The sequence below is a fragment of the Thermobia domestica genome, chromosome 6, assembly GCF_964235325.1.
Source record: "Thermobia domestica chromosome 6, izTheDome1.hap1.1, whole genome shotgun sequence".
Lineage (NCBI taxonomy): Eukaryota > Metazoa > Arthropoda > Insecta > Zygentoma > Lepismatidae > Thermobia > Thermobia domestica.
The window spans coordinates 141,866,761-142,010,939 of NC_137459.1; positions in this window are offsets into that span (position 1 = coordinate 141,866,761).

A 144,179-nucleotide genomic window follows, 5' to 3' on the forward strand; every position below is an offset into this window, starting at 1 on the left:
AGGTGTTTTAAAAATGGCACCCACAAACAAGAGAGCTATCCTTCAAATCAATAAAGCGAAAATCCTAGACAATGACATACCTTCCAGGACCTCCTTCAGCCACTATAGAGTGTCAAAATTTCACAATGTCGCAACGACGAAGATTAACTTGGGGCCATTAGCATCGGTCTACCAGTCTATCAAGCAGTTGCATCGATTGTTATACTAATAAGTGATGCCGGTGTCATGTATATTGACTTTAACTTCCATATGTAAACAACATTCTGAATGTGTGTGTATATATCATTATGCTTTCAATTTTATGTTTTTCGTGGGAAAATTTGAATGAAAATACTAATATTTGCTATTATTATTAATTTTAGTGTTTATGTGACCATAAAATAATAAACTCTTCTTTTTCTTTTCAATACCACAAAGAGTCTGATACTGATAATATATTAAGTACTAACGTGAGCATTCTTCAGATTCTATAAGCTAGTAAGTGGTTTTCAACTATGTCGATATTTAGCTACAAATTAAGTGCTAAATCCGTAAGGACGTCAAGAAAGAAAGACGTTGACATCACCCAGTTCATGAAGAGAAACTTCATTTCAATGACAGCCAAATAACTTAATTTAGCAAACATGCTAATATCCTAACTCAAATATTGTATCCAAATGTTTCGTAAGTCTAGTTGTTTGTCAATATTTACTTTCAAGCAAATATTGTATTGTGATCGTGGGAAAAAAAGAAACGAATTCGAGATCTCGACAGATTTGCACTTTTTAGTGGTCCTACAGGCCGAAAACAAAACTTTGGATACCTGTCTGTTGGTTCTCTGTTCGACCGTTCGTTCTGGTGTAAACGTATTCTCTCGCCAAGAAGCCATACCGTTCAACGTATGCGCACCGAACTTAAGTTTTTTCACAAGATTTTGTATTTATTTTCGAATTTTCTTCCTGCCGCCAAAATTCAGAAAGTCTTAGTAATGGCTCTAATGATTGGGATTATATTTCATGTAACAACATTTCAAAACGAATCTTATACTTTCGTATAAATAATTTATTTGAGAAAAAAAATATACGAGGAATACTGTATTCTTAGCGGTAGCTTCTTTTCGGTTGATTTCCTCAAAAAGAAAAAAAAACAAAAAAACTCAGGTGATTGTGTTTATATTTAATAATTAAATAACGCTTTAATAGCTGATAATATAACATAACTCATTTGTGGTGCGAAAAAAAAAGTATACAAGTAGTGACTTATTTTGAGGAGTGACTTTTTTGAACTATAAACTAAAAATTGACAGGATATTTTGTTCATATTTCATAATTAAAATTTTAATTAATAACATTACACGTTGGTATAACTTATTCATCCTGAAAATAAACACACAAGAGTAGTTTATTATTGGGAGGTGTTTTTTTCGGATGATTTAAAAAAATGACTTAGATGGTTTTGTTCATATTGCATAAATAACCTGACAATATGGTATAGCTCAGTTTTTTATGGAAATATGTGTACGAGGTTGGTTAGTTTCTCGGTTGGTTTGTATATCATTTTATCTGAAATAACTCTGACTGTTTCGGGAGAGTGGAAGGGGTGACAAACATAACCGGAAACGAGCTGTATTACTGAGAAAAACTATATGCACCTTGCGAAAAAAAGGAAGTATAATACATCTCAGTAGAATTTATATTTTAGGATATAGTTAGAATGTTTTAAGATATCATTATGTTCCACTGAATGAATACTTTATCAATAAATTATGCCCGGCCAAGTAAGTTTGTGGAGAACAACACCGTGTTCGTAGGCTTTCTCTGGTTTGCTCTCACATTATTATTCCATCATTTATTCCATCATCTTATAGTAATCGGCAACTCTCTCTCAACGTAACGGACATACTTGTGGAACGTTAAGCTATTTTTTTTTTTTAAGAAATTGTTCATAACACAACCGACAACTTCCAACTAATGTTTAACTGACACGAAATTGATACAATATTATTAGCATTTAACGAAGTCTAAATATAAGACATAGCGTTAACCAATTGATGTATAGTTTTGAGTTGAACAAAATTATATGTGTTAGTATAAAAGTTCATATGCGGTTTCGGAAGAAACAAAGATAAAAGCAGTTAGTTTGTAATCCTCAAATGGATGCTATACTAGAACCAAACCCCTTATTGAGGTGAATCTCGTACTGAATCACAGCTTCGTTAAGCTTATCATTACGATATTATGATATTAGCAAAACACAGTACAAATTTTTGTTAATGACATATGACCTAAAATTGCTTTAAATCTTGAATTGTTCAACGTAAATATTGTCCACCTATAAGGCATATATTAGCTGACAGATCAATTCGAGCTTAGCAAGAGAGCATGTGTGACGTAAAATTATTTTATGTAATTTTCGAGAAAATCGGGAAAAAATAAACGTTTCTTTCCATTATGAATTGATATGACAATCTTTCTATTGCTGGGATAAATTGTAATGCATTTATGTATTTTGTATGTGAAACGCACACTATATAAATCTGTAGCTATTATTTTCTATGGCCTGGCTGCTGAATTGTAGAGTTAAGAAGAAATCAACAACTTTGAAAAGAGGAAAATTGGTGGAAACATTTCCACTAGATTGTCTACGTCCAGGGAGGTCCCTTGTGACTATGCAGGTAACATAAGCGCCTTTGGCGTGGGAAGGCAGAATTCGATTCCCACCGATGGAAATGCATGTGGTACAAGTAAATTAAAACTCAAAGACTCTGTAATAAACTACTTCGTTTTTGCATTTTTGTTACTACTATCTACTTCTTAAAATTCAAAACATAGTTGTAATAGACTATTTAATTGGGATACGATGTCTTGGCTAAATAATAAAAGAGAAAAATAACGGCAATGACTTGTAGCTGAACAATAAGTTTAATAACCTATAGCAAACAAATTATAGATTTGACTCTCTGATAGAATACGTGTTGTTTCGATTCTACATAAACACCATGTGCGTGGCTTTTATCGGGGTTCTCCAGTTTCCTCCCACTTTCTTCATTCCACCATATCACTCATTTCTAAAAAAAAAAAGTAAAATAAATTGCGCACCTCGGGAACAAGTCGGATCAAAGTTTAAATATTACAGGTATCGTTTCATCACATTACTTGTGAAAGGGACTTACAAGGCTGAAAAATAATAATCAGATTAATTGCCACGGAGCTTAAGCAAAATACTTCTCGCTAATGAGTTAAGGTTAAATGTCCCCTTAAATATTGTTTCCGAGTCACTGTTTAAAGTAAAAACCTCTACAGTTATGACCGGATAGATGCTTTTGATTTCATTTTTCGTTCATTGGTTGGTATTTGGCGTGCATTTTCAGCATCGAGATTATATGATGTGTATACTTACAGTTGTTGAAACCGAACCACCGTAGTGCGTTAAAACTTCAAAGCTGTCCCAATGGAAACGGGACCCTGAACCCCATGTACAAAAGATGTATCCAAGTGACTAAACCAGTGTGTAAGGCTTGAATACACTTACTATTTTACTTTATTCTCTCACGATTACGCTCCAAGGGTAAGAGAGATGGTGATGAGGATAGTGAAACAAATGCTGGGAGGAAGGAAGCGGGCTTAATCAGGACAACGCAGATAAGACAGACATACACACAGAACTACAAGTGCATCATAGGAAATTTGAAACATTTACGTGCATCAAATGGCGCGTTAATATGCATAAATTTCGTTTTTGTCACTGATGCGCAGCATTTTCAACCCTAGAGAACGATCGAAAATTAAAAAAATGGGTTATTTGAGACATATAAATACATTTTGGTTTAAGATTACTCAATTGATGCAGATCTTTGCATCGGAACTGATGCATTTCTTCTTGATGTGAGCGTCACCTGTCGTGTTTTGTTTGAAGCTAGTCTCCAGCACTTACTGCGCATGCTCGACTGGTTTTCGTGTTGTGGAGCGAATTCTGACTTGTTATTGTGTGTGTTCTTTTTTGTAGTGCTGGAGTCTGCTTAGAAAAACGGAGGTAAGTGTATATTAAAATACGATATTATTGTGTTAGATAGTGCAAGTATGTAGTTATTAAGAAAAGTACCGTTAGCAAAACAAAAATAGCAACAAGAATAGAGACAAAGCCATAAGGGATTCTCAGAAGGAACTCGTTTCCTACAAAAATCCACAAAGGAGTGAAGAAATATTTAGGTTAACTACAGTACATACTGTATGTTGAAGTGACTCATGCTAGTGGCTGCTTGATTCTCATTAAATATATCCGATGCATGCGTGAACTCCGAACCGCTGTTATTATTATCACTATTATTATTATTATTATTAATATTAATAATAACAATAATACTAATAATAATATTAAATAATATTCTTATTAGGTGAAGGTTGATTATTTAGAAAAACTTCATTTAACTCGCATAAGTTGTTACTCCTGCACCAAGGGCGCCGATCCTGGGGGGTTTAGTGGTCTGGGACCCCCAAAGTTGAAATGGTCCTCTAACGAGGGGGGCCAAATTGCTAAGTTGAAGCAGGTTCTCCTATTTCTACAGTACATGGTCGTTTATTTTTCCTTTCTACTAATGCATATCTTTCATAGGGCCCTCCAAAGTTACACAGAAAACGGCGCCCTTGTCCTGCACATACCAATAGTTGAGTATCTACTAAAAGTCACACATGGTCACGTAATTGTGATGGTTAGAGTATCGGGCCAAAAGCCCCGATTTCGTGATATTGAAGTAAATATTGACAAAACACGGGTATGCCTACTATTGAGCAGGAAATAAATTGAAGGTTAAAAACAGTAGCACGGCATTAACCCTTACATATATCGTATATGTTTATACGTTAGGGTTGTATTTTCATTATTCGATTTAAAAAGTACTAATGAAGCTTTTTTTCTAGAGTGGAAGCGTTCTAGAACACGTTACGTATGGTTTTACGCCTTTCTGGGTCGAAACATAGGGTGTGATACGTCATAACTTAAAACTAAAGAATTTTTTGTTAGGCCTATTTTTACTATTTTTTGAGATACTTACTTTTGCACCTATAACAAAAAATTCCCTTTTTCTCGATTTTCCCGCTCAGATACTCGACGGAGACATGCGAATGGAAAACGTTTCAAAGGCTGTTCTATTCTGAAGAGAATGAGGTACGAACCATAATGCTAATGTAAATAAGGATGTCTCAGGAAATTTTTACCTGAGATCTTGTTTTAAACGGGAATTTATGGTACTGTGGGCATATTATTTTTTGGCGGGCTTACTTTTGCACCTAGAAGATCGATATTTTGCACATACATTCAGTGTACTCCTTAGTATTCTACAAATATATTTCAGATCTCTGCGGTGCCCCAAGTTGTGTTCAAACGGGTAAAAAGGTTTTAAAAAGGGATATTTTAATAAATCTCTTTATCGAGATTTTCCCGCCTCAGATACATGATGAAAACATGTGATTGGTAACGTTAGAAAGTACTTTCCATTCTGAAGGAAACGAGGTACGAACCATGATCCTAGGGTAAATAGGGATGTCTTAGAAAATTTCCCGTTTTGCGGGAATTTGGGGTATTGTGGGGATATTCTTAGCACATATGTTAATATATATATATATATATCTATATTTACCCTACTGTTCTAAATAGAAGCTTGAAATTTTGTAGACATATTCACTATGCCCTTAACATTTTTCAGTTGATTTTGAGATCTGTGTGTTAACACAGGGGGGAGGGGTCCAGAAATGCTAAAAAGGGGATATTTTAATAAAAATCCCATTTTTTTTGCAATTTTTCCCGCCTCAGATACATGGCGGAAACATATGAATGGTACCGTTTGAAAGACTGTTCTATTCTGATGAGAATGAAGTGTAAAACATGACCCTAGGATGTCTCAGAAAATTTTTATATTACATCCGAATCTTTTTGAGTCATCTGGGCCACTGTGGGGATGTTCTTAGCTGATTGGTAATTTGTTTCTCCCATCCTTACTATTCAAGATAGAAGCTTGAAATTTTGTACACACGTTTCGTACACCATTTAGTATTTTTCAGTTTATTTTGAGATCTGTGTGTTAACACAGGGTGTTCCGGAGGGACCCAAAATAGAAAGAAGGGATTTTTTCTACCAAAAGCCTTATTTTTCCCCTCAAACTTTCCGTTTCAGGGACATGATAGGGAAATGTGAATGGTGCCGTTTTAACACAGCGTATAATAAGGAAAGGAAATTTCAAATGTAATTTCTGGTATCATTATCAGGTTAACTTTTCAGAGGTTAACAGGATTTTCCACTAGCGTTATGTTCTTCCAATGAATTCAATTTGATTATGAGATTTAAACTGACTGTTACTTCATTTTTAATTAAAATTCGTAGTTTCATGAATGGGAAATGAAAGAAATATAACTCAGCATGTCAGAAGGCTACTGATGATGTGTCAGTAGAGACAAGAGACACACGTACTAGAAAACATGCTACAGGCTAAACCAGTAACGTCTTAGTTACTGTTCCATTTTCAGGTTTTTTTTTTTTTTTTAAGAACATGCGTCGTGTACTTACGTAACATCCTATATTACTGAGAAAGTAAACCTGATAGCGAAATTCTGATTTCAGATTTGAATTTAACATTGTAAATTACTATAGACCTACAGACTTTTATCCCAGAAATATAACTTTTTTAGAATATTGTAATTATACATCACAAGAACAGTCTTCATATTTTTGTACCTAATTCGAAACGTCCACGTATTTGTCCGTTTGCAAAATATATCTTTAATAATTAAAAACAGGGAAATGTAAGTGAACAATTATTTCAGATGATTTTAAAATGAAACTTTGGATGTCTTCCCGTTTGGCCTTTTCCGGTTTCGCCTTGTGCCTGTTTTCATTACTTCAGGCTATGATGCTAAGATAGTATATGCTAATTTGATTGTAAGGCGAAACAGGAATTCCCCTTTGCGCTTTCCATTTCGCCTTACACCAGCGAAGGGGATTTTCAAGTTATGATAGGGAAATTTAGTGTCATTTTGGAAAACATTTGTAATGCTAGTAGTATTTACGTTTGAACGAACAGAATAGCGTATAATCAAAGCAAGTGTTCAGAATGTTGTGTTATCTGCGTCACTGTTTAAAAAATTGCTCATGTAGCCTTGTATTTGTATCTCACATATGAAGAAGAGAGCGGCGGAAGAACGAACATCAACAATTACTAAGACATATATATGTAAGTATAGGTAAGTATATATAATAGTTGTAATAAGGTATAAGTAATTTTGACACTGAAGCTTCTCTGCATGTTTCTAATATTTACTCGTGCAACTTTTCCAAAAGTTATTTTATAACTTTAGATGTGGAACTCTTCTTAAATGGCATCCTAGCTAGCACACAAATACATAGTCCATTTTTTTTTATTTATAGTGTAACACAATTAACCGGTCGTAGTTAAGCAATATTCCGTCTGTATTTACTTTCTAGAGGGAAAGTATGACTTTTTTTTTTTTTTTTTTTTTTTTGCTGTTGATGTTTAAAATGAATTTATTTTCTTCTCTCCAGGAAGAAGATTGCTAAGGGAAATTACTGTGGTGAAACTGCATCTATTGTCCCTATTTTTGGTGCCGTTAAACACTCTCTATATAACGTACGAGCTGAACTGGCACCACTATCGCAAAGATTGAATAAATTGAATGTGGAAGGATCGTGGAGCGAAACGCAGGACGGCAAAAACTTTTATTGGGGGATGAAGGCGATGACACCAGTAGAATTCTTGTAAGTTATATTTTAGTAATCAAGAAAATAGTTTATCATTTCTTACGTTCTTCTTGTTTTTTTTTTTTTTTTTTTTTTTTTTTGAAATCGTGAAAATCTGTTATGACAATAGTAATAAGAGTAAGAATATTAATATTAAAGCATTTTCTTTAGAATGTTTGTGTTGTTTATTCTAGTCTTTCTATCTTCAACAGGTTTCCGGCACTATTGGAACTTTGAAAATTACAATGGAGGGACATTTAAGACTGTACCTCTCCTTTTCTCCCAAATGTACATCCTGCACGGAAAATATTTCGGCCAGGTATTTGTTCTCCTCTTCTGCATATTGCCCAGTAAAAAGCAAGAGACACATGTAAGATTACTGGAGATAATCATGGAAGAAGCTGAGAAATTTGGACTGCGTTTCAAGTTGAAAGAAGATTCTATTGATCTTAAGAAAGTAGCAATCAATGCTATAAATAAAGTATTTCCTAGTTAAAATCACAGGATGTTCCTTCCACTTCTCTCAGTCTGTTTGGAGGAAGGTTCAGCAGTTAGAACTTTCTCAATTGTACAAAGAGAACACTGAAGTAAAAAGATGGATTCGACATGCAGCAGCACAGCCTCTGGTACCAACTTCCCATTTAGATGTAGTGTTTGTACGTTTGCAAGAAGATGCGCCTGACGTTCTATGTAAGGAGGAGTTCCATGATTATCTTATAGACACTTGGCTGGATGATGGTGACACGTTATTTTCTCTGTAAGTATGTTTTCTTTCCTATATAAATAGATGGCGTTTAGTGCAAAAAATTAATGATTGTTTTTTATAATTAAATCATTAATTAAGCTATCCCGAGCACTCTACAGTATAGCATTTTTTCCATTAACACCTAATGTAAAGTGTAATATAGATTTTCTTGCGACGTGCATGTATTGGAAGATTCTACATTCACTGATTTGTAAATTATCAAAAGAACACATTCTTTTGCTTTGCAAAAGAAATAAATTAGGTTCACCCAAAATTTTGCCATCGACTTTCCAACGTAGATTCTCCTGCAATCCTTTGAATTTTTAATGTGCTAATGATGTATTTTTACCTATTTGCAGTGACTTGTGGAATCACTTTGAAAACGATCAAGAACAAATGACTAACAATGCAAGACAGTGGCACGTCAAATTACGAAAAAAGGCATCAAGGGATCACTTAGACATACATTCTTTCATTGAATTAATGAAAGACAGGCAACGTGAAAATGAAAGATTGCGAGTACTTCTTCAAGTGGTTATCAGAAAACACACTTAGAAAGCTAAGGTAGAGACGGTTTGACGACAGGATTCACCGCCTAAAAGATAGACTTAAGAACAGTGAAATTGATGTAATTTCATATACTGATGCTGTTTCATATTATATCCACATAGAAACTTGATATGCTATTTCGGGTGTGATAATAAAATTTATGTTCTAAGATATTTGAGTTTAATTTGTCTGAAATAGAAGAGACGTTGCAGTTGAGAATAAGATAAATCCCTCTTTGTTACAGAAACAGAGTGAAAATTCCCTTGTACGTTATAAGGTCAAGCAGGAAAAGGCCAAACGGGAATTCTCCTTCCGCCTTAAGATAACATCCTTATCGGTTGTATGGCAAAATGTTTTGAGGGCATAAGGCGAAACGGAAAAAGGCCAAACGAGCATAAATTAGTATACTACAATATATTATAAAAAAGCGATAGAAAGATTCAGAGAACATAGACATACAAAGTTTGATTTATAATCTAAGTTGGTAGTTTCCACTTTTTTTTTTTTTTTTTTTTTTTTTTTGTTACTCTGTAAAGTTTTGTGTTTCCCATCGCTAGATTTGCTATCGGTACGATTTTTCTAACATTGACCCATGTTCTTTTATTTCACCAAAGATAATTTGGGATTTTAGCTTTAGTGAAAATGGCAAAACTGCTCTTGTAGAGCAACCTGTAAAAAAAAAGCTATGTACCTAGGTATAATAAATTGAGTTCTTTTATTTTTTTGACTTGTAAGATATACTATTTGAAGGCCTTATTTTTGTAACTATTTTCTCATAATGGTTGTGACATAGTTTAGATGGATCTCATAAATTGAGTGGCCTAAATTGTATATTGCACATCTGATATACAGGGTTGTCAAGGGTGTGAAAACGATGGAATAAATTTACAACACTACCAAAACTATGAAATCGAGGTTTATTAGTGTGATGCATGACAGAGTGAAAATATTCCACTTTACATGAGAGCCTCTGCGACCATTTTGGAAGGTATCATACTGGATTTTAATTAATTCAGTGAAATGGGAACTTTACGATCCGATACTATTGTTGAAATAAGGTGTGATTTCGTAACGATATTATGGTAGTTTCCTCTCTGCTTGTTTGCATCCTGAACAAAATTATGATCATAAATTTACAATGACAAGTTTTTGTATCTAGACCTATGTGATCAAAATTTCGTTAACAAAGAATATAGAAAACAATCTTGTTAATGTCTTTAAAAATCACACTTTATTTCAAAAATAGTAGTGTATCGTAAAGTCTATATTTCACTTAATTAACTCAAATCCAGTATGACTACTTCCAAAATGGCCGTAGAGGCTCTCATGTAATATGGAATATCTGTACTCTGTCCTGCATTACCCAAAAAGCCTCGATTACATATTTTTAGTAGTGTTCTAAATTTATTTAATCGTTTTCACACGCTTGGAAATCCTGTATATTTAGGGAATATGCAACCAGCGATACCAACCATTGTTTCAATTAATGCATGTAAATGCTTCAGTAGGAGACAAAAGAATTCATAACATTTTGTGATTTCAGCAAAACGTTTATCTGCATAATAAATTTTATGCACACAAGTGCATCAATTAACACAGTTTTCATTATGCATTTAGTTGCATCCTTAAAAATTATGCATCTAAACGTTTTGCTGGAGTCACAAAAGTTATGCATTTTTTGTGTCAACTAACGCGTCTGTGGTTCTGTGTGTACACCGGTTTGTCCATCGCAAAATATTAGTAATAGTCAGAACTGCGTAATATTACTGTATTTCCATATAAAGTTTTAGCGACGAAACTGTGGTTTGCTACATAATATTTAGACTTGTTATTTATCCTTCCGTTTATAGAACAAACATAATGCATGAATGCACATATATTTCTAATATTTCAAAATGATACGCTAAAATATATTCAAAACGTTTCAAAACTGTTTTCCACTATTAATTTTTACAGAACAACATATTATTTAAATGTATTTTCCACAACCGTTTCGCAGAAGTAAAACACTCCAATAGAAGGTAGGACCCACTGCGCTCAACTTTCTCGTACCAATACTTTAAACTAAACCATATTATTCTGTGCTTCTTAGCGAAGCAATTTCTAGTGGAATACAAATAACATCAGGAAAGCTTCGCCCGAAGAAAATTCACATCAAGAATAAATTATTCCCTGTGGATACTTACAAAAGAAGTAATCTTTTCAACATCATAGTATTATTTGTGAAATCTATATGTGCGAGATATGAACAAAATAACTTAATTTGTTTTCGACGAAATGATCAGAAAATAACTGGCTCCCAAGAATAAACTATCCTTCGCAAATTTTAGAACAAATTATTTATGCCATGTCGTCATGTTATTCATGAAACATTTATTTATGGTACATGAACAAAATCGTCTGCGTCCTTTAAAAAAAATCGTCCGAAGTTCACATATAAGAATAAGCCACTCCTCATATATTTTTCATGAAAAATTTGTAATATCGTATTGTCAAGTTATTAATGAAATATTTATTTGTGAAATATGAACAAAGTCGCTTGAGTTGTTGTTTATTTTTAATCATCCGAAAAATGTCACTCCCAAGAATAAAAAAACCCTCGCCGAGAATTGTCCCATCGAGATTCGTATAAAATTATTTCAAATGCAAAGATTTCCGCGGCGTAATGAGTATTGTACTAATTGTAGCGACCCATACTGGTGAATTGCATATTTATGGGTCTTCATGTCATTCACTTCACGAAAATATGGAACCAACTAGAAAATTGTGCAGAACACCGTGTATACATGTAATGTTTTACTTGAAAATACATACCCGAATACGTATACACAGACGTCAATACGGAAATTTTGGATCTTCACCCAAATCTGATCGTATCTGGACTTACATTACGCATTTTGACCGTAATACAATAGTTTCTTATTGTAGTATAACATGAAAGTAATAACAATCACTCATAGAAGTATAATAAGATTGTGACTCCAATGTTGTGAGGAGTTTTATACCTACAGTATTTTTTCAGTTAGGAATTGGTTTGGTTTGTCAACATAAAAAACGTAGGCATAACTGATATTACTCTGCAATGTCTATTCACGAACTGCTTGGAGAGATTTGACATGCAATATCTTCCAATCGGTACAAGCTATGGTAAAGTTCACTGCACCAATGAATTTCCGAGAAAATTATGCATGAATTTGATGCATCACTTGCACCTATTCGCATCTGAAAAACCGAAAGTTGAATCAAATATGGCAGATTCAAGATTACTTTCGGGGTGAATAACAAGCGTCAGAGAAGCGGCGCATGTTCGAATTTCTTTTGCATATGTCACATCTATGTCCAGTTACATGTAAAGGAACTAAAAGCAATTTTGTGTCCGAACGTTATAGTAGTGTATGATTGAATTCCAAATATATGAGTGTCCATAAATATGCAAATTACCGGTATGGACCGCTAAAATTAGCACAATACATATTGGGCTACGTATAACTTTGCATTTGAATCAATTTTACACAAATCCTGAGGGGACATTTCGCGAATGTACCTTGTTAGAAAAAATGACTTATTACACAGAATAGGGTTGTTAATAAAATATATAAAAAAAATCATTAGAATAGTTTTGTGACGGAACATCACTTTTTATTATATTGAACCTTCAGTAAATCATCCTTAATGTTAGGATAGCAAGAACATTTTTTTTTAAAACAAAAGTAGAAAATGAGAAAACAAAATACTAGGAAGAATCCTTCGAAAACCCTAAGTTTAAAATTTGGTGCAAATTCATTGAACATTATTGCCTGTAGGAAAGTGGAAACGTTTGCATCGAGATGGACGATCGAACAGACTGACACACACGCAAGTTATGTTTCCGGCTTGCAGGGTCATGAAACGTAATAATTCGTTCAAATCTTGATTTTTCTCACGATCACAATATTTTATCTTATCCTATCGCCGCTCGAAAGTCAGGAAAAAATAAGGTCACTAAGTAAATATAAACGTAACGCTTAAAATTATAATGTAAAAACATTTTCTTTCGTCCGCTGTGCAGACATTCTTCGTGATTTTACATGTTTTCCATTCGATAGTTAGCAACTCAATCTACGTCACCTAGCTATTGATTCGCTCTTTACAAATTAGAGCAAAAACGGAAAGTACTCAAATTTGTTGGTTTCTGATGTAGAAGATATATATATATATATATATATATATATATATATATATATATATATATATATATTTGGCATGAAGCAGGTGTTTCCTGGTTCAGATTATGCCATTGTTCTTTTTTTAACGACATTCAACGTAGTATCAACCCTTAATAATATTTCTTTACAATAGGGTCATTTACTTTTATCATATGCTATTGGAAAAATTCGAATTACAGACTTGATATATATATATATATATATATATATATATATATATATATTTCTTTTTAGCATTTTCTGATTTTCCATGAAGTTTACTAATGGACTAATTTATCTGTGATTAATATTCTTTCGTTTTCAGTTCATGTAGAAGTACCATGTGTGAAAAGTGTATGCAAATATACTGTAATATATATGCTGTAATATAAATGCAACTCTATGCTATGATACTATTATTCTGATAGTGTACCATAACGCAATATAACTTAATAACACATAAATATCAAATAGTTAAGAGTAATATCAACTGTTAAGTTCTGACGATCTCAAGGTTGGACATTTTTTTATGTTAAACATTAATGCAATTGTAGACTCCTGTTTAACACTGATCTATCCCGGAAAATGAAAGAAATGATAAGCTAATGTTTTCTTATTTTTTTTTTAATGTGCGCAAGGGGGTCCTTACTAAATGAAAAGTGATGCATGTATAAAGTGACTAATGCAAACATTCAAATTTCCCACTCTAACAATTTGTAGAATTATAATGAAATTTAGCTTAAAATAATTTTATTTCGAAGTGTAATTTATGATCGGGAATATTTTTTTAAATTTGATATAACGTACTACGATTATGCACCAAAGCAAATAGATACGGTGATAGCCAAATAAATAATGATGGGATTAAGAACGTTAAAGAAAATAAGAGAACTCTGGAAACGGCCAGACTCAAGGTGTTTATCCACCGCAAATACCATGGATCATACAAGCCAGAGATAGAAGTAACAAGTAAGATATTATATTTTATTAATAAACATTCATCATTTTGAAAGTTTCTCTTATCGTATCGATATGTTTATTTGGAGTATTAATTTAAATAGCTTCTTACTGAAGGACTCTACAGTAAATTAATTACAAAGACCTTTATCTATTTGGGTGAAACAAACAGTATCATTGTAAGAGCATCGATTAAAAGACAGGAATGAAAGAAAAGTAATTCACCTATGTGAAGCAAAATTTCATCTGGTTTTGGGTTATTTTCTGCTATGTTGTAACATTGAAGTTCCAGTAAATTTGGTTTTGATTTGTCCGTTTAAATCTCCAAACATATTGAGAATCGACTAGGTTCCTCTCAACATCCTGTTCAAATGATGAGTCGGATTTGTCATACCAAAAACCAACAGACTGTTTTTAAACATTATTGCTTTTACCCTACGAATATCGATATTTTCTTCAAAAAGAAATATCACTAGTTTAGTCTCGAAGGAAGGAAGGAATTTGACAACAGCGTTTCGGGGAGTCTCGAATTGACAGCGAAACAATTAAAAAAAACACAAAAAAAAGATTGCTAATGATTATAGTATATCTGCAAGTTTGATAATTCCCATCCTTCATTGCTTTTAATCCGTCAAAAATTTTAAAAAAATGTAAATAATGTATCAAGTTTTCCACTTAAAATTACTATCGTAAAAGGAGTTCGTAAAAGGAGTAATACATATCGTGAAAGAACTTTGTAAGAATCGAAATACATTATTTTCAGGCAGTCTCTAGAAATAAACCTAGCTTTTTTTCGAACATAAGTGCACAGGAGTTCTACTGTCAATTTCTGTTAATAGTTAATGTGGTTCTGACTTTGACGCATAACAAGATAGTCTTCATGCATTGCCGTAACAAAACTCTTCGGTGCCCCGATGCAAAAGGATATTTGGAGAGGATATCATCTAAGATATGGCTACCTGGACGATCAAAAATAGTCCCCATCAGTATCGACAAGCTTCTGCCAACGTTCTGTAACATTATGAATTAAATTACGGTATAACTTGGTAGGCCGTGAAGCGAAGAAAGTATCAAGCGCATTTTGCACCTCTACTAGGGATTTGAACTGGCGAAGGTGATTGTCCACGGAATGGAACGAGCGATGTCCGGGGAGTATGGCGGATGCAATAGTGTTTCCTATCCAAGGCGTAGAACAGTGTCCCGTGTCACCTTAGCCACTTGGGGCTTAGCGTTGTCCTGTTACAGGAGGACCCCTTTGGGATTCAGAAGTGATGGCACAGAGTTTTGAGTTTTTCTTGAATATGGCTTAACTGCTGACAGGATACAGTTGCATTTGTGCTGCGACCAGCTGGTAGCATTTCTTGATGGACGATACCGCGACCAGTCCACCAAACACACAGGAAAACCTTGTTCTGGTGCAGTGCTGGTTTCGGCGTTTTGGAACCGGTTCATGGTGTGCTAACCAATGATGACAGCGCCGTGGAGCTTCATAGAGGACCCAGACTCACTTATCATCACATGGCAACACCTTATCTAGAAATGGCTCCTTCCTCAGATGAGACGGCAAAGAAACACAGGTGCCTGCTCGTGTTGCCTTCTGCCCCGGAGTCATATCATGTTATGTCCATCGGCCCAATTTGTAGCTTCCCAAGTTGATGGAGGTGATGTCGAATGGTTTCTCCACTCACACTGAATTGTAGTTCCAGTTTCTCACATGTCTGGTCCTGTTCTCCTCAATTGCTGCCTCAAGATCTTCATTGTGTACATGTGTTGGTCTTCCAGCACGTGGTGCGTCTTCAATTGTTTCTTCACCTTCTTTAAACTTATCAAACCACCGTTGCACTGCCCGCGTAGTCACAACACCCTCACCAATGGCCTGGCATATCTTCCGCCTCGCTGCAGCGGCATTTCACCCGTTTGAACTCGTGCAGCATACACGTCCTTATGACGCTCTATTGAGGTCCGATATTCACTCTGTCCTTACGCAAGTTCACGATGTAATTGAACTGCCACAACCAAGTAGTATGTTGGATATACCCACACCAACAACTGATATTCGCCTTATCTCTTTCGCATTCAACTCACGGCGTGAGTACCAATGGAACTCGGACTGTACAAAAAGCGACAGAACTTTCTTGTTTACCTTTATATTTTATGATATCTATTATTTACAGGTCTTAGAGGAAACTGTAAGTGAAAGTAATTAAACAAACAAATTAGCTTATTTCATACACGTTCTTCATTTGTGTATTAAAAGTGATTCTATAAATATTCAAAACATCAAAACGGGATACTGTATTATGGATTTATGTAACAAAGTAATATATCTTGACATTATTAAATACAATTAAATAAGTTATGCACAGGTGCTCATAACTGTAATAAAAATGCCCAACTTAGTCTCTGTAGGGTACATCACTAAAAATGTCATAGTACTTTCATTTGAATAAAATATTACATGTATCTAATGTTAGATTTCAGTCCGATATAGTGTTTATTTCAAAACCTATACTTTAACATTTTTTTTTTTTTTTTACAGAATATTAGGTACATATGGTCAAATGCACAAAAGTTATATATTACTTACTAAAAAAAAAACACTTTAAGGTCCCCCGTAAGTATTCAATAGTAAACAGGTTAGCAGGCGCCACTGGGCTTGGGGGCCCCAAAAATAGAAAATAATGTAACCAAAATTAGTAGTAGTTTAGAATTTTACAATGATTATTTCTCACGCGTAAGAAATGAATAACAGAATATACGTACCTATTCCATACTCTAATAAACGGGTTCAGTGGGTCCTTAGGCTTGGAGGCCCCCGAAACAAAAAAAAAAAAAAAAAAAACATTACCAAAATTACTCATAATCTAAAATTTCACAATGACTAATTATTCCACATAAGAAATAACTAACAGAATATACGTATTCCGTACCGAGTAATAAACTGGTTTGGCGAGGCCCCCGGGGATTGGAGACCACAGAAAAGAAAAACATGTTACAAAAATTACTAGTAGCCTAGAATTTCACTATTATGATTATTTCTCACACATAAGGAATGATCATGTAGGCTTGGGGACCTGAAACAAGAACAACAACAAAAAAGTTCCTAAAATCGCTGGCAATTTTAATATTGTCAATAATTTTTCCCATACATAAGAAGTGAATAACAATATAGGTATTCAGCACTGAGTAATAAACGGGTTCAGCGAGGCCTCTAGACTTGGGAGCCCCCAAAACAGAAACATAAATATTACTAACATTGCTGACAATTTCAAAGTTACCAATGGTTTTCTCTCACATATAAAAATAATAAAATATAAGTATTCAGTATCCTACTGAATAATAAACGGGTTCGACGGGGGACCTTAAGCTTGGGGGCCCTGGTGCGTTGTACCGCTTGCACCGCCCATTGTTACGGCACTGTCTTCATGCTTAGAAAGAAGTGTTATTAAACTGCAAGTAAACAACAATAATTTCAATTTAATAGAATGAATATTTCACAAGTATTAAAATATCGTACCAGCTCACGAAATTGATAATACCTAAGTACTTAAACTAAGTGCAATTGAAAACATCGATCAATATACATTCGAAATTCTATGTAGACTGAAATATTGGCATTGCCTAATAGATATTTTGGAAATCTGTCCGATTGTAGTATGTAATAATTAGAAGAAAAGAAAAAAAACAAGTAGAAAGTTGCTGGAAAACGTCCAATTATATGACAGATCTTTGTTTTAATATAATGTATGGCGTTTATTTTCCTGTTTTATTTTGCATTATGATCGGTTTTCTTCTGGTCTCTTTAATTATGTGACTTTATGAATCAGTTCACCAATACGGCAGGATAACACACACACACACAAACACGAACATATATACCGTAGATCTATATCTATATCTATATATCTATCTATCTGTCTGTCTATATATATATATATTTTTTTTCAAGTTGAAAATGTGATGATATACTTCTATGGTTTGACACGTTGATATGCAACTGTAAGTGATTGGATGCTTTAATAATGCGCTTTGCGTTAGAAGAGCGTCTGGCTCAATATCTAGTACATGTAGAGTTATAAAAGAGGACATATTTAAAATAAATTCAACTCTCATACTAAATCAAATTTTACTGATCTGAGGATATATAGGTATATATATTTCTAGGTTTTTATAGGTATTTCTAGGTCTATATAGGTAGGTATATTTCTAGGTTTTGCAGCATCCAATAATTTGACAGATAACATGACTCTCTTCATAACACTTTCACATCCCATACAAAAGTACATGCACGAATAAACAATCGACGTTTGCAATATAGAGAATAATAAATGTATATTTTTTCTAACATCTAGAATTTAAACTATGATTTTCCAAGGAACGTTAGACATTTGGAAATTATTGACATTAAAAATGTGTAATAAGGATTGATAAATAATAATTTTTGTGGTACACGAAGTAAGGTAGTGCTTTTTCAGGTTTGAGTCTAAGTACAATATTAGAGTGATTAATATTTGAATAATGATCTTTCTTTCACTATCACAGCTCTCATCTCTGTTACGGTGAGTGCGTGGTTCAATCCCAGCCAATATGAGGTTTGTGGTGGACAGCGTGATATTCATGGGATTTCTTGATCACATCCTTTTTCCTCTGACATTATCATTCCTTCAATTTCTTCATGATTACTCACAGTTGCGAAAGGAGGCAATTCCTTTCCTACGCTTAGCATGATATAGATGTAGTAAAATTGTATATACATATTTATATACATATAAATTGAATATACATTTTAAATTGTAAATTGTATATACATGATATGTAAAATTGGGTAAAAAATAGTAAAACATAGAAATAGATCTCGTACCCTTACCGAAAAAGGATAAAGTGCATCATTTGTTCATCAAAATCATGTCCTTATTTTGGAAAATAAATATGTTATCTTTACTGATTACTTGTAGAAGGGGCTAGGATTAGTGATACATGTTACGGAAAGCTGTTACAATAGTTTTGGGATGCTATCAAAGCAAAGAGAAGGAATTTGCTCTCGAAAGCTGTGTTCATACTCAAGGACACCGCACTGACATACCGAGCAGTAGCAACATTCAATTTGTGGACCATTGTGGTTACGAACTCTAGGTTCAACTATCATATTCAGACAAATATCTCGGCCCGACTATTTTATTTTACCAAATATGAAGAAACAGTGACGAGGAAAGCGTTTTCCAAATAATAATGAGGCCATTAGTGCGGTGGAAAATTGTTCATCATCAACTACAAAGTTATATGCAGGTGTTATTAACAGGCTGATCTATAGATGAGAGAAATGCACAACAATTCGAGGTGAATATGCAGAGAAGGATATGTCCGCTTACCAAATTGAATATCTCGAACTCACGCATTGTTCTTCCATTTGCATGCATTAATTTATACAGCTCTTTCTATTAGCATGAACCTAATTTAATGGTCTTGTGGTCCTTAAATTGAAGTTAAGCATTATTCATTTTGTATTTTCAACACATTAGAGGTCGTTCTTTAACTCGCAAATAGAACAAATTGAACATAAGAGTTTCTCCTCAGATCATTGTTTAGCATACTGTACTAAGCAAGTTCAAACCTTCATGAAAATAAAATGTCTTGGATAAAAACAAAAGTAGTTAGTTCATTCCTTTCATAATCTAGGATTTTATGAGACCTCCCCTGGTTTGCAATCTTTTTTTGTCTCTATAGCTGCATAAAATATTATTATTATTATTAATATTAGTATCCCTTTGAGTTGTTGACTTAATAATTTTGACTATTGATTGATATTACTCCACGTCCTGGATTCCGTTCTTCATAAGCTTAATGTAACATATGGATTTGAACAAAAATTTCGTAACACAATTTCAAGTCTATACTAAGAGAAGATAATTAATTGATTTTTTGTAAGATATATTTCAAGAAGAAAATGGAATGGAAAAGGATTCAATGTGGAGACTAACGTCTGAGTAGAAATATGGTAATTATTGTATATACATACATTTCGCTGTTCATCATTCTTGTATGTACTTTCGATTTAATAGTGTTTTAAATATAAGCGCTAAAATGTTGAGTATTTGAGTTGCTTTCTATTGATCTTAACGTTCCTTTCCACTACTGAGGGAGTATGAGACGTGGTCCGGCACGTTAGCGTGGAACTCAAACCAAATAGAAATCCAAATAGAACTCAAACCAAATAGAAGCAAGCCTGGGTCTTTGACGCCGAAGTCGTGTCTGGTGGTTAATTAGCAACGTGAGAGCTCCAGTATTTGAGCATGTTAAACACAGTTCGCATTCTATACTTGAATACGAGTCTACTGTTTGTTGTAGTTGTCATTAAATAATAGTGTTACATCCTGAATCTAACACCGTGGATACTATAGCACTTGCCGAGTGACTGTGAATGGGACCCTTAGGTTACGGAGAAAGGTTTGCTAATAAAATAATCATGAAACATGGTATGTTGTTAATTTATCACTTAACAACTACCCTTAAAGATTAAGGTTGAAATCAGCCAATGTCAAGGCTATAAAGTACAAAAAAAAACTATAGTATAAAAAAACAACAAAACAATTGAATAAACATTTGTTCCATTTCAGTGTGCATGTTCTCAGTAGTAGTATATTTTGCAATCTAACCGTTTGTGCACCTTTCCCGCAACAATAAATTCATATTTTATAGGATTTCTTTTTAATTGGACAATATTCAACATAAAAAATATGTGTAACTTTCCTATTTTTCGCTTTTAGATAGTTATACAGAAAATTAATATTGGTGCGTCTCTTCTAAAAATATGTTCTACTTTATTACTCTAATATATGGTGATTCATGAAAAGTTGATGCTTCATAATGTTTTCATTTTTGTTTGCAAAGCTATGAAGGTGTATTATCTTTCACAATAAGAACGCATTTTCTTCGCGGGATAGTATTTTTACCCTTTACTATGGGAATGAAATCGGTTCACGTACTTTCTATTACCTCGCGATTCACTTAAATGTTGTCAATGTTTTAAAGTCCCAATCTCTAACAAAATCGATAAATGCATTATCCTTCACTTTGCAGTTCACACAATATACTACAGAAATATTGCAGAACTTAATAAAACAGAATAAAAATAAAATTACATTCATTCATAACTTAAAACTTGCGGCTACTAGCCACATGTTTGCAAAGTACACAAGTTCTCCTACATTTTGCTTCATGTCTCATTGGTTCTGTGCAAGTCTCACGCCCACATGACTGGTGTTCAATTGTTCGTCATGCCTTTCTTTCGTTATTTAATTTATTTATTGATCAAGTAGGAAGAGGGAAAGTAAAACTATCATTACAATTTTAGTTCTAATTCGTCAATCTGTGAACTTTTTTTTCTTGGGTAAGTGAAAACGTTAGAGAAAGGTTTTAAAGTATAGGAACCGTTGTAGACTTTTTATATCAATGAGACCTAGGAATAAGTCTCCAGCTAAAACTTAAATTAACTTATATTTCTTTATATAGTCAGCAAATTAGCTAAAATCTATCTATGCTATTACGTTTCATTACATAAATGCAACAAAAAATAATGTGTTCACACAGACCCGTAGTCAGGGGGCTAGAACGGGTTTAAACCGCGGTAAATTTTCTGGGGCTGTCTTTAACTAAAATCATAGTTGAAATTAACGAGGGATGCCGGGAAAATTCCCCTTTCGTAAAAATGTATGTCTGACTCATATCACAGAAACAGCATAACATCCCAGACTGTGATACAATTTCGACTTCTACAATTATAGCGACAATACTTAAGCACCCCCTGTCGTTCGAAGTTTAATTCGAACACTGACTAAATTATTGAAAGAAATTGTATTTCTAAATGTACTTTGGAGTGCTACATTAAAGCTTACTTTTATTATCCTAATTTGAAATATTGGTCTATTTATGCGGTACGCTTCTTTAAATTGCTAACATTTCTTTGAGCATGTTTTTTTTTTTTAATGTTTCGTGTGCAAATGACCTCGCTGCAGGAGAAAAAAATATGTTTATTCCATCGGCAAAGATGCATTTGTGTTCAGAAACAACATACTTTTACCTTAATATGCGGACGAAGAGTTTACTTCTTCCGGTCCCTTTTGGAATTGCAACCGAAAACATCCTTTCGCTGCGAGTCATTGGCTTTCGGTCAATATGCGAAAGATTGAAAAGACAGCATCCTTAGGATAGTGTCCCAACTTCTTCGTTCTAATAATCACAGAGGTGCATATGTTTGTTTTATGTATGTTGGACGTGGAGAGAGGGGGTGATGGAATGAGGAGAAACAGAGTGTGTCTAGAACACTGACAGTGTGCTCAAACGAGGTACTTATTGTTGTGGAATTTTGACTACGCTTTATGTCACGTGATAACGGAGTAAGAAAAGTTTCCTTTTCTGAATTGTATTTGCTGTGTTGTGAGTTGAACATAGTTGTAACTCAAAGTTGATCGACACTGGTATCTGAAGATGCACAAAAGTGGACTTGAAGAAGAGAAGAATTGCAGTGTAGCAGCGACTTGATTATTTATTAGATAACTTGGAATAGGTAAAGTGTTATTTTTAATATATCTTTAAACTAAAGATAAAAACGATTCGCTTGATTTTTACTGGGGATGGTTTATTGGATACTTATATTAAAATGATTTAATAATCGTTGCCAATCTCTAATGGAGAAAAAAGTGAAACAGTCAAACAGCAGCAGCAGATCATCAGACGTAAACCTAATTATCATAATATACTATTTTGCAAAAGAATACCTTCCAACCTTCCGGCATGTAAACAAAAAATGCAGCGGAACAGACGAAGGTAGTAGCTGCACTTATATGAAAAAAAAAAAATCAACTAAAATTTGAACCTTATTGGATAATAATATGTAAATAAAATTGAAAATATGAAATTTGACATTTGACTTAAGACAGGAAGGTTAAGGGGATTTTCCCCCAACAAAGTCTATGAAAAGTAAAATTTTGCTTGTTTGCCATTACTGCTAATTTTAAAATCATCTTACCCCTATGTAACACTCTCCTGCACGTCACAGTGATCCAGACCCGAATTCTGAAGTTTAATTCCCAGAAAATGAAGAAAAATTCAAAGACCAAACCACAACGACTGTACAAAGAGGCGGTCAAGGAATGTCAATGACAATTCTAACAGCACAATATCATTGAAAGGCGTTAACTTTTGCAATTGTCAATCACTTCTACTATTTCTACTTTAACTTCTAATGGAATATAACCGGAAATGAGCCAGTCGTTAACTGCACAACTAAACGTATCCGAACTCAAAGCAAAGCAAATTTATCGCGATGAAGGAGGCCAAATAAACAAAACATTTAATTTAAAACTAGAACAGAATTACAACAAGACTTCGACTTTAAACAAGCTTTAAATTATCAACGCACGTGGTCAAATTGAACCACGAAATCCTAAATTGTTGCAAGTTGACTGAAAATTAACAAAATCTCGTTAATAAGGATCAAAAATATGTGGTTAATTTGGTTTTTAATACTGACAAGGAGAAAAAAGAAAGCCACTACAGGAACCTACACTGTTTCTTACATTTTCCACATCAAACTGTCAGTCCAGGTCTCAGACAAGACTAGGGTTCAATTGTCTATCTAACAAAGGCCGAGTTAAACCTCAAAATACCTCACGATTAGTAAACCAGATCTTAACATACAAGAAACCAAACGAAGAGGAGTTACAGTCTATTTATATGAGCCAACTCGCGACTTCTTAAATAATAAAACGCAGTTACAAGATATACAAACTCGCTCACTTCTCCTTCTAGTGGAGCATTCTCCAATCCCGATGGCTTCCTCCTTCAAACTAACAGTTCAAACAAAGAGCCACATGCCACAAGGAGCAAGCAGTATTGATAACTAACATCCGGCTCATTTTCAAAGGTTACCAAACCCAGATATTTTTATATTGTTTAATACCTTTTTTGCAATGATATGTCAAAATCGGTTTACTCTAACTAATATACTCATTAAAAAGGACAATTAATCAATTTTATTTCATAATAATTCATATTAGTTTTAAGAAGTTTTTATATTTTTATATAAACATTCTTTTCGTTTTATTTTTACTCTATTTTGATTTCTTGGCACACGACTGTATAATTTCAAGGAAGTCCTGTAGCATCTCCAACGCTGGTACAATCTCCCGCAGTGGCGAGAAGATATACGAAGTTTTATTGAACCTATATTTTCGTGTGCGTTTTCACTTCTAAGTAGTTCTCACACAAACTGAAAAAAAAAAACATTTTAATTGAACAAACAAACAAAACCAAACATTAATGAATCTATTTAATAATAAAGAATGAGTCAGAAAAAACCTGGCCACTTTCCTCCCTCCATATTTTCTAGTATATAAGATGAACATTGGCAGCACTGTGCATAAGCAAGGGCAGACTGTCGATGTTACTCACGAATAGATTGTCAGTTGTGAAGTGTGCATACTGTGGTAAAGAACGATGAGTCAGTTAGAAAAACGAAAACTAATTGTGAACAAATACCTCGAAAATCCAGGTATGTCCTTAAATAAATTAAGCAAACTCGTAAAATACCCTCGGTCTACTGTGCAAAATGTAATTAAAAAGTACGCACAAGATTTAACTGTTGAAAGAAAACCTGGCTCAGGTAGAAAACCGGGGACTAGCCAACCGAAGCTGGAGAAAAGGGTTACTGCATTGCTGCGTCAAAATCCTTATTTATCGGAAAGAGCAGTTGCTGGTGTGGTCAAAGCGTCCCAATCTACAGTGCACAGATTTAAGCAAGGAAAAGTTTACGATCTTTCAAAGTCCAAAAGGTACCTAACCGAGACGAAAAGCAAAAAGTGACGGCAAAATCCAGAGCAAGAAAACTCTATGATCAGTACCTTACTCAATATGGATGTTGCATTATGGACGACGAAACCTATTGTGTCGCTGATTTCAGTCAAATTCCCGGAAAGGAGTAGTACGTGGCACTGAAGAGGGGAGATTTGCAGGATAAAATTAAACAACGGAAGGCATCCAAATATCCCAAACAATATTTGATTTGGCAAGCTATTTGTTCATGCGGTAAAAAAAAGCAAAGCGTTCATCACAACAGGGACAATTAACGGCGAAATTTATACGAAGGAGTGTTTAGAAAAACGCTTGTATCCATTTGTGATGTCATACAGTAACTCTGTTTTCTTTTGGCCAGATCTTGCTACCTCTCACTACTCTAAAGCAGCCACTGATTGTTATAAAGAAAAGGGTATCGTCGCAGTTCGAAGAGAGGCAAATTCACCAAATTGCCCTGAACTTAGGCCAATTGAAAAATATTGGGCCCACATTAAAAGAACATTGAAAACATCAAAAGGGAAGGCGGCTGACTTGAAAACTTTTCGTCGCAAGTGGACTGCAGCTGCCAATCAAATAACAGAAGAAGATGTGCGAACTCTTATGAAGCGGATTAAGAGTAATGTACGAGCATTTTTCCATAATTAGTTCTTTATAATATATTTTGTGTGTTTATTTTTTTTAAACTTTATAGTCAACTAAAATATGCAAACGACCTTTCTTCTTTTCATTTCTTTACCTACTTTTTTGGTCAAAGTTACTGGCCAAGTTTTTTCTGACTCATTCTTTAAGTACTTTTTATTAGAGATGCAAAAAAGCCGGCTTTTTTGAATCTATAGTTTTTTTCACATAAAAAGCCGGCTTTTTTTGAAAAAAACCGAGAATTTTGGAAATTTTGGCTTTTTTCATTTTCATGATTTTTCTATCCAAATAGCTTTCTTATAGTATATTCTATAGTTAGATAAGATTTCCACGACCTGAATGCCATAGTTAGCTCTGTAATTCACCATCAAGATGGATGGAGCACATATTTTACGAATTAAAGCTAACATGAAGAATGTAGTATTTGAGGGCAATTTTACAGGTTATTTAACTTTATTTTAACTTTTGAGTTATGGACATTTTTTCCCTTCTCTAGATCATTTTAGTTTGTCATCCGTGTTTCATTTCTAAGAGCTTAGTACTCCAGCTTCTAGCACGAAAGTTAAACTTACGTTTTTCTATATATCCATCAAAGCATACGTTTTTCAATATGTCCGTCAAACCGTATTTCCACATTTCTGTTATACTGTAGTTGTGCAATGATTTAGCAATAATTTTCCAGATACAACCTTGAATACCAGTTTATACAAATAATCAATAGCGGATTTAGAAAAGTACTTTGGGAGGGGTTTCTTTGATTGTTTCGTTTTCTAAAAAGTCCTAATTTTATTTGGGAGCAGCTTGAAGTTTATGAGTACAGGCATAACTAATATTTCGTTTCATTTATATGTTTAGCAATAATCTTCCGGATACAATCTTGAAGATCATTTTATACTGAGAATCAGTGGCGAATTTAAAAAAGTGTTTTGGGAGGTGTTTTCTTACTACTAATGTTTAGTTTTTCTAAACATTCGTAATTTTTATTTGACGGGAGCTTAAAGTTTATGAGTAAAGGCATAACTAATAGATATTTCGTTCGTTTTAGACATTCCACAACTTTGGAGAACAGGCTTCAGTCCGAAAGACCGATCCTCTAACCTTCGCAAAACCGTCACTGCTGGTAATTAGTAATAATAACGATTTAAAAACAATAAGAAAGGAAGTCGGCCAACTCCTACACTCCTAGTCGGCCAGTACACGCACTATTTCTACATTCTCAGATGGAATGAAGGAAGGCTTTGTCAGAATTGTCGAATGCTGGGTTGAATCCCGGACTTCCCGATAGAAGCGCAAAAGCCAACCACTCAGTCACGTTTGTTGTGCAGTTGTATTTAGCTTAACTTAAATATATTCCGTAGTCTTTTTTTTTTTTTTTTGGTTCCGTAATGATATGTTGAATCCCTCTTGTTAAAAATTCAGAAACCTTGAGGACTGGGTAAACCGTGATGGTGGTCAAGGGCGCCCATGTTGTGGTTTCCAAGGAGGGGCAAGTATAAGCGACGTTTCAAAAATAGTTTCAAATTTTGCTGTAACTAATGTAAAAATCCTATTGGATTTTCAATATTCTGAAGTACATTTTCCTCTAGGGGGGCAAGCGCCCCCTTAACCCCCCTGATGGGCGCCCTTGATGGGGGTTATAAAAAACTTGACTGTAGAATTTCAAGAATATACAGAACCATGTGCAGCCTTTAATTGTATCATACAAATCTAAGTATGTCTCTTATGTTCTATTTTAATTTTATTTTGTTTCAAAAAGAGGGTATGGAATATTTTGAAGTAAAAATACTACATACAATTTTGCTAGTTATTTGTGTATGTTTTGAAAGAAGTTTTTACTCTTAGGGTTGGCTCGTTTACACCAGCTTTTTTTTAAATAACTGGTTTAAACTAACAAAAAAATAAAAGAACAAAAATGCGAATCGTGTGAACTTCATGGTGACGTTTCACATGTCAAACAATCTGCATTAGTCTTATTTCCTTTTCACCTTTTAATCAAGGTGTCCCATGTTCAATTCTCGGTCGAACCACAACCCTTTTTTCATGTGTAAACCAAGTTCTCTTTCGGATGTCACTTTAAGCGAAAGTCTTCTCCTTGATAACCTCGGTATTACGTAAGGATGTTAAGCCTAAACATACAAAACGAAACCAAATTATATATTTCTGCATGCCTGTTGTTTTATAAAGAAGCGAAGGTTGCTTAAATATATTGACTAAAATTGGTAAAATTTATCGATTGCCTACTTAGCTTCCAACATTAGCTTGGATTGGACTTTCAATGATACCTATATACTAAATTTGTAATTTAACACCTCTGTTTTAGAAAAATAAACACACTGCTGAACAAGACTGCACTTATTTAATATAAAAACACATTTACACGTGACGTTTCGATCTTCTATCCAAGATCCTCATCAGACGTACACTCACGTCTGATGAGGATCTTGGACAGAAGATCGAAACGTCACGTGTAAATGTGTTTTTATATTAAATAAGTGCAGTCTTGTTCAGCAGTGTGTTTATTTTTCTGATTTTATTCGTAAGACGTTGACTATGATTGTGTGTCTCTCAGTTTTAGCGTACTGATTATAATACGTTGACCTTTAAATTTTACATGCAAATTAAATTTTACAGGATTTTCCTGTTATTGTTTTACATTTAAAAGAATGACGGGATTTTCCCGATGGCTAGGGCGGGAGTTTCTCAATTTAAGAAATTTACTGACCGGACTTCTTTAAGCTTATGGGACCTCTTCCAGCATAACCCCGTTGTTGAATAATAACACCAAGGCGAAACAAACTTATTTCTGTGAATATGTAATATAAATACATAAAGCAAAATATCTAAATCAAAAAACCTGGTTTAAACCCCAAAAAAACCTGGTTTAAACTGCCCCCCCCCAAAAAAGCGGGTTTTTGGCATTTTCAGAAACAACCATGGTTCTTGCCAGCTCTGCTTACTTTTGTATATAGGAGGTTAAAATGTGTTTATTATATACATTGGTTAATCCTTTGGAATTCATAATGTAAAAATGTTGAAGTAAAATTGTTTAAAATATATTTTCGAAATTTATGGTTTACTTTCGAGGTTTTATATTATTATCGGCATCAACCACTATTTAAATGACTTTCTGTGTCATAGAGAAGCGAAACAAAGTCTGCTTTATCGATTTAAAGCACAATTTTGAAAAAAGCCCAAAATTTCCCAAGCAAAAAAGCAAAGCAGAAAAAACCGAGTTTTTTTTCAAAAAAGCCGGTTTTTTTCCGAGCCCTTGCATCTCTACTTTTTGTATAAAATTGTTTAAAAGAGACCATGATCACAATCATCACACATTAGAAACCTTATAACCTTTATTTTTTTTTTAATATTTCAAATTGCAATTGCATTTAATATTTAATATGATAGCTCTATTTTAAAAATATATATAATCACTAAAATATTTCTCAGTCAACCTCTAATTCCTAAATTGACTAACTATAAAATATAATTATATCCAATTTAACAAACTTTCCAAATGTGAACTTTCACTTTCAAAAATATTCAACAAGTAAAAATTTTATATTTTCAAATATAACAGACATATATATATATATATATGTATATATATATATATATATATATATATATATATATATATATATATATATATATATATATATATATACTAGATTAAAGAACAATAGTTCAGATGTAAACTCTTATTCATTGAATAGTACATCTTCTAGAAAAAAACATTTCTTAATTTCGGAGACATACGAACGTCGGCAAGTATCCTGATTGTTATTCTCGTCAGATACCAACACCGTATTGGGAGTGAGAAATTTTCTAACCACTAAAGGTCCGGACAATTGCTCACTTAGAGACTTCGTAAATTTTTATTTAAGATATGAATTTATAAATGATCTTCGAAGAACCGCATCTCCAACCAAAATATCAACTGACCTGTGTCTAGCCAACATAACTTTCATCCTCTCAGCCCAGGATTGTTCCATATTCTGAGAGATCCTTTCCGAACTTCAAAATCAAAGTAAATATTTACATCAAACTTGAAAAATTCTGCGTAACTCAAAAGTTGTTGATAGCGGACGTCCTAGGAATAACTCCGTTGGTAAAAATTTAAATCCTAATGTTAACAAACATTGAGTGTAAGTTGTAACTCTGAAATTGGATTAGACCAGTCTACCTATTACTCCGAAAAATCTAAGGGAGTATTTCAAAGTTTCCATAAGCCTCTCAGAAATGTTTCGCCTCCGCATGATATGGATTGGCCTTAATATGGTTGGTTCTAAGTGAAACAAAAATTGTTTAAACTGTTGCGAAAAAAGACAGATCTATTGTCTGTAGATAGTCTCCGGAAATTATATACAATAACATACATCTATCAATTTCTTACAGATCTAATAAATATTGAAAGCTTTTAACTTTTCTACAATCACATATCTAGGCGCAAATTTCAACGCCTATTAAAATAAGCCTAATACGAGTAGAGTTAGAAAGACGTCATTACTATCAATCGTGAAATTTTCTCTAACACGACTGCATACATTAGAGACTAAAGTTCTCATGTTTATCTCATTGTACTCTTTCACTCTTTGTCATTTATTACAGGTCTCAACATTCCCTTTTACATCATTAACTAAAATATGCCAGGTAAACCGCTTCATAGTTCTTTTAAGAGCACGAAAAGTCCCTGTATGCTCACCTGTCAAACACGAATCGTGAAAATATTCAATTATAATTTGTTCCGAATCCTTAGGTATAACTATCATATATAGGGACAATTTAATTCCATATTTTTCTTCACAAGGACATTGTTCCTCAGCTTGTAATTACTAATATTTTCACCACGCTTAATCATCTCAATCATCCCCTTAATATGATTATCCTGTTGTTGTAAAACTTCAAGAAGGTATTTGATTTTTGGTAATTTCCCAGTATTTGCCATTTGAAAATTCCTTCGCATAATGCCACAACCAAACCGACCATCTACTTGTACGAATTCGAAGGGGATGTACATACGAGTCAAGAAATCTGAAACTACATTAGTGTTCAACCCAATTTCCTTAATCGTAAATGTGAATTGGCACAAGGTCTCCACTAGTGGAACCTATTGGAACAACCTTTTGCGATTTCCTAAAACTCATGATAACGCCTTATTGTTGGTACAAACCTCAAACTCGATTACCAGATAGTCTTTATACTTCTCAATGTTCCTCGTAGAAGACTAACAAACTCAATCTCATAAATACTACGGTTACGGTCATCTTTAGAACGTTTTGCCGAATAGAACGCTACTGGTAACAAGCGGTTGTTGGTATCGCATGACTGAACACACATCCACCGATAGCCTCCCCTACGCCGTCGACATGTGCAACAAATTTCTTCGACATATAAGGAATTTTCAATACAATATTTTCTACTAAATTCTACAAATTATCCAGGACAATATCATGTTCAGGCAATCACTTAAACGGTTTTTAGTAAACCGTAACTAAAATTTTAATAGCCCCTAGCTTTACAGGATCCATTTCAATACTGTTCCCATCAACAACAAATTCTAAATACTTAATACGTTTATAAAGGATTTTACGTTTCTCTAGGGAAAGGGTTACACAATTTTCCTCAACCTCAATTTTACTTTACGGAGAACCACATTATGTTTTTTCTGTTGTAGTTGTGGCAATAACAATATCATCGAGGTATTCTCTAATAAGCAGATCTTTTAGATCCCCAAGGATTTTTCATAGCACGTCTTAAAAGACTGCTACCATTTTTATACCAATCGGAACACATCTATAATTAATGCTACCTCTAGGAGTAACAATTGTTGTTGTCTCTCTTGATGTAACTCTTCATGTAATTTCAATTGATAGCCTTCTCCTCCCCGATAAACACCACCTTTACGAAGACACTTATTTGTCGGGTGGGGAGGATTGCGTGCTACAGTGAAATTTAGAGCTGTGTCGGTGGTAGTTCACTACCAGAAGGGCCACCCCTACCGAATTGGTCTAAATGGAGTAGCCAGACGAAGAATGTTCTGGGAGAAGGCAGCATATCTCCAGTAGCCAAGTTGGCGGAAATCATATTGGTTGGTACGGCAACTTGGACATTAGTCCCAGGCGTGGTCAGAGTGACTTTAACGGCTGGGATACTGCGGGGTGGAAGGCAACGGGAAACCACCACTCTATTTTCCCTAGTTTGCTGGCAGCAAAAAGAGAACATATGAACAATGGTCTTTCGCAGGTCAAAATGTAGTTCCGGAGGTAAAATATAACCCCATTCGGATCTCCGGGAGGGGGATGGCTTGGGAAGGACTATTGGACGAGAAAGTAATAATGGGGGGAAGACAAACAGAGAAAGAAATACAAGGAAGAGCAAAAGGTTTAGGATAGGAACATGGAACGTACGTACTATGTCACAGGGAGGAAAATTAGAAAACCTTAAAGAAGAAATGAAACAAAATAATTTAGATTTGGTAGGCGTTTGTGAAGTTAGATGGGAAGGTAATGGGGTATTGAACAGCGAAGCATATAGAATGTTTTACTCAGGTAATGAAAAGGGCGGTCATAATGGCGTAGGAATAATTCTTGGAAAGCGCTTAAAGGAGAAGGTAGTGAAAGTAGAATTTATTGATGATAGAGTTATGATGTTAAGACTTAAAGGGAAAACGAAAGATCTAGTGGTGATACAGATATATGCACCGACGACTTCGCATGCAAATGAAGAAGTGGGGGAAAATTATGAGAAAATAGAAGAAATTATAGATAGGGAGAAGAAGGGTGCATGCATAATTCTAATGGGAGATTTCAATGCAGTTGTGGGAGAAAAACAGGAAGGTAGTATCGTAGGCAAATATGGTTTAGGCGAAAGAAATGAAAGGGGAGAGGGACTGGTGAATTTCTGTAGACAGAATTCACTAGTAATTGGAAACACTTGGTTCAATCAGCACAAGAGAAGAAGATATACATGGAAATCACCAATAGACGGCGGAATATATCAGATGGACTATGTTACGATTCAGGACAGGTATCGGAATAGCTTAAAGAACCTCGAAGACCCTTCCAGGGGCTGATATTTTCTCTGATCATAATCTTGTGCTGGCCGAAGTAGATATTCAACTGAAAAATGTAGGCAGAAGAAAAGTAGGTAACAAAGTGTTGAATACTGAAAAGTTGAAAAACGAGAAAATAAGAAATCTTTTCTCTGAAAAAAATTCAAAGAAAAATGTTCAAACGAGGAAAGGATAGGCGGAGGTAGTAACGAACGGGGGGAACATATTAAAAGTTGCTTACAGCAGGCTGCAGAAGAAGCAGTAGGTTACCGTGAACACAAAACTGCTAAGAAACCATGGGTTACAGACCAGATGTTGCAGAAAATGAGGGAGAGGAAGATGTGGAAACAGGTTGATACAGAAGAGGGCAGAAAGTTTTACAGAAAGTTAAATAATGAATTACGAAGAGAAACATACAGAGCGAGGGAAGAGTTTTACAAAAGAAAATGCGAGGACATAGAAGAATTAGAAGGAGTTGGGAAATATGAGGAAATGTACAAGGAGGTGAAATCTATGGAATTTCGGAGGAAACAAGGGAGTATTATGATGGCAGTAGAAAATAAGAATGGGAATGTAGTCAGCGAGAGAAATGAGATCATAGGAAGGTGGAAAGAATACGTTGAAGACTTATATGAGAGTAGGGATAGACCGTGTAGCCTAAATGTTGAAGTGGAAAATGAAGTAGGCGAGGATGATAAAGGATTTAGTATTCTTCGGGGTGAGTTTGAAAAGGCTATATCCGAGATTAGGAATAGAAAGGCAACAGGAATAGATAACATACCAATAGAATTCATTAAAAATATAGGAGACAAGGGAAAGAAAGAATTGTGGCGACTATGCAATGAAATATATGAAACAGGAGAATGGCCAAGAGACTTTCTGAAAACGATCATGATACCGATGGCTAAGAAATCGAACCCAAACAGATGTGAGGATTATAGAACTATTAGTCTCATATCTCATGCAGCTAAAATTCTGCTCCGAATACTGAACAGAAGGTTATATGGAAGAACAAATAAAGATGTGGAGGAAGAGATGCTATTGGATTATTAAGGGTGATCGGTGAAAGATTTATAGAAAAAGGGAAAGAGGTGTATGTTGTATTTATTGATCTAGAAAAGGCTTTTGACCGTGTGAATTGGGAATTGTTGTTGGGAGTTCCAACAAAGATAGGGTTGGAATGGAAAGATAGAAGACTAATAAGAAAATTATACATGAACCAACAAGTAAGTGTTAGGATAGGGGAAGAACTGACGGAAGAGAGTGCAATTGGAAGGGGAGTTCGACAAGGATGCTGCCTCTCGCCAACACTATTTAATGTCTATCTAGAAGAGATAGTGAAAAAGAGCCTACATGATGATGATGGCATTTCGGTAGGAGGTAGAATGATTAGATGTATAAGATTTGCTGACGATATGACGCTTGTTGCAGAACCTCAAAAGAAAATCAATAAAATGTTAGCAAAATTAGAAAGGGCTTTGAAGAATATGGGATGAAAATAAATGTTAGAAAGACAAAGGCCATGGTGATTGGAACGAAGGGGTCTGTGTCAAATATAAAAGTAGGAGAGGAGAAAATAGAACAAGTGAATAGTTTTCGATACCTGGGTAGTATTCTTAGTAATGATATGAAATGCGAACGCGAAATAAAAGCAAGGATAGGAATGGCGAAAGAAGCCTTTAAAAGAAAGAAAAGTCTGTTTTGTGGGACCTTGAACAAAGAGTTGAGAAAAAGACTAATAAAATGCTTCGTGTGGAGCGTTGTACTGTATGGGGCGGAAACGTGGACATTACGTAAAGGTGACGAAAATCGACTGGAAGCCTTCGAAATGTGGGTGTGTAGAAGAATGGAAAGAATTAGTTGGGTCGAGCGGAAAACGAATGAGAGGGTGTTAGAAATGGTGGGTGAGAAAAGAACACTTCTAGATATTATTAGGAAGAGGAAGAGAAACTGGTTGGGACATTGCCTAAGAAGAGATTGTATCATGAGGGACATCCCAGAGGGTATGGTGGCGGGAAAGAGAGGGAGAGGGCGAAGGAGACTACAATTAATGGATGATATTAAAACAGAAAGATCATACGCGAAGATGAAAAGGTTAGCGGAGGACCGTGGAGCATGGAAGCTTCTCAGCTGCGGCAAGTGACCTGGCAATAAACCAGAATACCTATGATGATGATGATAAGCCTTCTTTCAGTCTAACCCGTAATTCACAGTCTTACCAGGTAAACTGATAAGACGTTTTTCATTATTTGTTGCTGGGTAAACATCATTAGCTATAAGCTCGTTGGCATTACAAAGTTACCTAGTATTCGATAAGTGTTTCTACCTACTATTCCTTACCAAAAGACAACTATTAGCGAAGTTTTAATGGCCAATTTCTACTAAGATAACACTATAAACTAGTTATTGTATATGATCATAAAAACAATTCTCCTTTCCCTTTGGTACCGGAAAGGGATTTTTTTAAAAATGGTTTAAACTCTTTTACATACAATCGTGCTTCAAAATATTTTAAACAATCTTATTAGAGATTACATCTCTGGATTTAGTTTTCAAATTTTCAAAGAAGCTCTGAACCCCAACATCGGTATACTGATCGGTTACATCTGAGTCAACAATATTTCCAGTATTATTGCTACCATTTAATTTTTCAGTAACTTGTGGACCTCCTTTCCACTGATCCCTCTTTCCGACTAACTCGCAAAAGTTTTCGCATTGATCCACATCCGTCTGGGAAGCTTGCGATTCACTCTCTTCCAAATTTTCAGGATGTCTAACTGTCATCAAACTAAAATAGTCATTTTTCTTGGTCGGGACCCTATCCGGTCTGCTATTTCTTTCTCTGGACAGGAGACCCATTCTGATGAATACGCTTTGGTGAATGCTCACTACTATTTGACAACTGAAACGAACTGACACCAATTTCTAAGTTGGTTGCAGCTGACTCAACTTCCTTCTTTCCTGTATTTCTTTTTTTCTTTCTACTTCTTTTACGCTTCTGAACCTTCGCACCAGAAGAACTACTGACTTCCTTTAACTTCTTAGGCTGTTCCACTTCATTACCCCTATCTTCCAACCCAGCTGCCAGACAACTTACAAGACGACCCAATTCTGTTTCATCCATGAAGAAATTCAAATCAACTCGATTAGGTGCGGCTGCAACAACTGAATTGACCAACACATTGTATGACTCATCGATGGCTTCATCTGAGTACAATATTTCAACCTCTGACAAGCAAGATAAATTGTCACTAGTAGATGAAGACACCCTCGAGAGCTTTTGATTAACCTCCAAGTCTGGTGTGTCCTGAAGAACCCCTCAGCTAGGTTGTGACGTAGTTTAAAATTGAAGTTATAAAGAAACGGAATCTCCAATAGTTGTCATTCAATATCTCTTAATTTGATTTCACACTGAATGCCTATTTCTTGTAAAGATTGAATACCACCACAACTTCGGAAGAAGAAATTCCTTAAAAATCCCGATTGCTGTTTCTTAAACCCATATATTCTGTTGTCTTTATAGCAAAAATATCTGCCCGACCAACAGGTTTAAATCCCGATCTAGATTTGCAATCCCGGTTCAATACTATCAGTTTTATTATACACAAACAACAGATTAATAAGCTTCCTGTTTTTCCGGAAACAGCTTGTTATTTACAAAGTCTAATACGACGAGCTCGATCTCAGAGACACCATCCGAAGTGAGTCACAGGGCAAGTGGGAAACTGCTTTAAAGATCACACGCTCCAACCACCCAGAAAAATTAAGTGTTAAAGTAACTTCACTACACTTGGAATCGTTGGAGTCCAAACGAACAATAATAGTTTCCACAGGTGTTGCTACTTGATAACGCACGGCCTCACACTTATTCAACAGCTCTTCCATTACTAAAGTTTATCAAGAGTCCAAACAAAAGTATGTTTTGAACCAGTTCACTTTCCCGTCAACAAACGCAGCAATTGTATCATTAAACTACGAAAGCATTAATTATCGTCGATCAATTTTAGACTGCCGATGTCCGGAATCCTCAAACGATTTAGAACTGAATTCGTTCACAAAGTTACTCTCAAAAGTTTTCTTAACAACAGAATTGTTTCTATTCACATCTTTTGAAGCATCACTACTAATTATAAAGCGAGTTGAATTAGCATTGGCAACGATCTTTCTATTATAATCAATTTGGCAACAATAAACGTTGGTGTATTATTCTGCAGAAACTCGCAGTGATGTCGGGACATATCCTTGCAACATTTTTAATCTAACCGATGGATTGAGATCATCTAATTAAGACGAACAAGCTGATTTTGTCTACACTGAAATTCCAAAATATGTAGGGAGAAAATTCTATTTTCACAAACTGGTCAACAAATTCATTTAATCTGTGTTTCTTAAATATACACTCTGACACTAATGTATGTTTCACTGTACTATTAATAAATCGACCAGAAAGCAAATTTCTAACTCCTTCCCAAGATAAATTCCTACTCAAGGCTAGTTCTATATCCATGATAAATTCTCCTTCACACTTAGACAGAAGCGATGACAACACCTTGGACATCAGATAATCAGTAGCGTTTAATGTTTTGTAATGATAATTAATAACTCGAAAACCAACAGAGTATTATTACCGTTACCAAATTTGATATGTTTCAGGCGAGATTGAAGCAATTCAGCTGATCTCTTAAACGAATATTTCCTAACAAAAGAATCCTGAAGTTCCCCAGACATCCCCCTCCACTGTCTATCATAAACATTTACAACATTACTACTTGCACGTCCGTCGCCCAAATAATTTGCATTATTTGGTAAAAATCCAGCATAACCTCTAACATTATGATTCGGAAAATAATACTTACTTAATCTAACAGGAGTTGGATTTCTAATACAAGAAACTCTCTGATAATGATTCCTCAGATTTAAGTACCTAATACCAGTATTGTCAGAACCTGTCGTACAATTAGATGAATTCACAGGTAATCTAAACTTCACTTGTCTATCATTATTAACATCATTACTAAAAAGTACAGAAGGTTGAGGATTACTGCAGTTATTATGAACTACCTCAGGATCTCTTTCCTCGTATTGCCTATCTGCACCTTGAGTACCTAAATAAGTATGTATCGGAATTTCTCTAATAGGCGTTAAACTCATGTCAATCCTACAAAAAACTACTACTATTTTCAAAAACACGAAATTGAGCCACTGTCAAATAACGCGATTCATCATCAGGCATATTAATGCTAACATATTCATTCGCGAGATAAACCACTTTCAAAAACAAATGAATATCAAACACTTAGGAAATATTCTAAAAATCAACAAATTGTAAGTATTATTTAAAAAAACAAGAAATATAATGCAAAATATTATTACTAACTACTAAACTACACTAATACTACAAAAGACAAAACATTGAAATAAATCTACAGAAAGTCAACAATCTTTTTCCACGTCAATGTCTCAGAGAAAGGTCGTCTAAATCGATATAATTTCAAATATTATTAATAAAATTCACTAACCTCAAGTAATTTACTCAATTGTCTAGCGAGGGATTGAGTTCGACGGAGGAAATCTTGTTTTTACTCCCCTGCACCTCTCAGCGAATCAGACTTGAATTCTAAGGGTCAAAGAAAAAAATACTAAAAGGTCAAACCACAAGGACTGTACATAACAGGCCGTCACGGAATACGGTCCAGCTAGAAGACTTTTTACGCCTACATTCCATTAATATATTAATACAACTATTATAATGTCAATTCAAGGCTGAAATATTCAATTCTGTAAAAATGAAATCCTAAGAATTCCAAAGATAACAGTTTTTGTGGATATTCTATAAGAGGATACAGTTGATTGCAAAAAAAATCTATATAAATTCGAATATTAACCGTAGAATTTAATATCTGACTGATTAAACCAAGTCAAATGGAATTTCCGAAAAAAATACCAAAAAGGTACAAAAATAGTCCAATATATATATATATATATATATATATATATATATATATATATATATATATATATATATATATATATATATATATACATATATACATACATATATATACAGGGTGAGTCAAAAGTCTTTGGACACATGCATAAGTTTGAAAATCGACAGGAAAACTAAAAATCGATTATGGGAACAGAGGTTTGATGAAAGGCCGCACCCTTTGGAGTGTATGTCATTCATGGCCGCCATCTTGAAATCTGTCATTTTGGTTTCAAGTCAATTTTTTAAACGGGAAGGGGAGCATGACACATCAAATAACACTAGCTTGAGCTCAGAAATTTAGTGGTGTAATTTGTTTTTTCCTATCTTTTTTATTTTGCAGAATCGAAATGTAACGTAGTGAAACAAGTATACGAAAATCGCTAAATTGCAAATGCATCACACGAAAATAAAAATGAACATGGGAGGTTAAACATATTTGTGCTCCCAGAAACATGAAAATACGCGTATATTGGTCAGGGTGGGGATCACTGGTACACATCGTAGTGTGTCATGAATGACAGTACGAGATTACAATTAAAAACAAAAACAAAAAAAAGTTCGTTAAACGAATTTAGTAAGATTACATCTTAGATTTGTAAAACGTTGGTATGTAGTTCTGGCTACACTGTTTGTTGCTCAAATACTACGAATAAGCGAGTTTTTGTTGGCCCTGATATTGGAAAATTCATATCCGACAAAGACTGCTTCAGTTCAATGTCTTCAACTTAAAAAAAGGCTTGGGTTGCCTTTACTGTGGTCACCAAAACGTTGTTGGGAAACGGAAGGGAGCCACAGGACAAGGAAATGGTTGGAAAAATGTTGCACGCATTCCGAAAGTTTGGTTCCTTCATGAGCTTAAAAGTTCATTTTCTCAACTCCCACCTTAACTACTTTCCTGACAATGTGGGAGCAGGAAGTAATAGCAGGAGAGCGTTTGAATCAAGATATCAGAGATATATTAGACTTTATAAGGGGAACTGGATTTTTACGATGATAACAGACTACTGCTGGACATTGTATAGGGATCTTCCTGCAGACACCTACAAAAGAACAACTCCAAATGAAATTTGCCCTTTAAAAAGACGACTTCACAAGCAATTTGATTGAGGGTGGTATTATTTTTTGGTCTTCACGTGTGTGTGTGCTTCTGAACATTAATTTGTGTTACGCTGTTAATGGTGTACCTGTAAGTTATATATTTGCGTTCATATTTTTGTTCAACAAAGACCACCCGCTTGCTTGAAACCCAGACGTCCCAGGACAAAACGGTTCTCATTCCTGGAATCAGTGCTCCCCAACTCATACGAATCAGTTAACTAAAGCGAAACAGTTTTATTTTTACAGACCTGTGTCATCAATTTCGTTTCGAGATAGAAGCTAATTGCGCTAAAACTTTTAAAGTTATTTTTTCCTTAGTTATTAGTTATTTGAATGTTCGAAGACCGAAACATAACACATTATTTTTACTTAAACTTTACTTTAGTAGCAATCGATCGAAATGATTGCTGATAGTATGTTCGAAAACGTTTAGAAGATTCAGCTGGCTGCGGTTTGCCATGATGTTAACATATGGAACCAAATTTGGCAATATAAAAGTGATATTTTGTTGCCTTAGGTAGCATGTTTAAGCTAACATGATTTGATTAAAAATTTCAAAAATACGTGTATTTCGTAGGTTCCATAACGTCTTTAGTGAATACGATGACTACGTGATTATTAAAGGTTTACATCCATATTTGGCTTTGAAATGACGGCTCTTTGAGATCGTTTAAAATCATATTTTCATGTATAAATATATCGAGCTTTCTCAGCATGCAAAGAAATAAATAAAACAGAAAAAAGAAGAAAGTAACTAATTTTGAAATTAGTCTGATAGCAGAATGTGACCGAAAATTCCCAATAATTAAAGATATCTACCTGTCCCTTTTGGCCCTGTGCCGAAAATACAATGTTTATTTTAAAACTATGCTTAGTAATGTTTCGTTTTGTTTATTTTAGATTCATTCCACGGAGTTGGTAACTATGGCTTCTAAGCCAGCTTCGATAAAAAAATATATATATATATTTTCTGCAACCGGCAGTAAGCATGGTGATATCACAGCAAGTTGTTTAAAAAGATCTGTTCCAGACAACTCTTCTGCGAGTGGCGCATCTAGCAAAGAGAAAAACATCTTATCTATAGTAACAGACAGCAGCAAAAAATTAGATCATATCTCAAAAGCAGCGCCTTTAGGCCTCGGTATCGACAAACCTGAACAGACTTACTCGATGTCTTATCCAGAAACTAGAACAAGAGGGCAGAAGCGAAGATTTCAATACTCGTGGTTCAAATCATGGGAATCGTTAGAATACTCTAATATTGCGAATTCAGCCTTTTATTTCCCGTGTAAAAAAATTCCAACGAGTAATTCGGATCCAGCATTTTAACTTCTGGAGACAGTAAATGTAAGCACGCAACATAGAAAGGCAAAAGGTTTAGAAAACATTGCAGCTCCCAGTCGCACAAACTTGCAATAAGTAGATATTTAGAAGATAAATAAAGAGAAGAAACGGGAGGAGAAACCATTGGGAAAATAATGGGCAGTGACTTAGTAGAAAAAAAATAGATATTACGTGAAATGGATAGCTGAAGTGATTCAGTTTTTGGTTATTAATGAACTACTTTAAGAGTGAACTCTGAAATTTGAATACAGATCCCAGTGGACATTTTCTGCAATTGTTTGACTTCCTCACGAGGAAGGATAAAAAGCTTGTGGACATATGTAAGACCATTCCAGCAAACACAACATATACTAGAAAGAAATTGAAACTGAGATCATACATGATATAGCTAATACCACCACAGAAAACATATTATGAATCAAATTTAAGAAAGTAAATGCATTTCTCTTTTGGCAAATAAACCCCGGGATAAGCAAGACATTGAAGATTTAGCAATCACCTTTCGATGTATCGTTAATATGAAACCAACAGGAAAGTGCGTTACTATCCTGAATCTTTGTTGCCAAGATGCTAAACATATTACGTCCAAAATTATGTCCGTTTTATGTGAGCTTAAGCTTAATACTAGTAAACTCACTGCCCAATCATATGATGGTGCTCCTGTCACGAAAGGTGCAATTAGCGGTGTTCAAAGTTTGATATCAAAAGAAATGAACAGAGAAATATTGTTTGTCCATTGCTTCCACCACCAACTCCATTTGGTTATAATGCGTTCTCTTGAAAATGTATCGGGATTTAGGAACTTTTTTGATTTGTATGAAAATTATATATGTTTTTCAGAAGATGACGTGTTGCATAGATTTATGAAGGAAGTGCTCTAAAACGATTGCTAACAAGCAAGGGGAGCGATATCGAGACTCGAATTGCGCAATAATAGTTACATATACTGAAAGAGCATCAGGTAGTTAGTAAGTTACCAAATTATTAGCTGCAGTCCGCCAGTAGGGAAAAAGTTATGGGACTGTAAAGTTCAGAGCCTGGCGTACGAAAACCACACAAAACTTAGCATTTGGCTTGTTCCTTTTTGTATTAACAAGATATAATGAACTCTAACGTATCCCCATCACAGAACATGATGTGTGACATAAGAAAATCTGTATGAGAAGAATTGTCAGTGTAGCCATCCATAGAAATTACAGTGTTCCCAGAATAAGAATACCACGAAAAGCTTGCAAGCAAATAGTACGTGATCGGGACTTGCGTTGCACAATACGGGTTATAAAGTATATTATGAAAGAGCATCAAGCATGAAGTGACCACGTTATTAGCTGCAGTCCGCCAGTAGGACAAAATTATGGGGCCGCACAAAGTGAACATGAAAGACTATGGCAAACAGAAGGAATAACCTGTTTGTGTGTGCAATAGCAAATGGTATTTGTTTGGGAAGGGAAGATAGCTATGTAAATGACAGTGTTAAGCCACACAATTGATATGAAGAGCAGAAAGTATCGAGTGACACAAACAAAAACAGTACAATATGCACATCGGATGATAGCCAGCGACGCGCAGTGATAACACATTTCTGTGATAAAGGAGTCAAAACAGTACTGAATTGTTGTCTGGAATGCTTCCGGTGCGATGTCCAGGTATTCCGCTTTATAGAAAGTAAAGCGAATCATGTTGCGGAACAGGGGAGCGCAGAATTGGTACAGCGTGAACGACTGGAGACGCAGAAAACTGTTACGGTGCCAGTTATAATTATTATAACTAGGCCCCTACTTCGATTCTTACAAACTAAATAACATATTATGTAAAACGTAGTTCCATGCTAACCACGAAAACATGATGACACAAAACACGGTTGTATTCACTCTTTCATTCGCTGCAAACCAAGTCTTTCGCGGTATTCTTCTTCGGGTAACACTGTAATTTCTATGGATGGCTACACTGACAATTCTTCTCATACAGATTTTCTTGTCAAACATAATGTTCTGTGATGGGAATACGTTAGAGTTCATTATCTCTTGTCAATACAAAGAGGAACAAGCCAAATGCTAAGTTTTGTGTGGATTTCGTACGCCAGGCTCTGAACTTTACAGTCCCATAACTTTTTCTCTACTGGCGGACTGCAGCTAATAATTTGGTAACTTACTAACTACCTGATGCTCTTTCAGTTTTTGTAACTTTTATTGCGCAATTCGAGTCTCGATATCGCGCCCCTTGCTTGTAAGCCAAAGATGTACAAGATATTTGGAATCAGATAGCGTTGTTCATTCACAAAAGGAGTTAATTCTAGAGACACTTGAGTCAATCCCTGATTCGTCATCTCGAAGTAACATTGGGCAACTTAAGACGGAGGTTATTGGGTTGTGGCAAATAAAGCAGACAATGTTTCATTGACTCACAAAAGTTATGGTTAAAGTATTGGGGTATCTGATGCCAGCTACTGTACTACTACGATAAAAGAAGTTAGATATCTTATAGAGTTATCTTTCATGTGTGTTTTCTGACAGTATTGTTGATGCTAGTGATGCTAACTTTGAGTGTAAAAGTGATGAAACAGTGTATTTGAGAATATATTACGAGATAATTAATCATTGTTGCAGTGAAATTACAAATCGGTTTCAAGAAAAAAGAAAAAAAAAGAGCAATGAAGTTGTAACAACTGTTTGCATCTACTTGGACCAATGCAAAAATGAATCCGTTAGAAGAACTGTTGATTCACAATCCAGAATACCTAGAAGGATTGAAAAATTTAAACACTGAACTTGAATTAGCTAAGACACTTATTCAGAGTGTAACTTCTCTTGCATAATTGGGTAATAAATTTCGAACATATGGGACAGCCTTTCCCGGGATTAATATTTTGGTAGTGGTAGTTCTAGCCATACCAAGTAGTACTGCTACCGTAGAAAATTGCTTCTCCCGCTTGACATCAGTTTTACGACCTCAAAGGTTATTGATGTTTCACGACCGCAAAACCGATCTTGTTTTGTTGAGTTACAACAAGGACATCGCCAGAAACCTCGATCTGGACACAATTGTTCTAAGACTGGCAGCATCCAAACAATAAACTTATGCTGCGATTGTGTTGTTAGTGATTGTTCAACTTATTTTTATTAGTGTGCCAATACGAGGGTGTATATGTGCGTGCTGTGTTTGCGTTTCTTAATCTTATGAAATTAATAAATTTGTAGACAGCAAAATTCCAAAAAAAAAAACATATCATTATTTTTTTCCAACACCCGCATAAAAAATAACAAAAAAAAATGTTTAGAAGTACAAGTGTAAAATAATGCGCGTGATATTTGAAGAAATATCAAGTTTCGTATATAAGAAGACTCAAATAAAAAAAACAAGTAAGTTGTTAATTTCGTTTTTCTTATATGCATATATTTGTTTAGGCCACATGTATTCCAAAATATTTGTTTAAGATTTATCAGACCCTTCTCAGTAGAATCATTTTGAAGGTAGTATTAAATGTCATTACTCTATAGGTATTATTTCTTCGTTTCACAAATGTATATATATATATATATATATATATATATATTTTTCAATCGACCAAAAACTGAAAAACGTATTTCCTGTATTAGTTATTTGGAAATTTTACTGATTGGTTCGTTCGGCCAACTATTTTTAAAAATATTTCATTACTTGTACTTCCTTGAAAATGAGAAAACGGATGAAATATTTTGCTGCCATAACAAATAAATAATAAGGAAACTCATTGCATTCTAGCTCTCAGGGACAGTTGTACTAGCGATACATGCCTACCTCTGTCTGTCATTCCCTCAAATTACAGAGTAATGAGTTCAAATTTTAATGATATTTCCTTCACGATTTAGTTATCTTTAAGGGTATAAGAAATTATTCATCATCACAAACAGAGACAGACATTATATAAACAGGGTGTTAATGAGCTATACTGACAAACTGTAGGCGGTGATTCCTTACATCAAAATAAAATAGAAACTTCATATAGACCTACGGCGAAAAGTGCATAGTTTCAGAACTAGGAGTGTCCAAAATCGCGAACAAGTCAAATTTCAAGAGGTCATAGTTCGAATTCCAGAAGCTGTGGATGATGGCCTTTATCAGCGTAAAGGAAGCCACGCATACACAATCCGAAAGTGTATATTTCATCCAGTTTCAATAGTTGTACACTTTATTCCCCACAGGGTGTAATTCTCCGATATGCTCTCAATAGTGCTTCCAAATACCCTGATTTCAAGGAAGATCCAAAGTAAGCAGGGGGTAAGCCTTAAAAATAAGGGACACCCAGTGCTTCGGAGGGAGGTCGGAAGTGTTAAAAGCCGACAGCTTTACGTATTTTTGTGTTCGGAATAACGTATGCTGTGATGTATTTCGTCACCTTATATTTCACGATTTCTTCACTAATCACCATGAAAGAAAACATCGCAGCATGCGTTTTCCAGAGCATGAGAGACCGCGCTGCAGACGATTCTTAACACTTCCGACATCCCGCCAAAGGATTCCGTACTAATTTATGTCAAGGCTTATTGTTTCCTTACTTTGGAACAGTCATAAATCAGCGCATATCTCAAAATTCGGTTGATGGCATGTCTGGGAATTTCACCTTGCAAGGAATCCACTGTATATCAATTGAACATTAATGAAATATGCATTTTTGTATTGTGCATGCGTGACTTTCTTTACGCTGATAAGGACCGCTATCCATAATTTCTCGAGTTCCAACCAGGGTCTCTTGAAATTTGGGTTTTTCGCGATTTTGGGCAGTCTTAGCTCTTGAAGTATGTACTTTTCCCCACAGGTCGATATGAAGTTCTTATCTTACTTTGATATAATAAATCACCTCTTACAGTTTGTCAGTATAGTTCATTAACACTTTATATATATATATATATATATATATATATATATATATATATAGATATAGATATATTTATATATTCATCCTCACGGCATTGTCAAGGCTCTATATTTGTATTTTACATTTATTATTGCAACCGGGTGTTACTGACTTCCGTATACGGTAGCCCGATCATCACCCTTGTTCTTCGCGCGCACAGTTATTCGAAGAACTGAAAACGTACTCTGTACACAAACAGTTTATGGTTGTGAACTCGGAAAGCCTGGTACTTCTGCTTGTCAAGGTCAAAAAGTGGGAGAAAAAAGGATGTGTAGAATGTAAAGAGGGTGCAACAGTGACTGATGCTTGTAAGGGAACATATTCATTTGTAGTTCGTGCACATTCCGCCTGTAGCGCTACTGTGGCACGACGTATATTGTAACTGTATAACTCTTGTACACCGCTAGTAGGTCTATTCGCGTTAGTGACGACCGAAACTATGTTGTCAGCTCTGACTGCGATAAGGCACTGCCGTGCTGCTTTTCCTTCTCTTTTTTCCCCCTTTTCCATTTGTGAGACGCCAAACATGTTGTTTTTGCTTGTTGCACGCGCTGAACGGGTTTCGGCGAGCGAAGTATTTAAGAAGTTGACTACATATTCTTGTTTGCGATAGTTTTAAATTGGTTAACTGTTGAAAAATATACGAAAATAAAGCTGTACTTGTTAAGGTATATTAGTCGAGGACGTAGCTACTGACAGTGTTGATTACAGATTTTCTCGAGGAAGAATTTAATTACAGTAGAGGTGAAAAGGAGACGTCCATTTAGACAGCCCCCCCCCTTATCAGACTCAATCGGAAATGGTCTCAATCGTTTGTACACAAATGTGCAGGCGAAATTTTCGTTTGTACACAATTAAGGGCGCCGTCAGAACGAAAACAAAGTGGGGGCTGTCTAAATGGTAGCCCCCCAACAACATGTCCTATTCAAGCACAAATTGTCGCAATCGTTCCTACATCGTTTCTACAGAAATGTGAAGGCTAAATTTTCGTTTGTACACAATTAGAGGCGCCGCCAGAACGAAAACAAAGTCGGGGATGCCTAAGTGGTAGCCCCTCCCACCATGTCCAGTTGAATCACAAATTGTCGCAATCGTGTGTACTTCGTTTGTACAGAAATGTGCAGGCGAAATTTTAGTTTGTACACAATTAGGGACGCCGCCAGAACAGAAAAAAATGGGGGCTGTCTAAGTGGTAGCCCCCCACCATGTCCAATTGAATCACAAATTGTCGAAATTGTTTGTACTTCGTTTGTACAGAAATGTGCAGGCGAAATGTATGTTCGCACGCAATTAGGGGCGCCGCCAGAACGAAAAAAATTGGGGGCTGTCTAAGTGGTAGCCCCCGACCATGTCCTATTCAATCACAAATTGTCGCAATAATTTGTACTTCGTTTGTACAGAAATGTGCACGCGAAATTTTCGTTTGTACATAATTAAGGGCGCCGCCAGAACAGAAAAAAATGGGGGCTGTCTAAGTGGTAGCCCCCCACCATGTCCAATTCAATCACAAGTTGTCGCATTCGTTTGTGCATCCTTTGTACAGAAATGTGCAGGCGAAATGTTTGTTTGAACAAACTTAGGGGCGCCGCCAGAACGAAAACAAAGTGGGGAGCTGTCTGAGTGGTAGCTCCCCCCACGATGTCCAATTGAATCACAAAGTATCGCAATCGTTTGTACATTGTTTGTACAGAAATGTGCAGGCCAAATTTTCGTTTGCACACTATTAGGGGCGCCGCCAGGGCGAAAACAAAGTGGGGGGCTTTCTAAGTGATAGCCCAATCACCATGTTCAATTCAATCACAAATTGTCGCAATCGTTTGTACATCGTTTGTACAGAAATATGCAGGCAAAATTTTCGTTTGTACACAATTAGGGGCGAGCTCAGAACGAAAACAAAGGGGGGGGCTGTCTAAGTGGTAGCCCCCCACCATGTCCAATTCAATCACAAATTGTCACAATCGTTTCTATATCGTTTGTACAGAAATGTGCAGGCTAAATTATTGTTTGTACATAATTAAGGGCGCCGCCAGAACGAAAACAAAGTGGGGGCTGTTTAAGTGATTGCCCCCCACCATGTCCAATTCAATCACAAATTGTCGCAATCGTTTCTACATCGTTTGTACAGAAATGTGCATGCAAAATTTTCGTTTGTACATAATTAGGGGCGCCGCCAGGGCGAAAACAAAGTGGGGGGCTTTCTAAGTGATGCCCAATCACCATGTTCAATTCAATCACAAATTGTCGCAATCGTTTGTACATCGTTTGTACAGAAATATGCAGGCAAAATTTTCGTTTGTACACAATTAGGGGCGACCTCAGAACGAAAACAAAGGGGGGGCTGTCTAAATGGTAGCCCTCCCACCATGTGCAATTGAATCACAAATTGTCGCAATCGTTTGAATATAGTTATAAAGAAGTGCGCAGGCGAGATTTTCGTTTGTACACAATTAGGGGCGCCGCCAGAACGAAAACAAAGTGGGGGGCTGTCTAAATGTTAGCCCTCCCACCATGTTCAATTCAACCACAAACTGTCGCACTTGTTTGTACGCCTTTGTACATAAATGTGCAGCTGAAATTTTCGTTTGCACATAAATGTGGCCCCGCGAAAACGATAACAAACTATGGGCTCTCTAATTGATAGGCCTCCCACCATGTCGAATTCAACCACAAACTGTCGCACTTGTTTGTTACGGTTTTGTACAGAAATTTGCAGGCGAAATTTTCGTTTGTACACAATTGCGGGCGCGCCAAAACGATAACAAAGTATAGGCTACCTAATTGGTAGCACCCCCTACGTCCGATTCAAAAGAAAATCATCTCAATTGTTTGCACATCGTTTGAGCAGTAATGCGCAGGCGAAATTTTTTTTCTAAGCTATCAGATGCGTGGACAGAACGAAAAAAAAGGGGAGTTGTCTAAGTGCTAGCCCCACCATGTTCGATTGAACCACAAATTGTCGCGATCGTTTATACATCGTTTGTGCAGAAATGTGCAGGTAAAATTTTCGTTTGTATTAAATAATATACGGATGTGAGTATTTTTAATATCTGCGATCAACATTAACCGGTTTGAATAACGGTTGATGAGTTTGAAAATGGTTCCTATTGCACTAGTTGAAAAAAAAATTCTTTTTCTGTGGCACACGGAAGAAAATGCCTGATTCTAATAGAACTTTTCACGTAGAATTCGAATCTGCAATCAGTTTTTCTCCATCACCCTCAGTTTTCCCGTGACAGAGGTGTTTTCGGAAAATTTCCCCTCAAATTTCTGTTCTTTTTCTTTTTTTCTTTTTTTAAAACCATTTTCATACTTGTAGCTTGGGTACCTTAGGTATATAAACGCACAAATTATATTGTATGTTAGCCTGATTTATACTTAGTAAGCCCTCTAAGTTTCATAAGAATAGCATTATTCTATCTAGAGAAATAAACATATTTATATAAAAAATATGCTATGTGTACTGTTCATTTTACAATATTCATTAGTGCAGATAAAATCGCATATAACTTCCACGAAAATTACAATATAAGCACGGTTTATATCTTATTGGATTTGAAATAAAACATATTTTCAATGATGTATACACCGTGTCACCATTTTATATCTACTTAATAAATAATACAAAAGAAGTGAGTGGTATCTTCTTAATAAATGGACACTTACTTACCTCAACTAATATGTTTTAGTTGTCGACTTTCTTCTGTGTTTGGTTTCTGGAACATCTCTTTTAAGTGTCCAACAGTAATCAACTAGCATTTTTGAACTACACTGTCACTGGTACCTCTTCTCCATGGAGGAAATGTCCTGATGAAAATGTTCCCCATACTCATCACTAACAGCACCAAGCTTTTCAGGAAAGAAATGCAGGTGGGAGTCTAGAAAGTGAACTTTAAGGGACATGTTGCAACCCATTTCATTGAATGATTGCCGGAAATCACTCACAATTTCACGGTAATTTGGGGCTTTCTTGTTTCCTAAAAAAAATCTCTGTTAAACATTTAAATGGACACCAAGCTGCTTTCTCAACCAGAGTTAAGAGATCCTCAAATTTTTGGTCACGAATCAAACATCTTATTTGGGGGTCTACAAAAATCCCTAGCGTCACTAACCCGAGGATTTTTTTCCTTGAGGTAACAAGATCCTGCATTACTTTTGTCCATTGTCCTAACAAAGTTTTTGAAGAGCCCCAACTTTATGTGAAGAGGAGGTAGAATTATCTAATCAGGGCTCACCAGTGAGGAATAAACAGCATTCTTCTGTCCAGGAGTTAATACATGCGTTGGCCATTCCTTCTTGATGTAATGTTCCGCTTTGTTCCTGCTGTCCCATTCGCAGAGGAAACAACAATATTTCGTATAACCAAGCTGCAAACCCATTAACAAAGAAATGGCTTGTAAATCACAGCAAACGGTCCACTTGTATTTCTCATACTGATTTTTTTCTAACACTATTTCGATGTTTTCACAGGTTTCCTTCATATTAGTTGCATAAGCCAAAGGCACTGAAGGAAATTTGTTGCTATTGTGCAAAAGGACAGCCTTAAAACTAGTTTTCAAAGAGTCAATAAGCAATCTCCACTCTGTACTTATATGTGCATGTCCAAGTCTATCCATCACAGCACAGACATTATTACAATACACTAAATCATTTTCTTGAGAATAGTAGTTTTGAAACTCTGTATGAAGGTTTCGAAAAATACACACTTTAGTGTCACGATGGAGCAGATTCCAGCCTTAAGTTTAGAATCAAGAAGTTCTGTCTGTGTATTGGAGAGTTTTAAATCCCGTATGAGGTCATTTAGTTCACCCGGAGTTATCAGATGGGAATCCAATGTAGATGTGCTTCCTACATAAGTAGGATCATCATCTTCATTTGGAACTTCAATAGTTGCCTCAAGTACGTAATCCTCATTTACCGTAAGATGAGGAGGAGGTACCGGTACAGGTAATTCTGCACTGTGTGGAACTGGCCTAATTGCTGATGCAAATTAGGGTACTGTACTGTGTGGTTAGATTTACTGCTTATTTCTTTTATCTGTGTCATACAAAAGTAGCAGTCTGAAGAATGATCTTTTGGTTCCCTCCAGATCATCGGTACTGCGAAGTTCATGTTTTGTCCACCATTTGCCCACCCAGTCAGACGTTTCACGCAAGTACAACAAATGTAGTGAGGAACCCAGTTCTTATCCTGGTCTCCTACACAGCAACCAAAATATAACTGATAACACTTCCTCACAAGTGGAGTAAAACATCGACGTTGTGATTTTAATATCAGCTCCCCACATACATAACAGAAATTGTCCGGTTTATTTACACACTTCCTCGACATCTTGTATCCTGTAAGGTATCACACACATACATACATACACACACACACACACACACACACACACACACACACAGGAATCTACACTCCATCAAATTCCCACAAAATCCCTCTAGACATTTCCTCATACAAAAATGGTGACATGGTGTACACATCATTGAAAACGTTTTATTGGAAGTCCAATGAGGTATAAACCGTGGTATATTGTAATTTTCGTGGAAATTATATGTGTTGAAGACCGACCCGACCCCACCCGTGACCCAAATTGACTGACCCGACCCGACAACCCGACCCGAGCTGACCCGATTGGCCCGACCCAAAGTGACCCGAGTGAACCAACCCGAGGTGACTTAACCCGACAACCGACCCGAGTGACTTGACCTTACAATCTAACCAGTTTGAGAGAGCTAGAACTTTACAAAACTGCCACCAGAAAAAAAATGCTGACCAATTCTTATGCATAAACCATTGTTTCGGCTTTTTTTACTTGTAGTATAATTATCCTCCTCCTCCTCCTCAGTGTTCTCCCATTAATAAACAGGCCAGTTTCCGTGAATTAGGTAAGAAGCTTCCATTTTTGCGATTTCCCGCTAATATCTGCAACGCAACCCAACATAAAGTACCACCCTCCTTATTACAATCTATCAATTCCAACCTTCTTACACACTCTCGCTCTCCTGATATCACCCCCTTTACTACATCCCTCAGAATGCAATCCCTTAGCAAGATCAAAACTTGTGATCCGTCCATTTTTCGCTTCCTTATATCGTCTAATATTGCTCTCGTCTCTTGCATTTTTTCAGCATTTCCTAATTCGTTTTCCTCTCTACCCTGCTAACCTTCTTTATTTTACTCCACATCCAAATTTCCATGGTTAAAATTTAGGCAATCAAGTTCAAAAGTCAAAATAAAATTTGACTGATTTCTGAAGACAAGTTCTGAAGGCTAAAAGAATAAAAGTTCTGAACACAACATTATTTTCTAGTAAGGAATGTATATAGAACTTCTTTTAATATTTTTTGCTGTGTAACAAACAACAATTTCATCACGTTAACATTCCGATTTTTCTATTTAAAAACAGCGTTGCTGTCTGATAGAATCATAAAGAACTAATTGCACTGAAATATCATTCTGTAGGGAATTACCTTTTATTTTTTCTTGATTAATTTATCTAGAAGATATTTGCAACGTTATATAAAATTAGCAAGTATTTTATTGCGGAGAAAGTCAAATCACTACCCCAGCAATAATAATAATAATAATAATAATAATAATAATAATAATAATAATAATAATAATAATAATAATAATAATAATAATAATAATAATAATCTGAAGGTGACCAAGAAAGTTCTATCTCTTTGTGGAGGTCTGTGTTCAATTGGCCCTCACACCGTGAGTTGAATGCGAATGGATATAAGGTGAAGGTCAGTTGTTGGACAAGACGAGACGAGACAGAATTTTCATGAAAGGGTACGAGATGAGACAGAGCTCTTTCAATAGAAACATGTGCACTTTTCCAGACGAGACTACCTTCACGACACATTTTCGAAACGAGAATGCCCCAAACCAGGTCTCGTGAGCAACACTAGTAAGTATATCCAACATACTACTTGGTTGTGGCTGTTCAGATACACCGTGAACGTGCGTAAGGACTGAGTGAACATGGGGCCTTCACAGAGCGTCATAAGGGCTTGTTTGCTGTGCGAGTTCAAATTGCTGCTCCGCGGAGCGGAAGATATGACAGGCCTTTGGTGAGGGTGTCGTGACTACGCGGAGAGCGCAGTGGTATGACGGTTTAAGGACGGTGACGAAACACTCGAAGACGCACCACGTGCCGGAAGACAAACAGATGTTCAAAATAAAGATCTTCGGGCAGCAATTGAGGCGAAGACAGACATGTGAGGAACTGGTACTACCTTTCAGTGTAAGTGGAGAAACCATTCGGCACCACCACCATCAACTTGGGAAGCACTGCAAGTTGGGTTGATAGGTCCTACATGATTTCACTTGGAGCCAGAAAGCAACGCGAGCAGACACCTGTGTTCCTTTGGTGTCTCGTCTGAGGAAGGAGCAATTTCTGAACAGGGTGTTGACATGTGATGGGAAGTGGGTCCTGTACGAAGCTCCACGGCGCCGTCATTGTTGGTTAGCATCCCATGAACCGGTTCAAAAACAGCCCAAGCCAGCACTACGCCAGAATAAGGTTCTCCTGTGCATTTTGTGGACTGCTCGAGGCATCGTCCATCGGGAACTGCTACCAGCTGGTCAGATCATCAATGCAACTGTGTACTGTCACTGTGTACTGTCTGGATCCAGCAGTTCTGAATCGCAAAGGGGTCCTCTTGTTACAAGGCAACGCTAAGCCCCACGTGGTTAAAGTAACCCAGTACATCATTCTACGCCTTGGATGGAAAACACTATTGGATCCGCCATACTCCACGGACATTGTACCGTCCGATTATCACCTGTTCCATTCCTTGGATAATCACCTTAGAGAACGCCAATTCAAACAGCTAATAGAGGTTCAATATGCACTTGATACCTTCTTCACTTCACGTCCCACCAAGTTCGACTGCGATGGAATCCATGGCCTTCCAGAACGTTTTCAGAAGGTCGTCGAGGCTGATGGAGACGATTTTTGATATTCCAGGTACGTCTTAGGTTACATACCAATGTTCGAAGGTGTTGGTGAAAAGGCGGCGGAACTTTCTTGGGCACTCTTAAAGTTATAATAATAATAATAATAATAATAATAATAATAATAATAATAATAATAATAATAATAATAATAATAATAATAATAATGTGTCCTGCCCAAAGGCAGATGTTTGACCCGAAGGTCCATGGGTATTGATGGGTATTGATTCCAGCTCGTACCAAGTAAGTTTTCTGGTGGACAAACCCCATGTGCATGGGTTTTCTCGGTGTTCTCCCATTTCCTCCTACTTTCTTCATTCAACCACTTCAATTATTTCTCATCATCACTGTCTCTCTTAGCGTTGGTGCATAACGTGGGACGTTAACTAGATATTTCCTTTCAATTTCACTTAATGTGACATTTAACTTGACATAGAAACGCAGAAAGGAAAAAAGTCGGTAGTAATATTAATTACAATTACAATACCAATTAGTTAATATAGGGTAAAATTACAATTTTATTACTATTTCACCTTCAATTAGTCACATTTATCATTCATTCACCAACTTCGAATTGAATTTCACAACAAAGCTCTTTATAGTATTCCGTATAGAAAATAAGTGAAGAATGTGACGACCCGACCCGAGTGACCCGACACGAGCTAACCCGACTGACCCGACCCGACAACCCGACCCGTAACCCGACCCGTTTGAGAGCACTATCAGAGGGGTACTATTTACAGTACAATTTATTTTGTATGGTTTAGCATACTTTAAGGCTACCATACTTTTTGAAAACAGAAAAAACGGGACATCTTACAAATTAGTAGTAAATATTGCATTTTGTATTAATTTTATCTTTCGAATTTTACTACAGTATCGCACTAGTTATACAACTTAAAATAATGTATTAATATAGTCCATACTCAGTGGCGTATTTAGGGGGAGGGCTTCCGGGCTCAAGCCCCCCACCGAAATCTTACTTACTATAGTAAAGTATATGAAATATCTTGCAGAATTTTCATATTTTCAGGCAAAGCATCCCCGGAAGTTAGCAAAGCCCCTCCCGAAACAAAATCGTAAATTTTAAGAAACCGGGGCGTATGGTATAGCCTTACATACTTATTTACATGCGGAGTGTCAGTACGGAGCCACTACGTAGCAGAGTTGAAACAAAACCTCGTAAATAGGTTGCCAACTCAGGAAAACAAAATTACCGGCACACCCTCAAAATTCTCTGTACAAATGAGAAACTGAAGACTGTATTGATCGTTATTGTATTTACCAGCAATTGCCACTTGTTTAAAATTATCGAAACAGATGAATAATACTGGATATTAATCTTTATGTAACAATAGTTGATTCATAAAATGAAATTTATTCTATAAACTTCACTTCAAACAAAGGAAATTGCTTTAAAAAGTCATTTTCTACTCTCAATAAATGAATAAAATTCTTTTACAATAAAATATGTGTTATCAAATTTGTTATGTTAAATAAATAAAAAAAACTGCCATACGTTAAAAAATATCGATAATGTATAATACAACGGAAATTTGTGTTTGTAAAGGCACTGTTGAAAAATTTCGATGTTCAATGTTATATTCTGGATTGCAGATTCCAAAATACCGGTCAGAAGGGGTCTAATAAGAAGTTTGTACCGGTCACCGGCCTTAATCAAAATTACAGCAAATACCGGCCAGTTAGCAACTCTACTCGTAAATCAGAATGCTGAATGCACCAAACTACTTCACCATGCATTCTATAGTTTCTGCAAAATGAGTTTAATGAAGATGATCAAATAAAACAAAATACTGTGTTATAATTTTCCCTTTAACAGTCTACTTTGTGAATTTGTTATATCTTCCACTTATCAATTTCCTGTACGAGATGAGAATAACGGTTTCTGCGCAAGATAGAAAGAAAAAAAATACATTTTTCTCATAAGGATTCAGTTCACGTAAGAAATAATGAATAAGTTTAATAATAAGAGCCGAGGAGTGAAAAACTAACTCAGCAATAATGATTGTAAGTATGAATATAAATATAAAAAAACAAAAAAAAACATTTAATTCCATCATCGTTAGGATAAGATCAATATAGTGAATCACACGATAGTGTGAACAAACCAAACCACACAATAGTGTGAACAAAGTCCTGTTAGAAAAATACTCCATAAATGTGACACATTTTTTTAATGCTTCTACCATTTATACAAACCCTCACATTGTTTTCGTTCTGGTGGCGCCCCTAATAGAGTACAAACGAAAATTACGCATGCATATTTCTGTACAAACGATGTACAAACGATTACGAAAATTTGTGATTCAATTGGACATGTTGGTGGGAAGCTACCACTCAGAGAGCCCCCAGTTTGTTTTCGTTCTGGCGGCGCCCCTAATTGTGTACAAACGAAAATTTTGCCTGAACATTTCTGTAAAAACGACGTACAAACGATTGCGACAATTTGTGATTGAATTGGACATGGTAGGGGCTACCATTTAGGGGAACTCCCTCGAGAGGAATCACTCTACTTATTTATTGCAAAAAGCAGAATTTAAAAATTCGCATTCGTCCAAAGTTATCGTGTGAAGTAACAGCCGTTTGTATGTACGTACTAATATTGATAAGTTCCACTACGCGATCCCAATTAATAGTTCATATACCCGCGCCACACATACACACACACTAGCATTTGTACACACGAAAGTATACCTGGTAGTATCCACATGCTTACGCCGGAAACTAGAAACTCTCTCACACACACACACACACACACACACACAGAGAGAGAGAGAGAGAGAGAGAAAGAGAATATCTTGTTGTACCTTTATACTGAATGCACCATTACTCACAAAATCAGTTAAAAAAGAAAAAAGAAAAAGTTGTAAATGAAACTTTTAAAGATTGGTACCACTGCTGCGTGTCACACATGAGATTGTTCCATAATGATTGATTCGTAATATGATGTATATGGGTTTCTTAATGGTAGTATAACAAAATGCCTTCAAATTGACCACTAAATAAAAAGTGAAATTTATTTCTCAAATTTTGTAAAATCGAAGTCGGTGGGCATTATGGGAACAGTCTACAATAACAATATATGCAAATAAATATTAATATACTTCACGTTTTCCAGTGGGTGCAAGAAAGCTTCGAATAGTATTTGTTGCCAGAAGCATTAGCTGATGTAAATATATATATATATATATATATATATATATATATATATATATATATATATATATATATATATATATATATAGGGCGTTTCAGAACAACATCGACAACATTGGGAGGTGATTCCTCACACCAATATAAGACGAAAAGTATAAACCAACCTAGGTGCACAAATGCTTCCTTTCAGAGTTATACGCTTCCGAAAACATGAAACAAATGAACTTTAGAAATGCATTTATTTAGTTAATTGAAAAACAATCAACAAAATAAGTCCAGTACTTTGCGTGTACTATGAGAGTCCTTATAAATCATTGAAACTTGCACTATTTGTTTCCTTTGGTCCCTTATGATAAATAAATAAATGAAAGAAAAAAGCTTATACGTAATAGTTAATGAGGGTAGGTGTTATCGCTAATGATATCAGCTAATGGTGTTCAAATGCAATTGAACTCTTTTTTCATTAAAACCTGTTGTGTGTATCTCTTATATATTAAAACCAATAATTATCATGTATTTGGTTAAAATTGTAATGAGCAATTATCTTTGTGCATTGTGTTGGATACGTAATAGTATGTAATGTAATAGTACTTATATCAATTTAAGTAGTTATAATGGAAATACTTTGAGAAAGAAACGTGTTTGGAAAATAACTTTTCCCCTACTAAAGCACTGCCTACATCAATAACAAATATTACAATGTTTACAAAAGTAAAATTGTGTATCTTACGCCTTTTAAATTATATTCAATGTATTGTTTCATTGTTTGTTTTCCTTTCTTTTTTTATTTCCTTTGGATTCTCACTAATGACAAATAAAATTCAACATGCTTTCATTTTTTAGCACGCTCAGACTCGCAGTTCTCATTACAAGCGGAATAAACTATAAGAGCAGACACATACAATACTCTCGTGAGGGTCAGCTCACATGTGCTACTGACACCAAATTGAAATTAAATTCCAAGTGTCAACTTTGTTGCATGAAATGCATTTAAAAATGTTATCGCTATATGCTAACTTGATTTGGACTACTCAAAAGTTTCAAATTTGATGTTCCAAACTAAGTAAGTATAAAATAAATTTAACTTAACATGCTATTTAAATATGCTGTATTCTCACTTTGCTTAGCTATCATTTCGCGTATCACTTTATCAGCTGTCAATGGCAGATGCAATTGCTTCCGTCATTTTAGGGAAATACAAATTAGCATTTAGTTTACAACTCATTCTGCATAAAGATAGCATGCAGGATTAAATACGTTACATTTCTGATGATGTCTCAAACCAGTACTAAAATGTCAAGTCACAGTTGCAATCACAATTCAGAGTCGAGTACAATTAAATAATTATTTTTGCTAGGGAAGTAGACGGAAACTATCGACGGAAGGAACATGTTTTCCTTAATAGATGATGGACTAGGATTCAGTCATATTGTTGTACTTTTGTCATCATTTTCTTGTTTGCATTGCAATAACAATCCACTTACAATGAGTTTTCTTGTCTCGCGCACTGTTGGTAAGGGCCTAACTAGATGTGAACTCAGAGTATGAAAATGTCGGAGCTTTGCAGACTTAAATGCGTTTAATCAAAGGTGATAATAATTGTATCAACCGAGAATTGAAATTATATTTTTGATAGCGTAGAATTTAAAATATCAATTTTCTCATTTAATTCACTATCATTTTTATTAAGAAAGTCAGGAGTTTACCGTCTCACATCTACAGTTCACATTATGCTGCTCATTGACATACTAAAACATTTCATACTTCATTTTTATTTTCATGTTCTCTGAGCTATGAACAAACACCAACTGCAAGATCACTATTACGAACGGCATATTCTAGTGTGTGCTCTCGTTGTTTTACAGTTGAATACCCTGCAAGGAAACTACTTAATATAATCGTTTCTATTTATATGTTGTTTGTTGTTTCTCAAATCTCAGGGCATCTACATACGGCTGCTTATCCTAATTAAAGGACAAAGATTGTTAATTTCGAAGAAAAAAAAAAAAACTCCAATGAATACGGTTGCGATTTTCTTTATGCAAGAATACTTCTTACATTATGGAAAATGCATTTTGAGGAAGTTACAGGACCTAGGTTTACCTCTAATGTACGGTGAAGATGAGCAGGTTCAGAAGGGAATTCATTGTGCAAGAGATCTTCCACTTGTTGTTCTTGAAATTGCAAGCAAGGCATATTTGCACTTGCAACATGAGTATAATTTAACGGAGCAGCAGGAATTGATCGATGGTAGAGACATGAATTGATGACACTGGCACAGTATGTTTTCCGTATTAATCATGTAATTTGTTCTTATTTTCAAAGTTAGCTAGGGTTAACACTCAGAAATGATGTGCTGGTTTGAAAGGAAGTATATGCAAGACAACCACTGTTTATCTATTAACATGCTATAATAGCAATTGAGAGCGATTTTTTTTAGGGATATGGGAATAAGGTAATAAGTGAACTGGATAAATCTTTGTTCATCAATTATTAAATGCTTTGATAAAGATGGTACTCTTACTCCAAGCCATTAGAGGGTTACGCCCTCTCTTTGGCATGTGTATCGGTTGATTTACATTGATTGTTAAACACTGTGAGATGGTCAAACTGCAGTTATATAAACATGAGAAAAGGTGAGCATACAAAACTAAGTGTACTGGTAAATAATAATAATAATAATAATAATAATAATAATAATAATAATAATAATAATAATAATAATAATAACAATAATGAACAAAAAATTAGAATATGTGCAAATATATACGAGGTGCAAATGTATTCATATGATAGAAAACAAAATGTATGACAAATGTAATATAATACAGAGCGATGATGATGAGGTATGAGATGAAGTTCTAATACGACACAAACATAGTTGTATTAGCGAGACAGATGCAGTGTTAAATTTTCTGTCCTGGGGCGACTCGGGACTGATGAGGACAGGAGGAACCCTTGTTGATAATGAGGATTAGTGTGCTAATATGGAAAAATATGAGGAAGATGATCATTAATGAGGTAAATGTCATAGGGTCTTGTTCATCAGCAGTCAGCTGTGCATTTTAAACAAACAGAGATACTAAGATGTTTAAAGGTGAATGTTTATACCGAAATCTAGCATCAGTAAGAGCATCAGTCTGCAGAATGTCCAAGAATAACGAATGACTTGTTTGTATACGTAAAGTTATGTACCTTAGTCGTAGTTTTGCGAGGTGTTTTGTGACTTTTGAGAAGTCGATATACTCATATGTAAGCCATGTAGGGTAAGGAAACTTAATACGATAGGCCAGAAGAATAGCATGTCGCTCCATTATGCAGAGTTTTTCGTAATATGACGCAGAAGCATTGCTCCAGGTGGTGTCTCCAAAAGTGACGATGGGACAAAGGAACGCCTTATAGGTATGAAGTAGCATTTCAGCATTCAGATCCCAAGCTGTGCCTGAGAGACGACGCAATAGATTTACACGAATGTTATCGTCAGCTGTTAGCGTTTTCAGGTGAGCATTCCAAGTGAGCTTTGAGTCAAAGACCACGCCTAACTAGGTAGCAGTAGGGGTAGTGCGTACTTGGTACCCATCAACATTTACTTGCAAGAGATTTGTATTTCTGTAAACTCTGGAACTCCTGTTCGGAGGTAAGAACACGATTGCTTGCGTATTTTCTTTATTAATAGTTAAATGCCATCTCTTGCACCACCTGATGTAATTGTCGAGAGTTCGTTGTAAAAGAGTTTTAAGTTGTTGGATTGTTTTACCAAGAGCGAGAGAAGCTGTGTCTTCGGCGTATTGAAAAGTAAAAACATTACGTGGAACTGTAGGAATGTCAGAAGCATTTAGGGTATATAGTAAAGGTCTAAGAGCCGAACCCTGAGGAACTCCAGTAAGCGGAAATATAGGCCAAGGTAGAGCTTTACCGGCTGTAACATAAGCAATGCGATTTGTGAGGAAAGAATATACTATCATCAAAGTGGAAACTTCAATGATTGTATTTTTTTAAAAATTAAGCCGTAATGCTAAACTTTATCGAAAGCCTTTTCTAAATCCATAAGAATGAGGCAAGAAGGGAATGCTTTATTATACTGGTTAGTAATTATGGTGCTGAGATGAAGTAGCTGGTTATTTATGGAGAAATTAGGCCGAAAGCCTGCTTGATGTATGGGTAGTAGAGTAGTTGTCTCAAGACAATTATGAAGACGACAGACAAGAATTTTCTAAAATATTTTACTCAATACTGATGTCAGTTGAATTGGTCTGTAAGAGGAAACAGAATGCACTGGCTTGTTTGTTCTATGGAACATGCAAATTTTTGAGACTTTCCAATCTGAAGAATAGAAACCAGTTCTGAGAATAAAATTATATATCGCCATCAGTAGTAGTAGAAGTGATTGCGGGGCTTCTTTTTTATGTCGATAACATATGCTATCAACCCCAGGAGCTGTGTTGTTTTTCCGCTTGAGGGCTATGTGGAGTTTATCTGTAGTAATGGGTGCGGTGATTGGATGTTCCAGATCAATGGCATGATTGGAAGAAGGTTGTAAAGCAGGAATGCAAGAGATATCTATCCGTTCAGAGATCTTAGAGGCAGCTGTTGGAGTAAAAACGGTATGTAACTGACTAGCAAATGCGTTAGCTTTCTCTTCGTCTGAGAAGAGAGGAGTGTCATCTGCAATTAGAGGATTAGTTGTTGTCGTATTCTTGCCAATTAGTTGATAAAACTTCTTCCAATTGCGGGATGGGTTTGTTTCTTCGGATAAAGTATTACAAGTCTTAATCTAACAGCGACGTTCATATGCAGCAAGATAGTTGCGAACCTTTCGTTGAAATTGGCGATGTTAATGAAGATAGACATCATTCCCTGTTCGATAGTCTTCACGGAGATGTTGACGAGCCTTGTGTATTAGAGTGACATACGTCGGTAGTAATTTTGGCTTATGGAGAATTACTTGAACAGTTGGAATATTATGATGAGCACTGGTTCGTATTGCCTCAGTGAGAGTAGTAAGACACGATGCCAACTTAGGCTCGGTAGATAGTGCTGTTACACTTGAAAGAGAGTGTTCGATGTCTTGCCGAAAATGAGGCCTATTCGCTTTGTCAAATCTAGGAACACGTCGCTGTGCAATTACCGGTCGTAGCGGTTGTCCTCGAGTTAATCTTAATTTATTTGGATGATGATCGCTTTCGATGGAATCGAGAACTTCAAGCTGGCAGTCGTTAATAAGATTTATAGATGTGATGACAACATCTGGTGTAGTCTGACTGACTGGTCTGGTGTGAGTAGGAAGGACATGAAGATGCAGCTGTAGCTTTAAGTTAAGAACTGCTGAAAATTTGCCTTTTCGCGAGCATTACGACTATGGATATTAATATCCGCCATAATGATATTATTGCAAAATATATTGTCTATGTATTCAAAATACGGTAATGGTATGGGTTGGCGTGGTCGAATATAGATATTGCTAAAATTAACTATTAATGATGGAAAGTATATAGAGTAAAGTAAGTATTTTGGCATATCGGCAAAAACTTGAGGAGTGTATGCTCTTACTGGATATTTGGAAAAATAACCTACTGCAACTCCACCTTAAGCACGTGACATATGATCAGGATAATCGTGGCGCTGCAGTTGATAACTCGAAATATGGGCTAACATGTTCGGTCTTAAGGCGGTTTCGTTAAGTGGAAATACATTAGTGTGTTCCTAATATAATAATGTTTCGAATAGCAGCTTATGTTGTGAAAAGATTCAAATATTAACGAATAGGAAAGTAATCCCCATGATGTAAAGTAGCATATGCATGGCTTAAACAGCAGTTTCCAGAGGTCCAACGTGAAAATGAACATAATTGTTAGAGTACGTTGCATGGAGATTAATGTGAAAAATGGATTTGCAGCAGAGATTATGTGGTGTAAGATATGAGCTCGCTGAAATGGAAATATATTTTGTAACACCAAACTGAGATAACGAAGGAGATTTTCTACGGTTAGCGGAGTTAATATGAATTGAGTCGGTTGAGTTGTTTTGTCGGCCCTTTTTAGTGTTACCCTTAGTTCTGGATGCTCAGGAGTTGGTGCTGGTTTGACTTTACAGCGATAACTCTAGGTAGGATGAAGCCCACTTCAAGTGTTACATTTCGGTGGTCCTTGGAGATTGGGACATGACTTGGTTTTATGTAGCCCTGAGCAGTATCCGCATTTAGAAGGATTTGAACAGTTAATGGTACTATGATCATTGCAAACCTGACATTTTTCACAACGAATTGGTAACGGTCCTTAAGTTTTAGATGGTTCAACTCTGTGTATTTCCTTATAGATAGGTGCACCATATCGCAGTAAGTAGTCAATAGTGTCCTGTCGCTTATAAAGAACGTGGATCATGTATGTAGGACCATTATTATTTCGAATTGCGAAGCCATTTATGACTGATATCCTTTCTTGCGCTAGTTCCTCGTGTATTTCTGCATCTGTTAGTTCAGGGAAGACTCCCCCAATAACAACAGACATAAAATATGGTTGTCGAGGTGGTGGAGGCTGCTCTTGACGAGTATCTGCCAATTTCGTGAGTTTAGCACTTTTCCCGAAAATTTCGTAGAAGCTTTATTCCGTATGGTAATTCCAAAATCGGATCTTTGGATTTCAAAATGTAGCCATTCCTAGTAGAAAAGATTTGGACTAGAGTGTCCCGTACCACAGGAACGTATTTCATTATTTGCAGAAATATCATTTTGGAATTTGTGAATTTGGTGTCATAATCTGTGAGTAGAAAATAATAAACAGGATCGAATGTTGAACTTGTTAAGGATTGATCTATAGGTCCCCTTATTTTATTAGTATGCTATGGATTGCCCTCGATATACACCGATCTAATAGGGGACCTTGATCGAACACTTTTAGCAGATTGTGTAGATTCTGTAGAAGGATGACAATCTCTAGATGTGCTTCCTATCGGTTGACTTCCCCAAGAAAAGTTGCGAGTCCGGCTACGAGATAGAATGGATCTAGGTTGATCGCGCGATGTGGTTGGATTCGTCGGAAGTGTAGGTGGTAATCCTTTTTGTCGACATAAAAGAGCTTGACCATTTGTGTTCCAGAGTCCGTCATCGTGATAATGTAGCGGAGGGCCGAAGCCTAAACGAAGATGAAAAAGAAAAAAATGATGAAGATGAATGAAGTTCAAAAAGCAGTTTGCCCTCCGAAAGAGAAAACTTCCGTCAACCCTCTAAGTGTCGTATGTGTGCTGTGCTCCCAAATGCGTATTACAACACTTGATCGTATCTGGCACATTAACTAACACAAGAGAGGTTAGGCTCCTTTATTCAGTATCGAGAGCGATTTTTTTTTTACTGTTTTCCGCAGACGATAGCGTCGTCTCTTCGGGAGGGTATTAAATTTAATTTTAGTGAGAAGTGGAACACATGTATGAGCTATGAGATTTTCTAACAACAATAATAAAGAAGCTCACTTTATTCATACATATAGGTGAATTATTATTGCTTTTGTAATCATGGCAGGAGACACAAGGATAAAGACACAGAGCCTAAGTAGCATCAATATGAGACTGCAATAATCATAAGTTTTACAATAGAAATGAAAAAAAATAAACAAGGAAGTAATACTATGAAATCTGAGTAGTCGTAAGGTTATGATGATGAGATGAAGTGCATGGACGCCACAGTTCACAGGGCAGTGTTAGTAGTCACAAATGAGGTTATCTTCTGTGTTGGGGCTACTCAACACTGATGAGCGACACGGGGAAGCCCTTGTTAGAATGAGGGTCACTGTGCAAGCGATGGATAAACGTGATGATTGAATTCTGGTGGGTGATATGAGTGAAAAAAAAATGTTGATCCGGATGCTCTGGATGTTTCTGACTATAGATTGTAAGTAGATGCTGTAAAGGTTTATAAGCATACTTAGGAGGAGTGGAAAACCTCGCATCAATGTGTATGGTTTCCAGGAGGGTGTGATGCTCAGTTGTCCATTCTTATCTATGTACCTAGAGCGGAGATCTTCAAGATGTCGAGTGATATGCCGAAAGGTCACCTTATCGTACAAAAGGCGAGTAGGGCTAGGCAAGGTGATGCGGTAGGCTAGACGTAATAAATGACGTTCGATGATAAGAAGCCGCTTATAAAATTCATCTCCAGCGCTAACCCAGGCAGTGTGGCCATGAGTGAGACACGGACGGAAAAACGCTTTATACGTTTTTAACAATGTGTCAGCATGTAAGCCCCAGGTAGTTCAATAGGTTTAAGCGGTTTTGGGCCTTCTCTTTGATTGAAAGAAGGTGAGGTTTCCAGATTAATTTAGCATCAAAAATCACTCCCGGATATTTAGCGGGAGTACTTGCATGGATGGGTACACCCTGGACTTGAATATTAAGCAGAAATGGATTACGTCTCACTCGACTACGCCTCTTATGTGGAAGGATGACTAACGCCTGTGTTTTGTCACAGTTTAATTTTAATTGCCACCGACTACACCACTTGCTGAAAGCATCAATGGCCCGTTGTAAATGGGTATTGATTTGATGCATGGTTTGACAGCAAGCGAGCAGCGCTGTATCATCCGCAAAGTTGAAAGTGTAAATCGGTTCTGGCATAACAGGTAGATCGCTAACAAATAGAATATGTAATAAAGGCGATATAGCTGAACCTTGTGGGACGCCAGTGCAAGGAAAGATTGGAAAGGATAGACTGTTATTTATTGAAATATAAGTAAGACGGTTGGTGAGAAAATGATACACTATCCGAAGATAGGCAGCAGAAAGACGAAAAATGTAATTTATAGATAAGACCATTGTGCTACACTCGATCAAACGCCTTTTCTAGGTCGAAGAGAAGTAAGCAGGAAGGTGCTGTTTTATTATAATGATTCGTGAGAATAGTAACTAGACGTAAGAGGTTATCGAAGAGGCTGCGATTAGGTCGAAAACCGGCTTGGTGTGTAGGCAGAAGATCATGAGTTGACAAGTGGTGATGAAGTCTGCGAACGATAATACGTTCAAATATTTTGCCTAACGTTGACGTCAGTTGAATTGGCCTGTATGATGCTGGGTCTGACTTTTCTTTATGTGGCTTAAGAAACATGAGTACCTTGGAAACTTTCCAATCGGGTGGGTAATAGCTGGTTCGGAGAACGAAAGTATACAGCGACGCCAAAATGTGGAATAAAAGAGCTGGACCTTCCTTAATGTGACAGTAAGTGATACGATCGAAGCCAAGCGCAGTGTTCTTTTTGTGGCGTAGGATTTTGGTAATGTCTATTGGAGTTATAGGTGCTGTCAAAGGATTCTGATCGTCCAGCGTATGATCCATATTTATTCTTAGGTACCCATTATGAGGGTTGCTGTACTTCGCAACACGTTGATAGAGATTGGACCTGTCTCGAAGCGAGACTTCTGGTGTAAAGGTGGTTTGAAGAATCCGGGTAAAAGCATTAGCTTTCTCTGTATCTGTGGTCAAGGCAGTATTGTTCTCAATTAGCGGATAGTGAGGTGCACTGGCATTCCCAATAAGATAGTTAAAATGTTTCCAGTAACGTGTTGAATGACTTTATGTGGCTAAAGTGTTGACAGTTCTGATCCAGTTACGTTTCTTATACGCTCGGATGTAATTTTCCACCATACGAAGATATTGGCGATGTAGACGTAGGGCGACAGCATCACGAGTGCGTAGGTGCTCCTTGTATGCAGTCCGGGCTAAGGAAATGAAGATGTACTGAGGGGGTAATTTAGGCCTGTAGAGATTTCTGGTGGTAACAGGAAGGGAGACTGCACTGGCGGTTTGAATGCTCGTAGTGAGTTGGCCTAGCGTAGCGTCAAATGATGGGATATCGTTTGGAAGTGGAACATCAGCTAGCCTATCCGTTAATTCCCTTCGGTACTCTATCCAATTAGCTCGGTCAAAATTTGGCTGGGTACAAAGAGCTTCCGGTTGTGGTTTCTTGGCGGTAGGAAAATGTAAGTCTACTTTGATAGGATCATGGTCACTACCTATTGAATCAAGAACAGTAATCTCGAGATACGGCATGATACTAGAAGACGCAATGACCACATCAGGAGTGGTATTTGAAGATGGACGGGTTGCTCTAGGTATAGCGCAAATTTCGCTATTCGTATGCGAGTTGATAAAATTAGAAAATGCACGTTTCTCAGCATCACTTCTGCTGTGGTAGTTGATATCAGCAATGATAATATAATAGCGGAAGGTAATATCCAGATAAGTGAAGAAGCAAGTTGGTATGCGAACATGGGGACGAATATATATGGTAGCTACAGTGATTGGTCTGGCTTTAAAGTTAATAGTAACGATATTATGTTCCGGTAGAGGTTCGAAAAACTTATAAGTAATGATTCGACTTGGTAGTTTATGTTGGGTCCCTATAGCAGTTCCGCCGTTTGCTCGTTGCCCTGAAGGGCCATCGTGGCGGGTGAAATCATAACCTGGAAAATAGACAGAGTGCTTCGGTGTCAGGAAAGTCTCATTCAATAGGAAACTATGTACCTGATGTTCACGTAAAAGAGCAGAAAGAAGATCTTTTCTGGTACATAACGACTGGATATTTAGGTAGAGTAACGTTATAAGAAGGCTCCTATCCATGATGAAAAACTATTAAACTTGGGTTGTGACGGGATTGATCTGAAAATGGACAGTCTGACCGGAATAAGTCGCCTTGACATCGAGTTGATATAACACTTTGGTCGCATGAATGACTTGAGCGACAATGTGGGCTCGCAAGAACGGATGGATATTTTGAAACGTGAGACTGAAAAAGCGAATCATATCCTCAACAGTAACTGGTTCACGTAGAGAATTATGTGGGGGCACTGGAGCATCGGGAGTGCGTAAAGGTACAACTAGTTCCGGTTTCGTAGGCTCCGCTGGAGGTTTGGCTTTGCACTTATAGCTGTAAGTAGGGTACTTTTCGTTACATGTATTACATTGTGGCGGTGCTGTTCCATTAGGACAATCTTTAGTGAGGTGAGTTTGACCACAGTAGCCGCACTTAGAATTGTTAGGACAGTTAGCTGTCAGGTGTTGATTATAAACTTGGCACTTTTCACAACGGATCGGGAGTGGCGGATGTGTACGAGAAGGCTCTACCTTATGACGGCGTTTGAAAATGTAGGCTCCATGCTGTAGCAAGTGATCAATGGCCTGTTGTTCGCTGGTCAGAACGCGAACTAAGTAAGTAGCGCCTGTATTGTTGCGAATTCGGATACATTTTTTAATGCTGACCCCTTCAGCTGTAAGCTCCTCTTCGACCTCGGTGTGTGTTATCTCGGGATCGACACCCTTAATGACAACAGATAATAATGGAGCTTGGTCCTGGAGCTTGGGCCTGACGTTTTGGTTGCAGAACAGAAATGTTTGCGTTTTTGCCAAAAATTTCGAAGGAGGCCTTGTTACGTACATGGCGATGAAAATCTGGATTTTTCGATTTCAGAATGATGCCATTGTTCGTGAAGCAAATTTCGGCTATTTCCAGGCGTGGAACGTATTTGACAAGTTGTTGGAAAATATGTTTCGAGTTTTTTGAATTTGGTGTCAAAATTAGTTAGAAGAAAATTGTAGATCGTAGTAGTCGAAGGCTGAGAGGAGCGGTTGGTTTACTAACGGATGGTTGCGTGTCCATAATCAGATCATGTTCGTCATCGGCAAGATTGGTTGTCTCAGGAGCAGACCCAGAACGGGGCGCTTGTCAACAGATTGATCCGAGTTGTCAGATTCCCGCCTAGCGCGCCTACGCTGATCCCTAGGCTGGGGGACCACGGGTGGTAGCCTGTGCATCGGGCCAACAGCCCTACGAATGTGATGGAGGCGGATGCAAAGGTGATGATCGGATCCCGGTAGCAACAAATGAGATGAAAACAAAAATACAGGTTCAACCCTCCAAAAGGCGTATAATCCTTTTGTCAACCCTGTAAAAAGCGTACTTGCACCGATCTCAGAAATACGTGTTGCAATACTTCTTCATCGGAAGGTGCAATAACTGCTTTGAGACAGGTTAGGCTTAACCCAAGGCAAGTATGTATTGAGAGCGACTGAGCTCCAACCTACAACTTTAGCTTTCAAACCTTGTATTTACGGTTATTTGTGATTTCACGTTTATAACAAAAAGAAATACTTTTTTTAAAGTGTACTTTAAATAAATTACTTAAAGAGATTTTTTTCACAAAGTTTGTCCTTTTAAATTATTGTTCAAAGCCTTTGCATTTTAATAAGCCTTCTCCAAAATATATGCAAATGAATTGTGCTGCCATCTTTGGAGTATTTAAACTATACGTTTGTGGACGTTTATATGTTTGTGGTAAATCTTTTCGACAGTGAGATCTCGGAAACTACAGGCTCCAGAAAGATGACGTTTTTGCTTATCGATTGCAAATTTTGCGTAGATTGTCCAGTTCTAACTCAATATTAAAAAAAAGACGTGGCAATTATTTATGTATTACATTTTTAGGGGTACACTAGAAGTGTTTAAATTAAAAAAAAAAAAACTAAAGCATCATATCCTACTTATTATACATTCCAACACCATATAATTGTATATAGGGGCTGCATATCTCTCAGGTGCTTGTTTCATGGCCAAAATTATAATAAAAAACGAAGGATAACCGTTTCTCCAGTCTAGGTTGGATCTATATTCTTAGGAGTGTTTTGCCCGATGAACACCATATACCACTGGCATTATAATTGATTGTATGTGTAATGTAATAGCTTATTTTAAAACGTATAAAACGATAAAGATGCCTCTTCCGTATGGTTGTGAAATATGGTCTCCTACTCGGAACGAACAATATAGATTGAAAGTATTTGAGAACAAGATCCTGAGACGAATATTCGGACCCAAGCGAAACGGGAATATGGATCGGCGGAATCTTCATAACGAGGAACTACCTAATTTATACGGTTTATCCAACATTGTTAGGGTCATCAAACTTAGGAGGCTCAGGTAGGCAGGTCATGTAGCCAGGATGGAAGAAAGTAGAAACGCTTTCAAAATCTTAACTGGTACACCAACCGGAAATGACCACTAGAAGACGTAGTCGCAGATGGGAGGACAATATTAAGATGGATCTCGCAGATATAGGAATATAAAGTAGAAACTGGATCCAATTGGCTAAGGATAGAAGTCAGTGGAGAGCTTTTGTAAACGTAGCATTGAACCTCCGGGTTCCATAGGCCATAGAGTTACTTAGTTTTTGTATTTGCTTATTACATACTACATGCAAAAAGGATGAAAACAAAGATCATACATGGATTAAAAACTCCAACGGGGAGGAGGCTCAAATCTTGCAAACGGTACGAGATATTGAGAAAGTAATCGAAAAAGAATGTTCCCTTTACGGCATCTCTTGCTGATTTTTACCAAGACTTCTTTGACTTGTGTCTGCAAAGGGGCATGTACAGATGTGAGGAATATCAAGGAGATTCATGCACATATATGAATGATGCGCTGTGCAAAGAGCGCAGGTTCAGCTAGTCTATCTATTAAAATGCTAGAATAGTATTTTAAAAAACTTTTTTAAGGCTAGCCATCGGCTAGCAACCTTTCAGAGGGCTACACCCTCTTTTAGGCAAGGGAGGTTATAGGTATAGAAGGAGTGAGGAATTGATGGATGGGCTATGGGCTGTTTTATTGATATATTTATTTAATCATATTTTATTTTGAGGTCTTTATGATTTTTACGATCATAAACATACAACATGGTAGAAGGAACTACACATTTTATATAAATGTCAACATAACGAAAAAAAAAATAGTAAATGTAAGAATACAAAATAAAGAAGACAAAAAAATAAATAACAAACTGTCGAATTTAAGAGTATATAACAACGGAAAAATATAGTGAATAATTGGACTCATAACAAGAAACAATAAAGGAAAACTAACAAAATTGAAATATAAACTAACGTACAATTTGAAATCACAAGCACAGATGGAGATGAGAGATGAAGTGAGGTGCACTTGACGCCACAACACATTTTGAGGACTGTTAGAAGGACAAATTCGGTTATCTTCTGCCTAGGGGCTGCTCTAGGCTAACGAAGACGTGGTGAGCCCTGTTAGTAATGATGGAATCACTGTGCACAAAATGATGGAAAAAGATGACTGAGATTAACATGCAAGCGATATTCTTCGAGGAGTTGACGATCGATGTGATCTGGTGGTACAGTGTAGCAGTATAATGTAAACAGAAGGTGAAGTGGAGTATAATGGTATCGTGCGGGAGAGGAGTGAAGTGCAAGATGATGCATTGTGTCAACGAGGAGAGGTTGATGGTGTGTGCAACGCTGAGCGTTAAACTTTAAAAGGAGTGCTTCAAGGTGATAGCGGAGGGTAGGAAATGAGATCAAGGAATATAGATCACGAGTCGGACTTGGCAGAGAGATACGGAAGGCAATGCGAAAAGCATGTCTTTTAAAAATGGCTAGTTTTTTTTTTTCATAATAGGAGGATGAAGCGGAAATCCAAGAGGGAAAGTCATACGTAGGAACTGACCTGAGGAAGACTTTGTAGGTGTTCAGTATGACATTAGCGGTAAGGCCCCAGGTAGTACCGGTTAGTCGTTTTAGGAAGTTTAAACGGTTGTAGGCTTTAGTTTTGATACTTTGTAGGTTTGGTTTCCAGGTGAGATGGCTATCGAAGATAATGCCTAAGTATGTGACAGTGCGTGTTCGAGTGATGAGTGTATTGTGGACAGTGAGCTTTAGAAGGGATGGATTGCGATGAACTTTGATACGTTTACGGGGTGGAACAAAAACGATGGCTTTAGTTTTGGAGGCATTAATTTTGAACTGAAATTTAGAAGACCAGTGGGTGAAACTATCTATAGCTGCTTGTAATGAAATATTTATGGCTTTGATGGTTTTGCCAAGAGCAAGGAAAGCAGTGTCGTAAGCGTACTGGAAGAGGTGAACGTCAGGCAGCAGCTGTGGAAGATCTGCAACAAACAGGATGTATAAGAGAGGGGAAAGAGCAGAACCTTGAGGTACCGCAGACATAAGAAAAAAATAGGATTTGAAAGCTGCTCATTAATTGCAATGCATGAAATGCGACAGTCTCGGAAGTGATAAATAAGGCGAATATAGGTTATCGGAAACTTAAATTTGATTAGCTTGTATATGAGTGCTATGTGCCAAACCTTGTCAAATGCCTTCTCAAGATCGAAGAGGAGAAGACCGGAGGGTTGAGTGGAGTTGTAATGATTGATGATGAGAGTTGTGAGACGGAGTAGTTGATCGTTGATTGAAAAGGGTGGTCGAAAACCGGCTTGGTGTGTAGGTAGTGGCGGTCGAATAAATAAGGATGAAGGCGTTTTACAAGTATTCGTTCGAATATTTTCTGAATGTAGAGGTTAACTGTATGGGGCGATGGGATGAGATATTCGATGGAGGTTTATTAAGTTTGGGAAACATAAGAGTTTTAGACACTTTCCAGTCAGTAGGAAAAAATCCCGTTTGGAGTATAAACGTATATATAAAAGCCAAAAGGGTAAGTAGTGCTATAGGACTTTCTTTAATGTATCTGTAAGTAATATAATCGAAGCCAGGTGCAGAGTTTCGTTTACGCTGGACGACAGATGCAATTTCGGAAACTGTGATAGGACTCGTAAGAACATGGTCGGGAAGTACATTAGTGTTGTTTGGTTGGAAAGATCTAGAGTGAAGATTCACTTGATCAACTGGATGAGGTATGTCTGTTTTGTCCGACTCGGATGGGGTGAATATGCCCTGCAGATAGTCAGCAAAAGCGTTTGTTTTATCTGTGTGTGAATGAAGTGGGGCTTCATATAGTAGTAGGGGGTATGGGGTCCTTGTGTTTGCCACAGAGTGCATTGAAGCGCTTCCAGTACAGGATAGGATGTCCTGTGTCGGAAAGATTATTGCAGTTTTCACCCACTGGCGTAATTTATAAGCCGAAATGTAGTTGCGTACTGTTCTTTGGAGTTGACGATGAAGGCGGAGTGCTTCAGGATTCCGGGTGCGCAGGAATTCCCGATATGACTCGCGTGAGCGAAGGACAAGAGCTATATATTGCGGTGGGAGTTTCGGCCGGTACGGGATGGATTCAGACTCTGGAATGTATCGAGAAGAAGCCTGTTGAATTGCAGTAGTGATAGTATCGACCTGGTGCGTTAGTTCGTCTGGTGTAGTTGGGGATTCGTAAGCTGCCAGTGCGTTTGATATATAGGAGCGATATGAGTGCCAATCTGCTTTATCGTAACGTAGTGATATGTGTGGCGAAGGTGATGATGTAGGAGAAGTAATACCGGAATGATATGTGAGCTTAATGGGCGCATGGTCGCTCCCAATTAAGTCCAGAACAGTTACCGTACAACGACTGATGATAGTGTTGGAGACCAATACTATATCGGGTGTAGTATTACTGATAGGACGAGTTGGGGACGGTAGTACAAGCAAAGTGCCGGTGGTATGAATGGTAATGAAGTCCGTAAAGTCATCTCGCTCTGGCGACAAAGCACGCAATTGTATTGCCCAAAATGCGACAAAATGCGAGACTTGTAAAAACAAATGCAACATTTTGTATGTCAAACTGCTAAAAATTTTTATGTCCCTAACAATGAAAACTACAAAGTCTCCACATGTAAGTGAAGAGAAACCGCTGCTGAAATCGCTGCATTTATACATTGGCACTTAAACGAAAAGGAACACTTATTAATCTTACCTCTTGTGTGATGTGGGGAGGGTGTCACGTGCAAAGTTCCAGCAGAAATCTGCGAGCGTTGACACACCATAATTTATTTTGTACCGATGCTCCAGGGTCTGAATGGATTGGTGAAACATCTCGCCGTTGTCATCAGACACAGCCCCTAGGTTTTCGGGAAAGAAAGACAGGTGACTGTGTATAAAATGCACCTTCAGTGACACGTTGCATTCCATAGTGTGCAGGTTTGACAACAACTAATCCGCTAGTTGCACACAATTAGCACTTTTGTCATTTCCCAGAAAGTTTTCTGAGACTCTCTTAAAATAATTCCAGGTTTTCCGTTCCACTTCACTCAGTTTTGATTCAAATATGTCATCTTTAATCAATTGACGTGTCTGCGGTCCAACGAATACACCTTTTTTAGTTTAGTATCTGATATTTTGGGAACTTTTCCTGGAGTTAATTAAATTCTTGTCCTTCCTATTCCAACCCTTTCACGAACTCCTTCATAACGTCTAATTTAATGCGCAGGGGAGGCAGAGAAAAAATCCTTGGAATCAACAAGGAGTTTTTCTTTCACATTCATAATTCCGGGAGTGAGAGATGTACGAGAAGACCATTCTCTTTGTGTGTAGTGCAGATCCCTTGCCCTACCGTCCCACTCACACAGAAAACAACAATAATGTGTATAGCCCAACTGTAACTCTAACACCAAACCAATCACCTTCAAGTCGCCACATATGCTCAGCATACCTCACTTTGTCGAAAAGGAGTTTCACATTTTGATACGTCTCCTTCAAATTAACGGAATATCCAATTGGAATGGAAGAGTACGTATTACCGTTGCGGAGAAGAACACTTTTCATACTTGCTTTTGACGAGTCGACTTCATACTTTATTTGTAATGTCTGCATCAGTCCTTCCACGTCAGTACAATATATGTAATCATCACTACTGCTGTAAAATTTAAGGAAGTCATGTTGTCTATCACGGATAAATGTCATTTTCGTTTCCTTTTTAAAAAGGTTCCTTTTTAAAAAGGACCTTGAAGTCTTGAAGCTAAGAGTTCAGCTTGTTGTTTGGGTAGGTTCCAGTCTCTAATAAGGTCGTTCAGTTCATCTTGTGTTATCAAATGACGTTCTCTGGTGCGTGCACTATATGTAGGGTCTTCACTCTCAGTATCCATAACATCTTCACTTTCATCAACATCATTGTTCTCTACTGTCCATAAGTCTGGCGGCACTGGCACAGAACAAACTTCATCATGTGGGATATGTGTTCTAGCTGATTGTAGATCTGGGTATTGCACTAATCGTTTACCCTTGGAGGTTATTTCCTTTACGTCTGACAGACAAAAGTAACAGTCGTGTACATGATCACGTGATTCAAACCATAACATTGGCGTAGCAAATGGCACACTTGTGAGAACCACGTAAACAATCCCTTAGATTTACTGCACAGGGTTTACAACAGAATATCGGTGCCTAGGATTTGTCTACGTCGACTTTCGATGAAAAATACAATTCATACATTTTTTTCACAACAGGCGTTCTTTTAGTGAGCTTCGGTTTTGGAGTTAACCGTCCACACACATAACAGAAGCTGTCAGGATCATTTTTACACTTCCTAGGCATTTTCAAAATTGTACCACTGTAAAACACAAAACAAAACAACGTTCTCAAATCTTACCCAGTTCACAATAAAATATCCACACGTTATGAATCACAAGAACACACGTTTCAATGTTGTTTATCTTCGATTAGCACAGTACGCCAAGAGAAAATGCAGCTCACCGCATCAACAAACTAGGATGTAAGCATGCAATATTGATGTTCAGTTGGTTCACCGATGTTGCTAAGTGTAGTTCCGGCGGTAAAATTTCCACTTTCTCCTGCAAATGTTTTTGAACTTTTGTCTACGGTGGAGGCTGGAATTAATATATTTTACATTAATGATCGTTTGTATTTTATATATTGCATGTATGAATAATACAACATGCTATGTGCAGTGTATATATATATCATTATTATAAAAATTATATGTTTAATAACAAATCCAAATTAGTCCCAGAATGCAGAAACTTGTAATTAAATTTTCTGGGTTTTCCAAAAATTGGGACCTACGAACGCAAAAACTATTATTATTTTCAATTTCAGTGGGACAAAACCTTTCAGAATCGCCTATTAGTTTTCAGGGAAAAAAATGCTGTTGAACAGTGTAATAATAATTATTTTTGTTCGGCCGGTATATATATATATATATATATATATATATATATATATATATATATATATATATATATATGGTGTTAATGAACTATACTGAGAAACTGAAAGAGGTGATTCCTCACATCAAAATAAGAAACAAAAACTGCATATGGATGTATGGCGAAAAACGTATAGTTTCAGAGCTAGGGCTGTCCAAAATCGCGAAAAATCTAAATTCCAACAGACTCTATTTCGAATTCTAGAAACTGTTGATGGTTATCCTTATCAACGTAAAGGAAGCCACGCGCACACAATCGGAAAGTGCATAGGGGCCACGGTGGCTCAGTGGTAGAGCGTTCACCTCTGGTGGTTGGGGTCCCGGGCTCGATCCCAGCCCCCGCCAAGTGAACTTTGTGGTGGACAAACATCGTGTGCGTGGGTTTTCTCGGGGTTCTCCCGTTTCCTCTCACTATCTTCATTCCACTATTTCATTCATTACTCATCATCACTGTCTCCTTTAGCCTTATCTAGTCTCGCTAGCATAAGCGTGGGACGTAAAACTCAAAGATTTCATTTTCATTTTCCAAAAGTGCATATTTCATCAATTTTGAATAAGTGTACAGGGTATTACCTACAGAGTGTAATTCTCAAATATGCCCTCAATAGAATTTTCAGATATGAACTGATTTCAAGGAGGTTCCAAACTAGGCAGGAGATAAGCCTTAACAATACTGGACATCCAATGCTTCGGAGGGAAGTCGAAAGTTTTAGGAACCTGCACCCCATATTTTTATTGTGTTTGCAATAACGTTGGATATAATGTATTTCGTCACGATATATTTCGCGCTTTCTTCATTTATAAGAGTGAAAGAAAACATCATAGAATGCGTTTTCCCGAGTACAATAGACCATGCTGCTGACGTTACTTAACACTTCCGACATTGCGCGAAATGATTCCGTGTTCACTGCTATCAATGCTTATCATTTGCCTACTTTGGATCAATCATAAATGTCAGAGCATATCTCAAACTCCGGTTCATGGCATGTCTGAGAATTTCATCATGAAGAGAGTACTCTGTACACCAATTGAACATTAATTGAAATATACATTTCTGGATTGCATATTCGTGACCTCCTTTATACTGATAAGGACCACCATCTACAGTGTCTCGAATTCGAAATAGGGCCTCTTGAAATTTGGCTTTTTCACGATTTTGGAAAGCCCTACCTCCGAAACAATGCACTTTCCCCCACAGGTCCATATGAACTGTTTTTTCTCTTATTTCGATCTAAGAAATCGCCTCTTACAGTTTGTCGGTATAGTTCATTAACACCCTGTCTCCATGACGCTTTTCTTGTGTTATAAGTAGTGTAACCAACTGTCTGATTTTCAATCAGACAGTTTGGTTGTTTGGTTGTAATGTACATTTAATAAACTATACAAAACGTGGATAACGATGTACCGTAAAACACATTCTTGTTCACAGTGGTGTAGGCAAAGAGGCTCTCCCATTTGAAACCCCTTTCGGCATTACAGTGCTTTTGAAAATTGTCTATGCTTGTATGCTGTGTGTTACACTTGAAATGAAGGAAGGAAGGAAATGCTACTGAAGCATTCGAAAAATATTACAAGAAATATAAAAATATATATAAACGTGTAATTATACGAGCAAAACAAATGCACAACAAATCTATAGTACAACATTCGGCTAATAAGACCAAAGCGATGTGGTCATTAGTAAATAATGAACTTAAAATAAATTAAACAAGATAAAATATTACTGAAATAAAACACAATGATGAAGTCATTCATGACCCACAAATGATTTAAGACACATTCAATTCTTATTATACAAATTTAAGTAGAATATATGACAAACACAAAAATAGGAACCAATTTTGGAAAGTTAACATAAAAAAATCAAATATCCTGATTCAATGTGCATATATCCTGTAAGTGTGACTGACGTAATTAAAATTACCAATCAAATTAAAAATAAATGGTCAGCAGGCATTGACGAAATACCGTCCGTGCTTATCAAAAAAGTTGTAAACAGTTCTCTAGCTGAAGTTTTATGCTATTTAATAAATCTATCTTTCCAAACAGGAGTATTTTCTGATAAATTAAAAGTTACCAAAGTTAAACCATTTTATGAAAAAGAGGATACAACGGATATTGGTAACTATAGACCGATTCCTCTTACTAAAACATTTGCGAAAATATTAGAATTAGCAATGAAAAAACAGGTCACACTATATTTACACAAAGTACTGGAACAATTTCAAAAGATCAACATGGATTTGTTCAAGGAAAATCAACGGAAACCGCTATTTATAAATGTTTGAATTACGTAAGCGAACTACCTGATAAAAGAAATAAGTGCATAGGTTTGTTTTTAGACCCCACTAGAGCGTTTGACGTAGTATCTCATAGATAAGTTTTTATATAAAATAGAGAAATGTTGATTGAATAAGAGGAGTAATAAGATACTGGTTTCATTCATATTTAACAGACAGAGAATGCAGGTGGTGGAAATAACTAGAGTAGATGAGAGAAATTCAAAAGCAGCTACTTTCACATCTACAATGAATAAAATGAAATGCAGCGTACCATAAGGATCAATTCTTGGGCCATTACTGTTTTTGATATATATATATATATATATATATATATATATATATATATATATATATATATATATATATATATATCAAAAACAGTAATGGCCCAAGAATTGATAAACCCTTACTTGATATTGGTATTGATATATTTGGTCTAGGAATTAATTCGTGCGGGTGGACAAGAGATGGCGCAACGAACGGAGCGTCCCACAGTTCCGTGTATCCACACATGTGTTGCAAACCCCTGTTATCGCGTATCGTTCGTAGTATCGTAGTATAGGGCAGTGGATTAAAGCGTCAACAACACCAGTTTGTAGTTAAGTGAACATGGCGCAATTTGTGCCTGATAAAGTGTTTTTGCGGGGTGTCCTGCTGCATTACTTTAACATGCAGAAAAGTGCGACTGAAAGTCATCGTATTTTGGTGGAAGTGTATGGTGACCATGCTCTAGCTGAGCGAACGTGTCAGAAGTGGTTTGCACGGTTTAGAAGTGGTGATTTCGGCTTGGCAGACCAAGAGCGAGCTGGACAGCCAAAAAAATTTCAAGACGAAGAATTGACAGCATTGCTCGAGCAGGATTCGTGTCAAACGCAGGAACAACTTGCAGCAGCATTACGCGTTGATCAAACAACAGTCTCCAAACGCTTGAAAGCCATGGGAATGATTCAAAAGATGTCACATTGGGTTCCACATGAATTGAAAGACAGAGACGTTGAAAGACGAAAAACCATTTGCGAATTGCTGCTTCAACGACAGAGCAGAAAGAGATTTCTGCATCGAATTATTACGGGTGATGAGAAGTGGATCCATTACGAGAACCCTAAACGAAAAAAGGCCTGGGTGAAACCAGGTGAACCAGGTCCATCACAACCAAAACGAGATATTCACTGTGCAAAGGTTATGCTGTGCATATGGTGAGATATGAAAGGTGTGGTGTACTATGAGCTGCTGCAACCGGGTGAAACTATGAATGGAGAACGTTATCGACGACAATTAATGCGTTTGAAGCAAGCTCTGGCCAGAAAACGACCAGAATGGGAGAACAGACATGATAAACTTATTGTTCAACATGATAACGCTCGCCCACATGTCGCAAAACCGGTCAAAACCTATTTAGAAAATGTCGGATGGGAAGTTTTACCCCACCCGCCGTATTCACCAGACGTTGCTCCTTCGGACTACTACTTGTTCGATTGCATGAACAACGATTTGATTGGACAGCGGTTTACTTCTTCAGAAGATATCGAAACATGGGTCTCTGACTGGATCGCTTCCAAGGATGAGGACTTGTTTCGCCACGGAATCCGTACATTGCCTGACAGATGGGCGAAAGTGGTGGCTAGCGATGGACAATATTTTTCTTAAAGTATTTATGTATTTTGTGTTTGTACTACAGCTTCAATGTGTGCGTACCAACCGCACGAATTAATTCCTAGACCAAATATATAAACGATCTCCCGGATAATTTAAACTTTGTGAAAACCACGTTATTCGCGGATGAAACAAGTGTACCAGTAACAGGTGAAAACCATCAACAAATAGCTACTAACATAAAAAAATATCGGGAAGCAGCTAACGAACTGGTTTGATCAGAATAAGTTAATTGTAAATTCAGAAAAAAAAACTTGTCAATAAGCTTTAAATTAACAAACAACAATCTAGATAAAGCAAGTATAAAAATAGGAGAAAACGAAATAAAACAAGTTAATTCCATAAAATTGTTAGGTGTATATATATCAGCAAATTTAATATGGAATTATCATATAGAAAAAAATGCGAATAGGTTAAGAAAAATGTTTTTCTCCGTAGAAACCATTAAAAACTCTATAAATCGAAATACAGCAAAAAATATTATATTAATTCTCATTTGAATCTATACTAAGCTATAGATTAATATTTTGTGGAAATACTGTAAAAAGTAGAGATGTTTTTGTTCTTCAGAAAAGAGTTGCACGAATCCTGGCTGGTGTCTGACCCCGAGAGTCCTGTAGGAAATATTTTAAATAACTAGCTATACTACCTTTACCACGTTTATATATATATTGCTTAATAGCATCTGTAAGATCCAACACAAATGAGTACACAACAAACGGTGACGTGCATGGTTATAACACAAGGAAAAAAGACTGATTTTCATCCACCAAACCATAGAACAGCAATATACGAAAAGAGAGTACAGTATGCTGGTATTATGCTATACAATAAGTTACCAAACAAATTAAAGATAATCAAATCTAATGTTGCATTAGAAAAAAAAGTCACATTTCCTATTGTCACATTGCTTGTATACAATAGATGAATATAATCAATTAAATAGTCACAATGTAAATAGTAATAACAAATTAACAAGATAGATCCATTTATGTATAACGTATGCCGCAGTGTTGGTATAATGATATTTCAAATTACTATAATGTATAATTGCATGAATTATGTACTGATCCATACATAATGTATGAATTATGTCTAGTATATGCACTACTTCAATTAGCCATGACGAATCCCATGTACTATAGGAACATTATTTGCAAGCTTGTATAGAATGGAGGATAAATAAAATGAATTAATCCCGATGTTACGTTTTTATATAATCTATCGCAAAATACAATGATTGTATAGCCATGCAAAGGAAATTTCCTTCTCAAAAGAGCTATCAATAAAACAGGGGAGGTTCTTTAATCTAGTCAAAAATAGTGTGCCTTCCCAAATAATACGAGACAGTAAACTCTCTTCAAAAAGTAATTGTGGACATATATTATTGTACATGAATGAGGAACGACCTAACAAAAATTATTATTATTATTATTATTATTATTATTATTATTGATATTGACTGTGTAACATCCCTTGATGTCCACGAGAGATTTTGTTACATAACATAAATTGTGAAGCTTGATGTTCACCCTGTTCACGTGTTATGGCTTGACTCTTCTTGCTTAGACTGTCTCACAGTCATTTAAACCCCTAACGTTGCGGACAATATAATTATATTTATACCGTAATAAATAAATTTGTTACATACCTAGCTCCATGCAGCGAGCAGGAGAGGAGGAAACACGATTAAGCTTCTAAACTTGGTGTTGATTATGCTACTCTATTGTCTGCACATAAGCAAGAAGAGAGGAATTCCTTGCTAATCGCGGGGAAAAGACTGACACATGTTATTTCAGGGGTGAATTAATATAAAAATATCCAGAGTTTGGTTTAAAATTTCCGTCACTTTTAAAAGTGGCCATATAAATTTAGTCGATGAAGCGGCAGACCTATCTCTATCTGGTAATATAGGATTCAACTGGCAGCAACAGTGCATAGATGCAACGGACAGGAGTTACAGGGATTCACAAGCTTGCTAACACTGTCTTCCTCCGGCCCCGCCATCGCAAAACTGCTTAAAAATTGCTTAAAGCTCCAAGAAAATTGCTTGAAAATTAAGGTACGCTTTATAGTCCGTAAATACTGTATTATTTTCATCATGTGTCGTAGCTGAAGAATTCTCCACGCCTGGCAAGTATTTTGACGCTTTATTTTCAAATGCTGTAAAATAGTTGTATGCATGGACTAACAAGAGAGTATCCTAAGTCAGGTCATCCGGTATTGACAATTTACTGTCTCATGTGGTATCCAGTCACAGTTACATAAATGCATGCTTTTTTCCCCTGTGCTTTTGTTGAATGTTTATCATAGGGGTATCATATTGCCTGAAATTAGTTTTTACTGGTCTACAAGTGTTTTGTGTAGTGACCCTTAGTGTTTTACTTACCAAGATATGAGACAAAAGAGATTTCAATCTATTCTGAAATATTTCCGATACTGCTCTTGCAAAACATCAAGTACCACTTGCACGCCTAGGTCATTATTTGGCTTTGTTGGAGGTTTGTCAATTGTTGGCTGACCCAGGAAAACATGTTACGATAAACAAATTTGTTGTCTAATGTTGACTATTGCTCTCCACTTAGCATGGTCGTGAGGTTCTGCACTCTATGTACAGGGCTGGAATTCAAGGGTTTTAAAAATATACGATCTATCCCAAACAATTCAAGAAATTACACCAGAACTAGAATGCACTCTAATTAAATGTCCATGTTTCAGAATCCCGCCATACCTGAAAAACGAATGCACCATTAGTACTAAAGTGAGTTTCCACATACCTCAGCTTACGTTATCCGATTCGTTTCGCCGATAAGGGAAAGATGGTAAAAAATGAATATTTAGATAGAGAACCTATCTTGCTTGTGATAGATCTTATAGTACTGAAATTCTGACAATTATTTACTCTAAAATGAGACATTCTTTGACACATCTCTCTCTCTCTCTCTCTCTCTCTCTTCCTCTCTTTCTTTCTTTCTTTCTATTTCGTATAAGACCTCTTCCCGAAGTTTATTCAGCGCACTCACCTTCCACCCTGCGTAACAAGGAGGGATAATTTACTTTAGAGACGATCGTAATCCAAAGCATACTTGAATTTCAATCCATTATGGAAGTACATCGTGTTTCCAATTAGAGGTTAATAAACAAATTAAGTATATGAGAAAATAGGCTAGTTGGCTTTTCACAATCGTTTAGTTTTTGGTATTCGTTCCAAATTACACGGTTAATAACTATGTACGTTAATGGACACATAACCAAATGGATATTTAAAGATTCGATTGTGAAATCAACATAAAGATTGTAAGTTGAGCTGTTTTGTGAACATTAATTATTTTCTACCTCTTGAATAGTTTGTACTTTTTTGTGCTGAGTAAAGAATTTAAAATGAAATTTAGCAACTTCATACGTAAAAAAAAAAAAATACAGGATATATGAATATGAATAATTCGTTTAAATTTTTCTTATTTTTTTTTTCCTTTTTGCGTTCTTCAGGATTTAACTAGTTGCTTTTAAAGTGAAAGATGCTAGAGGCTGCAAACGTCAGGGGGAAATCCGTCTTCATTGTCACTACTGATGTGACTTCCTTGTTGGATAATTCTGGAGCCGCCACTTCTTTAACCCTACATAAGATTTCGGCAAATTAGTTATCAGTGTATACAGTGCACTTTATCTTCTATAGCTCTTTCCCGTTACAATTTGCATCAAACATTACCAATGAGTGTTCAAGAAGTGTTTTGTTTAAATATTACAGAACTCAAACTTAGGCAAAATTCTAAACTTGTGTGACTTCCGTTTGATTGGTATCTTATTGTATTCCAAAGGGAAATACTGATTTTTCCATGAGCTAATCCAACATCATGAGGCAATTGGAGAATAATCTGAATAAGAGGTACCGAACTCCAGTCCATAAAGAAAATACAAACACCTGGAAAGCGATGCATTGTCTAAGTATTACTAAGTATTACTTCGTTGAACGTGCGCTATCTATCCGGTCATAGCTCATTATGGGCTGTAGCACCGGATGCTTAACACAATATAAGTAAGATAACCAGTGAAAACACTTAGCCAGCAAAATGGACCATTTTTTTTTTCTGTACACTGAAACTGAAGTCAGAAATCTGTGACATATTGCTATTATTTTGTACGTAGTCATTTTTTTTTCATATCATTGGCACATAAATACTAGCTTTGGGACATCCTATATTTTGTCATTCAAATGGTGAAAGAAAATTAATGTTCGGTATAATTTATAAAACAAATAAATAAAAATGAACGGGTTGGAGTAGCAATTGACTAGGGTACAATATGTGTTACGAAATTAACACATGTGTGAACATCAGATATTTCTTTGTCAAAGAAATAAAACTTTACTTCGTGGGCTGTATAACACATTTTTTTTACGACGTTATAGATTTAGCACTTAACAGAAAGCTCCACATTAATACATTCATAATCAACTATTAATTTAGGCAGTCTGCAAAATGACAAAGTTAATATTTATATTGCAAATTACGATCTAAATTTGTCGCAAACTTTGCGTGTGTGTTCCTACTACATAGCAATTATTAGCTCCGCCATGATGATTCTCTGCCTACAGCAATTCCTTATTATAACATTCAATGATTTAGTATGTATGTAATGTCCCATTAACTTCAAACTCATAATATTAGCTGGTATTTTTTTAAATAACACTTTTGGGATTGCATCCTACTAACATACCTAATGCCATTTGTTTCTACCCAAATAAATGCATTAATAAAAGTAAAGGAAGCTGTTGCAAATCGAAAATTCAGATTTTATCCGAAATCTGGGAAATTAACATCCGGTACCAGAAAACACAATTTTTGGATTTCAGATATCTATCCATTCCTAGTTCATACGTATGGGATGTAGCAGTGTGTTTTTGACAAAGTCTGATTACAGCTCTCTATTGCTAAATAAAAATGTGCTTATTGCAAACGCTCATTGTGTTAACTTACATGCATTCATTTTTACACATGACATAGTGTTTATTCTGGTAGTGGTTATTCTAGTGGTTTATGTAGTGTTTTAAAACATACGTGTACCTATGAATGAAGTTAGTACTTGCAATATGCGCTTTTGGTTCGCTCACAAACCCTTCACCCTGTGTATTACTCATTTCTATATGCATTTAGATGTAGTAACGTGCATAGCGAGCAAGTTATTCTCCAAACGGAAACTACATCTTATCAGATATACTATATAGGGAATATTTCCTTCTTGATAGCATCAATAGGCCGGAAGAGGATCAGGTCAAATGTAAATTTGAATTTTGCCTGAAATGGCAGATTGAATTTTTATTTGTAAATGACAGCAGGAAAAGCGGAAATGATTATTACTAGATGAAATAACGAGAAATTGGAAAATGTTGTTTGATTCTTTAAATATACAGTAACTTTTTTTTAATAAATATTATCAAATAACATCGTGATAGAAGAGATACCTTGTTTTAAAAGTAAAAACTTTAGGGAATTATTTTGAATAATGTTTCTATATGAATATTATGTTGACTTCCACCTTTGAACTATATACAGCCATGAACTCACAATATAGGCTATTAAACGATTATTTTAAACTAACATGGCTGGCAGGGTATTGCAAATTCCCCTTTCTTGACCTAGAAACAACTTCCCAAAATCAAAAGAAATTGTTACATTCGACATGAATTGTGAGTCTTCCGTGCTGGATGACCTGTCACTAGTTTCTACGAGACAAATTCTAGTAGTAAATTAAACATTACTGTTAATTTGCAGGAGTGTTTTCTACGCTAAACACACAGTAAAGATTTAAACAAAGAATTATAATGAATAATGCAATGCAAAGAAAATAGTATGGAATAAACTCGACATGTATATATTTAACTGTTGAATTTAGCGTTGGTTTCCATCACGAGATGAACGAGAATGGAATTTTAAGTGGAAACGCAATAAGGTTGTAATAATGTTTTGTTTATTTGAATTTGCATGTATATATTTGTTCATTGCTTGTGACATAAAAGATCAAGTTACAAAGTGCTTCTTTAACACCACATGTTTTGTTGCTACAAAGAAGTCGCATTCAATTTCAGTAGAAGCCCACTGTGATACATAGCCTGGGACATCCACTTCCATTCTCAGCCTGCGCTATCCATCACTCTTCACTTAATTTGATAAATGTCCAAATTAGCTGGAAACAGAGGGAAAGCAACAGTTACTGGAAGATAGCAGCTATTCACTGAAACTCCTGCATCATACTTTCATGCTCGTTTCAAAAATAGAAAACACTGAAGTTAAGCGTTTTATTTTGTATATATACCACGCGTGAAAGGTAGCTTTGTAATGCTCACTGCTACTTCCATTCGCTAGATACATTATCGCACTTTTCATCCAAACTAGAAGAGTTGTTTCCCGCTTCTTTTTTGTTTCGTTTGTGAAACAAACTTTGAAATTAGCTACCATCAAAACTTTATATTTCAGTTGATCTCTGTAAGTTCGCACCACCACATCAAAAACACAAAAGGTAAGCATATTTGTCATCAAATAATTGACACGGATATTGTACGCTTGTCCACGTGAAATTTGTGAACAGTGTAAAAAGCTTCAACATAGTTCATCAAGTTAATTACAGTATAACTCACACTCTATTATGAAAGATTGTCGGACACGATTTTCAATTACATTCAGCAACAGTTCATCCATTCCCTGAAGAGAACTTTGATTGCAACAACATGTACAATTCATTTGCAATTTGAACGTTCCATATAGCTTATTTCATCCAATATACTGTCCCGAAAAAAAATAAGAAGATTTTGACGATTAATTTTAAGATGTTTGGGAATGTTTTTTTTTTCTGACAAATGATTGCCAGTTGTCTATGTCTGGAATATGTATATCTTATCAGTATTACACGGATCAGAGCAAGGGCGCAGCTGATGCAGGCCTAGGTTTCCATAAACTCTACCCCTATTCTGCAGTACGGAGCTCAAGCAGCACATGGTCATGTGCACACGTATAATAATTACAATTTGTGTAATTAACTTATTAAGGTTGAATTGGTCAAACTGCGAAGACCATTTTCTTAAAGACACTTTATTGATAGACGCTTGCATTTGATTCCAGAATCCCGCACACGAAATCCAAAAATGTAATTTATTTCAATGCAAATAAAAAAGTAAGTGTATGCCATTCAAGGATCTATATCATGAAAGCAAATAAATGGACATGCTTGAATCATGCATCACGAGTTCATGGGCATACACTAGAAACTTAGTACTAAGATCGAGGGGCACGTGACGAGGACATGTTTTATCGGTTGAGTTTCGACTGTATTTTCATGAAGCAAGTTCATGTCAGTACGTTCACTTTACACATATTTTTAGCATAAAAACAAGAAATCTGTGGCTCAAACTTGAGGGGAAAATCTTGATAGCAATGAGACAAAAAATCGATTTTTTTATGTGTATTACAGATTTCCAAGAAATAATGTGAAAACACATTTTCATTGATGACAATCTGTTTGGTAAACATTACGTTATTCAATGCTAATCAGTTCATTATTCTTAGATGCTGAGGAATTATCTACATATACTATTTCGCAAGTTAAATAAAAAAAGCACACGAAGTTCTGGGATGTCCTCAACTATGACTGCACTTTTGTAAAAATGAACACAAAGACCACCGCTCGATTGCAGCTTTTTGCAGCTAGTATGCTACTGTTATCAGAAATGAGCTTAAACATAGACATACGTTGCCCTTTTCTCTTTCCATATCAATTAATAAGAAAATTGTTAATATCAATCACATTTTTTTTTCTTTTTATCAAAAGATGCAATATATTTCAGGCAAAAACTTTCTTGTAGATCTTATATCTAGAGAACTATACATAGTCTAGTCAAATCAAAAAAATCACTTAACTCAGTACGATGTGCTTATTCCGTAAAAAAAAAAAAAAAAAAATCGATTGAGAGGCATTTCAAAAATTTCGTGGCGCCTGATCTAAATAGGGATACAGACGAGTCGACATATGTCTCGAATCTCGACTTGACTATAATTCGAGTCGAGACAAACTTTGTAAAATTCGAAACGAGTCTAGGTAAAAGTATTTCACGGCTCGAGTCGAGTTGAGACTGCTCGTAAAAATCTCGACTCCACTCGAATGTCTCGAAATTCTTTCTATATTTTTTAATATTGTTTTGAAGAAAGTATTCACTCAGAAACAGCTATGAAACTAACTCCAGCATTTATTATTTTAGAAACGTACATAACGCATAAACTTAATAGGTAATCTTTCGAGACGAAAATTTAATTTAAAACTAATAATTAGTGTCACGACATTTGGTGTCACGACTTCAAATATAATAATAATAATAATAATAATAATAATAATAATAATAATAATAATAATAATAATAATAATAATAATAATAATAATAATAATCTAGTTTGTATAAAACTATTGCGATAAAATGAACTTCATATATTTTCTGAATGAGATGGGAAGGTGCGAATCCGTCGTGTTCCAAGGGAGCAGCTCCTTGACACCTGTACTGTTGGGCGGAGACAAGATGGCGGCGGCTTAATTATGCTCTGGGGAACAATCACGTGAGCATCCATGTGTCTAGTGGAGCTCGAGGAAGCCAACATGACGGCCGAGGCGTATCGCACGCTGCTTGCAGACTACGTACACCCCTTCATGACGACCATGTTTCCCAACGATAGTGGCATTTTTCGACAAGATAATGCATGTCCCACGGCCAGGAGTGTGATATAGTGGTTCGAGCAATACAGGAGCGAGTTCAGAGTGATGTGCTGGCCCCCTAATTCGCCAGACCTGAACCCTATCGAACACATCTGGAATGTGATTGAACGTGACGTCAGAGCGCATCGCCCCCTCCCCGGAATTTATGGGAATTAGGTGTCCTGTGTGTGCACATGTGGTGTTAACTCTCTCCAGCGACCTACCGAGGATCATGGCGCCATGCCAAGACGCGTCGTTGTTGTTATCCGTGCCAAAGATGTACATACTGACAATTAGGTAGGTAGTAATAATGTTCTGGCTGATGTGCGCGTATATTTTAAATGGTATATTTTTGTCTCGACCCGAATTTCGAGACGTCTCGTTTGGAATTCGTGTAAAGTTGAGACCAAAACAGATTTTCGAGTCGAGACACGAGTCGAAACATTATTTTCTCGAGACGAATGAAGACATGCTTAAATCTCAACTCGACTCGACCCGTGCGCATCACTAGATCTAAAGAAAATCCGATATATTTAATTCAATAAAAAAAATAATCCTTTTACGCCCCATATCTGGAGACTTCATATTATGTAGCCAAACCGAAAGTATCCCTTAACTGAGTATGATGTACTTAACCCCTCAAAAAAAAAAAAAAAAATGAAAACTCGATTTCAGGGCTGTTCAAAAATGTTTCCTCTGATGAAAAAAAAAAAAAACATATTTCATTCAATCAAGCATTTCCTTGTACTTCCTATTTCTGGAGAAATGCATAATTTAGAATAACCCAAACTATCACTTAACTCACATGTCAGTATGATGTGTTCTTATTCCTAAAAAAAGTCTATTTAAGGTCCTTGCAAACATTTTGAAGCCCCTGCTCGAAAAACTAATTATTGGCCAAGATCGCAATCTTTGGTTCATTTTTTGGGATCATTCATAAAATTATTATTCCCTTGTAGAATGAAATTTACTTTTTTTTCTTTCTTGAATCACCACAACTTATTGTATTCGTTCTATTATCGCAGGTGACTAGTGATCTTGCATCCTATTCTCACATCGCGAATGGAGTATGATATGACAGTTAAGTATTCCGTCAAGATCTTGATAATGCTAGTCTTTCTTAATCAATTAACCGTCAGAACTGGATGCAAATGTATATACATCAAGGTTGACTGAGGCTGTCGCTTGTAACATGCTCACATAACAGTCAACAATTGAGTTCCCACTGATTTTGCGAACAGTCATTAATTCGAACAAAGGGAAACAAGCTATGACGTCAGTGCGACCAGGAAGATTTTTGAACTGAATATACTTCTGTTGTATAATCAAGACACGCAACACTATATTTATCTCTTCATTCCCGAACTTGCAATCATAGTTGATATAATATAATTGTAATTGTTCACGCAGTTTTTTTTTTGGGGGGGGGGGAGTGTTTTGACTTGAGTGTCTGGATTACAAACGCTCACTCCTCCAACAGTTGAAGAGGAATCCCTCAAGTGTCCGGCAGCATTTTTAAATGTGTCTTGCAACCTCTCGAAAAATTTGGACATTTTGGAGTGTATAAATGAGAATCTTTCGTAAAGTAATTTCGGTTGGAATAAGATGTCTTCAAGTTTTCGGCCTAGAGACAAAGGAAAGTATGATATTCCAAGATACCTTTATCAGCCACCGAAACAAGATTCACAACGTCTTGCCACGGAATAAGTGAAGATACCGTAACCGTACCGGTATCTGTTGTCCGAAGAATGTTTTACAATTTTCATTCTGTTTTAACTATTCGAAGGGTCGCTATGGATAGGGTGACCATAATTTTAAAAGCTAAAAACGGGATATATATATATATATATATATGTATATATATATATATATATATATATATATATATATATATATATATATATATATATGTGTGTGTGTGTGTGTGTGTGTGTGTGTATATTAAAGTAGACCACCCTGTATATACAGGACAATTGAAAATAAAAACACACCGACAACGCTTGGGAGGTGATTCCTGACACCAAGATAAGACGAAGAGTATAGACCAACCCAGGTACACAAATGCTTCCTTTCTGAGTTATAGGCTGCCGAAAATATGAAAAAGAAAATGAACTTTAAAAGTTCATAGCTCCAAAAGTGTTGGACCTACCGTAGTCGTGTCAACTCTTCACTTAGGAACTAACATGTGCGGTATAAAAAAATGTTTCAGAATTTTAAGGTGCTTACATAACATTTTTTTATAGATGCATATAATTTGAAGTAGTAACTAACTACAATTATAAAATTGTTGCGGAAGTACCGCAGGATTCTGAAACATAGATATTTGGATAGGGCACATACTAGTTCCTGAATGAAATATTGACCCAACTACGATAGGTCCCATAATTTCCAATCCATTCCAATATGTATAAAAAATATACACAAAAAATACATAAATATACTAAATTATAAAACAACGATATACAAAATATTAATGGAATAAAAATAAAAGAATAAGGAAAAGTTAACTGCTACCGGCCTTTCGGAGATATGGTAACTGAATAATGCATTTTTAATAGCCCACACATTAGTTCCTAAGTGAAATTTTGATCCGACTACAGTAGGTCCCATCGTTTAGGAGCTATGGACCTTCAAATTTCATTTTCTCATATTTTCGGCAGACTCTAACTCCGAAAGGATGCATTTGTGCACCCAGATTGGTCTATACCTTTAGTCTTATCTTGGTGTCAGGAATCGCCCCCCTCAAACGTTGTCGGTGTTGTTTCGAAACACCCTGTGTATTCTGGAAACAGACATATTCATATACATCTGCAAACATATTTAGTTGAAACGAAATTTTCACTAAATTCGGTGTGTAAACGTACACAACAGTAAAATCAATGCAAGATTCATATGCAAGATTTCCGGCTAACAGAAACTGAAAACTCGTTACACCACATAGGAATAGATCTATATAATAAACTACCAAACTATGTGAAACAAATACCAAATTTTCAGTTTAAAATTCATATTAAATTATTATAAAATAATCACCTATTTTGTAGCATAGAGGAATAGAAGTGGTTTTATCATACATTTTTTTTTTTGTTTTTTACAAGACAAAAATTAAAGTTTACTTTCTGTGTTGAGCAAATATATATTATGAATAAACGGCAGTTATTGAAACGTTTCGCATCGCGTGACGAAGATATGAGCTCAAATGTTCCTAAGACGGATAATTAATTGAATACATAAATTACTGCAGTGTATTTACTTGGAGTTCATGTTGCTTTCACTAAATCAGGTTTACTAAGTTGGGAGGTCTGATGTTGCCATCTCATCAAGGTGTTCATTATGGGGGAGGTGAGCCAATTAATTCCGAGTGTATTAAGCATAAATTATTTATCAGATTGTAGGCTTAGCCATAGCTAAGGATCACTAACACCTGCGTACACACGACTGAAAACAAATACACGATTCACGTTTCTGCACTTAAACTGCACAACAGACTGCTCGGGACGCACACGATCCTCAGAAGAAAAAAAATCCCTTCTGTACACAACGAACACTTCCTTGCGTTTTACTGACTTTTCTAGTGTTACCAACACCAAACTAATATCTTCGCCCGCCGGGTGCCAAGCTACCAGCATCTCTCGCCATACCCGTAAGGTCTGGGTTTATTATTTATCTCTTTCACTCGCACAAAACGGGACAAATACTATACTTTTCCATCTACTGACGGGACCGACGGATACGCCTCGAAAATGGGACTTTCCCGGTCAAAACGGGACGTATGGTCGTCTTAACTATGGAGCTATTATAGAGTAGACACACAGTGAATTTCGGGAAGTCAACCTTAGTCAGCTGACATGACTGTATATTGCATTACAGTAAGGCATCAGTGGTGTTACTATTCATCTCAGCTATCCCGAAAATTATAGTTACAACACTAATGTTATTCGATCCTTATTATTATTATTATTATTATTATTATTATTATTATTTTAATGTTACACCTTCCCATCTCCCAGAGATGCTAGGACTGTGAAGCGCAGAGTGAACATCATGTTCATTTGCATACGAATAGTATAATATAGGTGTGTTTTTTTAAAGAATATTTCAAGTTATAGCTCTTAAAACATGTTTATTATAAAGTAAGTTTAGAATGATATGTTAGAATCATTGAATATAGACTATTTTCATTATAAAATATGCTGAAAGAAGAGGATAAAAATGAAATAAAAACTTTATTTTAGACAGTTGTTTGAGCGTCAGCAAAAACAGAGATCTTATTCTCCCCTAAAAAAAAAAAGAGCACAGTAGTCTCGATTTTACCTTTTCCGATTCGATGGTTTGCACCTCCACCAGTGTATCTCCAAAATATCGCAAAAAAAGAAAATTGTCTTGGACTGTGTTTGCACAGTTAGCAGCTATACGCGAAAATGTCCTCACAATAAGATGTGCATGGACAAGTATTACACATATTTCGCATCTGTTCTGCTTGAAGCGTTTTCTTCAAGGGATTCTACAGCTAGTCTAGAATTATGTACTGCTGGATGTATCTTCCAATTTTCAATTGTTGTTTGCCTAGCAGTCACATTCAAAACATATAGATGCAGTCGTATGGAACATAATTACTCTTGGAATATAGACCCTACCCAAATGTGTATCTAATGGAATTTTTCAGAAGAAAAAAAAAATAGTTAAAAACTTTTAAAAATAAAATAGTAATCTTTCATACTGATTCTACTATAGGGGGGAGCTGTTCCTGGAACACCCAGTTGTTGTTTCAGCTTACCAAGCTGAAAATATGGTTTGTTTAAAATATATCGACCTTCTCATGTTATGTTTCATATGTAGCACTTGTGCTTAGGTATTAGCAGAGCTAGTTATGCATAGAATATGTGTTTTTCTAATGTATTTATCAGTTTATTAGTGAAAAAGCATGTACTATATGCCTATTAAACTATGGAACGTACGACAATAACCATTTAGCAGTCAACAGTTCTTATTTACCACATTGCAGCAGTGAACAGAGAGGAAGTTAATTTTTGCTACTTCCGTACATTGTACAGGATTGGCTGTTATTTGGCAAATTTCTACTTATTTCTGAATTCTTGTACATAGTGTAAGAAACGTACTTCTTCCCAGAAGTACATGGAAGGGGTTGATATACGTCGTTTTCCTTTAGTTAGCACACCAAGTGCACAATTTACGTGTATTTTTTGTACGAACGGTAGATAATCATGAAAATACCACCCAGTGAGTTGTGGAGACTGGGATTTATCTAGTTTTAAACCGCTGTCTGGAAGGCGTGCTAACGATTTTTAGCTGAGTTTTGAGGAATATATATATATATATATATATATATATATATATATATATATATATATATATATATATATATATATATATATATATATATATATATATATATATATATATATATATATATATATCAGTGCTTGTCAAAAGTTCCGGAACAGCTAAATATCACTGTAAGAATGCATTTTTTCTGAAAATTTGAAAGACACAAAACTTGCTGGATATCAACAGACCTACCGAAATCTCGTGCCCGTCAAAATATGTGCGTCCCTGTGTGGGACCCACGAGGCCCGTCTGTGAGTTTTCAAATTAGAGCCCCCATTTTTTATTCCAAATTCGGTATCTACGGGACAAACTAAATCAGAATATGTACTGCTCAAAGCTATAGGATGTGAATGTTAGGCCCTACAAAGCCGAGAAAACTATTAGGATGAGTAGTGTGAAATGTTCTGGAACGGTAAAATATATTGGTTAGAATGTGTTTTTCTGAGAATTTGAAAGATACGAAAGTTGCAGGATATCATTAGAGTTATCGAAAGCTGGTGCTTTCGAAAACTTGTGCGGCCCCGTGTGGGCCCCATAGGGCCCATATTTGCCTTTGCAAATGAGAGTCCCCATTTTTGTTCCAAATTCGGTATCTACGGAACAAACTAAACCAGAATATGTACTGCTCAAAACTGCAGAACGTGAATATTAGGCTCTACAGTGCCGGAAAAATTATTAGTGTGAGTATTTGAAATGTTCCGGAGCGGCTAAATATCTTGGTTAGAATGTTTTTTTTTTTTCTAAAAATTTGAAAGGTAAATAAGTTGCAGGATATCAATAGAATTATCGGAAGCAAGTGCTTTGAAAATTTGTATGGCCCTGTGTGTGCCCCATGGAGCCAATCTGTGATTTTTCAAATGAGATTCCCGATTTTTAATTCCAAATTCGATATCTACGGAACAAGCTAAATCAGAATTAGTAGTGCTCAAAGCTAGTCCCAAGCCCTACAGCCTACAGTTTTCTCTGGAAATTGTTCTGCACGAAAATGTGTGAACATACTGTCATGCTCAGTTCTGTTTGATTTTAAACGATGGGTCCCAGAGTGGTCTAAAGTGGGTTAATGATAAAATGTCCCAGGATTCTGAATTTACTAAATGGAATCCCGCGAAACGTACTGACAAGTAAATTCATAGGTCGTGAAAGTTGATACTACGTTGTTGGTATATAGACTCCACTCTTAAAAATCTGAAACTTGCCTGTGAAATACGAAGCAACCATAGCTTTCTGGGCATTTCCAGTAACTTGGCTAAGAAAACAGAGCCACCATTTCAGGAATACTGGGAGAAAGAGAAAAGAACACGGGAACCTTGAATAAGGTTTAAACTTGAGTTGATAAATTACAAGTTCAGGGTCCTATTGATTTCACTACATTTCCAAACAGAAAATTTCAGATCCACTCAGTATTGAAGCTCGGAAGTGCGTTGTGTGAGCCCCGAGAACATAAATTGAATTTAGTCACATTTTAATCATATTTGCAAATGTTATTTAGAGATTGAATTTGTCATTCACTGACAATATTTCCAAATTCTGTAAAACTAATGAGTGTTTACGATGGCGGCTACTAGATCAGAGTTGCATTGACGGCTACGATAAGAAACAGTTTTCGCATTGTGCACACGTATAAAACTGACAACTGGATTCACACGACAACTCTCTGCTATGTTCCTTCATGTAAATTAAAACATGAAATAGTAATATTTTTACGGAACTTTACTGACGTGAGAGTTCATAGCAATGCGTACCTATTTTTAACAGTATATAGGGGCCTTATAAATCCCAAATTTGCTTTATTAAATGCTAGTCCCTAGTAACCATAGTAGATTCCAATGCTAGGAAAGTATTATAGTACAGTATGTACTTATAATGTAGGGCTCCACAGTACAAGGTGATTATGAAATATTGGCTACTGGGATTGTCAGAAATGAATCCGACGTCGCAAAATCCTGTTATGTCTAACAACTACAGAATGAGTTGATATGCAAGCCTAAGTGGAAAGAAATTCTAAGTGGATAGCAACATTGTTCCTGTAAAATGCACCTCATTTAATTTTGGCTGTGTCTACGTGCAGCCTGTTATGTACTGTACAAGATGTCAGTACAGAGACATGGACCCCAAGATTAGTCACTCCCTTAGTATTTGTCGACTCCAAACCCTCTCTGTTGCAAATGTTGTGTTTGCATTTGAGAAAACGTACTGTTTAGTTAAGTGTTCCTTCTATTGATGTCCTTCTGCTACCTGATAATGATCCAAATGTAAATAACACTCATCAATAGCTGCAGCTAGCATATCTGATGTAATTTAGCCCGAAATATTTACTATTCTTTCTTTCAGTTGTTCAATATTATCAGATTTCTGTTCATACGCTTTGCTATTCAGATATCCCCAGTACAAAACGTCAAGCGGAGATATATTAGGAGACCTAGGTGGCCATTCTATGGCCTTACTCTATCACCATTCTATGATTTGAAATTACTCTATCACCATAACGTCTCATCATCAGAATAGTAACTCTTTATCTTTCGGCTAAATTAATTGTGCCTAATAAAATGAAATTCAATAAACTATCCAGAGGTGAAGACACCAATAATTACGTAAATACACACTTGAATTATTCTAAACCATTATTCTTAATCTGTGCCTGTCTGCACTCTATTCTCTTTATCAATCATACACCACAATTACACTAATCTTGTTTCAATACATCTATTTTGCAGAACGTACTTATGACTTATAGCACACATCCACCTTGTTTGTACAGGGGCATCTAGTTGCAAAATAACAGTTCGGTTCCCTGATGCCCATAGGATCTAAACATTTTCATTTCCCTACCAATCCAGCAATCATGTTCATTTTCCTGCAAATTTTGTAACTTAGAAGTTTTCAGAAAAACTCATACTAACAGAGATATTTAGGCCTTTCGAAACTTTTCACACTACTCACCCTCAGCGTTTGCACGTCCCCAGGTAATGCCGGCCCCGCCACCGGTAATGTTGGAACCGGAAACGGAGCTGCTTTGCACACGCGGCCGGCAAAACCGGTACGGCTCCGGCAATGTCGTTGCCAGCGCTGCTTTGGACACGCATCCCGGTAATGCCAATGAAGAAAAGTAGTTTGAGTTTGAACGTGAAGGCTGAGATCACGGTATTTAAAATAATAATAATAATAATAATAATAATAATAATAATAATAATAATAATAATAATAATAATAATAATAATAATAACAAAAACGATAATAGCAGGTTCTGAAGAGGAAACATTGCAGTTGCCTATTCACTCAGTCCACAATCGTTCTATGGAACAAATGCCAGACTAGACACAGAGTACATGAATATTTTTATTATGAACTATAGGGTAAAGCAGCACACAACCACAAGACTGGGAATTTTCTTCTTCTGTTTGTGCTTTTTCAATTCTTTCTGTAGTTGGGTTTTAGTTTTTATTTACTTTAGTTTTATTAACAACCTTTGTTATGCTTGGGAATTCCTACTTCTTCGATTATGATGGAGATTTAAATCCTTGTTTCCTTATTATGAAGGTTATTCATACCCTTGATATTGAGTTGCATAATTAACAGGATAAGCACTGAGCAACTATCCTAGGTTCATAATTTTTTCGTATCTTCATTTTGTTCATTTCCACCATGTTGATTTGTTTTATTATGACTTCACATATGTTAAGACATATTCTCTATCAAAACGAATCCAACGACCCCTTTGTTTAAATCGTTTAAGTAAGTTTCGGCTGTAGAATATAACAAATTAATATACATACATACATCTGTCAAACTCACTTTCCGCGTTGCCGTAGATGGGTAATTCAAACAAGATCGAAATTTCCCTTACTGAGAATTTATGAAAATAGCAAGCTGCTATATTTGTGGTACCTCACAGCCATTTTGATTATTTCATTCTTCATGATATATTGAAGTGATGTGAAAAAAGAAAATAACAAAAAAAAAAAAAAACTGAAGTAAACAAAAAAATCCAAATACAGGAAAATAAACAAGAATACAAAACGCCTTGCCACTCACATTGTAGCTAGATTGAAGAAGCAAGCCGGCTCCGGCATTAACGGTTGCGTGTGCATCCATGCATAAGAAAACATTGCAGCCTACAAAACCGAAGCCGGAGCCGACATCGACATTGTATAGGGCTAAGCCGACTGCACTTGCCGGTCCCTGGAGTTCCACCGGATGTTTTGCCGGGTCGGAAAACGTGTGCAAGCTACCATTTGATTACATTGCAGCTGATTCCCTCGCCGGCATTGTTGGAACCGGAACTGGCTTTGCCGGGCACTTGGAAATGCTGTAATAGTCTTTCCGTCAATATAGGGAATGGTACTCACATCCTACAACTCCGAGAAGTACATATTCTGATTTGTTCTGTAGATATTGAATTTGGAATAAAATATGGGAGCTCTCATTTGAAAAATCACAGTTGAGCCCTGTGGGGCCCAAAAAGGGCCGCAAATATTTTAACAGACAGGGGCTCACGATAGTTCTATTGATATTCTGCAACTTTTGTACGTTTCAAGTTTTCAGGAAAACGCATTCCAATCGAAGTGTTTAGCCGTTCCGGAACTCTTCACAGAACCATCCTAATATTATTTTCCAGCCCTGCGGGGTCTGGTACTCACATCGGATAGCTTTGAGCAGTATATATTTTGATTTATTTTCTCCTGCAGATACCGAATTTGGAATTAAAAGTGGGTCCTCTCATTTGAAAAAATACATATGACCCCGTGGGGCCCACACAGGGCCGTATACGTTTTGAAAGGCGCGGGCATCCGATAGTTCTATCGATATCCTGCAACTTTTGTATATTTCAAATTTTCTGAAAAACACATTCTAACCAATATATTTTGTCGTTCCGGAACATTTCACACTACTCACCCTAATGATCTTTCCGGCTCTGTAGGGTCTGATATTAACATCTTACAGCTTTGAGCAGTACATATTCCGATTCAGTTTGTCCCGTAGATACAGAATTTGGAATAAAAGTGGGGGCTCTAATTTGAAAAATCACAGGTGGGCCCCGTTGGACCCACACAGGGCTACACACATTTTGACGGGCAAGAGTTTTCGATAGGTCTGTTGATATATTGCATTTTTTTTATCTTTCCAATTTTCGGAAAAACGCATTTTAAGCAAGATATTTAGCAGTTCCGGAACTTTTGACAAGCAATATATACTTACTTATACTTACTATCCCCTTAAGGGTAAAACAATTATCAGGATATATTAGGCGTCGTTGCTGCGTGTATTGCGGGATTCTGTGAAATTCTAGAGCATGAAATGCTAACAGAAGGTTTCTGCCTCCTGGAAAACAAGGCAACCGTTCACTACTCGAGTGTTCGTCCGGCAAATGCACGACCCTGGTTATGGAATACATCACAGTTCACGTTTTCCCTTGACTGCACACCATCTTTGTTACATCTTTTCCCAACGATCCGGTCATTTCCTAGTTGCAAATACTTCGCGATGTTGTCACTCTGTTTTGCGAGGTGCAGTAATGTATTTTGGTGAACTACACATTACTTCACGTTAGGACTTATAACACAGCAACGGTGCAGAGTTACGAGGTGAACATTACTGTATTACCTACGCAGGTATACAGGTTTGCACACGTAAAATTTAATCGCTCTACGATATGTGGAAGTGGGTCAGGATAAAACTTTCTCGCGCACCTCTAGTTGGAGCGCAAATTTCAAAGAAATCACATATCTGCAAATTACTGAGAAACTGATTTCCGGCCCCATGCTAATATAGGTAAAAATACTCCAAGGTACTTGTAGAATAACCACTTGCAAGTAATGCATTAAATTACCAATCACTCTGTATATGGATAGTATATATATATATAGGGCCTATACGAGTAAATTATCTCATTGTGCATATCCAGAGGAAAGTTCGTTGTTAGAATTGAGGGATAAAACTTCTCTTCATCTTTATATACAGATATACGAAATAACTGTATTAACTTCCATGTAGGGAAGTTATATTTACTTGAGGGCCATTCCATCGTCACGGGCAGGACATTTACACTACATTTTTGATGCTTCAAAGTTGTATATTTCCAAAAGTAGAACATAAATTCTGCTAATTGTATGATATATGAGCAGTACAGACTTAGGAGTATATTTAGCTGATGTTTAAAGTATTTTTTTTTTCTGTTTAGAATATAAAATATTAATTCCTAAACGTCTGTCACGGGCGGGAACAAAAAAGAGAAGTGACTTTCGACACAGCAAGTGAATGTTACAAAACTCTGTGAATTCTTAACTCAAAATATTTTTATTTAAACGGAAATGTATAAATGATGAAATTTCTTAACAAACTTCACATAAGAGAAATTTTCAAAATATTTATATTAATAAAAGAAAAAAAACAAAACTTTACTGTGTCACGGGCAGGACACCGTGTGAATCAACAAACAACATTTCAATAAGAATGATTTCAAAAACGAAATAAAATCGAAAATAAGTCAATTTCTGCTGTTCTGTTATAGCATTTTGTACAAATAATTCTATTTACTTTATTTGAGCCTCGTTTTTATCACATAAAATAATAATATCTAGTGCATTTATTTCTCACTACCTACACTTTAGGAAATGGTTTTATTTGCCCATTTACAAGCACCTTTTAGGGAAATTCGTACAAAACACTGTCTAACAGTATATAAAATAGGTGCTGGTATCCAGTGCCCGTGTCGTGGAAAATCAGCGCCCTGGGCGAGTGTATACGACGGCGCCCCCATAAATATGAGTGAGGTCGATAGACCAGCCGCAAAACGTCACCATAGTTGGCGCGATGCGTAAGAAAATTTCCAAAAATAAACGTTGCTTTTCCTTGATTTTGAGTACTCGGTGGTAGCTTCAACACCCCGAATCAAGATATTTGTTTCGACTCAACGAAAGCCTGCGGCAAGTGGGACACTATCGAAATTCTTCGACTCGTCCCTATATTGACGATAGACGTTTTCCCGGAAGTGGGTCACTAGGTTTTTGGCAAAGTTTACGGCATGGGGTAGGTCCACGTCTCATATAGCATCGCTACTGAAATGGGCGTTAAACTCACAATAAACACAACAAAAAATACAGTGTTTCGCATCACATATTGATATATGTTTACCATACGCTTCAAAATATAATTGCTGAAGCTTGTTTATTATATGGAGCGCTTAGAGCACAGGGCACTCAACCCATAACATTGTGAGAAATATATACATAAAATTTTTAATGTTACCTTCTGTATGTTGATCTATTTACCTTGATTTGACACTTTAAAATTTCACCCGTTTTTTCACATAAAATATCGATAATTCAACAAGGAAATAATTAGACCATGATAATTCAATTAAAATTCATCGTAATTTTGCTCATGACAAACACTTTACCATTTTATATCGTAAAGTTCAGATCCATCGTTATTATAAGAGAGCGGTGCTTGAGCGATTGAGCGTAGAAATTCAAACTTCGGTTAGTTAGAATTTGACATCTAGGTTTTATTACAAGTATAAACTCTTTACTCGGTAGAGAAGAGACCGTGGATCATGTCTCAGAGTTGATGGCGTTATGTTTGGTTGGTCAGTGGTTCATGGTGGGTGGTGAGTAGGAGTGGGTCATGGTGGGTGGTGGGATGGAGTGGGCCACGGTGGGTGGTGGATCATGGGTCAGAGTGGATCATGGTGAGTGGCGGGTCAGTGTGTCGTTGGTAATGTTTCCATTGACCCACGCAATCTCTCATCAAATCTGTAAAACCAAACCAAACAAAGAAAAATATTAATACACAAAACGCTGAACAGCTTAGGTATTCACGACATAGCTATTGCTTGATCCGAATAAATCTAGTATATCCACAAACCATCATTTTTTTTTTTTTTTTTTTTATATTTTACCGAAATACGCCATGACTTTTCTGACATCCTGATACTTTAAAAGTTGTTAACACGCAAAGTTCATTGATCTCATAACTTATTCGCTCACTCTCTTATGATAATCAAAACCTTTACCGTACTCCCGTAGATACAGAAAGGTGTAATGTAGTATCGAGGCTTGGTGTAGCGTGTAAGTAAACAAATGAAAAGTAACAGGATAATATTTTCCTCCCCCAAACTTCTAAAATGGAGTGTGTTATTGAATCAGCAAAAAGACTTGAAATTCAATCAACAAATTCATAAAATACATAATATGTTGAGACTTATACATAATAAGTCTCAACTTTGTAATAATAATAATAATAATAATAATAATAATAATAATAATAATAATAATAATAATAATAATAATAATAATAATAATAAACGAATAACATAATTACAAAATCAATTACGTAAACAATACCTTCCAATTAAGAAGAAAAAATGATTGCCATGACGCAGGGCCGTAACTTGTGCAGGGAAGGGGGCACTGCCCTCCAAGGGAAGCTCCCAGCCGATTGAGGGGGGGATTTTAAGATAGAATTATGTTACTCCATATACGATACGAAAATGAAAATATAAGTGAAGCATCAAACAGGTTCATATATTACATAAACAGAAGAGCACACAAAAGGTAAATAAAACAAAAATAAGTCGTGGGCCCATTTCAGTATAAAATGTCTCCCATTAGGGACCCTAAAAATAATATATATTCGAATATTTATTGTCCGATTTGTCAATATTGCCCCCTTAATTAATTTGTCGTGTATGGAAGGGGCCCACATGCGTAACTAAGCTGCAGGCAGACCTTGCTTTGCGGGAGGGCCCACAGGCTACGGGGGCCCATAAAGGGTAAGAGAACGGTGGGATGAGCGAGCCCAAGAATTAGGAAAATGAATTTTTCTAGAGTTCGCAAATACGCGTATTAACGCTTGCCCCCTCCCAGAAAGAATCTAAGTTACTTCGCTGCCACAACGGGGATCCAACCCGTGTCTCTGCCATACGAGTTTCATGGTTTGCCAATCTACCACAAATTCCTCATACAAAGATTAAAGAATAAACTAGTAGTTACGGAAGAAAAAAAATGTCATCCAAATGATGCGAAAATAATGTCTGCCGCAGGCACATAGCCAAGGGGTGGGTCAGGGGGTCCGGATCCCCCCTTCGAGACCAGAAATAAAAATAAGGAAAGATGAAACAAAATAAAAAGGAGAAAAATAACAATAAGCGTTAAAAATATGAATCTACAGCAAGCGTTGGGTTAATATTTCTTATGAGGAACTTTGTATGAGAGAAACAGGGGGAGTCAAGTTAAAAATTGATATTATTCTAACGGAGCATTCTGAGTTCCATCTAGCTCCATGCTAATTTTATGGACTACAAATGACTATCAGATAGACTTTCAGGTAGAACTTAAGAAATACCAATAATCTCCAATAATATGAGCCTGGCAACATAGATTCCAGTGTCACTTGTTAAAGAGATTTTCAATTTCGCGGCAACACTAATCCATTTCGGGGCAGGATATTTTCACTGCCGAAAGAGATCTCGTTGCTATCCTTAACAGCGTTAAACGAATACAAGGAAAAGAAGAAAAGACAAGAAGAACCGAGTTCGAAAGGCCTCAGAAGGATATATCTTTTTCAATTTTTCTACATCATTTTACTCGAGATGCCTTCATAGTTTGCTACTAAAATACCTCATTTTATTGTCCTAACAAGCCTATATGGCTACGTTGTCAGTAACATCGTTTAGATTGATAGAACCTCTTTTGGGTAACCACAATATTGGCTAAACGAATCAAAATATTTACCAGTAAAATAGTTTAGAATGACAGAGCTCCTGGTGTTAAAACATCAATATTTTGTCACGGACCCCCGCTATTACGAAATCCTTTCTACATGGCTGCCTGCCGGCTTGCATTTTCGCGGATTCCAAGAATTTCAAATATCCACTGATCTTATTGGTCGACACAGATAGAACATCGAGAGTCATGACCTACAAATAGCGGAAATAAGGCCAAGTGCCGTCGGCCCTCCTGGCAGAGCGTACTAGGGAAACATTCTAGCAATAAAAATAGTTTTTGGCGTGGGTTCAAACCCTGCCAAAGGATTCTTAAATTTTCATAACACTTTTTCATTAAAATATGATTGAAAATAATACTCAAAGAAGTGATTTACCGATTGTTTTTTTTTAATTTTCATAAAATGTTCTCATTAAAGTAAGCTTGCAGTTTCACTATACGGATCCATAATAAAAGTAATAATAATACTAATACTACTACTACTACTACTACTACTACTACTACTACTACTACTACTAATAATAATAATAATAATAATAATAATAATAATAATAATAATAATAGAAACAGGTTACAAGCCCCGTAGGGGTTGGTTAGATTCTGGTTTCTTGGTCATTTTTTTTTCTGTACATTTTAAGTGACCAACTTCAAACAGCTGGCTAAGGTAGTGCGCGAATGCTGAAACTCTTGGGATCGGCGTAAATGCTGCCGGTTTTTCTTCTTTGGAAATTAGAAATTACGAGGAGGAACAATAGTAGTAATGTAAATCGGGAGCAGTTAAAAATAAGGAAGTAGCCTGAACTTGAAGAACGTTTCGTGATATTTTCCTCATTGACGAATGTCTATATAACTTGTTTTTGAGTTAAAAAAAGAACTCTCGAGTAAGTCATTGTGACACTCATAAGGAACGTCTTATACGAGCATTAGTATTTTGTATAGTCTTACATGCAACGATTTTAACTACTTCAAAGTTTAGATAAAATATGATGTGATGCGTTAGGTAAGTGGTTATTATATTGCATTTCTGTTTGGTGGACCGCGTTCGAATCTCGGCTACGTTGAAACTTCTTTAAATGTTTCAACTTCAATACATAATCAGTGTGACAAGCAAGATCTTCTCTCATCCAGAAAGAAAATGATGTTGGAAAGAGGAAAAGGTCTCTTAATGGAGGCAATCATTTACAAACTTATTTCCAGCAGTTGCTCTAGATTTGATATTTTCCGCTACTTTCTAGCATTTCCTGTTAAATGCGTGGTCAGTACTTTTATTTTTAAAACATATAGTATATACAGAAAAAATACATTACATACACATAAATATTGAGATTAATATATTGTGTTCTTTGGAAAACACAATCCGAACCAGAGATTCATCTTAGAACGGAGGACTGTTTCGCTAGTCACCTACTTTACAACTTTAGCTGCATAAACACCTGGATCAGGTATACCAACTGCTGCCAGTGCCGAGAAAAGTTACGTGTAAGTTGGGTTGCATCTGTCTAGGCGTCCTCACAACTGCAAATGTCCTGGACCCCAAGTAATGGAATTAAAGCACTTAGAGGGGGGGGATAATTTTGTAAGTGGCTGTACATACTAGTTCCTAAGTGAAGTATTGTCCCAACTATTGTAGGTCCCACAGTTTCGAAGCTATGTACCTTTAACTCTCATTTTTCATGTTTTCGGCAGCCTATAACTAGGAAGGAAAGCATTTGTACACCCAAGTTGGTCTATACTTTTTATCTTATCTTGGTGTCAGAAATCACCTCCCAAACGTTGTCGGTATTGTTTTGAAACACCCTACGTATATAAAGTGATGGTAATGACCTATGATGTAAGAGTTGAATATATGTGGTGATCTACGCATCTACCGACTACACTGGATTCAATACCCGATTGTGATTTAAAGCCCATCTTTATAGTAGGGCTATCCCTCATAATTTGAGTGTTGCATAGCTATGCAAAACACAAAATTTCAAACTCAAACACAATACAAAAAACAAGAAACATAATTGGAGGAATGGAAAATGAAATGAAATCTTTAAGTTTTACGTCCCACGATTATGTCGGTTAGGCTTAAGGAGACGGTGTTGATGAGAGATGAGTGAAATTGTGGAATGGAGAAGGTGGGAGGAAACGGGAAAATTCGAGAAAACCCACGAGCACTGTGTTTGTCCACCACAAAGTCCACACGACGCCAGCTGAGATCGAACCAGGGACCCCAAGCACCGGAGGTGAACGCTCTACCACTGAGCCACCGCGCCCAAATTGGAGGAATGGGTTGAGGATCAGTATTAGGGATACAAATATACTGTACACAAATTGAGTAATTGTGGATTGATTTAGATCGCTTTTACTTCCAATGGTAAGAATTTAAAATTAACATTCCAATTAATATTAATGTGATATAAGTAAATACTGGCACACTGGCGCCGATTTCTTTATAAAATGAGGTTCTTCCTGCTGTGTTTCAGCGTCTATCTATTTTTCTTCATTTCTGTCTCTTTTTCTTTCAAAATATGATATAGTAGTTAATAATAACTTACGTAGTCATCAGTATTTCTATAGGTAGCCTATTACAAAATTTAAATAAATTTGTATAACGTAAAATAAATTTGCTGCTAAATCACGCTAATTTCTAATAGAAACAAACATCCATCAGTTATAGGAATACAAACAGACAAGTAACACTAGTATATGCTGATTTGTTACTCAGTTTTCTAAAACGTGATTCTTTTTCTGTTTGAAATTTCAATGAACGTATTAACAGGATCGATTGTTCATGTATTTCGTCATGCACATAACACAATGCCATAGCATTCAGGCTCCTATGAGATATTTTACTTCGTAGATAAGTGTTGAGGTAAAACTATGCTCATGTTCGGAAGACGGAAAAGATACAGTTATCTCCCAAGTTCATTAAACGGTCGTCGCACCTAAATTACATAGATTTATAGTGTTACTATACGAAACATCAGAACAAGTATTTTACAACTAGAAACAAAGTTCGCAGAGTCAAACAGTTCCAGTATTTTTATTCGATCTAATTAAAGGAAAAAAATAATATTAATTCGACTATATGTGAACTGATGACGTAGAATTGAAGTAAATGAACTAGAGAACTGATAATATAATAATATTGTAAAACAAATATGATATATTGACTTGCAGTGTATCGAAAACTATTGCACGGAAAGTTATTTTACGTTCAAAATCTCTCATATTTTAACAATCAATTGTTTTTACAATAACCCGTGTTAATCAAAAGTGATTACTCTATAATTTACAGAATTACTGTAAAATATATAGTTATGAGTCATAAAAGGTCGTATTTATGCTCTATTATTGCAACTTTAACACTAATAACGTATATTTTAGGGTAATCGGTTGGCAGCCAGAACTGATGTACGGTATGTACACCGGTATGTACGGTGATCGTATCTTTTTAGCACACACAGACGAAGGTACGAATAATAACTACACTTCAAGTCTCGTATAACTATTTACGTGTTCACCGGCAAGATATAACGTTGCACTGTCAAATCCAATACACTGAAATTAATTCATCCTTTTGGTCTTTGGAAAACAGTTATTGGTTGCTCATATTAATGAAGTACTAGTTCCTTCAAAAAAAGATTGCATATCGCGATACTGCAGGGATAACACTGCCTATCAACGAACTACCGGTAAATTAAAGAGAAAAAAGAGATATGACTTAGATGTATGTCAAGGGTCATTTCACGCGAAAGTGAGCCTGAACCCAAATTTTCGAAAACTGTCAAAACCAATGCATTTTTACGTATATATGAAGTAAATAGCGCGAAATTTACTTTTTCACAAAGACAGACTTATTTATACTTAGAATTTACGTAGAATTTACGCAAATTTATGAATTTGTAACATGTCAGCTGCGAGGAAGTATTTTATTTTTGTTATCGGCAACATTTTACGGTATATTGTCCATGTTTGGCTGAAGTAACTTCGAGCTATTCAAAATGCTTCTTCTTGCTACAAGCTGCAGTTGAAAAAGTGTTTACAGGATACAAATTGTTTATAATATCATTAAAGATATAAACGTCAACTTGAGTGTACTGCCCGTGACAGAAAACTACCAAAAGTTGTTATACTGAAATACTAAATTCGAGAATGTGGTTCGTACTTAGTAGAAGTAACAATTTGCATGTGTACTTCACATTTACCAAATTTTGGACTGATGTTAATAGTATATTTTGATTTATTTCAATTTGAAAACTTGTCCTGCCCGTGACAGTGTGCATGCCACTGTTGGGAGAGTGCACATTTGATATTCATGATAGAAAATGATTCCACGTGTACTAAACTAAAGTTTTCAAAGCATGAACATTATGTACTTAAACAGAGGATTATCTATTACTGTCAATATGATGTTTTAATTAAAATAAGTGTCATATAAATATTATCATTAGCGTCACATTTCTGTTCGTTTCAAGGGAGAGGTGGATGGGATTGGAATACATATACAAAGGTCAGTATGGAACTTCGTGAAATAAAACAAAGTAATTGTAGAATGTGCTGCTGATTTTGTAGCAGCTTTATGCTCTTCGTATCAAAATATATATGTTTTACTATCAACAGCAGAAATTAAAAAAAAAAACAAAAAAAAAAAACGCTTTGAATAAAAGACGGGAAAATGCCCTTGTCGATTGAATGTCTCCAATCAAAACACTTTTTTCCTGCAATTTGACACCGAAAATTTGGTCCTTCGTCGAACTTTTAAATCAGAGTTTCATCCGTGTAAAATCTTTAAATTCCTAACAGACTTTTATTATTATTATTTCGATTCTGAAAATGATAATTCCAAAAACCATGAAGCTAACGTGAGCGACGACTTAGGTTTGCATGTTAACAAAGCTTGTGTTAGGCCAGCTGTTAAAGATATAACACAAATAACATTTTTGTTGATGGAATTTTTCTGTTTTAGGCAAAGAAAGAAAACATACAGACTTGGAACTATCGCACAAAGCCCAGTGGAAGAAGAAAAAGAAGTCAAGGAAATTTGTATGAAGACCGTAAGTGATTGCGGTAAAATTTTCAAGACTATTGAAGATGTCTTACGTGCATTTCGATCAAATTATACCTGTGATAGCAGCAGTGCCGTGCCGTGGAGGGGGAAGAGGCAGTCGGGGCGACGGCTCCGGGTGTCAAAGTAAGGGGGCGCAAAATTCAGGAGGAAAAAATAAAAACAAATATATAAAATGGAAGGAAAGAGTATTAAAAGTGCTCAAAATCAAGGAAAAGCAACGTTTATTTTTGAAAATTTTCTTACGCGTCGCGCCAACCGTGGTGACGTTTTGCGGCTGGTCCATCGACCTCACTCATATTTATGGGGGCGCTGTCGTATACACTCGCCCAGGGCGCTGATTTCCCACGACACGGGCACTGGATACCAGCACCTATTTTATATACTGTTAGACAGTGTTTTGTACGAATTTCCCTAAAAGGTTCTTGTAAATGGGCAAATAAAACCATTTCCTAAAGTGTAGGTGGTGAGAAATAAATGTACTAGATATTATTATTTTATGTGATAAAAACGAGACTCAAATAAAGTAAATAGAATTATTTTATTTGTAGTTCCATGTTTGTATGTTTTCTTTCTCTGTCCACAACAGAAAAATTCCATCAACAAAAATGTTATTTCTGTTATATCTTTAACAGCTGGCCTAACACAAGCTTTGTTAACATGCAAACCTAAGTTGTCGCTCAGGATAGCTTCATGGCTTTTGGAATTATCATATTCAGAATCGAAATATTAATAATAAAAGTCTGTTAGGAATTTAAAGATTTTACACGGATGAAGCTCTGATTTAAAAGTTCGACGAAGGACCACATTTTCGGTGTCAAATTGCAGGAAAAAAAGTGTTTTGATTGGAGACATTCAATTGAGAAGGGCATTTTCACGTCTTTTATTCAAAGCGTTTTTTTTTTTTTTAATTTCTGCTGTTGATAGTAAAACATATATATTTTGAAACGGAGAGCATAAAGCTGCTACGAAATCAGCAGCACATTCTACAATTACTTTGTTTTATTTCACGAAGTTCCATACTGACCTTTGTATATGTATTCCAATCCCATCCACTTCTCCCTGGAAACGAACAGAAATATGACGCTAATGATAATAATTATATGACACTTATTTTAAGTTAAAACATCATATTGACAGTAATAGATAATCCTCTGTTTAAGTACATAATGTTCATGCATAAAAAGGGGCCGCGGTGGCTCAGTGGTAGAGCGTTCACCTCTGGTGCTAGGGGTCTCGGGTTCAAATCCTGCTCCCGCCAAGTGAACTTTGTGGTGGACAAACACCGTGTGCGTGGGTTTTCTCGGAGTTCTCCCGTTTCCTCCCACTTTCTTCATTCCACCATTTCATTCATTACTCATTATCACCGTCTCCTTTAGCCTAACCTGCATAACCGTGGGACGTAAAACTCAAAATTTCATTTCATTTCATGCTTAGAAAACTTTAGTTTAGTACACGTGGAATCTTTTTCTATAATGCATATCAAATTTGCACTCTCCCAGCAGGACAAGTTTTCAAATTGAAATAAATCAATATATACTATTAACATTAGTCCAAAATTTGGTAAATGTGAAGTACACATGCAAATTGTTACTTCTACTAAGTACGAACCACATTCTCAAATTTAGTAATTCAGTACAATAACTTTTGGTAGTTTTCTGTCACGGGCAGGACACTCAAGTTGACGTTTATATCTTTAATGATATTATAAACAATTTGTATCATGTAAACACTTTTTCAACTGCAGCTTGTAGCAAAAAGAAGCATCTTGACTAGCTCGAAGTTACTTCAGCCAAACTTGCACAATATACCGTAAAATGTTGCCGATAACAAAAATAAAATACTTCCTCGCAGCTGACATGTTACAAATTAATAACTTTGCGTAAATTCTACGTAAATTCTAAGTATAAATAAGTTTGTCTTTGTGAAAAAGTAAATTTCGTGCTATTTACTGCATATATACGTAGAAATGTATTGGTTTTGACAGTTTTCGAAAATTTGGGTTCAGGCTCACTTTTGCGTGGAATGGACCTTGAAATACATATAAGTCATATTCTTTTTTAACTTACCGGTAGTTCGTTGATAGGCAGTGTTGTCCCTTCAGTATCACGATATGAATTCTTCTTCTCTTTTTTTTTTTTTTTTTTTTTTGAAGGAACTAGTACTTCATTAATATGAGCAACCAATAACTGTTTTCCATAGACCAAAAGGATGAATTAATTTTAGTGTATTGGATTTGACAGTGCAACGTTATATCTTACCGGTGAACACGTAAATAGTTATACGAGACTTGAAGTGTAGTTATTATTCGTACCTTCGTCTGTGTGTGCTAAAAGATACGATTACCATACATAATATAGAATGAGAAGTTACTGCTCATAATGAGATAATTCTTATCAAAGTGGCTAGAATGACTTCATTAATATGCTTCTTTTCTCAGTGCAGTAGGTTTAACTGAAAAGTCTTCAGTTCTCAACAGATTAATCTCAATCGACGAAGATATGTCAATGTTGTGCTATCAACATTCATTTTATAAGAGAATTGTGTACACAACTAGGAGAGTTGTGTACAGCGGGCCACAGAAATTCAAGCTGAAACAAAACGAGCCCTGCGGGGATTCTGATCCGTTGTTAGTACTACTACTATTACTACCTGTGCTATGGATTCGTGTAGCAAAACTGCACGTGTAACGTAAGTAAATCACTTTTTTTAGTATTATTTATCATACTTTAATAGAAATCGTGTTATGGAAACTTAATAAAAATAAAATATAAGAATTAAAAAGTTTCTCTGAGACGGGTTTGAACCAACGCCAAAAGTAATTATAATTACTAACCAGTTGTGCTTGCAGTCTCGGCCACGAAGATCGACAGCAGTAGACAGTTCATTTCTGCTATATTTATGATAGCTGGTGAGAAACAGAATCTTCAACTAATCCGAACCGCGTAGTAAGCTCCCATTGCTAGGGTTGAGCTTCCTTAAAAATTATTCTCCTGAGCACTGGCGAATTTGTTTACGTTTTACTTTGAAGGCCTCAATTTCCCTTCCTTTTTCATTTGTTTCTGTTTACCTACTGAGATGAGTATCTCTAACAAGGAGAAGGCAGAGTTTGGTAAGTGAACTTCGGGGAATTTTTTGCGAAGTGGTAGTGCAGGGACAATATTATAAACTCGGAGAGAGCAGTGGCGAAAAATAACGGAGGAAAAAGTTTAAAGTTTTCTACTCGCCGCATATATCGTGCGACGCGTTAATTTACCAAGTGACGGTGTGGTAGAGAGAGTAAAATCTGTAACTTATGTGTAAAATGTCTCGGGTTCGATTCCTACATCTGTTTTTGCTTCAACCAATAAAGTAGACATTTGTAACTATAAGTAAAACATTAATCCACCGTATGTGTATAATGAATAAAAGAATAGAAATGTTCAAATCACTTGTACAATCTTGCAATGTTCCATTTTAACTAGTAAACAAAATTTAATCTATTCCGTAAATATACTGATATCACGAGCTATATTATGGTTACGACAAGTGTCGTATTTAGGATTTAATTTTGTGGGGCTTTGCCAAATTTAGTCAAGAGAACTTGAAAATTCTCCAAGATATTTCATTTACTTTAATATAGTAAATAACATTTCAGGGGGCCTTAAGCCAGGAGGCGCCCCCTTAAATACGCCACTGGTTACGTGTGTAATAAATGTTCTTGACGCTTCGTGTCTACATCTGTTGACAGTTTGCGAATTACAAAGAGTTGAGAGGGAAATCCCCTCTGCTAATACTGGATGTTGGTATAACCAAAGGAGATTTCCTCCTCATTCCCCTTGTAATTCGCACACTGTCTACAGATGTAGACATGAAGCGTCAAGAACATTTTTTACACAACGACTGCGGTAGTAATAATATTTACTTAATAGATTAAATGTTTCCTATAGTAGTTAACAGGGAACAGTGAAAGATCTTACAAGTGATTTGAACATTTGCATTATTTTATTCATTTTACACATATAGTGGGTTAATACTTTACTTATAGTTACAAATGACTACTTTATTGGTTGAACCAAGAAAAGATGTATGGCTCGAACAGGAATCGCACCCGGAGCACTTTACTCCTGAGTAAAAGATTTTCCTCCCTTTGCCACACCGACACTTAGTAAATGTGTGCGTTGTACAATATAGCGAGTATAAAACTTTAAGACGGCTTTTCTCCGTTATTTTTTGCTATTGCGCTCTCCCAGTTTGCAATATTAATTATTTAAATGTGCACTACCAACTCGCAAAAAATGGCCCGAAGTTCATTTTCCAAAGTCTGCCTTCTCTGTGTAAGTAAAAAAAAAAAAAAAGAAAAAAAAAACTTCTGGCATTTTTGGACATTGGTATTTGTAATTGCAATAATAGCAATAGGATTTACACTACTACTTGGCTTTCAAGACACAGCCTGTGAGTTTTAGAGGAGCTAACTACTGGAAACAATACATTTTCAGTTTTACGTCCCACGCTTATGCCGGTTAGGCTAAAGGAGACGGTGATGATGAATAATGAATGAAATGGTGGAATGAAGAAAGTGGGAGGAAACGGGAGAACCCCGAGAAAACCCACGCACACGGTGTTTGTCCACCACAAAGTTCACTTGGCGGGAGCAGGGTTTGAACCCGAGACCCCTAGCACCAGAGGTGAACGCTCTACCACTGAGCCACCGCGGCCCAACAATACATTTTGAACCACTATAATATATAAATTATGATATAAAAATGGATGTAACTATGTGTGTCTGATCATAACGGCTTTTGCTATATAGTTAGGCCTTAATCCAAACTGGGATGTTATCATATCACTTTCATTATAACAGCATCTTAAGATGGTAATGGGGATCCGAATTTTTGCCAAAACAATGAGTATCTCACAAGCCATGAAACTTGTGGAGCTGCAATTCAATATATTAATTCCCAATTGAAAATTAACTCAACGTCTCAGAGCATTTTTTTAAAAAATTCTTCTTTATGAGCGGGAAAGGAGGCGGCACTTTCTATACACGCAAAATTGGTAGTGGGTTGGTTTGTAAAAATAATTGAAAATGATCGATATTAGATGATAAACAAATGCACAAACAGAGAAAGAGAAACCATGCGGCTTCTTCTATAATAATTGCTGTAGCTTATGTTTATTATATAGAGCGCTTAGGACACAGGGCAATCAAGCAATAAAGTTGTGAGAAAATATACATACAATTTGTAATGTGCGCTTAATTGCACAAAAGTTTTAAGTTTACGTTGGTCTACTTACCTTGATTTGGGACTTTCAAATTTCATGCGTTTTTCCATTGAAAAGTATTGATAATTCAACAAGGAAATAATTACACCATGATAGTTTAATTGACATTTATCGAAATTTGACCCATAAAAACACTTTACAATTTTATATCGTAGAGGTCAGATCCACCGCTATTGTAACAGATCTGTGCTTGAGCGAGTGACCCTAAAAATTCAAACTCCGATTCGTTAGAATTTAACAAACTGGTTTCATTATTACATGTATAAACTCTCTAGTCACTAGAGAAGAGCCTGTGTATCATGTGTCAGAGTTGATAACGATGTGTTTTGGTAGGTGGTGGGTCGGAGCGGGTCGGTGGGTAGTCGGTGAGAGTGGGTCATCGAAGGTGGTTGGTCCGAGTAGGTCATGGTGGGTGGTGGGTCCGATTGGGTCAGAGTGGGTCACGGTTGGTGGAGGATCATGGTGGGTATTGGTGGGTGATGAGTCAAGTTTTCATTAACCCACACCATCGCTGACTCAGATAGTTCAGTTTTCGCTGTCCCGTTCAATTCCCGGTGGAAGATCCTTTAAAGTTGTATATATTCTCGATGTGTATGTGTTCGTGTCCCTGTCGTTCAAAGTTACTGGAAATAGCTTAAAACGAGTAATACTAAGTATAATGAAGACAAATCACGGAGACACTTTCGGTAAATGAGAAAAGAAAGCACTCTAAAGCATTATATGTATATTTTTGCTTTTAAATTTAAATTTGGTCTCTCGACTATAGTATTTAATTATGACATAAATCAGTGTGTTTCGTCCTTATCGTAAACGTGTGCAATTTGCTCCATAAACGAGTGAGGTTTGACTCTTCCTAAACAGATCAGTCTTAGCGTGGTGGCTCGAGCATTTGTTTTGTGATTCAGGGGTCCTGGGTTCGATTCTCGCTGCGGTAAGTTGATTTCATGAACTGTAACATTCATACTTCTGATGTATAATAAAATGGAAAATGTTCAATTTCTTTCCGTCTTACAAGTTAGAGTGGAGACTGCTTTCTTCACAGTGGAAATACAAGCCAACTGACTTCACATGTCTGTCTACAACCTTGATTCGTACTGTGCTAGAAAACGTAACGTCATTAGCAAACAATTCATGAACACGGCCCTTAAGAGTCATGCTTAGTTCCCAGTATGAGTCATAAATGTGTCTGAGACGATATTGTTTCCGAGCAATTATTCCGAAAGCTTCCATTATTACCCCTACTGCTAAAAATAATAATATTTTCGTTCGCCATTTCCAACACATTCCATAGGTCCATTCGGCTAAAATTTGTAAATAGAAATTTTCTTTCTTATATTGTTATGTATATTTTGTTAAAATATCAATATAACACATAAATAATCCAAAGTCCGTTTACCAAATAAAGCGTCTTACTATGTATCGTGGTGGAGACAAATTCTACTTAATTTCTGTTTAGGCATCCGAAGTTTCGATATTAATGTTGTCCAGGAGCTGACACCTTCTTTCTCCCCTCTCATTTCCTTTCGTACACTAATCGCTCTTATCCTTTCTCTATCACTATTTCTTATCTTTATTTTTCTTTTCCTATCAACTTCAGTATACTTATTTATTTTGCAATATGACGTAATATTGAGGTCTTAACTTTTCAGTAATAATAATAATAATAATAATAATAATAATAATAATAATAATAATAATAATAATAATAATAATAATAATAATAATAATAATTGTATTAAAATTTTTAAACTTGCCCTAAAATTAGGCAAAAATTACAGATAAATCGGGATTTCGGGAGGGTGTCTTGACCTCCAGGACACACGTCTGCAACTACCAAAATTTTAAACCAAACCGTTCCACTGAAGTTTTATTGTAGAAAGTATTCTACTGTACGTTTTGAGGAAAATAACTGTCATAAAAATAACTGGATATCACTGAACAATAAGACATATAATAAACTAACTTTTGGGATGTGCAGAAGTAATTACAAAAGCTTTGCTACAAAAATACCTACACAGACCATAATAAATTCAATGAGCTCCGAAATACAAAGTAACAAAATAGCGTATAAGATTCAGTCTACAAAGCAACTATTACTTAAATAATGGACATTCACTATTTCGAGAATTGAGATAAAAAAATATACATATTTACGATTCTTTTTGTCTCGTCTTGCTTTCCATCTCCGAAGCGAGACGATAATTTGAGTTAGCCTTGTCCCGTCTTAAATGTAAAATGTTTATTGTTGTCTCAATTTTCTTTGTTTTGTATCAGAAACGATATGAGAGATTCCGCTTCCCGTGAGCAACACTAAACAAAACCGAAATATTCTTGCCAAATGTTACATTTCTTGTTGCAATGTTATGCTCTGAGCAATAATAAACTCCTAACTTTTAATATTCTATGAGATAATAATTATTATTAGCTTATTATTGTTATTCCTGAAGATTTGATAGTTCAAGTATTGAAAATCCGAGTATTAAAATATCAGAAGAAAATAAAACGTGTGTCATCACCGATCAATCGCCATCAAACATCCTGAAATAACAAGAAATGTACTGCTCGTTTCTTTATCCGATTTGTCTTGACTATCTTCAGATTACTGGTCGAGGGCCTTGACCATTTAACTACGATTGCTACGTAGCAATTGATTTGGCTTTAGTTTGCTTATGAGCATAATATACGCACCCTATTTGATTTAAATTAAAGGAGTTTTTTTTTATAAAATCTCTGTTGATAACTTAGTGAATATAGTGATATAATACCCTCCGAGTCAACTACATATTCTTGTGTTTTGCCAGTCAATCTGACTATTAAAAAACTACTGTTTTCAGCGAACAGAAAATACACTTTATTTAGACGAGAAGAAAGAAATAACTCTTTAGATGAATGGTTAGAGTTGTAGTTTTCTAATCTGGCGTTCCAGGTTCGATTACCGCCTTCGTCGTTTACCCTTTCTAAATTGTTTAATTTACAAGGCTGAACTCCAGTTGGGTGCTGCTAAATGAAAGATAATCTCTGGGTGAAAATTACTGATGATGCTATCCTGAAATTAAAGGAAGGAAAATTAATGGAGAAAACAAGTTACAGAGTTAATTGTGTTAGTGATTCTGTATTTGATATTAACCGTTAATTTCGTGCATTTTTAAATTGTTGTTTATGGACACCATATTTTTCTATGTTCTCCCTTTTGTCTCAATGTGTAAATTTGCACAAATATTAAACAAATAACGAACCCTCAGTCATATGTACAGCCTAATTAGAAATACGCCTAGTACGGGTAAATTCTCCAAATCGTTTAAGTGTTATCGAATTTTGCATTTTTAATATTTACAAAAAATTATTGCGTAACAATATTTAGCATTTTCAAAATTTATTTAAGGGACAATGAAATCAGACAAGTTCTTCTTTCGAAGTAGCATTACGTATCAATCAGTGGCGGCGGAACTTAGGAGCTCTGGCCCTGTTAGACCCCCAAAATTTTCATTAGGAGCTGGGTTCTTCCCCTGAATGGTCAATCCATACTTAAATTGATTTGCAGGTAGAGCTGTTGTTAATAATTTTAAAACTCACCGCAATACTTTGTGTTTATTAAAAAAATAAACTAATACATATAGCGCATAATCTATCCGTATATTGTTGGATACGCATATATGTATAGTCATTTGAGGTAAGTTAACTTGTTTATATAATCCCTGATAATCCCTGGTGTCCTACATTTTTTTCTGGTACTGTACTGCGTACTGGGAGTGCAAGTATGCAAAAATTCCCTTTTGCCATTTCGTCAGCCAGCGTTTCTCCTCACTCCTGCACAAAAACACACTTTACAATGTGTTCTTTTGACAGGTGGGGCAACTTCATGTTGCTGCTCTAGCTACTCTACCAGGCGTAATTATTCTTGTAGTAGGCGTTAGTTGGGTTGCCTAACTCACGTACTTTGTACCTCAAGAGTTTATGTGGCCCACTGTACACAAGCTCTTTTTTTCTCTTTTTCTTTTGGTACTAAATTCAGAGCTACCAGGCATTTTCAACAATTGAATTCACCAAATTGGAAAAGTCCCTCGTTAGATACTGATTAAGTAAATGTAAACCGAAAAAGGAATATTACTTCTGTGGCCGCATAGGTTTTGATTAGTCTTAAAAAAGTGTTACGTCCCACGATTATGTCGGTTAGGCTAAAGAAGACGGTGTTGATGAGAGATGAGTGAAATGGTGGAATGAAGAACGTGGGAGGAAACGGGAGAACCCCGAGAAAACCAACGAGTACGGTGTTTGTCTACCACAAAATCCACACGGCGCGAGCTGGGATCGAACCAGGGACCCCATGCACTGGAGGTGAACGCTTTACGACTGAGCCACCGCGCTCACTTGATTAATCTTAAAATTTTGAATGAAAATATATATTTCAAGAGCATAATATATATAATACCAGGTAGTTCATGAATCTCACCGAATTTATCCATTTGCATACAATCGTAGTTAGGAGACAGTCTTTTTTTTTCTTTACTTGTAAACGTATTGTAATTTGTATTGTATTTAATTTAAATAATTGGATTTACTTTGCAATTTAGTTTCCTTTTTTGATTTAATGTGCATAAATCTAAACACTAATATGCACATGGAGTTTTCAATTCTAGAATAATGTGTGCATATTATGATTTCAGATTCATTTTTGTGACACTGGAATAGCATGTACGCCTGTTGTTCATTTTTAATTTGAAATTATTTCATGAGTACATAATATTTAATGAGTTTACACTGTAAACAAATTACAAACATTGTGAGTGTATGCATTTCTCTTGCAGAGATTCTGGCAAATACGAAAGCTTGCTAATTTTTTCTACGTTGTGGTGTACATTAATAGGCTTAACGTAATTTGAAGATTTAATTATGGTGTTTCAAATGCCATTGCTAACCGGTGAATACAATACAATTGTTTGTTTTAATTAAACACTTTTACGGTGTTATAGAGAAAACTAGCGATATGAAACCTAATATTACAATTCAATCCAAATAAATGTAAGTATCATTCAACTTGTAATTTTATACGTTATATCCTACATAGTATCACTGAATTTAGTTGTCTCATTTATAATTGATATCTAGAAAGTAAATTGAGTTTTAAGTTGATTTAAATATTCAGCTCCTACTTTGACACTTTGGAAGGAATACATATTTCTCACCTTGGTTGGATGTTCGTCATAATAATAATAAAAAAAAACTATTAATACCTCTGATCCTACACAGTTACATAACAGAGATCACAGCAAAATATGTAAAGCTATATTTGTTTCGTTCAGTATTATAAAAAAACAAACTATAAATAAGATTGATCATTTATTGGAAAGTTAGACCAATAAACTTTGGAAGGGAGTTGATACATATGCTGTGGGTATGTTCAAGAATACTTTTGACATAGGTTCACCAATTTTGATTTTTTAAAAAAAAGTAAGAATGAATCTTCTCTTTGGTGCTTCCATGTAAATTTCGTCAAGATGTGTATTATGTTACTTAGAGAAAGACCATTACTCACCGTTGTAATTTTCATATTTTATTGTATATATGCTCAAGCATAACTTTATCATAAATACACTCATGTGTTTTTCAAGGTATGATTCTAAGGTAGCCTCATGAAAATTTAATTAGGATTTGACGATAGTCTTTTGAACCAGACTATCTAACTCAGCAAATGCTGAGAGTGTGAATCCCACAATTGTGTCTACGCTCATGTATAACGCTCAAACTGATTTTTATTTTTATCTAATGCTCACACAAGTTTTGTAAGACAACCCGTTTTATAGAATGTTAGTTTGTCTACACTTGGTTGAGATATTTACATAAACTACTGCGATAAATGTAAAAGTAGAAAAAAATAAAAAAAAAGACTTAGAAGGGAAAAAAATGACTTGAAAAACGGCACTAAACAGTATTGTTTTAAAAAAATAAAAACATATATTAATTGTTTTTAAAAACGCTGAAAAACAGAAAATAACAAAGAAATCATGACAAAAAAGCATAACAAACAGTACATGATTAACCTATACTAATTACATAAGTATTCATTTAATTTATTATAGAGCAATGACTTCATAAACTTTCTAACAAAATGCATGTATAATAATGTATGCATATGTATTGTGGAGTCTTTGAAAATCCAAACAACATAATGCATCATCATTTCGCCATTGAAACTATAATGTTATTTTAGGTATTAGTTTTGTTGGTTAATTCTAGTTTTTTTTTTTTTTTCAGGTATACACTTTACATCGTATTCCATACATATCATATCATGTCGCAAACACGGTAAATGTTTCCAAACCACTTTGGGATATCAAATTGCCATTAACGACATTATGATATTTACATTTACTGAAAGGTATCTGCATCATTGGATTTCGTTTTGTTTAAAAAGATGTTTGAAAAGTACAGGACATGCTATAAAAATACAAACTAAAGGATGGGATATGCCAGTTGTTCGTTTTGCTCTATGAAAGTTTCCCGAAGGGCAGAATTAACCGCTTGCCCAGAATGTGCAGGGTATATCAAACAATGTATTCCTGTCAATGTTTGCATCAGACACAGCTTCAGAGATTTCTATATTTTTAGTTTAAAAGTTCCAAGCATATTTGAAGACACAGGTCCATCGTTTATGTATAGAATCATGTAGCAGTTAATATTTTCCATCGCGCAGATGTCCCCTTCCAATATTAAACTAAATTTTGTACGTTATTTTAAAACAGAGACAATCTAAAAATACTGTTCACGCAGTGCACCTAATTAAAGAGAACATTTATACAAAAAAGTATGAATTGTGTTTTTTTCTAATAGCGCATACTTTAAAGTGACAAATGTCCAAACTGAGTTCAAAATGAATTCAAAAAAACACGTATTTTCGGTGTTGTAAAGCAGGTCAATGAATGAAGATATAGTTTTTGCTGGAAGGTAAGAACGTATATTCATAGTTGGAGGTCTAATCCAATCCAGTGTCTGTATTTTGCTGGTGTACATACTGAATTTCATATTTTTTTCCCTATAGATAGAAATATAATGGTGTTAAAAAAGGAAGTTGAAGCAAACATTAAATGGGTAGTATAGTCAATCTGCCCGCCTCTGAGAAGATATTTTCAATCCTGAGTGTTCACAGGAATCAATGGCAATGTGGCAGTGCCACGTCCTGCTTTGTATCACACATATCGATTGAGCTCGGAAAAAAGTCTGGCATAATACTATATTTTCTTCCAAAATAGAAAGACATTCTTCGTATATCTTTGTATATCACCGCATTGATATATCTAGGAGTTTAACTGCACTGGAATCAAAATGGAGCGAACTTAGAAGGAATATCTGTAGATTCTGGTAGCAGGCAGCTTTTTTGGCGCTGATCTTGCCAGGGCAAGCAGTCCAATATATGTTGTGGTGCAGATTTTTTATACTGAGTTTGGAAATGAAAATGCTTTATTTTAGTTTAACGTCCCATGATTGTGCCATTTGGGCTATATAAGACGGATGATTAATTAAAATGAATAATTTGAAATTATTTTTACATCCATGGGGAATCAAACCTGAGGCCACGGACACCAAAAGAGCGCGTGCTAGACACTAAACCAGTGGAGAGTCATACTGCGTTGGAGCCAGTTCAGTATAAATGTTGTGTACGTATTGTTTATCTGTGTACGAGTGTTCCGTACACTTTATTTATTTATTTATTTGCTTATTTTTATATAAGCGATTTAATACTACACCACGGCAAGCCCCTTTAGAAAATGGATATAGTGAGAATAAAAGAGAAATTGCTCTGTGTATAACAATAGAGTATGCTTTCAAAAGTGTCCCTACTTAGCGTAGTCGCTAACACTCTCGCCTTCGGTGCGAGTGGTCCCGGTTTCGACTCCCAGTGGGGGACACGGTCGAAAAGGAGTAAAAAGATTTTTCAGAGCAGCAATCCTGAATGAGAGTTTCCTGGGTTTTCCTCATAAACACCAGGGAAATGCCAGGGTGGTACCGAACTTATAGGTCCTAGGGCGCTTCCTTCTTTCCCCAATCTTTTTTTTTTTTTTTCATTTTCCCTGATAGTATCTGATAGTATGCTCGCCGAAGGAAGTCATCCCTCATACGCGACGGGCTAAATAGCCTTACGTACCGAGAGCCCAGGAATCTAAATCCTAATCTTTCAAAATCATTTCAGTGAGATAAAAGAAAGCTAATGTTAAATATTTTGATTGTTAAAATTTTCCCAAATTTTTAATTAGTATCCATTTTGGTCTGGGTGATACGGAAATAAATAATACACACAGAGATTCTTAAAGAAATGTCAGAAAGGCTTGCATTTCCTGTATTATAGAATATATTGCTCCCAAAAATGTGCACAAAAGTGTAATAACATATGTTTTAACTCCAGAATGCTGTTGATGCAACAAATGGTTTCATATTCGGTTAATTATGCATCCTAGAGAAATAGAGAAGCCGTAAAATAGCTGACAATTCTGAAACCGTAGTTTTAACGCTGAGAGTTCTAGTTTCCAGTTAAGATAGAGTGAAGAAAATATTGCAATGATATACACGCACGTACACAAATAGTGACTTTAAACATATTACACATTTCATAATCATGATACATCATTGGCATATTTTTCACGTAATTTTGTGCGTAATGAAAATATCCTTCATGAATTTTAATGTCGTCCAACAATCATGGTCTTATCCTTATTCGCTTTTTTTCCAGCACACCTCTCACGTCCTTCATAATATTATTTATTTTCTGGGAATGTATTAAAAAGCTTAGTCTCCTTTGAATTGTGCTTCACGTAGGAAAATGTTCAATTTATGTTGTTCATTTATCAATCACACAATTCAAAACCTCGAAAACATGTTATTTTTTTCGGGATTTATTTCAACTTTTGTTATTAATAGTTCCTTAATGTAGATAGTTTAATTTATGACGAACATTCGTTTTTAAAGAAAATGCTATTTTATTTAAATGTTTTGTAAAACTGTTTAAATTAATATGATTTTAATGATGCCACAATACAATATTATTCAATTGATTCTCGTAAACATGCACAGATAACAAGAAAGAATCAACTAACTGGATGCAAATCACGAAAATGTATGTTATTAGATAAGGTGAAGATTTGGACCACGAGAACGAGGAGAAAAGATGTTTTACCTAACATATCAAACACTGAACCCACGCAATAATGAGCTTGTTAGAACACCAACTGCAAATGCTTTTACTGTTTTGAAGATGTCACACTAAACCATAGATAAACGTTGTATTCGATAATAATAGATGCCTGTTCATAATTCAATTTTTTCTAACAATCTGATCATTGAAAATAAAAGAAAAATAAATCATTCACGACGTTTGTTTTGGTAATGTTTCCTGACTTGAAGTTTTCTAATTTATAAAATGCAACAGGAAATGCTAAACAATTCTCTCTCTTTATCACACACACACACATAAGCTAAAACATACGGAGCATCCAGAGATACTCTGGTTCTTCTCGGATGAGCAAATCTTAATCCAGGACCAGAAGGCGAACCGCAGAAATGATCGGTGGCTGGGTAAAACACCCGAGGTGTTCTGACCGTCATCCACACTAAGTTTTCCGATTTCGTGATGGTTCTGTGGATCGTGGGCAGTGAGGGCGACGTGATGCCTCCACATTTCTTATTTATTTATTTATTTACTTATTTATTGAACAACTTCCCAGATACAGCATAACTTTGCCATTTTACACAGGGACATGCTAACAAAAGAAAGAAAGAAAAAGAACAAGACAACAATAACAACAACATAGAAAAAAAGAGTGTAAAAGTAAAATTATTCCGTCAAAGCTCGTTTAATTCCTCTTTCAAACACTGGGTAGCTCGAAAAAATGTCCACATCAGTTGTTACTTGATTATAACAGTTTGGTATTCTATAAAAAAGAGACCTCTGTATAACTGCCAACCTAGGACGGGCAAGATGGAATAGGTGGGTATTCCAGGTGATGCGGAAAGGGACACGTAAGGATAGTTCCTGAAGTAATATTTCCGATCTTAAGCTTCCATTAACTATTTTATGTAGATATTTCAGGTCAGAGATAATTCTGCGTACTTCAGGAGTCTGAATATTAAGATGTTGCAAGAGCTCCTTCTTAGATAATATTCGAAGTGCAGGAACACGAAAACGGACTATAGCAATGAAGAAACTGAGAACAGAATCAAGTCTGGAGAGATGTGTAGGTGCTGCCATGGCCCATATGGGAGAGCAATATTCGATCTTGGGCGCTATTAAAGTCTTATAAAAAGTTGCTAATGAAGAAACAGTGCGTAGTTCGGTGAATCGATAGAGAAGTCCCAACATGCGCATTGAATTCTTTAGTGTTGAGGAGATGTGGTCAGAGAAGGTGAGTTTTGAATCAAAGATGACACCAAGATCGTTATGACTAGCAGAATGTGTGATAGGGGAATCGTTGATATGGTATGTGGAGGGAACAGGAGACGTTTTCAAAGTAATAGTAATACTGTCACATTTCTTACTGTTGAGTTTCAAGTGCCACATTGCACACCAGCCTGTAAGGTAATTTATGCCTTCCTGTAGAGCAATTGTGTCATGGAGACACGATATTTCTCTGTATAACTTACAATCGTCAGCAAAAAGCAGAAGGCCACTAGGTTGAGCTGATAAGTGCGTGTAGAGATCATCCATATACATGACAAACATCAGAGGCCCAAGTACACTCCCCTGAGGCACCCCTGAGATCACGGGTTGGGGGTTAAAAGTCGCCCCTGAAAGAACAACTCTCTGTTTACGGTCCTTCAAGTAGCTTGTGATTACAGAGAGAAATTTGCCATGTACATTAAATCTATTGGAGAGTTTATGAAGAAGGTGAATGTGACTGACAGAATCAAAGGCCTTCGAGAGCTCAAAGTAGATAACATCTAATTGAGTATTGTTATTCATACATTTGACTGCACAGGAAAGAAGAGTACTTAAGATTGAGAGACTTGAGCTTTTCGGTAGAAAGCCGTGCTGGGAACTATGGATGTAAGGTGAGGTGAATTTAAGTAGCCTATCTTTGATTATTTTTCGCAGATAATTGATATTACAGAAAGAAGAGATATTGGCCTATAGGAGGATACATGATCTTTAAGTCCTGATTTATATATTAGGGTCACGTGAGCTAGTTTCCAACTGGTGGGATAATACCCTTCCTTGAAGCATCTATTGAATAAGATAGATAGAGGAACCGCAATAACTGACGCAGTTTTTTTGAGAAAGAGAGTACTAATTTTATCAGGTCCAAGTGATCTATGTGGAGATAACGATAGCAAGAGAGCCAGAACTTTGCTCGGGGTGGTAGAGAGAATGGATAAGGTATCCGAACAGATGGGGTTTAGAGGGGGGAGATGGGTTGTAGAGGGAAGAGAAGTAAATGTTTTGCAGAAGTAGTTATTGAAGAGGTCTGGTCTTTGATCATCACTCGCTTCAGTATTTTCATCTTGAACTGTTGCCGGTATGCCCGGAGATTTTTTTCTAGATTTAATTACAGACCAAAAGACTTTAGGGTTACTAACAGTAAAATCACCAATTGAGTCCATGTATTCAAAATATTTACGCCGCTGTACCTTCTTGGCAAGACTTCTAATTCTAGCAAAGTTTTTGTATGTGTAGTCACTCGGATGTGATTTCCATAGAGTCCAGACAAGCTTTTTGTTTTTAAGAAGTTCACGAAGTTCATTGTCGTAAACTTCTGATTCGATTTTGATGCTTTCACCGGCACAAAGTCCTTTATGGCTGAGTGGACAACAGATGTAAATAAGTCCGCAGCGTCGTCAACAGTTCCTACCTCTAACAAACACCAAGGAAACAGTTCAATAGCCCGGCAGATGTCACCCCAGGGGGCTTTCTTCCAAAGAAGTTGTGACCTACTTTTGAGGGGCTGGTTTGTAGTAGTGAAGGGGAGGAAATCGAAAAAAAAAACATCCAAGGAATCGTGATCCGAGGGAAAAAGATTTCTGCATGGGACAACACAACGAGGTTCTAAGTTAGAGAAAATATAGTCAAGATTGCTATTATTGCGGGCATTATGCATATTATGTTGACCTAGACCAAGTCCATGAATAAAATTGTCCATGAAATAACTGTCGTTTCCATCTTTAGCGACGCCATGCTTGCTGTCCTGCCACGTGATGGAAAGGTTGAAATCACCCAATAGGATGACGTCACCGTGTGACAACGCATGTAACAGTGAGTCATGGCAAGATTCTAAGATGTGCTGGGGGGTGTTCTTGTGCGGCCTATAGAAGCACCCAATAAACACAGAACGACGCTTTGGAATAAATACTTCCACCCAAATAAGTTCACAATCCCGTTCGAGATCCAGTCTTCTCTTGCTCTTCCACTTATTATTTATATAAATCATCACTCCACCTCCACGAGTTATGCGGTCTTTACGATAAATGATGAAATTATTAGAAAAGCTAATTTCACTGTCGTTCACTGATTCATTCAGCTACGATTCGGTCACTGCGAGCACATGGCGATCCTCTTGGTATGAAGACAGCAGCAATAAAATGAAATGATCTTCCACTACACTTCAGTCCATGTTTCATTGGCAATGCTTTACTTGGGAAAGGCACCGATACTACATGAAGACAGTAGAGCACGCACATAAACACTACACACAACCACGAAAAAAGGTAAACAATAAGAGCACCACTTTGCATCGACTTCGAGCTTGACGCCATCCTGTTCTACACGTCTAGATTCCAGAGTGAACGTGATTGCTTACACTGACGTGTTGAAGACGTTTGTGAAACCCTGAATTACTGCTATAGCACGCGGCAGGCCATATGATTTTCAGCAGTTCTTAGCGCCCATACGGCCCATTCAAACCCAAGAACGGTTGGTCACGAATTTTCAAGACCACGTCACCCCAAACATATGACCACCCACCTACCCTGATGTCAACCATTTGGACTTTTACGTCTGGAGCGTGGTTGAGAGGGCCTCCAATAAGCATTCACACAACACCGTTGCGGCCCTCAGGGCAGTTCTTGTGGATGCAATGACAAACATTCCCAGAACCCACCTCATTCATGCCTGCCGACAGTTTCGACACGGTTTAGAGGCTGCTATTGCGACAAATGGCGGTTTCATTGAGTGATACCCTGTATTTGGTCTGTCTTCACATGCATATGACGTTCAACGGTTATTAAATCTTCAACCTCGGCTCCTTTTTTTCTGATGAAATTATTTTGTTCTCAAATAGCTGCCGCATCCTGTATAAATATACCCAGAGTGTTTCAAAACAGCATCAACGTTTGGGAGGTGATTCCTGACCCAAGATTAAAAAAAATACCAACCTGGGTGCACAAATGTTTCCGTTAGTAGTTATAGGCTACCTAAAACATGAAAAAAGGATTTTAAAAGTTCATAGCTCCAAAACTACGGGACCTTCCGTAGTTGGGTTAAGACTTCACTGAGGAAATAATATGCGTCCTATTGAAAAATCCATGTTTCAGAATCCTAAGGTACTTACGTAACAACTATTATAGAGGGTGTATGGCTACGGGCATATAATTTGAAGTACTCACCAACTGCCTCTATAAAAATCGTTGCGAAATATCTGAGGATTCTGCAACTTGGATATGTGGATAGAGCACATACTAGTTCTTAAGTGAAGTATTGACCCGAGTTCGGCATGTCCCATGATTTTGGAGCTATGGTCCTTTATTTTTCATGTTTTCGGCAGCCTATAACTCCGAAAGGAAGCATTTGAGCACCCAAGTTGGTCTATACTTTCTGTTGATAACAAAACATATTTTGTCTGTGCTTGCTGCAGTAGGGAAAGGCTTATTTTGGTCATAAATACTAACATTCACGCGTTCTGTGTAGCTGGTCTCAGGTTGATTTCTGTCTTAAATACTTGCTTCGAATTACGAGTAATGATTAGAATCCCTCTTTTAGCACAAAATCATGTCTCATATAGTGCAGACATTAAAAGTAAAGTAAACTAGCCTAATAACTTTTGTTCATACATATATCGAGGTGGTTGTATCAGTGTAGCAATAAAACGACTTGTGATACATCCAGTGGTTTGTACAGCTTTTAAACAGCAATGAATAAATTAAGAAATACACAAAAATGATTTCCCTCTTCCCTGTCTAGCATGTTTAAATATTTTTATTTAATAATATACGTTATTAACCCGTAATTGCTGTTGTGGGTCTCACAGACCCGTGAAGAAAATTTTACGTTGCGTAGTACTACTTTATAACACGTGAGCGCTGTTGTCTTCCGAGTAGCTGCATATCAGTGTGAACTGAGACTGGTGGCTGAACAGTTGTGATTGTTTAACGCTTGCAGTTATATCTACACGTTGTGGGTGGGTCTGTGTGACCCACAGCGGTGGCAGCGTAACTTTTTTTCATTTTGCTGTGCAATCTATTTTGGTGATATTATTTGCTGTTTATGCAATGGAGAGGGAAGTAAACGCACGAAGTATTTCAGTGACAGATCCACGATTTCAATCGTACATTCAATCTGTTATAGACGCAGTTAGTGATGGTGATATTCTGATAATGATCCTGATTTACTCACATGTCCAAAAGAAAGGTAAAGCAGTAATTTTGGTATCATCCATGCACCATACCAGGGGGAATGTGGACGAACTACCAGAAATAATAAGTTATTACAACATGACGAAAGGTGGAGTGGACTCTTTAGATGAAAAATGCAGTGTCTATTCAACTAGTCGCCGAACACAAAGATGGACCATGGCTATTTTTTTTCGCATCCTGGATATTGCAGGGGTGAATGTTTTTATTTTGTTCTCTGCAGTCCCACAAACTAAGACACTTTCCAGATTAGACTTAATGAAAGTTGTTGCTCGTGAACTTGTCCAACCCAACATCAAAAACAGACTGTCAAACCCTCACATGAGCCTGGAGTTACGAACATCCATGTCGAGAGTTCTTGGTATTACCGAACAAGAATCACACCAACAAGCCAGGAAGGGAAGCAGATTGGGAAAAAGGAAGAGATGTCAATTTTGTGGCTCAGCAAAAGACAGGAAAACACAATACCCGTGTGCGTCATGTTTCAGACCTCTTTTCTTAGAATGCGCCAATACAATGTGCACTCCATGTCTGAATCTTGTGAAAAAATGAACAAAAAAGTGCAGACATGTTTACCTCCTCAAGTTTTAGTTATTAGGGAGTGAATTGTGTATGTATTGTAATATTTCTTTTTTTGAACACTATTCCGACAAAAGAATACGATTGCTGTGTCACAACCAGCATTGTTATGCACAGAAAAAAATGTAATTGTTTAACTACTTTATTACAAACAAAAAAAGAGCCATTTAATTTAATTTAATTTAATTTTTCACAAAAAATTTCCTTTTCTTTTTGGTGTGTGCTACTGTGAAATATTCCGAGGACTGGAAAACGTCAGAAAATACAGATATTTGTATTATTGAATCAAGCTAGTATCATTTATAAACATAAAATAGTGCTGGGTCTAATAGACCCAACAACAGAGTTAGTGTAACACAATTTGACAACAGTAGTTAAGGGTTAATAGAAAAATTATTCATAAGAGATGCTATAATACACTTTAAATGTATGCGTTTGATGCCAAAAGTTAATGTCAAAAACGAGTGCACACACCGTGTAGCTCATAATTGCCTCGAATTAACATTCCAAAGTATTGAATTCCGTTGAGAGCTCAACCAATTCTATTGCACGTATGGCCACATAAAAACATCAGTGTTTAAAATATTGTCAAAGTAACCAATATCTCGTTTGATTTAACTGCTCATTCTTCGGTTCGCTTACTTTCTGTATGCGTAGTTTTGAGTGTAATACTTGTCAGGGTAACTAACTTTGGATAAAATAGTGAGTTGGTCCGAATCTGACTTAGGTTCTAAATCATATACACTTCATATAACCTTCGTATTAACATAATGCAACAATAAATTCAGGAGTAACAGGACTGGCACATAAGAATACTTGGCCTAAGAAGTTAACAAACTATGTTACGTGTTGCTAATCATCTATCGTTCACTGTTATCGTTCTCGACAGCATTTCACAAAGCGTTGTCGGTGCTGATCCATAATTTGTAAGTCTGGACCTGACATTTGGCGTTCAGGCTATACAACTCGTATCGGACTCTGATTATTATAACAGGCAATTCAGGTGGTGATCGATCGACGCTGTCACTTTTGCTGCATTTGCTATACAATACTTATTAATAACTCTATTTAATGCTCTCCAATGCCTATGTCACTGATACTTATATTCCGTTCACTTTGTTCTTCAATAATATTGTTTTGAAGTTAGTGATAAAGGATGCTATCACCTTGGACAATAAATAATCTTTCCGGTATCTAATATACTGGATACCTTGGAAAGTATTTTTCAAATTAATCAAACACCCAAAGTTTACCATCTTCGAAACTGAGAGAGGTACACACGTTTTAGATCACCGCCGTCTGTCGGCTTCAACATAGGACTCCGTCTTACCCCACCTGGTATACTGCAAATAATATCCTACCATTCCGCTAACAAATACGAGGCTCGAAAACTTATCAACGTCACGATCTTAAATGTGCTATATGTTGGAAACTTCAGGTGTTCCCATTATTTTGATAAATATATTTATCGAAGCAGTGATAGTGTAACCTTAATGTGAGTGACTCGGCAAGTCATTATTTATTTTTTAATTGAAGCAGTTTTATATTTAGCTATTCCTTCATTAAACACTCCTAACATAAAATCAACCATTTCCATTTTAAAAAATTTAACTACTATAGCACTACTGATTTCCTTTCACTGTAACTCCCATTGTTGACTGGAGTCTCTTACTTCGTAGTACAACCCTTCATTTCAGATGTTGTGTAGAGTTGGGGAATATAAAGTGCGAGTGCCGTTATCATTGATACGATGCCACCTTGAAGCTCTCCTTAAATGTGTAAATCTGGAGATTATGCAATTCAAATAGTGTCACAAAAGCTTATGTACGACAGTTGGAAATACAGTGTTGCCAGTTTAATTCTAGGTGTTAGCAGAAGACAGATTACCATTAAGTCATTAGCTATACATTTAGCAGTTCTAGCCTATTTTATGTTATGTTGACGAAAACAACTATACATTGGATTTCCTTAAATACATATCACGTCGAATTCAATAATCTTCGCACACATATATTGGTCAACACTCTTGCAATAATGTTAAAAAATACTCGCATAATTAATTAATACGTATCTTCAGTGAAATTATATTTTAGGAGTGGAATCTATCTATAATTTTAAAGTTGCTTTAATCATTCCTTGATATAGACATACTATTTTGCTTATGGTGCGGACTTGTAATACTTGTATAAAACAATATATTAATATATAAAGCTAATATTGCAGCAAATCCCAACATATATGTCGTGACCCACAGACAAGTCTTGAGGGAATTATTAATAGAATTTAAGATAGTTGTATCAGACTAAACTCGTAAATTAAGGTTAGCAATTTCTATTTTGGTAATTGCAGAGTAAATAATTAATCTTCTAAAATGAAACTTTGATTACTCATGTCACTTCTCACTATACGACTGTGCGAAACAAGAAGTTCTTAGTTCCAATTGAACGTGAAATTTAACTTTATTTTTTAACATCAAGACTCTGTAATAATGCTCATGAGTCACTGTAATTGTAGTCATATGTGTTGTAATGTCCCTCGATCCCGGTCCGAAAGGACTCAACTCTGAAAGCTAGAATATTAAAAGAAAATAATATAAAAAAAATAAATCCTTTCCCCACAAGACCAGGGACTCGTATCCGCTTAGGTTACTCCAAGCTGTAGTTAAATATTCCAGATGCAAGACTTTTAATAGTGACCATTTTTTTGGAAGTTTGGTATAGCAATCAAAGTTAATTCTTCAACTAACAACATTTTATTTAAAATTAATGAATTCAATAATAGCAACAATAGATTAGACAATTGAATACATAAAGATTTTAATTGAATATATTAAGTATTATAATCCTTCAACAAGACTAATTTGCCGTTGAAGAAACAAAATTAATTAGGTCAGGTTATCGCACACAAATTTTCTTCGCCTTTAATATCAATTTTCCAGTTTAAATAAGCTATTAATAATTTGTCAAATACTAGTTTCAATAAAACGATGCGGCAACAACGACGTATCATATATAGTAAATTACTTAATAATTCAGTACTTCAACTATTCTTTTTTTTTTGTCTTACAATCTCTGGAAATTACTTTTTTTATTTAATAATGGACAATGGGCCTAACAAGCATCAATTAAAAAAAATCTTCAACTAATCAAGCCAATGAACCAAAAACTCGACCGAACACATACATTAAATATCACAAAGACACAGAAAGGATATAATAAGAAGTTAATAAAGTCTGTTCTTACCTTTACATCCGCAATCTGCTCACCCTTTTTTTGTCCTCTCGGTATCTACCCAACATTTAACAATTCCAAGGAAAGAAACAAATTCATAATGGAACCATTCAGCGAACTAACAAAGCAACAAGGTTCCTTCAAAATAACTCCATTTGGATCTTAACCATTAGACTATACTCACAGCAACACTATAGAGAAGCAGTAACTCTAAACAGAAGTAGTAACGCTAAACAGAAGCAGCAACAGGTCTAAACTGACCTTCCGATACCTAACGGACCACGGGGCAGGGAAGACTCGAGCTGTCGCCACATCGTCTTAACTACAACCTTTTGTGTTTCTTAATTCACACAATCCAACATCATTTTTGTTTAAACATAAGTATTTTCAATATTGTTTTCTTCTTTTTAACGTCCCCGCCAAGTGGACTTTGTGGTGGACAAACACCCTGTGCGTGGGTTTAATCGGGGTTCTCCAGTTTCCTCCCACTTTCTTCATTCCACCATTTCATGCATTACTCATCATCACCGTCTCCTTTAGCCTAACCGGCATAAACGTGGGACGTAAAACTCAAAGATTTCATTTCATTTTTTTTCTTTTTAACGTCCATAATTAGTATTTGTTTTAAACAATTATTCGATAATTTTGTATTCATTATTATTCGATATTATTCATATTATTCGATAAGTCACATTCAGAAGCGGCTGTAAATGAACTATTACAGTGTATAGATATACTTAAAGATATATAACAAATCTTTTATATGCATTTCTTTCCACTAATACGCATCTTTCTTGGAGCTGAAATTTCCATGAAAAAACATAGTGTAATTTCTGAAAGATGTATATGACTCCTTAATACGTTCTTCGACAAACAAATTAGACAATGTGATTACAGTATTTTCAACGACCTTAAAAAGTTCGTTACTGAATTATCTAAGTCTCTCTCTCTCTCTCTCTCTCTCTCTCTCTGTGTGTGTGTGTGTGTGTGTGTGTGTGTTATTTGCGAATATTTCTATTTTGAGCCCTCCATTCGATAGATAATAAAAAAAGCTATATGAAAGAAGTGACGGAATTGTTCGCGTCACTTACCGTTCCCTAGATATTAGCCAAAAGGTTTCAATTTCGGGAGATTTAAGTACCCATATTCGTTAACCTTAAGACTTAGAGATATTATATTTTGCATTTTTTTTCAATTTTGAGTATATGTCTTCGTAAATCAACATATCGTAGAACGTTTTAACAGAACTCGCAAACAAATCATGTGGAAAAAATTTAGTACTCAAGGAATTTATAAATGAATAGATATATTATAAGAATCGTTTAATGAATATACTACCGTAGTAAAGTACATAAAACAATTGGTATAAAGCCTGTATAAGTTAATAATAAAATCAATTATTTTTATGTTCGTTCTGGCTATGCTCTTGAAGCATTTTCAACTTTTTTTCTCATATGAGTACAGAATAATGTTCTGTGCTACATAAAGAAATAGATGTAATAAATCAAGTCATCAGGAATTATAAAGAGAAGTTGCCTCAAATGTGTAGTGTTCATTATTTTATTAGCATATATTTAATTTTATTCGAACTCTTTGACCTACAGAAAATAAGAGAAAGTAAACATATCAAATGTTTTCGTAATATATTTCATTCCAATGTATTTAATATCAATTTTTCTTTTGTTAACAAACTGGACATCTTTTGGAATGTTATACTACATGCATATTTTAGAACTGTTTCTATTGTATTTGGAAATCACTACGGTGGAGTGTGTCTGACAGATTCCACCTTGATAGCAGACAGTTGCTGCGGGCAAAACCACCCATCGATTTTCAGCTTGTTAATAGGGTACAAGTTTGATAAAACACGGGACAGATTACCAGCATTGAAAACCCTCTCCAAACCCACAGATAATCCGAAATATACACACTCAGTTGAACTGTTCATTATTTACAACACCTTTTCACCATACCTCACATGTTGACAGACAAAATGTCAACCATTTTTTTTTACTATTTTTTTTTACTTTTTTTAAAGCTCACCTAGTGATTTTACCTGTATTTTTTCTCCTCGAAGTGGATTCGTCCGCGTATGTGTATCAGCACATCTGACGTTAATGTGGGTTCTTGTGAATGTATACTACTGAAATATGACATACTGGTGCACCATATGCCGAACTAGCACGCACTTAGATTTCGCATGTTCGAATTTGAAAAATTAATAAAAGTATGGCTAATGACATTTGGAATGGTGAACTAATTTGTAGTATACAAACTTTTATTATTATTATTATTATTATTATTATTATTATTATTATTATTATTATTATTATTATTATTATTATTATTATTACTATTATTATTATTATTATTATTATTATTATTATTATTATTATTATTATTATTATTTGTACAATGCTCAGGAACTTATTGCGTATTTAGTTTTCTGTACTTATATTAAAGAGTCTTTCCCCTCCTCAAGTATAGCCTGGAATGATGCTACTGTATTGTTAGCGATTGTTGTGACATGACGTATAAAAATGATCCGAAATCAAACATACAAGAAGGTATTACCTGGACATTTTCTCGGTACGTAAAACTACATGGAAACAGTTAGAGCGTTTCCTTCTGGTGCCTGAGGTTCTATCCCAGGCCATGCAAGTATGTAGTGGACAATCTTATATGTGCGAGTTTTCTCTGAAATGACTACGTTTCATTCCAGCAATTACTTAATAATAATAATTTACTTCAATTAATCATCTCTTTTCTTACGTAAGATGTAAAAGTAGAAATTTCAGTTCGGCTCATTTACAGGTAAAATTGAAAACAGTGAACAAAACACGACTAATAAACGACTGCATCGTTTATTAAAATATGATATTGATTTATTTAATAACAAGAGAACAGAAAGAAATAACATGTATTGGACAAATATATCAAGTTTCAGGTATCCCTTTATAGTCACCGTCCAACCACATTGCCCTCAGAAATAAAAAAGAGAGCATATTCTATTCACGTAAGCGACAATGAATATCGCGCACAACCCAAGGTTTCATCTCTCGTGGAGTAAATTATGTGTCATTGTAATAGTAGATGCACTTTTGTAAAGAATCAATTTTTTATGTACACATTCGGTTAGTGCAATTGGTAGTTGTGTCAGGAAATAATGAGTCTTCCGTTTTCCCAGTTGTTCAGTTAACTATTTTTGCATAACAAAAACACCAGCAGCATGAGCTACAGTGCATGTTCCATTGTTAACCAACAGAGCATCATGGATTAAATGTATGACAGTTTGGCTCCGCTTCAAACATGTTTGGCATTCAAACTTTCGGCTCATTCGTAACACACAAAAGCACCGATAGGACTGCATAATGTATGGAGGACACAATATTGTGAATATATCATGTGATGCGAGTTGTTTCAAATTGTTGGTGCTTTTGATGCAGAGTAAATGTTACTGCGCATGTAATATCATAACTATTTACTAGCGTTTGAACCATAAATTTGTCGTTTTACTCCAGTTATTATTTCCGTATAGAAATACCTCTATGCAGCAAGAAGAATTCATTTCTATTGAAAACCACGTAGGAAGAATTGTTTCGACATAATATTTACTTATAGGATACTTCTAAACTATATACTTTAACACATTACATATATTCTGTCTTTTGGAAGGTCTAGGGACTAAGCATGTTTTATTTATTTACTTAATTTTTATTTTATAATTTTAGATTTGGGCTTGGTGATGTTTCTTCTACGTTTCTCGATTTTCAGCATTTTCTTTTAATTCCCAATATTCTCTCTTTTTTTCTTTTTTTTTCAAATCATCGATCAGTTGTGTGTTTCATCTTCCTACTCCCAGTTTTCCTCCCATCTTTCGTGCTATGGCGTATGAAGAAGACGGTTTCTTCCCAAGATGTATCAAATCCAATTGGCCCTTCCTACGCAGAATGCTGGTTAAAAGTATCCTCTTCTCTCCTATCCGTTTCCTTTCAAAATATCTTTATTTGTTACTGTGTATGTGTTCATTTTATCTCTAACTTCCTCCAACACCTTATTTCAAAGCTCTCTAAACATTTCTTCTTAACTTTCAAAATCTCTGACCCATACAGCCCGATACTTGACCAACATCTTCCTTAGTTCAATGTTAAGCCTCCTGGTTAAGAGTGATCTTTTAATTTTAAATACCTATGGGCTTTAACACATTGTATCTTACCGTTTGTTTTCATTTTGGTTTTAAATGTGGGACTATACTAATTATTATATCATTCAATTATAATCCCCCTCTAGAATAAAGTAGATTCTAACACATTGGTAAAACTTACTAACATTTATACTCTTACATTATCATAACATTACGTACAATCATAGTGAAAATTGTGAGTGATCATTTGAAGTTTGACATCCTTCCTCAGTAGGATTATTATTTGACGTGAAATTCGAAAGACTACTTGGGTTTGTATTTCCACCGGGAATTGAACACGAGTTCACGGTCACAGAAAACAGACAAGTTAGTTCCTTTGGAATAAAGGGGAACACATTCAAAATTTCTCTCGGAAATTATATACTGAATAGTTTCAACAAGATCATAGTTTTAAAACAAACTATACTACACATATGTGAAAATGGGCAATAAAAACGAAAAGAGCTTTCGGATCGTGTTTTCATTGTAAAGGTAAATCAAAAGCAAAACCTGAAAGAAAAATCGATAGAGACATTTTTGTTTATATATTATAAACATATTCATTGTTCGAAGAAACAGCTTCTATTATCTCTCTGTTGGATCTCTATAATATGAACATCCATCGTATCTTAATTACTTGGTTTAGTGAAATGCATTCATTGGTTCATACGTTATTTTTATTTACATATTATCGTAAAACCGAATAAAATCTTACAATCCACAACTTTACATTTTGTTCTGATTCGGAGATACAGTGTATCAGTAGGCGTATTTATGATCGGACGAACAGAAAAAAAACTAATATTTTATAAATCGCGTTTTTATGGAATTTCATTCAATGTTTCTCCATATCTAATTGAGATAATTTAAAAATCGATTATCTCTTCTATCCAATTTTCTTTAAATATATGTGTTTTTATCTCAAATATACATATGTACAGGGTGGCCCATTTTAATCTTTCCATTGAAATATCTCAAAAAACGATTAAACATAAATGAGCCAAACAGAAACTCACATAGAAAATGCAATGGGGCACAACGAATGTGATATCGCGGTGCCCCCCAGGGCCGCCCTTCATGAGGCCCAGGGCCTAACTTCAAAATTGTAAATGGAAACATGAGTCGAGTGATTCCTCATTCGAAATATCTTCAAACACTAAATACAGTTGTGGCAAAATATTTTTCATATTGGTCGCCGTATTCAAAATGACCACCAAGACATGGTGCCTGTATCAGCTACAACGTCCAGTACCAATAACATGAAAATGTTTGGAGATAAATTAACACAATAAAAATAGAACAGGAAAATTGCATGGGGCACATCAAATGGTGTTGTTGCACTGGCCTCCAGGGCCACTCATCAAGGGGAGCCAGGGCCCAACTTCAAAATTTTCAATGGAAACCTGGGTAAAGTGATATCTTATTCGAAAAGCCTTAAAAAAAGCATTGTGGCAAAAATTTTATTTCTTTCATATCGGGCACTATATTCAAAATGACCGCCAAGATATGGCGCCTGTATCAGATACAACGTCCAGTACCAATACATAACATGAAAACGATTGAAATGAATAATCGATCAAAAACTCAAAAACGAAATGCCATTGAACACATCGAATGGTATTCTCGCGTTGCCCCTAGGGCCCTCCCATCATGGGCACCCAGGGCCATACTTCATTTTTTTTTAAATTTTAACATGGACGAGTGATACCTCGTTCGATCTTAAAAAAAAAACTAAAGAGCGCTGTGGCAAGAGATAGTTAACATGGGTAACTGTTTTCAAAATGACCACCAAGACATGGTACCTGTGTCAGATAAAACGTTCAGTGCCCATAGAATGAAAATAGTTAAAGATATAAATGACCATAACAAAAATCCGAATAGGAAATAACAGAGGAGATTTATTGTTCCACGTCTCGAGAATATTGCAACACAGGAAAAGATTATTAGAGTGAAAGTACCATAATGTAAAGAGGAAATCTAATTCCTAGAACAATGTAGCTGGAACCTCACTCCGTAAGTGGATGACGCGGGAAAGAATGGTAAAATTTCAAGTGAGAATCTTAGATTTTGCAAATTGAGTCTACGCAACAAAATTATCTGAAATGTGTTTTATAAGAGATAGATCTCTCTGTAATGAGAAAAAGTAGTTAAAATTCGTGTTAAATGGTTCCTTCAATTTTTATTGCAGGCAATGATTTGATACAAAATTGAATCAACTGAAATACGAAATAAAATTGTCGAATAATGCAGTTTTCTAAACAAAGTGTGCAAACGTTGATTTTGTTCAATTGTCGTCTGCACGATAGTGGTTCCATTATTTTCCTTCTGTGTCTTACTGCATGTCATGTCCAGGTCTTTTTCTTTGTGAGTCTCCTCACCTCTCACGTCAGGAGCTGGGTGATTTTTCTACGTTAGTCCCCTCGCCTCACGAAGGAACTCACAACGATTGAACGAGAATTGACGTGACATGATTGTATTTTATAACATGCAGTTGTGTAATGTACAGATTGCTTATTAGTAGACAAAGTTGTGGAAAATCAACGGCCGTGGCAGTACAGAAGGTACCATCCCGATATTTCCCTAGTCGAAAAGAAAGACAAGGACAATCTTATTTGTAATGGCTGGAGCTGGATGCATGGTCATTTTCAACCTAACCAATACCAAGTGCAAGGGAAATTTCGGAGATAAAATATAAGGTTCACTGGGATGCTTGCACAGTTTCATTCCGAATAACTTGCAGCGGTAATTTCAGTTGTGATTTTCAATACCAAAACGATACATACTGATGCAGATACTTCCCAAACATTTTGCACGCATTGCATTAAATTCTCAGGGGGAAGGGGGTAAAAGTTTGCAAGGTTCCAAAAATGTATTATTAAAAGCTTTGTTTCGCATTTCAGTTCATTCTCCAGCCGTGGAATGATAAATAACTCTGTAATTTCCTATATGGGTTATATTCTGTTCATTTATCTCCAATCGCTTTCATATTAGTGGTACTGGACGTTTTATCTGATACAGGGCTATGTCTTAGCGGCCATTTTGGAAACCGTGACCCATATGAAAAACCACTTGCCACAACACTATTTAGTGTTGAAAGATCTATCGAACGAGGTGTCACTCGACCCATGTCGCCATTTAAAATTTAAAAGAATTTTAAATTTGGGCCCTGGTCCCCATGAAGGGCGGCCCTGGGGGCACTGTGACCACATCATTCAACGTGTCCTATGATATATATATATATATATATATATATATATATATAGGCTATATATATATATATATATATATATATATATATATATATATATATATATATATTGCTTCACTTTATGTTCTGTTTGTTTATCTCCAACCTTTTTCATATTAGAGGTACTGGACGTTTTATGCGATACAGACGCCATTTTGAATACTGTGACCGATATGAAAAATCTATTGCCACAAATGTGTTTAGCGTTTGAAGATCTATCGAACGAGCTATCACTCGATGCATGATTCTATTTAAAATTTTAAAGTTGGGACCAGGGACCCAATGAAAGGCGGCCCTGAATGGCACAGCGACAATACCATTTGATGTGCCCCAAGGCATTTTCTAGTTGAGTTTTTGTTCTGTTCATTTATGTTCAACAATTTTCGAGATATGTCCGTGGAAAGATTAAAATGGACCACCCTATATATATATATATATATATATATATATATATATATATATATATATATATATATATATATATATATATATATATATATATATATATATATATATATATATATATATATACTTGGACTCTGCAAGTTTGCTACTGAATGTGAAGTTTTATGCAAACGTGAACTAACATTTTATTTTTCTTACATGTGTTTACAATATCGTTTAGCATAAAATTATGATTATCTTACAATAACTACCATATAAAGTTAACATATTAATTCATTTTTAAACGCCAAATACTGGTCTCTACACTTCATAGTTCGTCAAAGTAACCTCGAGATGCAAATGTACAAATGTACAAATGAAGAGCATCAATATTCAGTTGTAGAAAACTGATTTTCAGAGAGTGAATCCTTGTGTATATGTGCATTATGCATCAACATTCATCCATTAGTGCGAAAATGTGACAAAGTTGATTCAGTGTTGACATGCAGAAAGACTATTTAATGCAAATCCGTAAAATGGGTGTTTTTTTTTTTTTGGAGGGGGGCAGAAGCTCGACCTGTATCAACACTGTTTTCGTAAAATTACTAAAATAGGTGTGTTTTAGATTAATAAATGATAAGCAATGAAAATTTGCAAATAATTGATAAACCTGGGTGTTTATTCAAAAATTTGCGATAAAAAATACCGACCTTCCAGCTGACATAAAAACTAAGGTTACTTGACTCATGACCAGAAGCACGCATGTGTTCTTGCCTCACAAGATTTTATCAAAATTTCTTTAACTGGATTGTTGCTGAGGGTGAATTCTAGTGTGTGAGGTACGACCCGGAAACAAAACGCCAAAGCATGGAATGGCGTTCTCCTGTATCGCCTTGTCGGAAAAAGGACAAAGCAAAAAAAATCACGCATCAAAACGATGCTAATCACCTCCTTCGACAGTAATAGCATAATCTACAAGGGATTTCTACCTGAGGGAACAACACTGGATGTTGCTACGTACGTTGTAATTTTGAGACGTTTCTTGAAACGTGTACAAAGGGTAAAACCCCAACACTCAGAACAAGTTTCGTGGTTTCTGGTTCACGACAACGTTCACCTTCACACAGCCAATATCATCAGGTAATTCTTGGCCCAAACGGGGGTTGTTCAAATTCACTACCCACCGTAGTCGCCAGATCTGAATCATACAGACTTATTCCTGGTCACACGCCTCAAACTTGCGTTGAAAGAAAAAAATGACGATATTCGAGACATACAATGAAACGTAACGAGGCTCCTGAGCACCATCCCGAAAGAAGACTTCTCAAAAAGTTTCCAGAATACATATAGCCGTGCTCAGCATTGCATAGCTGCGGGAGGGGACTATATCAAAGGACAGTAAAGTAAGCTTCATTCTTATTGTATTTACTTTCTATTTACGAGATAATTCACCGAACTTTTTCTCAGGGATTGTATAAGATAGATAGATATATAGATATAGATATATTACACTTACCAGACTTTCCGCTCTCATATTTTTGATCAAAAGTAAGAAGATATGTAATTAATAATTTTGAAGTATTGATTGTTACTGTGTCATTATTGGGTTTGGTTATTATTATTATTATTATTATTAGTATTAGTATTAGTATTAGTATTATTATTATCGTACTTAAATAAACAAACGTACATTTTGCATGGTTCAAACTTCTATTCAGGAGAAAATATTACAAAATTATGCGTGAAAAGATAGTCGAGATTTTTACAGAGAAATTGCGTGACAGTCACATATAAACCGAGAAGAATCAATGTGCTTCGGTTAGATTATGAATGCAGGCCTTTGTTTTCATTTCAGATGGCTATTTTCCAAGATTTTAATGAATGTTTGTTCTGCAGTTAAAGTTATTGGAGATGCCTCATGTGTTCTGAAAGGTGGATCTGTTGGTTTATTGGTTTCTAACCGATGGACCGCGGTAAAAGTAATTTTAGAAACTAGGAATAATAAACGTCAGATTAAAACCAGTACAAAGGGAACAGAAAATAAAAAAATAACAATAACATCACAAGAGACTATATTCTAAAATGAAAATTGTGTGCATATGAAAAACACATACTGGTAAATATATGACGGAATATGATCACGTTATTTTTTTTCGAATGAAGTTCCCATAGCTCTACTTTGTGTATATATATTCATAAGTCATCATCTTTCATATTTGAGGATTTAATATTCAGTGTCTCCTGGTCTCTTTGTAATGCATAATGGAAAATGATACACAGATGCTGGGTAACAGAAGATTATTTTATTTCCAATGCCACTGAAATCCAATATCAATGTCAGAGAGACATTTTAGTACTTGGTTCACCCATTTCTGCAGATTCTCCGGATGAGCAGGACAGATTTATTAGTTGAGCAATATTTAATCTTGAATCAGTGTGTATACGTTCCCTTCTGTTTTTCATGTATGTTTATATGTGAGATAACTTCAAAAAGTACCTGGAATATGTTTATACTTGGAATAATAACAGCCAGACACACACACACACACAATAAATAAATAAATAAATAAATAAATAAAAGTTATGTGCATCGGACTCTAGGGCATTTATTCGATGCATTTTTTTACACAGGATTCAAATTTTGAAACTCCAGAACGAACGATATTGTCGTTTTCATTTTATGGACGAAAGAGTTTAACGATTTTAGATAGGGAGGAGGATACACGTAAGAGCCATACAAAAAAAAAAAGTTTTGTGCTGCGTACCCCAGGTATGGATTCGAAATGCTTTGGTACACAGAACCCAAGCTTCGAAGTCCCAGGACGATTGATCTTGTCGTTTTTTTTTTTTTTTTTTTTCTGGATTTATCGAGTATTGCAAAATTATTGTAGTTACTTTTGTTTGTGTCCCTAATTTATCGTTTCTTTGTCCCTCAAGGTTCGTTCATTTGCTTCTCGTACATGGACACAATGAACTTGATTCAACTGATTCTTGTCTTACATGGGTGACTAATTCAGGCGGCAAGATCTCCTTTCAATGAAGAAGCTCCATCGGATTTGATCTTGTATTTGCAAGCCAGTGACAGCAAATACTTCCTTAATGTTGATCGCCTTGATCTCGTGGATGATGAAACTTGTGAGCTCTGGTTGGGTTATAACAAGGCCCAGTTTCAGGATATCTTTCGATATGTCACCCTTCGCTGCATCCGCTCCAGCTAGCAGTGTCCCTAAGTAATATCAAGAATATGCTCGGCAACAGAAACATCAGCTCTCTGTACTTGAAGAGGTATGATCTGTCAGGAAAGTAAATGTACACCTATTTTTCGAGTCTGGCATTCCTGCGCTCCATCCGTGGAGAGTATGAGAATTAAATCAATCAAATGTTTACTGAGGGGCAAAAAGAAGAGCTTAATCTGAATACGACATTGCAGAGGGGCACAAGCTGTGAATACGAATAGTGCATTGTGTAAATAAAGGACGACACCGAAAGAGAAAGCCAGAAACAGCTGTTAAACTTACAAAAAAAGAGTAAAAATTGTCGAAGTGGGAACATAAAACTCAAATACAACAAATACGCCGACAACTAAACGGTCACCATGCCATGATCTTGGTGTAGTGGTTAAGGTGCTGGCTTACATATGCAAAGGACGCAAGTTCGAGTCCTCGGCAAGGACATTTTTAAAAGTTTTTGTTAATAATACATACAACTCATGAGAGATGGTAAAAGAGGTCGTATTTAGTTTTTCGTAGCAATTATTATTGGTAATGTTTAGTACTGATAATA